At 39.5% G+C, this 121,658-nt stretch overlaps 5 protein-coding genes and 2 non-coding genes across 12 annotated transcripts; 4 read left to right on the top strand and 3 right to left on the bottom strand.

The window, feature by feature from the left end:
- The first annotated feature begins 10,887 nt into the window (after positions 1-10,887).
- On the top strand, positions 10,888-13,284 carry LOC133464916 (uncharacterized). The gene is made up of 3 exons (XM_061747121.1): positions 10,888-10,994; positions 11,246-11,356; positions 11,697-13,284. The coding sequence occupies exons 1-3, from the start codon at positions 10,981-10,983 to the stop codon at positions 12,838-12,840; spliced, it is 1,269 nt and encodes a 422-aa protein (XP_061603105.1). The 5' UTR covers positions 10,888-10,980; the 3' UTR covers positions 12,841-13,284.
- gata4 (GATA binding protein 4) lies at positions 12,747-23,127 on the bottom strand. Its single transcript, XM_061747122.1, has 6 exons — positions 22,410-23,127; positions 16,943-17,109; positions 16,685-16,810; positions 15,241-15,322; positions 14,953-15,101; positions 12,747-14,789 (listed from the first exon to the last, which is right to left on the bottom strand). Exons 1-6 carry the CDS (start codon positions 22,933-22,935, stop codon positions 14,664-14,666), a joined length of 1,176 nt encoding a protein of 391 aa, XP_061603106.1. The 5' UTR covers positions 22,936-23,127; the 3' UTR covers positions 12,747-14,663.
- Positions 23,128-32,804: 9,677 nt separating this feature from the next.
- On the bottom strand, positions 32,805-32,876 carry trnae-uuc (transfer RNA glutamic acid (anticodon UUC)). The gene has a single exon. It is a non-coding gene; the product is annotated as a tRNA-Glu (tRNA).
- A 16,452-nt stretch (positions 32,877-49,328) lies between these two features.
- Positions 49,329-49,400, bottom strand: trnae-cuc (transfer RNA glutamic acid (anticodon CUC)). Its single transcript has one exon. It is a non-coding gene; the product is annotated as a tRNA-Glu (tRNA).
- Positions 49,401-49,575: 175 nt separating this feature from the next.
- LOC133464601 (nuclear receptor coactivator 7) lies at positions 49,576-69,242 on the top strand. Of its 3 annotated transcripts, none has more exons than XM_061746675.1 (17): positions 49,576-49,663; positions 50,568-50,748; positions 57,747-57,889; positions 59,620-59,690; positions 59,775-59,882; positions 59,972-60,073; positions 61,479-61,604; positions 61,971-62,155; positions 62,594-62,748; positions 64,343-64,891; positions 65,088-65,259; positions 65,334-65,481; positions 65,558-65,683; positions 65,790-65,942; positions 67,158-67,253; positions 67,339-67,412; positions 67,510-69,242. In XM_061746675.1, the coding sequence occupies exons 2-17, from the start codon at positions 50,711-50,713 to the stop codon at positions 67,643-67,645; spliced, it is 2,382 nt and encodes a 793-aa protein (XP_061602659.1). In that variant the 5' UTR covers positions 49,576-49,663; positions 50,568-50,710; the 3' UTR covers positions 67,646-69,242. The 3 variants fall into 3 exon arrangements, with proteins under 3 accessions (XP_061602659.1, XP_061602661.1, XP_061602660.1); XM_061746677.1 differs by having other exon boundaries at positions 62,627-62,748; XM_061746676.1 differs by having other exon boundaries at positions 57,747-57,883.
- A 3,327-nt stretch (positions 69,243-72,569) lies between these two features.
- On the top strand, positions 72,570-75,584 carry LOC133464602 (adenosine 5'-monophosphoramidase HINT3-like). Its single transcript, XM_061746678.1, has 5 exons — positions 72,570-72,687; positions 74,157-74,274; positions 74,626-74,695; positions 74,936-75,062; positions 75,142-75,584. Exons 1-5 carry the CDS (start codon positions 72,586-72,588, stop codon positions 75,238-75,240), a joined length of 516 nt encoding a protein of 171 aa, XP_061602662.1. The 5' UTR covers positions 72,570-72,585; the 3' UTR covers positions 75,241-75,584.
- Positions 75,585-80,788: 5,204 nt separating this feature from the next.
- Positions 80,789-116,834, top strand: ppp1r13bb (protein phosphatase 1, regulatory subunit 13Bb). 4 transcript variants are annotated; one of them, XM_061746291.1, is made up of 19 exons: positions 80,789-81,069; positions 81,302-81,437; positions 90,969-91,116; positions 92,078-92,197; positions 92,785-92,855; positions 98,869-98,970; positions 101,470-101,644; positions 102,936-103,135; positions 103,965-104,129; positions 104,329-104,521; positions 105,952-106,080; positions 108,465-108,592; positions 109,126-109,573; positions 110,491-111,284; positions 111,370-111,507; positions 111,603-111,736; positions 111,834-112,000; positions 112,887-113,086; positions 115,376-116,834. In XM_061746291.1, exons 2-19 carry the CDS (start codon positions 81,429-81,431, stop codon positions 115,415-115,417), a joined length of 3,363 nt encoding a protein of 1,120 aa, XP_061602275.1. In that variant the 5' UTR covers positions 80,789-81,069; positions 81,302-81,428; the 3' UTR covers positions 115,418-116,834. The 4 variants fall into 4 exon arrangements, with proteins under 4 accessions (XP_061602275.1, XP_061602276.1, XP_061602277.1 ...); XM_061746292.1 differs by having other exon boundaries at positions 110,491-111,275; XM_061746293.1 differs by having other exon boundaries at positions 103,965-104,105.
- Positions 116,835-121,658: the final 4,824 nt, after the last annotated feature.

The raw sequence follows: 121,658 nt of genomic DNA on the forward strand, positions 1-121,658 counted from the left end.
TACGTATCATCAATAAGGCTGATTACTACGCTCACACAGATCCACTTTTTCTAAATTCTCATGTTATAAAATTTTATGATTTGTTTTATTTTAAAATCCTGCAAATTATGTTTAAAGCAAAATCAAAAATGCTCCCTGACCCAATACAGAGGTTCTTTTCCATTCAGGAGACTCGTTACAATCTTAGAGGTGTCTGTAATTTCACAGTACAAATAGCTAAAAAAGGTATGAAAAGGAGATGTGTCTCCATCACTGGAGTTAAATTCTGGAATGATGCTAACATAAATTTAAAAACATGTCATTCTTTTGTTGTATTTTAAGAAAATGGTTTGTAAAGCTATTTTTGAAGCTTATAAGTGCAATTGACCATCTGTAAATGTTTCTTTGCTTTTCTATTGTTTCTTTGCCTTTTGTTGTTTCTTTGCTTTTCTATTCTCTTTTTGGTTTTCTGGAGGTCGGTAGCCAAAAATAGAAAGTTGGTACTATAGGATAGGCTTTTATAAGCAGTTTGCTTCAGCCTATGCCTTTTCAGTTATTGTTCAACACAGTTTTTTTGGTTTTGTATGAAAAGTTAATGCTGTGTACAATGTTTTTTTGGTGTTGTTTTGTGTTGCAATGACTGAATAAACTTCATTCATTCATTCATTCAAATAGAGAAATATCCGTCAAGGCCGGGAATACATGTCTTTTGCTTTTGATCACGTGTCAACACGTTAATACAAAAGTATTCACATTCATTACTCAGGTAGAAGTATAGATACTAAGGTTTAAAAATACTCCTGTAGAAGTTGAAGTATCCACTCAAGTTTTTTACTCAAGTAAAAGTATAAAAGTACTGGTTTCAAAACTACTTAAAGTATAAAAGTAAAAGTAATGTAAGGGGGAAAAAAGCCATTAAGGACAAAAGCCATTGAAAATGAATGCATCTTAGTATAATGCAAATATATTAAAGAACCATCTATGTGTACTATTGAGCATTAACATGTGTTTCAGAGAGCAGAAGATATGATGACTAGTTGCCTATAAGTATTGTAATGGTGCAAAAACATACTTCAGAGGCATGTTATCATTTATCCTAACCTTTATTGGAATGTACATCCAAGTTTAGTTGCAGGAATCTGAGGGCAACGGATGTAAGAACAAAACTGGACAAGAACATCTGAAACAACCACAACTAAATTAACTCTATCCGGATGGAGCAATTTAACTGGATAGTTTTTTTTTAAAGGCCGAAATGAAATAGAGTAACGAGGCTGTTTTTAAAATGTAAGGAGTAAAAAGTACAGATAATTGCGTTAAAATGTAAGGAGTAAAATTAAAAAGTCGTCTGAAAAATAATTACTCCAGTGAAGTATAAATAACCAAAATTTCTACTTAAGTAAGGTAACGAAGTATTTGTACTTCGTTACTTGACACCTCTGGATATCAATCTAATTTATGATCACATTAAAAAAAAAAAGAACTAATGAAAAAAACCCAGATAATTATAGGCAAGGCAAGGCGAGTTTGTAGAGCACAATTCAACACAAGGTAATTCAAAGTGCTTTACATCAACATTAAAAACGGCAAGACACAATTAAAACATAAATAACAAATAAAATGAAATAAAATGATAAGAAAGGAGGTAAAATAATAGAAAGCACAAGTTGTTAAAAAGTAAGGGCAGTAGAGTACAGCATGTACACATCACATTCTTAAAATGGCAAGAATTACGTTTCTATACGGTTAAAACATACAAAGACCGGGTCAAATACATTATTACAAAGTAATTTGTAACAATTCATACGGTGAATTAAACCAATTTGACAATTCTATGCCACAATGCCTGTTTCCAGGTCTTATTTCACACAACTGACGAGAATTATTATTATATATTATCAATTTGTGCTGCGTAGTGGCAATTTTCACATTTTTAACAGTTCCACATCCAAACTTCTCACTCGTGCCACTACATGCAGGAGAAAACTTGTGCTCCTCCCCTTCCTGTACCTCCCTCTTCCTCTCCTCCATCCCCATTATACCCTGTGCATCCAGTTAGTGCCCCCATGTGTACAAAACAGGGTCGGCCCAAGCCTCCATAGGGCCCTGAGCAATATTTGATTTTGGGGCCCTCTATTTCAGCCAATATTGATTGTTGATCATTCACACTTATGAACTCAAGCGACTCTGGCAGTGTTGTTTAAACTTTACATCCTCTTGACAGCCTGATATGTCTTTACACATGTATGTTGGAATTATGCTGTTGCTGTATCTCCAAAGGTAAAATAATCAGAAACATAAGTAATACCAATGCAATAATAATAATATGAATAATATCAATGAATTAATGATGAATCCTGTCCAGGGTGCCACATATGGTTTTTAATCTCAAAGGTGACGATGACTTTCTGTACAAGGCAACCAAAACCTTGTGCTACTTTAATCTGGTCGAGGAGGATTCTCGTAATACGTGGTGGCTTATGTCCCCTCAACAATACTCCCAGATGACAGGGCAGCAGGTTCAAAACTATAGTGGTATTTCTTCAAATTGGTTTTCTTTGAAACAACTAATGGCAATGCAGCGACAAAGAAGTATCCCGGCTTGTCGTGAAGACACAAAAGCATTCATCGGTCTCCTGAAGCAGATGTTAGCGATGAATCCACGAAAACGGATCACCCCAAGTGAAGCTCTTGACCTTAAGTTCTTCACAATGAAACACCTTCCTCTTGCTGAAAATGCACCTTATGTGATCTTGGCAAAGACTAAAATGACAGTGTGTTGCTTTATTGAAAGAAACTGGACTTCTGTTAAATGTGAAAAGGACAAGGCCAGAACCTCTGGAAGCGATGGTGGCAGCTGCCACAAACAAGCAGCAGCAGCAGCCAGCTTGGACAACAAAACCACCAATGAGGTGACTGGCAGAGTCGCAGCTCTGCAGAGAGAAGAAAACACCACAGCTTCTGGTAAAGCTAAAAAACTGGCAGATAGAAACACAGCAGATGAACCCAGATTAAGTAATGAAGAAGGGCCATCAGTACAAAAGACATTCACAAAGGACCAGCAGGAAACCAAATCTTTTGCTGATAGAAATGGATTGTATGAAGCCAGCTCCAGCAAACGAAAAGCAACATATGTAGAAAGAACTTGCAAGAAAGTCAAGCAGGATGACTCTAAAACATTACCTGCTGACTTTGGATCAAATGATGTGAGCTCCATCACACAAGATACAACATCTGTACAGAAAAATGTAAAAAAAAAATCCGAAGAGAACCCCCTCAATGGTTTGTTATCAATGATGGATTAAAAGACGGCAGCTCCAATAAAAGAAAAGCAACTAATGTAGAAGAAACTTCGAAGAAAGTTGAGCATGACTGTGACAGGGTGGAGGAGCTGCAGCCACTCAGGCTGATGGGACACAGGTGTGGCCCGTCAGCCTCTCCACCCTGCCAGCCTTATAAGGGAGGAGCTACTGCTGAGAAGCTGGTGAGACTGAAGCTGGATCTGCTGATCGTGAGGTGCTGCTGGTGCGAGGTGCTTGTGCACTGTGTCCTGGGCGTGTGGCGGTGTTAATAAAAAGGGTTCTGCACTAAGCTCCGTGTACTCTCAATCCTGTCGGTCGGGCCCCCGTAGCACTAGCCTTGCTACAATGACGACTCTAAAACATTACCTGCTGACTTTGGATCAAATGATGTGAGCTCCATCACACAAGATACGACATCTGTACAGAAAAATGTAAAAAAAAAATCCGGAGAGACCCGTCTCAATGGTTTGTCAACAACAATGGATGAAATGACACCAGCTTCAAAAAACAAAAAGCAACTTGTGACCCAAGATGTGTAAAAGAAGACGCCCTTAAAAAATGCTCTGCCACTGACAAATCATATAAAGGCATTTCCTGTGAAGAGAAAATATCTTCAGCAATAAGAACTGTGAGCAAAGACCAGCAATATGAAGAAGCAATGCAGCTGACTGAGAAATGAAGTGATAAAGAGAAACCATCATCATCATTTTATTTATTTCAAACCAACAAAACCACAACTCTCGTACTACAAAAGAAGAACAGAAAGTTACAGGACACCATTGAACAGAACAAACAACAATACCAACAACAGACACTATAACAAAACAAAAACAAACACTGTTTGAAAGGGGGATGGCAGAAGCAAAGCTTATTAATTTCCATCCCTCGCCAACACACATATAACAAAGACAACCATAACACAAAGTTACTCCCTTATACCCCTCTTCCCCTCAATCATTTCATTTCTTTACATCAGTTTATCTCCTCTTCCCTTTTATACATTTCAAAGACTGCTTTTCTGTACTTGCTTTTAAATTGACTGACACTTTGACTAAGTTTAATTTCATCTTCAAGGCTCTTGTTTTGGATCAAAATGAGACATTTTAAAGTGATAAAAAAAAATAAGTAAAAGGTTTTTCTGTTCCCGTGGGGGATCTCATTCTCTCATAAATTATGAATCAAACGAGGAAATTGCTGTTCACATTTATATCAAAAAATTGTGAAATACATTGATTTTCATCCCCCAACTGACATCATCGTTTGTAGAGACTTGTGACAAACTGATTCACAAAAGTGACTTACACAAACCCCCAACCTGGATTTATTCTCTCTAAAACTTGTGACTGACATAATATTTTCTATCACTATTTTATTATTGGATGAAAATACCAACTTGCTGATAGTAGTTTACTGCTTCATCAAATGTGAGTCAGGTAACCACAATCTAACCCATATTTTCAGACTATATTTGTGATTTACAGCACAAGTACAGCAATTATCATTCCACAGGGAACACAAACATTTGCAGCATATCATAGGAAAATATCAGATATAGTTTTATACTAAGATGTGCAGAGCAGTGTTGTAGAAAAACTTATTAATACCTCTTTTTAATGTTTTTCCCACTTGGTGAGTCTGAGTGCATCTACGTTATCAAGAATAAGGCTTGAGAGATGAGCCAGATTTCAGTAGATTTAATTAAGTAGTCAATCAATCAGTTCTTCCTGGTTGCTTATATTAAAAAAAAAAAAAAAAAAATTAAATAAAATTCATTTTCACAAGATTGTAGCCCACTTCACAACATCACAGACAGGTTTATTACTCGGAACGGGCATTTATTACACAAGCACGCCCCCTGCTGGTTATAACTTGGAATACACAGAGTACAAAACATGTTTAAACATACAGTACGGCAAAACAATTAAACAAATTAAACTTTAGCTGGCAAAATGATACAAGTGAGCAAATACCTCACTAAACGTCACTTTGTTGCAACCGCAGGACTGTTTGCATTTCTTCAGGCGCATTCATGAGATGTGATCTCGTGAGAGCTTGTAAAGCCTTACAACTTAAAGGCAGAAATAAATCAACATACAATCGAAAGGAAGTAAAACAAATATAGTTTAACTTCTGTTTACATGAAATATGAATCCAAATTAATCTTGCAAAAGATATTAAACAAATTAAAATATGCAAAAGCTTTGCATTGGGTCAAACTGTGTAGCGGCCCACTTGGAATAACCGCAGGATGCAGAGAACTTCGACTGGTATACCTTCCATCCATCCATCCATTTTCCACCGCTTATCCAGAACCGGGTCGCGGGGGCAGCAGTCTCAACAGGGATGCCCAGATTTCCCTCACCCCAGACACTTCCTCCAGCTCTTCCGAGGGGAGTCCGAGACGTTCCCAGGCCAGGCGAGAGACTTAAGGCTGAGTTATGGTTCTGTGTTAAAACGACGCCATGCCTACGGTTTGTGGTTTGCGTCGATGCAGACCACACGCTGTCACCTGCGCCGTCACTGTTGTGCACCTCCCGAAAATTGTAACTACGCGCCGAGGCGACGCAGACCACACGCAGACGGAGAGGGCTGTGATTGGTTCGCTTGGAAGCAACGCATTTCCGGTTTCCGGTTTGAAGCAGTCTCGAACTTTCAGCGCTCTTTTCTTTGTGTATGTGTGATTTTTTTTGTTTTGGTTTTTTGCACAATAGTTGTCCTTATCTCTTTGATTAACTGTGACCGGAAAAAGTCGGATAAACCATTCAGGAAAAGATCGCTAACTAGCGGTCACGGGGGGTACTGCACCGCAACGAAATGGAGTGACTGAGAAGTCCGAAGGGTTCACGACGGCGTCACGGTGACGGCGTGTGCTCTGCGTTGGTTTGACGCAGAACCATAATTCAGGCTATAGTCTCTCCAGCGTGTCCTGGATCTTCCCCGGGGTCTCCTTCTGGAGGGACATGCCTGGAACATCTCCCTAGGGAGGCGTCCAGGAGGATCCGGTACAGATGCTCAAGCCACCTCAGCTGACTCCTCTCAAAGTGAAGGAGCAGCGGCTCAACTCCGAGCTGCTCCCGGGTGACCAAACTCCTCACCCTATCTCTAAGGGAGCGTCCAGCCACCCTGCGGAAGAAACTCATCTCGGCCGCCTGTATCCGCAATCTTATCCTTTTGGTCACTACCCAAAGTTCATGACCATAGGTGAGGGTAGGTGCGTAGATCGACCAGTAAATTGAGAGCTTCGCCTTTCGACTCAGCTCCCTCTTCACCATGACGGTCCGGTACACCGACCGCATAACTGCGGACGCTGCACCGATCCGTCTGACCAGACCCCGAGATACTTGAACTCCTCCACCTGAGGCAGGACTTCTCCAACCACCCGGAGAAGCCACGCCACCCTTTCCCGGTGGAGAACCAGGGCCTCGGTTTTGGAGGTGCTGATTCTCATCCCTGCCGCGTCGCACTCTGCCTCAAACTGCCCCAGCACATGCTGAAGGTCCCGGTCCGATGAAGCCAACAGGACAACATCATCCGCAAAATCCCTGGCTACGCCTAGAAATCCTGTCCATAAAAATGATGAACAGGACCGGTGACAAAGAGCAGCCCTGCCGGAGTCCAACATGCACCGGGAACAAGTCTGATCTACTGCCGGCAATGTGAACCAGACTCCTGCTCCGATCATATAGAGACCGGACAGCCCTTAATAGAGGGCCCCGGACTCCATACTCACCGAGCACCCCCCACAGAATGGCACGAGGGACACGGTCAAATGCCTTCTCCAGATCCACAAAACACAGGTAGACTGGTTGGGCAAATTCCCATGAACCCTCGAGCACCCTGCGGAGGGTATAGAGCTGGTCCAGTGTTCCACGACCGGGACGAAAACCGCATTGTTCCTTCTGAATCCGAGGTTCAACTATCGGCCGTATTCTCCTCTCCAGTACCCTGGCGTAGACTTTCCCGGGGAGGCTGAGAAGTGTGATCCCCCTATAGTTGGAACACACTCTCCGGTCCCCCTTTTTAAAGAGAGGGACCACCACCCCGGTTTGCCACTCCAGTGGTACTGTCCCCTTCCTCCATGCGATGTCGCAGAGGCGTGTCAACCAAGACAGCCCTACGACATCCAGAGACTTGAGGTACTCAGGGCGAATCTCATCCACCCCCGGTGCCCTGCCACTGAGGAGCTTACGAACCACCTCAGTGACCTCAGCTTGGGTGATGGATGAGCACGTCTCCGAGTCCCCACTCTCTGCTTCCTCAGTGGAAGGCATGTCAGTCGGATTGAGGAGTATTCCTTCCACCGTCCGACGATGTCCCCAGTCGAGGTCAACAGCTCCCCACCCGCACCGTAAATGGTGCCGGCAGAGTACTGCTTCCCCCTTCTGAGGCGCCGAACGGTCCTCCAGAATTTCCTCGAGGCCGACCGAAAGTCTTCTTCCATGGCCTCACCGAACTCCTCCCAGACCCGAGATTTTGCCTCCAGGACTGCCCGAGCTGCGGCTCGCTTGGCCTGCCGGTACCTATCTACTGCGTCAGGAGTCCCACAGGCTAACATAGCCCGGTAGGACTCCTACTTCAGTCTGACGGCATCCTTTACTTCCGGTGTCCACCACCGGGTTCTAGGATTGCCGCCACGACAGGCACCGGAGACCTTGCGTCCACAGCTTCGAGCCGCCGCGTCGACAATGGAGGCAGAGAACATGGTCCACTCGGACTCAATGTCCCCCGCCTCCCCCGGGATCCGAGAGAAGCTCCCTCGGAGGTGGGAGTTGAAGATGTCCCTGACAGAGGGCTCGGCCAGACGTTCCCAACAGACCCTCACAATCCGTTTGGGTCTGCCCGGTCTGTCCAGCCTCCTCCTCCGCCAGCGCATCCAACTAACCACCAGGTGATGATCAGTTGACAGCTCAGCCCCTCTCTTCACCCGAGTGTCCAAGACATACGACTGAAGGTCAGATGAAATGACAACAAAGTCAATCATTGACCTCCGGCCTAGGGTGTCCTGGTGCCACGTGCACTGATGGACACCCTTATGCTTGAACATGGTGTTCGTTATGGACAAACTGTGACTAGCACAGAAGTCCAACAACAAAACACCACTCGGGTTCAGATCGGGGAGGCCGTTCCTCCCAATCACGCCTCTCCAGGTATCACTGTCATTGCCCACATGAGCGTTGAAGTCCCCCAGTAGAACAATGGAGTCCCCAGTTGGAGCACCATCAAGTACTCCTCCCAGGGACTCCAAGAAGGCCGGGTACTCCGCACTGCTGTTCGGCCCGTAGGCGCAAACAACAGTGAGAGACCTTTTCCTGACCCGAAGGTGCAGGGAAGCGACCCTCTTGTTCACCGGGGTAAACTCCAACACATTGCGACTGAGCTGAAGGGCTATAAACAAGCCCACACCAACCCGCCGCCTCTCACCCTGGGCAACTCCAGAGTAGTGGAGGGTCCAGCCCCTTTCAAGGAGCTGGGTTCCAGAGCCCAGCTATGTGTGGAGGTGAGCCTGACTATCTCTAGCCGGTATCTCTCAACCTCACGCACAAGCTCTGGCTCCTTCCCCCCCAGCGAGGTGACATTCCATGTCCCTACTGCAAGGGTTTTGGTCCAGGGATTGGGTCGTCGAGGCACCCCGCCACGACTGCTACCCAGATCACATGTCACCAGCCTATCATGGACCTTCCTGCGTGTGGTGAGCCTACTTGAAGGCGGGCCCCCGTCGCCATTTCGGGCTGAGCCCGGCCGGGTCCCACGGGCAAAGACCCGGCCACCAGGCGCTCGCCTTTGAGCCCCAACCCCAGGCCTGGCTCCAGGGAGGGGCCCCTGTGACGCCGATCTGGGCGACGTGACGGTCCTCGATTTCTTCCTCTTCATGATTGGCTTTGTGAACCGCTCTTAATCGGGCCCGTCACCTATGACCTGTTTGCCATGGGAGACCCTACCAGGGGCGTAATGCCCCCGACAACATAGCTCCTAGGATCACTCGGGCAACACAAACCCCTCCACCACAGTAAGGTGGCGGTTCAAGGAGGGGACTGGTATACCTTGCAGGGCTGAATTAGAATGGCTATTTTAACTATCAGTTTACAGTAAGAAGGATTATTCACAAGTTAACTTCCAATCTCAATGTCCCAATTTATCTCAAGTTCAGGCCATGCAGTCATGAAAGAAATACCAACTCTATAAAGCACTTTATAACTTAAAGCTTAAACAAAGTGCTGCACATAACAAAATACTAAGAACTATAAGAGACTATAAAAAACATAAAGCAGATAAAAACATCAGACATAGGCTATATAAAACCATGCCGTTAGACCTTAAATTCAACTCAATAAGACCAATCAAAACACCTAAGAACAAATAAAGGAACTAAGACTTGCTGAGGTTGAAAGTCCACACTGAGCGTCCTCCGAGACCTCGGTACCTGCCGGAGCAGCAAGTCAGCCGAGGGACTGAGGAGGTGAGTGGGGTGAAGAAGCTCAGAGAGTTAAAGTGGGGCAAGATCATCTAAACATTTAAAAACATGCGTAAACATTTAAAAATGAACTCCATACTACACAGGCTGTCAGTGGAGTGAAGCCAGGACAAGTGTGATGTGCTCCCTTTTACTAGTACCAGTTAAAAGTCGTGCAGGAGCATTCTGAACCAGCTGCAGACGCAAGAGCAAGGGCCGACTCACTCCAACAGGAAGTCCATTACAGTGCTCAATATATAATAGTAAACAGGACAAAATAAACGCTTGGATCAGTGGTTCAAAGTATTATTTTCAGCTTTAAGAACTATGACCATGAATACATCTGTCAGGTAAACTCCCGTCCAAATCCTGTCTAACCTGTTACCCAACACGTCTCTGGTTACAGCAGAAGTCCGTGCTTGACTAACTCTGTGCATGTCGGTGCATATTTTACAAAACATATGATGCAGTCACAAAAAATGAGACCGATAACAGGTTGCAAATACTTGGCGAGTAAATGGTTTTAGCGTATTATCTCTGGAATCTTTTTGTTTTGCTCATCGTCAGGCAGTTTTGGACGGGAAGAGAGACATTTCAGTGTTTCACCTCCAGCTCTAACAGATTTACTGATATGAGAAACTGAGATCAGACAGAACTGCAAGAACAGCTCACTATGTGGTCGCTGAAGAAATTAAGATGAAAAGGAAGGAAAACTGCACAAGCTGCTCACTGGGGTGCAGTTGGAGGCTTTATTTGCCACCTAACCTTCTCCTTCTCCTTGAACTGGGGCCAACCTCCAGGAATGAGTTTCCATCAATCACTGCGGCATGTTATGTGAACCAAAACCATCTTTTTATGTTTTTCTTTACTCTTTTGATTTATCTTTCTAATACCTTCACATCTTTAAATCAAAAGGTGGCTCTGATTCATGTCTCCTGCTTGCTTTTGAATACTCCTTGGCTGGGGAGGGGAAAAAAGGGGGGGGGGGGGGGGCAGTGTAGTAACACCCACTAAATTTCTAGAGGCAAAACAGCAGCACAGTGGAGGTGAGGTATCCGCAGGCCCCTGAGCGTTTTGTGGAGGTGGAGCTCAGTCCTGGGACAAACACACAGCAGAGCGGTTTGTGCGGTGAGAATGCTCCAGTTCAAATGAGTCTGTCAGAAGTGACTCAGTTATGGCTGCATGCACCTGGAGAAAGCAGGGCTAACGTTCACACACCTCTTGAGTCAAAACTGGCGGTGAAGCTGGATGAATGGTGCAATGTAAGTAAACTCAGTGGCCTAGAAGTGAAGGTTGTGTACCACGTCAGCCTGACTGTCTCTGTCTTTGTTGTTTTACAATAAAATTGTGCTTATAGAGGCTCTTGTAGACTTTCTACTATGCAGCATTTCCCATGTTAGTCTTACAGGCCTGTCTCTGTGCTGAGGGCTTGTTTTATCTGTTCAAATGTACCTTTTCAGTTTATAACTGCTTTACATATGCAAATAAAGTCTGTTGTTTTGTTTTTATCCAGGTTTAAGCGTAAGCAGCCTCTGTTTGATGGATACGGAGATCAGTCTCTCCACCTTAGGAAGAGACGTCTGAGAGACAGGTCCCACAGAGGAATACAGCATGAGAGGTTGACGTAAGTACACATTCAAGTCACAGCCCGGTGTAAGACTTTTCCTTCATGTTTGGGGCAACAAGATTACTTTCAAGTGACATTTTTTGTTATTGTTGTAATATACAAAAACACATTAAAGTAACAGTTGTTTTCATGAAGCTGGGGAATGTAAACTTTCATCTGAGAGCACATCCAGATCAGAAGACAGGCTGAAGAAGTCCAGCTCTTCATGTAGAGCCCTCATTTTCCAAGGACTTACAGCCCTAAATATGTACTGTTCAAAAAATGAAATTTACACAGAATGATGGACTTTAGACTTCCTGGTAAACTGACGGAATAACTTCTCTTTTTTTTATGCCAGGGAAAACTGTGGTGACCAACGTGCATGTGAAGGTCAAGCGAAGAGGAGGACGCATGACCTGACCGATACCACGGGGATGTCGTCCTGGGCTGACACACAAAACTCTGTGAAGACGGTTTTGGAGCATCTCAACTCCAAACAAGCCATCAGTGATCTCTTCATAGACGACTCGGTGAACAGAAAGTTTTTATCATTTCGCCGTGACATCACTGGCGAATGTGGCATAGAGGATAAGCAGCACTCGTGGGCGGTCATCGAGAAACAGGACGAGCTCATCATGTACGGGCCGTATTACCCCAACTACGACAACGGGGAACACAGCGAGGACGCCGTCGTAAAACAAACACAGGAACTCCTAGACACAGGGGGTGCTTGTGAAGACTGGGAGGTGTATGTTTTCTCAATGAACAGCCCGTGTTTGGCCAGAAACACTAAGCCGTGCATGTTAAACCTGGTGCATAAGGCCCAGGAGTGGTGGAGCGTGTATGGAGTCAAGACTCATATTGGCTACATGAGATGCTGGGGCTTTAAAGGAATCAAGGAAAACCTATTCAAGGATATCAGCTACGGACAGGTGGAATGTATTAATCAAAGTGTGGACTATGAAAGCTACATTAAAGCAGCTGAGAGGAGCCCTGATCTTAACCCTTTGTGTGAAGCTGTGTTTTCTGTTGCTCAGCACCTGCTGAGATCTGGACGAGAAAGCGTCATTTTGGCAACAGCTATGGAGAAGCAGGAAATGAAGAGTTACTTCAAAAGTATGAGCACCCACTTTGAATGCAAAGGAGAGAATGAGAGGAAGCTCTTGACAGAGGAAGTGGGCACGCTGGTTGAAGCCGCGGGCGTTCTGCTTTCAGGGAAAAGTGAAAGTTATGAAGAATATTTAGAAAGAGAAAGAGCCTTCACGCGCGGTTATACTTTTAGTTCCCAGGTATGTGACGCCGCAAAGGACGAAATGAGACTCATATTTCAAAAGCGCTGGAGGGAACTGGTACAGGACAAGTATGCAGAGGTTGTGAGAGAGAGACTGACTGACGACTTTAATCAATGCACTGTCCAGCTTTTTATCAAGGATATTCTGAAATTCATAGGAGTCTATTTAAAAATTGGAAAACTGCAGTTTGAAGATGCAGAAGCCGTCTGAGGAAGTTTTGCAAATATTGAAAATCACCATATATTGGCAAGAATACAAAAGACACCAGATTTACATCCCATAACTTACTTACATGACATCAAAATGCTTTATCTTTTTTGCTTTCAGGCCAGTATATCACAAATGATGTAGTACATAATAATGCTGGAGTGGAGTTGTTGTTTTTTTCATATAAACGCATAAATTTTTTCTTTTTTTTTTTACATTTTTGTAATTACATGTGGTTTTATCCAACATTGTTACCTCCATGCTTGTCACAAGCAAATTAAAAGTATTTCTAATATACTGTACAGTTTGTATCCTTTATACAGCTTATCAAACAACTCTGGTGATAGATAATAATTGTATGATAACAAGGTTTAACAGTAGAGTCTGTGATAATAAAAACTAGTGGGGTCGATTTGGAAAAATCCCATTAGTATAAAAAAAAAAAAAGTCTAGTAGATGCACAACTGATCCGGAATCAGTAGAGGGAGCTATGTACTTCCACATCACATTCATGGTGCTCGGCATTTAAACGCTGCCTAGGTAGTTCATCATGTGTTTGACTTTGTAAGTTATGTAAAAAGTGACATACAGTTTCTTTTTTTTCTTTTTTTTCTTTAGCTTTTAACAAAAAGGACAGAGGCACAGAGAGATTAGAAGGGAGCTGTGGCTGATGGGTTCACTGGGGTCTTACTGGATGTGAGGAGTGATGCAAGATCTGTCCACGTGTGCTGTTAAATGTCACCTAAGTGATTATAAACGAGTACAACAGACTCTATTTAGCAGCAAAGAATGGTTTTCACATATCAATGTGTTTGTTTGCCATAAAACAGGTGTAATTAATACCTCTGAGAAAGGCCTAAATTCCTTTAATGTAGGTAAAATGGACGGAGTAATAGTCTTGGTGAAGTCGTATGATATACTATGGTAGGTGCATTGAATTAAGACTAATTTTGCATTCAACTGATCAGTTCAATCAAAAATAAACTATTTGTGATGTTTTTTTTTTTTTTTTTGCCTGGATATAAAAGCTGCTCCACCTTCTGCTGCCACCTCATTACAACTGAGGTTCTCAAATACCTACTGTAATACGACATACGCTGAACTTAACAGCAGATACACCACAGGAAAAAAAATAAAAAACCTTTCTAAGACAAGCTTTTGAAGCACCACAAACTAAAAAAAAATGTGTCTTTCTTTATGGCATTTAGATATAGTGTGTAGCAGACATCTCTAAATGTAAGTGCCGGTGTTTATGTGTTATTTTTCCAATCTTGTCGTGAACTAACACTTTAAATAAACTTGCTGTGTAAGACCTCTGTCATGAAACCGTCTAAATAAAGTTGTCCAGTTGTGATATGTTTTTTTTGTGTTTCGTGTGTCCATCAATGTCCACGAGCATATACATTATAACGAAGAAAACACTTACATAACAGATAACTAAAGTCTGACCATTAATGTTGTTTGTCACTGTTGTTGTGTTACAGTGTTCGTCGAGCACTTTATGCCTTTGCATTGACATTTGTAGAAAAAGGTCAGAATTACTGAAATTTCTCTTTTTCAGTCACCGGCTCGTCTAACTGCACACACGCGATCTGTGCAGCGCTGCTGAAGATCTCACAACATCGACTGTGGTTCACATATCTCCGTCCACAATCATCATACTGACGGCAAAGTACAGTTTGTAGGAAACACTGCTGGGATCATCTGGACCAAGAGCAGCAGTCTTAGGAGAGTTTCATTAAAATGCTGTACATAGGTAGCTTTTTCTTTCCTTTTTCATTCTTTTTTTTTTGTTGTTGTTGTTGAGATGCTGGTCTGTAGGTCTCCTAAGCCAGGATTAGGTTGTTCCAGGACTCTGCTTTGGAGCTGGAGGAGCCGTTGTGTCCCCCAGGGGACATCTTCAGAGGAATGGCACCTCCTTGAGCTGCCATGTAGGCTGGTAGGGCAGAAATCTGGATAGATACAAGAGAAGTCGATGAGTATGGATAGATCTACCCATGGAAAGAGTCGTAATGGGTTTGGCTTTGGTGTGTTGTGCGTACATGTGATTGCCTCTGTATTTTCACCCTCGTTGAGACATCTTCCGTAATCACAACCACAAATGGGGTGTCTTACCTGTGTGTGTGCACTGTGGTGCGTGTACAAGCTGTGGTTTTCTGGCTCTGTCTTTATCTGACGAGGCTCCTCTGTGGTGGAGGTGGTAGTGGTGGAAGAGCGGGGAGTGTTGGTTGGTGTAACTGGAGTCCCCTCACCGCCTGGAGTCCCTGCAAGGTACAGTAGAACCACACAGGTGAGTGGACCTTGACGTTTGAACAAACACTCAGAGACCTCATTTCTTGAAGTTGCTTCCTGTTCTTGCAAGATAAAGTAATGCTGGTTGAAAGTTTGTGTTCTGAAGCGTACCGGTTTGAGACTTGTTGAGGTTCTTGGGTTTGCGCTTGCGGGTCTGGATCCCCTCTTTCTTCATAGCCAGAGGTCGAGGGACCTGTTGGGATACAAAAAACTGTTAGCTGCATAGCTGGGTTCATTTAGACAGATGTAGGTCTGTAATGGCTGAGCAACGACTGCGCTGGAGGTCCAGAAAGACTTTGCCTGGTTGATGCCAGTAGTAAGGATGAATAACTAAACACACCTTCAAATGAAACTGGAATTAATACCTTAAAGTTGAAATAAAATTAACTCCTTTGTTCTACTTTAAGGTCCACATTTCAATGAATGATTTTGAATGATTGTTGAATGCCAACAATGGTTATTACTTAAGACTGTTTTATTTCAATTAAAATGTGAAAAATCAAACAGTTTCATATCATTTTAATTACATGTGACTGACTCAGCCACTAGATAATGATGAACTATGACTGCAGTGTTTGTTTTGTTTTATAGGTATAGATGATTTTTTTTATTTGTAACCTATCTTATGAATATGTTTAAAGAGGTCATATAGATTATGAGATTTCATGTTTGCATAAACGGTCTATAAAGTTGCACAACTCAAAGTAAATATAAAGGGAAGTTACGCTCTCCCAAAGAAGACACTTCTGAACTCCTTTGTACCTTGTTTAACTGCAGTTTAACTGTTTCTTTCATAACGTAACAATGTCATTGTGTGAAACATTTCAGCTGACTGTAAAAAATGTGATGCCAATTTACTGTCAACAGCATATTACTTTATATCATATTAATGTGCAGCGCCAAATTGATAAAAAGCTGTTGTGCTAGTGTAGAAAAAGTTATAATCCCTGGAATGTTTCAAGATTTAAATATTTCTAGTTTTTTCTGCACCACAGAGGAAGAAACGTGTAAATCCTAATTCATCTGATCAAAAATTTTAAAAGCCCTTCATTATGCTATATAAATAATTTATTAATATTGTTTTTTTTTATTTTATCATGATTACGCTCAACAATTTAAATCACTATTATGGGGGGGATTTGTTGCATTGGAGAGTAAAATGTTGCATTAGATTTCACTCAGATACAGTAATAAAAATGCTTGTAAAATAAAAGGTACAGGCATCTTCACTGACACCTTCTGTTGTAATTTTGATCATCTACATTGTCATTAGGCATGTGTCAAAGAGTTTTCTCATCAATCAGCTGACCAACCAGACACTCTGGATGGTTATTTTTAAAGAAAACGCAGGTTAAAAACAGCACTGTGCTGCAGCACAGTACAGTGCATTTAACTAAAAAGTTTTCTTACATCAAAATATGTAAACATTTTAAACTTGACCCCCAAAATGGAATCATAAATCTTCAATGCAGCATTGATATAAATTATTTACAGCTTGTGCATCGGCCAAAATTCTTCAAAATAAAAAAAAAAAGCTTTTTGTGGTTGGTTTTACCCCGTGGAGTTTCATGTAGAGCCCACACGCATTGCAGACCGGCTCTCCTTCTGCATTCCGTCGCCACAGAGTGGTGGTGGTGGTGTGACAGTTAGTGCAGGACAGGCCCACCCGCCTCGAGGCAGACTGCAGCAGATAAAACATGATAGTCATCAGCAAATAAAAACATTTCTTTATATACTTTAAGGAAGTAACATGTCTCTCTAAATGAACGGATGATGAAGAAGATGTAATCTTGTGGGACCTACTGTCACCCACCAGGCGTCTTTGAGGTTTGATGAGAGGCCTGTTGATGCCGTTCATCTTGTGGTACAATCCGCAGGCGTTACACAGGTAGTGGCCAGTGCCATCTCGCCTCCAGAGGGGGGTTGACATCGCCCCACAGTTCACACACTCTCGACCCTCAGCAAAGTCATCGAATAAATCTGACAAGAGATGACAAATACACTCATTTCAATGGCACCATTAGGTCACAGATAAAACCAGTACTCGAGTTGAGGGGGGATGAGATAAAAACGGTCAAAATCATCCCCCCTGTAAAACTTTCCATCCCTTATGTCATTTCATCAATGAATGTGGTTTTACTGCTATTTCAACATTTAGAGTCATCGCCAGAAAAATAACACCAGAAAAATTTGACAATTTTCACCTGTTTCAGGTCAATTTTCACTTGAAATAAGTAGGAAAATCTGCCAGTGGAAGAAGATTTATCTTCTCATTACAAAAAAATCTTGTTCCACTGGCAGATTTTTCTACTTATTTTAAGTGAAAATCTACTTGAAACAGGTGAAAATTGTTGTTTTTTCCAGTGATGAGTCTTGTTTTGAGTGTAATGAGATTTTTTTACTAAAATGAGACATTTTAACTAGAAATAAGACAAATATTCTTGTTAAGATTTTGAGTTTTTGCAGTGATCCATTTTACTTATCCTGTGAGTCATATTGATAAGTCCAGAAAACTGTTTTTTATTGTTGTGTTTTGATGTATTTGATGTAAGCCCAGTGGATATTTAAAGCTTACAGAAGGCTGCATTTAACTGCTGCTATGTCATTCCTGCAGTATTTCTGCAGGTGCTTTGGTCACTGCTATTATTTGTAATATATTATATTATTTGTAATCAGCACAAATTATCTGTCCCCATATGATAAAATCCACCATCCCCCCTGATTTTTTTTTTACAACTCGAGTACTGGATAAAACATAACCTCCAGCTGGTCTAAAGCCACAAATAATCAAACATGTCAAGGGGGGAAAAAAGCAACAAAAAAACCTTTCCACCCCAGATTACTGAACAATCAAACCCTGGCAGTGATTTGGTAGTGCAGTGGCACTCAAATACCAGCAGGAGACGCGGTGCAGCTACCAGAGCCATCAACAGCTGCCTGGAATCCCTCTTTATCTCACAGCCCCCCTTGAGATAAGAGCGGGCTGGAAATAGAGATGGTATAGAGCCCCATCAAATTCAAATGTCTATCACATCTCGTTCTCCTTCTCTCTCGGATAGCACGCCATCAGATAAATATAAACCTCACCCTCTCATCTACTGCATAACAAAATATCTCCACTCAAAGTGTAAGGAGACATCAATCTGCAGGATGGAGGTGACAGGTGGGCTTCAAGCGGCCAAGCAGCAGCACGGGCTGCAGCAGTTATCTGGAAAGTGTGTCCAGATTAAGAACACCCGTGAAATGCAGAAAACAGCCACAGCAGTACCCCGTTAAAACCACATTTAGATCACATCGTAATGAGCTATTAATCACACGCTTTGCTGTGTGCATAAATACTCCTCTTCAGATAGCATGAATCCGGGCTGCAGCTTCACCTCCGAGCGTGCGGGCCTCCTCGAGGTTGAGAGGCAACCTTGAGCTCGGCAACTATAGTAGCCAACACAACGCAGCGAGCAAGACAATACACAAAAGAAATCCTGCAGTTTCCACTTCGATCCGACTGGAAGTTTTGTTTTTTTTTTTCTTTTCAACAGTGAAGGTGTGTGTCTTTATGGGGGATGCACCGCACGGTAAAAACATCCACGCAGACACTTTCGAAGGCCGAACGTGAACGCAGCACTCGCGGGCCGAGGCTCGTGGCCTCGCTGGCTGCAGAGACCGATCAAGTTTGTCACGTTGCTGCTCAGGCAATAAGAAAAGTGTGTTCACCGTCTTTAGTCTTTCTGATTACACTTTTATTTTTGTAGCATTTTAAGTGGAGGGGTTTTGGCTCACTGGAGGATTTGTGAATACACTCATCAGTCACTGTTACTAACTTTATTCGCTATAGCAGGTGTAACAGTCTGTTAGTTACACCTGCTATAGCGAATAAAGTGTGAGTGAAAACAAATATGATGCATATAATTAGGCAACAGTTGCAAGATATAACAACTAAATGAAATATGTCAAAATTTCTCAATATGCCACGTTGATATTGACTAAACTGCAAACTAAAATAAAATTAAAGTTTTGCTGTAAATTTGTACATTTCTACATCAATACCATATTTTACTTTCTGTTAAAATGTGATGCCTTCATCCAGATTATTTTATTTCTCATCAGATATTATTAAATTTCTATTGAATTGAATTAAATTGACTCAAGCATGAATTTAGTTATATGTTAAAAAGTAAATTGGTGCTTTAACATGACTGATATTCTACCATCAAAACATGTAATAATATAAACCACAATAAAATATAATATAGTCTTGGTTTTTTACACTTATATTTTATTAGCCTAGCAGTTTACTCTTTAAAGTAAACATGTATTTGAATTACTTTCATAACAGGTGCATATGCATGTATGAATACATGCATATATTAGTTATCATTTTTTTACTTTATAATTGATTTAATTTAATAATTATTTATTTAATTTCAGTTCTGTAATTTTCAAATTGTTTTACTAGAATTGAGATCAACACCAACGTTGTTGCAAACATCAAGAAAAGTGCTAACTTAATAGTTAATGACTATCAGAATCAAATGCAATTATTACTTTTATTATTGACAAATCCGAGCGATAATATGAATCTTATGTTTATAGAAAGTAAAATATATTTCTATTTATTTATTAGACATTTATGGACATTGATTCAAGAGTTTTAGCAGTTTTCCTGCAAAATTGAAAGAATGAATGAATTTGAGTCACATTATTTAATTCTAATTACATTAAACCTGATTGAAAGGTTTAAACTGTTGCACAGACATTATATCACTAATTACCTTTCTAGTCAAAGCACCAACCTTTTATTAAACATCTTTGTTCAAGATGACAGGATTTTTTTTCAATAAGTATTTTGACGCTACATATATTTTCATGTTTAATGAGAAAGGGATTATATTAATGTTGATTTTAATTTACCGTCCATCTTCACCCAATAGATAAGAAAGGTTTTGTTTCTCTACCTCACTCAAAGAAAAACAGTCCTCAGCTACTGAATGCCGATTAATCAAACACACGGTTGATTTAATTTGCCGTGATTGCCAAACAATCACAGAGGACAGAAAATACTTGTAAACAAAAGCAATGAGAGGGGACAAGATGCATTTTATAGATGAGTGTGACTGTAATTGGATGAAGAGGTCAGACTGGATCAATGCTGTTATCTCTCACACTGTTGCAGCGTTGATCGTTTCTCTTTCAGCTCAGGAGGATGGCCTTGAGATGGACCTTTGAATAATCACGGGTCACTTGCTGAACTGACAGACTGAAGTGAAAGATATTTTAAAATGAGGGCTATATCAGCTCCTCAGTGTGAATAATAACTGATAAATATTTAGGAGAGAGTCAGAAATAAAAACAATGAGGGTTTAGCTTGTATAATACTGAAATTTAAACAAATAGAGAAAAAATGCAAAAAAAGACTTGGTGCAGAGCAAAAACTGTAATAACAAAAACACCAGCCAAATAACCACAGTCTTATGTTTTAATAAGCTATACAAGGTCCAGGTTGCAGCCAATGAAAAAGTGACAGCCAAAGCAAAACAGAGGTATTGTGAAATCTGTCATATGGTTCATAGTACACCGCAGCTAAAGGCCTAAATCACTCCCAGCACTGGGATGTGAAGGATGAGACTTCAACTTAAATATAAATAGATTCATATATTTTCCAAAGATTTTATGACTCTAGTACCCTTCATTGACGGTTCTTAAACAGGGAGGGGGCAGAGTGAGCAAGATGAAGACACATTGCAAAGGGCCAGAGCCTGGGACTCAAACCTGGGCTGCTGCAGAGGGGCCATATCCTCATGTGTCACCCACTTGACCAGGCTATATCAAGCACCCAATAAATGCATCATTGACCAAATATATATATATATATATATATATATATATATATATATATATATATATATATATTGTATCCAGGTGTTAGGTATTTGGTGTTGGGTATTTGTTGTAATTGTATTGGTGTTTCGTGTGTTGATTGTGTCGTGATTTATTGTATATGTATGCTTTCGGCAACAATGGTTACCATTCATACCAATAAAGCCAATTTGAATTTGAAAAATTGAGTATATTTAATGACATGAAGTCAAAGCAGAATCAAATCTGATGCAATCAACCATAACCCTACAGTCCCTACTCTATCAGCTCAGCTTCAAGTGCATTTTAATTACGACTGGACCAGTGATGTTTCTAAGATTCACAACAATATGCCACATAGAAAGACAGCTGTGATTCTGATTGGGGATGATTAGATAAAACATCTCAAACATCTCATGTCAGTTCTTCGAGCCACCCGTTGCATACACACTCTGTTGCTGTGACTGAATGATTGGTAATTTGTCATTTTAAATACGTTGACCAGAGGAACCAAAATTTGACTGTCTTTCTATTCACAAATGTTATACATTTAGGGGGTCATTTTTTCTGAATTTATTTGTAATTTAATTCAATGTAATTACAGATTTTCAAAATAGACACAACGTCGCTGGACAAAATTGCAAATTAAGTTTCGGATGTTTTATGTTGAAACCTCCCACGTTTTTCACAAGTTTAACCTTGACGTTATTTGACGCTCAAAAGTGTCTGTACAGATGTAATGCGCAATACACAAATCCTAAAATCAACTTTGCTTTTCGTTCTTAATGAAATGATTAGATGTTTTTTTCTCGTTAATATTTTAAAATCCTTCAAGTTAACATCGGCCCTTAAACTATTGCAGTTGTTAAAGGTTCAATTTTATTCCTATTCTTGTTTTATTTGATTTAGCCTATTGGTGTATTATTGATATTATAAATTACTTTATTTATTTTTTTGTCTACTTCTTCACAGACTAATATTAAACGTCTCCATTAGTTTCAGTGTTCCACAAGAATGTAACCTTGAAGTTGAATATTTTCATGTATTTTATGTTCATGCTTTATACATCGTAACGGTGATTTTTTTCCAATTTATTATTATTTATTTATTTGAAGCACAAATAATTTTTAACCCAACTCTCACGCCCTACACGCTACCCGCTCAAAACGAGGGTTAACTCAAGCTTTTATCTGCTTTCGTGCGTGTTTTTAAATGATTTCTTCATGTAGCCTATTGATATCAATCCCTGATTATCAGGCTATAGGGGCTGAATACATTACCCAATATTTTTTTTGAATGGTTTATAATGTAATTATTGCTTAACTCTGTGCTTTATGTCTACATTTTACAAATAAAAACATATTTTATTGTGCAATGAGAGTATGTTAATTGCATGTAATATTTGTGTGGCAGTAACCAGTGCTCACCTATGTTGGGGTGCCGGGTCGGTGCGCCCGCAGCGCCGCTCTGCAGACCGTGCAGGACCGGGCTGTCGAAGGGGGACGCCGGCCACGACCCGCCCACGCTGGGGCTCATGTAGGCCGGGTAGGGGCTGTGGTAGGAGCCGCCGAGGCCCCGGGCGCTGTAGTGCTCCCTCCCGTTGGCGGAGATGTTGAGCGGGCTGCTGTAAGAGCCCGCCGGGTCCCGGGCCGCGGCCACGCCGGAGGACAGCGGCGGGCTGGTGGAGAAGCCGAAGCGGGGCGACACCGGGGAGTGGTTGTAGCCGGACACCGGCTCTGCGCCGGGCTGCGCCCAGGCGGGGTGGCCGGCCGCGGCCGGGGTGCTCTGCTGCGGAGCCCCGGGGCTCTGCAGGTAGGGCAGCGCCGGGATCATGGGGGTGACCACCCGGGTGGTGGGCACGTACACCGGGGACGTGGCCGCCGCGGCGCTGTGCAGAAATCCGGCTTCATAGGAAGGGGGTCCGTGGTTGGTGGTCATTATGCCTTGGTACATATCCTCACCTTGACGCAGGGCATTCGCGGTGATTGAGATCAATGGATCACTGCATGTCACAGCCAAGACGGGTTGTTTAAAAAAAACTCGTTCGTGCACGGGAAATTAGATCTGCCGTTAAGTCCACCGAAGCTACCGCAACATTTAGGAAATCAAAAAAATGGGTTAATCGCAGGAGGGATGATGCGTGAGAGAGGAGGAGTGAGAGACTAGTTTCTGTAATCAAGATCCAGCTGTTATCTATAGCTCTCTCTCTCTCTCTCTCTCTCGCTCTCTCTCTCTCGCTCTCTCTCTCTCTCTCTCTCTCTCTCTCTCTCTCTCTCTCTCTCTCTCTCTCTCACACACACACACACACACACACACACACACACACACACACACACACACACACACATATGAGAACATCTAAATTAAGTCTGGGTTTACAGTTTCTTAAAAGTTAGAGTGATATTTTATTAAAAATATCCTAATTTTATAGTCTCAATATAAGTTAGTTCTCAGAGGAACAGAGGGAAAGGAATTATCATTTAGGTTTTATCCTGTTATTATTTATCATAACAGGTTTTCAGGGATGAAACACAAAGAAATCATGGATGTTTAAAAAAAAAAGAAAAGAAATTAAAGCGGCCCTATTTAGCTTTGTATTACAACTCATTTGAAATGGGTTTTTTTAACTTAAAGTACAGATATTATCAAATAACGATATATATATATATATATATATATATATATATATATATATATATATATATATATACATAATCGGACTGCGATTTTGTATTCTAGTGGTATATGACAGACACATATAGTTATTTAGCTAATCCCTTTATCCAAACATGTTAACAAATATTTCATGGTGTTGTGAGATCATTTAAATCAAAAAAGAAAAAAAGAAAACGAATCGGTTTCAGAAAAAATTAAAAAGGCAAATAACTCCCTTAAGATTAGAAAGTTTCACTAAAAGATCAAGATTCAAATGTTATTATTAACTCCTTGTTATCGCCTAATTGTGCAGTAACAGTAGTCAGAGCAAATACACTGCAGTGCTGCGTGGCATTGTACAAAAATGTAGGTTTTGAATACTGTATAGCGACCAAGAGGCTCTATGAGGCCAAATATACATTATTCTTACATGCCAAAATGAAAAACGGCCTAGCTGTTGTCGGAAGTGTCCGGCGGCTGTTGTCCTCACGAGGCCAGATTTATACCTGTCATCGACACCAGTAAACGTAAATACACGAGGCCATTTCATTGTTCCTTCACTTCCCACCGACAACCGCTCACTGAATTATGTAGCTCTTACAGGTCAATAAAGCCCGCATGTTTTTGTTAGTGTCCGCCAGCGCTCACGTCAGGGATGAAGAGAAGGGACGCCAGTGATTGCGAACAGGGACGGAAAATAATGCTGCACTTTAAAGAAGACGCACTGCAACGTGCACGTATGATATGCAAGCAAAGGTTCCCCAAATGTGGCCTTTAAAATACTGAGGGTTATTGAACTGCATAAGATTGTCATATTTTTGTAGATGTATCAACAATTTATTGGGTCCTTATACCATGAAATCACGTTTCTCAGAAGGTGAGAATAAAGCAAAGTTTGAAATTTGTGGTTTTCACCGGACAGAAAAAATATGAGAAGGTTTTTTTTATAAATGATTGATAAATAAATCTGTCAACAAAGGAATTACAGCCTTAAAGTGAAATATTTGACTGATATATATAACCACATCTCTATGTATCTATGTATCTAGTATCTATCTATCTATCTATCTATCTATCTATCTATCTATCTATCTATCTATCTATCTATCTATCTATCTATCTATCTATCTATCTATCTATCTATCTATCTATCTATCTATCTATCTATCTATCTATCTATCTATCTATCTATCTATCTATCTATCTATCAAACCTGAACATATATCATGCCTATTCAGTACTGATCCTTTGCCCACCCTTGCCTATAGGACTAAAAGCAAACAGGGCAATATTGCCTGTGTGTAAATGGGGAACTGCCATCAATGTGTAACTGCAGGCTGATAACATATGCACCAATTGCCGGTTAATAATATCAAGGTGTGTCACTGTTAGCCCAAGCAGGCATAAAGTGTCATCAAAGTCACATGATTCATGTTTCAATGGCTCCAGTTACGTATGTGTGGAGGGTCCCTCGCCGGCACAGGTTCTCCGTTTTTCAGGAAAAAAATGACATGGTGGAAAGTTTCTGAGGTTTTGCCTGTAGGCTGGTTCAACACACTGTCAGAGCTGTCAAAATATGTAAAGTATTTCCCCAAACCCCCCAAAATGAAGGAAATGTCCCTCTTCTTTTGTTGTACAGTACAGTGTTTGTTTTCATTCGTGTGTTTGCAAATGCCAGGCTGTAGCGCTGACAGTGACAGAGGCCAGAGCCCATGTAAACTGTGTGTGTGTGTGTGTTGATGTATGTGTTTGTGTTTATGGCAATGATTTGGTGGACCAGTGTGTGCTCAGTGTGTGTTTGCTGTCAGTGTGTATGAAGGAGGAGGTGTCGGGTGAGGGACAAGATAGAGATGCTGGTATGTGCTGGACACCAGTAGATTGTTGCAGAGGAAGGTGTGTGTGTGTGTGTGTGTGTGTGTGTGTGTGTGTGTGTGTGTGTGTGTGTGTGTGTGTGTGTGTGTGTGTGTGTGTGTGTGTGTGTGTGTGTGTCTGAGCCAAGCTACAGGAAAACTGTCCCCGTCTTGGCTGAGGCAGAGACTCAATCATTTTGGGGCCGGAGACTTGCTTTGGCCCTTTTTCCTCACACACACACACACACACACACACACACACACACACACACACACACACACACACACACACACACACACACACACACACACACACACACACACACACACACACACACACACACACACAGGCTTGTAGACTCCTGGCTCCAGGAAGAGCACTTCAAATGGAGAAGCAGGAAAACCCAAAAGGAGGGACGATATGAGGACAGTGATACACACACACACACACACACACACAACAAACACCCACACACACACACAGTCGTCACTCACTTGTACTCTGGGGTATTCCTCATTGGCATTTTGCTTTGCAAAGTAAGCAAAATAAAAGCTCAGTTCTTTCTGTCAAAGGCCTTTCTTCTTCTCAGCGTCTGTTCCTGCTGATGTCACCTGTTTGTCTTGTTTTATCTGATCAGACCGATGTTCACTCATGTGATTGTGATAACTGCGGAAGAGTGAAAATCAATGTGAACTCAACCGGGTTCATAAAGACCTCAGGTTGCATCTGATGACTTTCAAATAATCCACTTACTCATTAATGTGTGCAGCTTTACAACAATGAGCCGACCTGATAATTCCACAAATTGCCAGTGAAAAAATCTGTATGGCCACGCAAAAAAAACGTTTTTATCAGACTTAGCTAAGAAAAAAACACATGTTGTGTGATGCTTTCGATGATAGATGACTTGGCCGTGCGTCTTCTTTGTTTTTCCTGCCATTTTAATTCATTTCTATTTATTTAAGCAATTATAATCCTGTTCATTTCACTGCTCTCTTTCAGCAAAATAGATGTTAAAGCTTCACTTTCTGGTGTTTTGGCTATTTCTCCATTATTGTGTATCATGCTCTTTTACTTTTGTTGTTTATTTCAGAGCATATCTGACAAGGTCGAATTTTGGGGACACAATTTCATTACAATCCCAAAAAATGTGTAAATCATAAATTAAAACACAGTGGAAGAAAATTGAATAATAATTTAAATTCTATGCACATTTGAACATTTTAATTGTACAGTTTTGCTGTTCTATGAAACATGTGCATACTTATAATTTGATGCTTTCAGCATGTTTAAAAAACATTTTAGCTGAATCAAACAAAATACTCAACAAGATGTGTAGCGTGATTGGGTTTTAAAGAAAAAAAGGGGAGTTTTTTGTGAGTAAAAATAGACAAGGGTAAAGGCTCACATGATCGTGCAATAGAAATCATTACAAGACCTCAAGAACACTTCAATAAGCACAGTTTATCGCTGTATCCACAAATCCAAGGACAGCTTTTTAAAAGTAGTTTTATGCATGGCTTAGGAGTGTTTAGCTGCGGCCATTTTAGGGATTGCATTGAGCAAAATTGGATTAAAATTTTAGTTTTTTTTACAGTTGAAAACAGTTTTAAATCTATGCGTTCCTCCCAACTGGACAAGTGGATGTGGGACGCATCAGTGACTAGTTTAAAAATACAGACTTAAAAAACGCCGTTCTCAGGAATAATAGCATTTAAGAAAAAAAATTAGATTGTTTTAATGACAAAAGGACTAGAGAAGAACATTTCCACAAATACTGATGCGCTTGTTGGACACAAATGTATTTAAAATGCACTACAGTGCAGTAGAAAATTGTCTCATGGTTTCACAAATCTGACCTCGGAACAGTGGATGGCAGCTGCAGACAGGTCAGCGTTATTAATGTTATGGGCATTTAGTAAGCGCATGAGAAATGTGCCACTTGGATATCTCTAAAAGCACCATTATTGCTAGATGTTAAAACAAGGCCATGGTTATTTCTGCAAGACAATGCCAAATTACACTAGGCACATATTATAACAGCATGGTCAAAATGTTTCACTTTCATTTGACTTGATTTTACACAAATACTTTGTCGAAAGTTTAAGTGGATTGAACTGAACTTTTCTTTTTTGCATAAAATGTTTTATGAGGAACGAGAGAGCGTCTGTATTTGTGTGTTATTCTAAAGTATCATGTGGATTAAGCATGTTTGTGCAGGTAAGGTCAGAGAGTCACACAGACTTAGGTTTTCTCAGCAAGACACCTGGACTTCAGCAACACACACGCACACACACACACACACACACACACACACACACACACACACACACACACACACACACACACACACACACACACACACACACACACACACACACACACACTCCATTAACCAGGAGTGTGTTTTTGAATAAATTATTAACTCCTCAGCTGCAGGTTCTCGTGTGTGACAGGCTCAAGAGCTGATGTGGACTCCTAATTCACACAGCTTGAAGAGCAGCACAAACACGTCACACAACGCTCAATTACGGATGATAAGAATTCAATTATCAAAACCCCTTTTGTCCTGCAGGTCTTCCTTGTTTAGAAAGCTTTGTAAGTGACTGGCAGAAGCTTAAATATTTCTTTGAAGCTTGCATGCTCATATTTGAAATTCCACTCCTGGGTGATTCTTAGTCAAATGTCAGGTATCAAAATTCAGACAAATTTCAAGGAAGTTCTGTGATTGACTTGCGATTATTGGTCAGACATCATGCATCGTACAATATATATCTTACAAACCAATCATATTGGCCTGTCATGTGACTGACAGTCTGCTAATACCAGTCAAAAGCCTCATACTTCATTCTGGGGTGCCCCCTAATACTGAAAATGTGAGTGAGTGTGAGATCTAATGAGCGTATTTTTAGCAGTGTAGACCAAGGGATCCCAGGACCTCTCCCTGTGATAAGCAGTGGCCAAAGTCCGCTGACTAGTGAGGGCCTAAAGAGCAAACAGGGAAGACACACACACACACACAAACACACACACACACATGCTGACCGAGTGTTTAATATGCACATACATGAGGCTTAGCTGCAGTGTGATGTAGCAGGCAGAGGGAACGCTGTCTGTTTGTACATGAGGGGCAAATTAGGGCCAAGATTCAGGTTAGGTAAAGGTGAGGTGACATCATCAAAACAATGGAAGCTGGAGGTGAAGACAGGTTCAGGCAGAGTTCATGCAAAGGTGGTTAATGAGGTGTCAGAGCAGTGAAATTGGTGTAAAAAGAGAGAATGAGAGGAAAAAAAGAATATTAACCAGTGTGTGAACTTTTCGTTGGTGTCACAACAGGTCATCTGTCAGTCAAAGGCAACTCATCCTCTGAAAACACTGTATGAGAAACCAGAAAATACGACGAGGAAGCAAGAGGAGAAAAGGTGCCTCAATTCAGGGGATGTCATAGCTCACATGCCTGATAACAGCAGAAATATTGGTGTTTGGACAGAGAGAGGAGGGGTGGGAAGGGATGGGAACTTAATAAATTGGGTAAATTTGACGAGAAAAACAGAAGTTAAAGGTTGATTTAAAGAGAGGATGAGAAGTAAGATGCCACCAGACAGGAGGAGCAGTGGAAAACAAAAGAGGCTCCACACTCTGCTCCGTCTTATCTGTCTGAGGGTCTTATCCAGTGCTGGCTCTGTTAGTGTAACCCCATTCCCTCTCTCCCTCCTCCCCAAGCCGGCCGTTCTCCTTCCACCTCATCCCACCATCTCCGCCCCCCCATCCTCATCCCCCTGCTAGCCGTGGGCCCTGTTATCAGGCCAAAGCTGACGTCAGGGGGCCCACTGGTGCTGGGGGGCCGGAGACAGAGGCTGATAGCATGGCAGGGGCTGCCTCCACACAGGCTGTGGGAACCGTGGGCCCAGCCCAACTCGACCCAGTGGCCCCGCACGTCCACCACAACAGCAGTAAGAAGCAAGGATGTGCGCTTCATTCATGAAGGCACACTCTTACGCATTTAATTGTGTGTGTGTGTGTGTGTGTGTGTGTGTGTGTGTGTGTGTGTGTGTGTGGTTTGGGTGGTTGTGTTGAACTCATAGGTCTTAAACTTATCAAAATCATTGATTACAAACGACAGAAGAAACAAACAGAAACAAAATGGAGTAAGAGTAAATCATGTAAAACATGAAAATATAGATATATAGATCAAATAAAACAAAAAACAAAAATCAACATGACCACCCCCCCACCCACCAGAATATGAAAAAAATCCCCAAATTCAGCTGTGGATACATTGCATGGCATTCTTTGATGAGGTTGTTGGTGTTCTGTGGTGCTTATGTTCATATTTTAAGTATGTATATATATATATATATATATATATATATATATATATATATATATATATATATATATATAAAAAGGTTGAATAAAAAAAAGTAAAAAGAAAATATCATTCTAGATATAAAGATGTCTAATCAGCAAGCTATAAATATCTCTACCTTTCTAGATATAGATGTATAACCAGCAATCTATATCTAGACACAAAGGCAGCTATCTTTTGATATAGATATATATAGCTAGAAAAAAAGAGGTTTTCTTTGACTTAAAATTAATGTAGTATGTTATCTCATCTTTTGTGTCAATATACATCATATGCAGTGTTCTGCTAGTTACTGAAAAAAGTAACTAGTTACAATTACTAGTTGCTTCATTTAAAAAGTAACTCAATGACCTTGTTGTTACTTACGCCAATAATGTGTTACTGTTAACAGTAACTTTTAAGTTACATTTTTAAAAGAACGCCCGTTAAACGTTCCCATTAAATGCCCTTGTTGGTCAGTTCGTTCGGGGAGAACGCTCCTTTTAAACAAACAATTCAGAGTGGGTTTGCACATAAACTTGGAAAATATTCCAACTTTATAAACAAGGTTGATGTGTGGCATTAATTAAGTTCAATAGATAACTGCTCGTTCTTGCAGACTACAGCCTGAAACAAATGTGCGCAAAATTATAACTTTATTATTACGTTTTTAATATTTTTATTGCCAACTTTGCTCTGAAAGATCTATGCATCCTTTGTTTTCCACCAGCAAGTTCCCTTTAAGCAACAAACTCCTCCTCCCCCACTCGTCATCACTTCTTACTTTTTAACTTTATTTAAAGAGTAATGCTATAGAGGCTAAGTTATTGACAAAAGTAACAGTATTACAGTAACGCGTTACAACCCAACACTAATCACATGTGAGAAAGATTCACTTAAAACTTCATGGCCTTCATTAACCTTGTTAATTTTCATTCCTCAACATCACCTTGATAGAAATGAACCATCATTTACATTAAATGATGAAGATGAGGTGATTGGGCTGACATTTATTTGGTCTTGCATCTTCATTAAAGAAACTGTGCAGGAAAAAATATCTGTGAAATAATTTACTCGTGTCAGGTCAAGTAGACACTTAGACCTGAGTAGTGGAGTAACAATCCCGATGTCAGATTATTATTTTATTTTTTTCAGACAGAAGACAGGCACTAAAAAAATGTATTAGTTGGTATAGGTCGACAGGTGCAAGTAGAGATGTGGGGGGGTTCAGTGCAGCATGGTTGACTGCAGCAGATTAAGTTTCACATCATTACTTGCAGGTGCAGCACTCCCAAAACATACTCATGCTCACACACCCACACCTACACACACACAGACACAGACACAGAGCCTTTTAAGTACACACTCTACACATATACAGTATCTCATGTCATCTAAACCTTGTTAATTTTCATCCTTCAACAGTAATTTTCACACTGAAACCGCATTCCGCTTCAATATTTCTCTATTTAATTCTGGTTTGGCTCGTTTACAGCCGCCAGGAGGGAGGTGGGCCATCAATCTGCCATTTACACTCGCATATATTTTCACATTTCCCGATGTGTGTCACAGATGTTTTCAGAGATGGATTTGTCGGATGGGGAGTGGAGACTTACTTATCAGTGTGTTGTCCTCGATAAGACAGGGAATATTTGTAACCATTACAGTCGGTCAGTCCTGGAATTGTGCTCGTGTGTACGTGTTTGTGTCTGTCTCTAACTATGACCTCTTCTCCGCCGAGCAGTAGGAGGAAGAAAAGAACGGCCTTGACAGAGGGAGAGGAGGGGTGAGACGTTAAATAAGGATCTGTGAAAGAAGGAAACCGTTGTTTCGGAGCTGCTTGTTTCTTCTTCTTCACCTTTTGCTGTCATTTTCTCTCAGTCAGACAGAGACTCCCTAAACTTCACCAGTGGCTCTTATATCCCTGGGAATGGCTGTAAGAAAAAAGAAAGAAAGAAAGAAAGAAAGAAAGAAAGAAAGAAAGAAAGAAAGAAAGAAAGAAAGAAAGAAAGAAAGAAAGAAAGAAAGAAAGAAAGAAAGAAAGAAAGAAAGAAAGAAAAAAAGATGAACGACAAATGGTGAACTTAAAGTGCACTCTGACTGTAAAATGTTTGATGATTGGGGAGAAAAATGATGACAGAAGTGACAGTTTGGCACTAGTTTGTGGATTGGACAGTGACAAGGGTACGAATTCATCAAAATATACATTTTTATATACTGGAGTCACCAACAAATGCACAGAAAAATATATCTTGTAATATGTATATGAACCAACTTCAAATGGTACTTTGAATGAGCTGCCTAGCAACCTGTCCAGGGTGTTGCCCAAAGACAGCTGAGATGGGCACCAGCTGGCCTCTACAGAAAGAGGAATATAGATAAAAGATGGATGGATCTGCAGGGTAAACTGGAACGAGTGTGGTCCCTGGAGGCCGGGCCTCGTTACACACAGGAACCAGAGGATCTACTCCCTACTTCCTGGCCAGAGATGCTCCAGGACAACACTGACGCATGCCTTCCTACCGTCTCAATCCTGACTCAGGACACAGGAATTCATGCGTTGTGTTTCAGTAAGACTCAGTGAGGTCAAACTACAGTTTTAGTTCATTAAAGTGAAAACTCACTTCACTGAAAAAAGCTTGCATGGCTTTAACTGCAGAGTGTCTCCGTCTGTTTTCCTGGCAGCTCTGCAAGTCGCACTTGCATCATCTCCTGAACCCATCAGTATATGAAAACCGGCTTATTCATCACATTAAGCAGATGCTTTTATCCAAAGCTACTTACAACAGAGTACAACCACAGTAGCACACTAAATCATCCACAGGTCCACATTAGGAAGTTGAAGAGGATTGCAGTTGAGGAGTTCATGGAGGAAAGTTTTCAAGAAACAGAGAAGGATGACTCTCATCCTGCAAGGATTGAGGAATGGGCCAGGTAGTGAGCACAGCATTTGATGGAGAAAACTCAATTCCCACACCGGGAGTTGAACCCGGGCCGCCTGGGTGAAAACCAGGAATCCTGACCGCTAGACCATGTGGGAGCTTGCAGAAGCCTCTGCCTCACCAGACTGTTACACTTGGATGTCCGTGTCCGTCTATCAGGTGAAGTGCATTAACAACTCGTCTTGTGTTTGACTCAGTGATTTTTGATCTCTTGCTTTTAGATCCGTCATGCATCCAACAACAGAGGCGCTCCTGAGCTCAGAGCCACTTGCCATTATTTTATTTTTTTTTTAGACTTCTGAAAAATACTTTGTGTAGATTCATTAAAAAAAACAGCTATATTTGGCCCCCAAGTTTTCTGCAACAGCAATATGATTTCAATAATTGACCTTTTGTAGTATTATGTCTCTTTTTTCTGTCTTGCCTCAATGCATAAGATTTGCAACAGCTACTTTCAGATATTTAGCGTATTCATTTTTTTCTACATGTTTTTGTAAGTCATGAGATTCACAACCTGTAGCGGTTGCAAAGGTTGGGTTGGGTGGTAGACCTACGCATACACATGACTGTCGAGCAGAAGAAGCCTGCTTGACTCCAGTACTAATCAATGAAGTTTTCAAGTAACCTCAGTGTTTTGTTGCCTTTAGTTTTTTTCCTTTTTAAGATTTTGTGACTCAAGTGGCCTTTATCGACAGTATTCATACTGCAGTGCACGCATGAAAGGGCCACTGGCTGGGACTCTTGTTTTTTAAAATACTGTAGACTGTGTTTATTTAGCTTTAGCTTGAGCCATATTACATGCTCTGCACTAATACTCACATATCCATTCATGAGCACCTTCAACACTGATCTCACTGATTGCTACATCTCATAGTTAGGGCCCGAGCACTAACAGTGTGAAGGCCCTATTGTATCTGTAGGAATTTTTCTCGTTCTCGTTTTTTTTTTCCTTCTTCTGATGAAATGAGGGCCTTTTTGCCCCCTTAAACGTGCCCCAAAAGTCACCAAATTTTGCACGCAAGCCAGGCCTGGCAAAAAATTTGATATTTAATGGTTTGCATTAATGGGCATGGCAAAATGGCTCAACAGCGCCCCCTAGAAAACTTTGTGCCTCAAGCCCCACAGTACGGTTTGACGTACATGCACGAAAATCGGTACACACCTGTAGTTTTGACTCCTTGACCATAATTGGTGCAAATTAGCCCCGCCCCTTCTTCTGATTGGTCGATATGTGATAGTCCCTATTTTCTGCTATAACTTTTGAACGGGTTGTGATACAGACATGTGGGGGGTGTCATTTGATTTGGTTTAGAGTCCTTAACCTTCATTGGTGTAAATTATCTCCACCCCTTTTTCTGATTGGTGGATATTTCATAGTTCCTATTTTCTGCTATAACTTTTGAATGGTTTGCCATAGAGAGTCGTGGATGGTGTCATTTCTGATATGCTTATGATGATGAGTTGAGTTTTATGTGAACAGCAAAGGCACTTTTTATAGTATTATTGACCTAGGAATGTGGGGGGAACCGGGGGGGGGGGATGGCCATGAGTGCGTGTGCCATGAGGGCCCGTTCATCGCTGCTTGCAGCTTTAATTTTTCTTGTTATTTGTGTCATGTGTTAATCTTTTGTTACAATAAACTGATTTGTTGTTACTCTAGATAATGTGTATCTCTCTTTTGTGTCATGGCAAGCCGGGTCATGACAACACACACACGTGCACAAAAGCACAAAAACACACCGAGGCCACCTAATCCTCTCTCGCCCATCACATTGTCTCCAGGGCGCCGCCGCAAGAGGCAACTGGAGAGACTGAACCGGAACAATGCTGCAGTTTCAGATGGCGTCAGCCCCTGAGTCCTGGAGGTCTGAGCAGACCTGTTATGTGGGACGCAACATCACCTCTATGACCTTAGTCTGTCTCAGGAAAGGGTTACAGTACTGTGGAAGACATCCTGCCGTGTTCTGGTAAACAAAACTCCCATTCATCTAACCTCAACAACTACACACCAGTTTCCCTGACATCCCACATTATTAAAGTCTTGGAGAAACTATTGTTGGCTCACTTAAGTAAGAAAAAAAAAATCACCTGTTTGGACCAACTGCAATTTATTTATTGTCCTGAGGGCCTGCCTGCATCAGCGAGCCCATTCTCATCTGGACGACGCACACCCTAATGTAAGAATCATGTTTTTTAATGTCTCAATTGTGTTTAACATGGTTAATTTAAAATAATTGTGTGAGAAAGTCCCAAAAAATATCAGTTTATACCTTCAAGATTACCTCAGGCTTGCAATGTAAGTCAGAGTCCTGTCATCTTCATAAAGATTGAAATGACTACCATGGGTTGTGTCAGTGGTGGACAGGAGGCTGAGTATAGAGAACTAGGGGACCACTTTGTTGCGAGGTGTGAGAACAATCACGACATCTTGGATGTGAAGAAGACAAATTAGATGATTGTGTATTTTAGGTGGTCCAGGAATAACCAGAAGTCTTAGAGAGGAAGTGAGAGATGGTGGAGGACCTCAGTTACCTGGGTGTTCACCTGGACAACAGCCTTTACTGCAGATACATCATTGAGGCTGTATACAAGCAGGCACAGACCAGAATGTACTTCTCAAATAAGTTTGGGTCCTTCAGCATTTGTAGCGAGATGTTAACTGAAAGTCTGTGGTTAAGAATGCAGTTTTATCTGCGGTCATCTTTTGGGGCATCAGAGTCAGAGTCTCAAAGAAGCTGAGCAAACTGATAAAGCAGGCTGGGTCTGCGCTAGGGATAGATCTGGAGCTGATTCTGGGAAAAAAGGAATGTTTTACAAACTTCTTAACATAAGTGACCACACCACACATGCATTACACAACAGAATAGCTGTATTTCCATCACCGTTGATATTGCACAAATTGGTCTTGTGAAGATATAAATATGTCTAATTGAAAAGCGTTTATACGTAAAACTACCATAGGCCTATATCACAAATAAGTTTCACATTCACATTTTTGGGCAATTCAAAAAAGGAATATCTCATGAAACTGCAATAACAATAGCAACACCATTTTCTATATTCACATCCACAGATTTACCATAGTACTGTCTTTCTCTGGCTTGATGTAGCATGTACAACAAGTGAATCGTTTTCAATCCAGTGTTCCACCATGAAATTATGGACAATAAACTCTCAGAAACTTCCAGTCACATGCACTTACATATCACAACAAAGATTATTTGCCAGCCCCTGGCGTAAGACACAATAAAATATACCTCTATCAGGGACCATTGACGGTATAAAACAGTGGGCGAAGCATTAGTTAGACCCATTGGTTTCTGAGGATAATTTCTGAAGCCCACTTTCCTCCGTACGGGGCGCAGTCCTGTTGCTCTGGAAGCCAACAGGAACACACCCACCGTATGCAGTACTCGAGTTGTAAAAAGAAAGCAAGGGGGATGGTGGATTTTATCATATGGGGACAGATAATTTGTGCTGATTACAAATAATATAATATATTACAAATAATAGCAGTGACCAAAACACCTGCAGAAATACTGCAAGAATGACATAGCAGCAGTTAAATGCAGCCTTCTGTAAGCTTTAAATATCCACTGGGCTTACATCAAATACATCAAAACACAACAATAAAAAACAGTTTTCTGAACTTATCAATATGATAAAGTAAAATGGATCACTGCAAAAACTCAAAATAAGAACATTTGTCCTATTTCTAGTTAAAATGTCTCATTTTAGTAAAAAAAAAAATCTTATTACACTTAAAACAAGACTCATCACTGCAAAAATTTTCACCTGTTTCAAGTAGATTTTCACTTGAAATAAGTAGAAAAATCTGCCAGTGGAACAAGATTTTTTTGCTTGTAATGAGAAGATAAATCTTGTCCCACTTGCAGATGTTTCTACTATTTCAAGTGAAAATGTACTTGAAACAGGTGAAAATTGTCAAATACATTATTTTTCTGGTGATGACTCTAAAATGTTGAAATAGCAGTAAAACCACATTCATTGATGAAATGACATAAGGGATGGAAAGGGGGGATGGCAGTTTTACAGGGGGGATGATTTTGACCGTTTTTATTTCAGGGGGGGATGCCATCCCCCCTCATCCCCCCTCAACTCCAGTACTGACCGTATGTCAATCAAAGTTAGCGTTGGCTATCAGCTTCTTCAGCGGATGCCCGCCGAAATATCTCCAGAGCTGCTGACAGAGGTTCACAGGAGAATATAGCATTTAACATGTTCTTGGCGGTGAAATAAAAAATCATAGTCGCGTTTAATTGTACAAATGGCTGGTTGCTTCGCTTTTTCTTTTATCTTTTATCCTATTTTATTGCTTTGATTGTATGAAGGATAGTTTCACCAATATTTTATGTCTTTTAACTTACCAAAAAATGTTTTTGAACCAGACTATAAATATGTTTATTTCTGCTCTAAAGTTGGACATTTTAACATGTGAGTCGATGGAGTTTAACTCGCTTTTTTCAGCCAGCCTCTAGTGGTCAGTCGAGGAACTGCAGCGAATCTTAGTTACGCATGAGCCTCGACCAGGAAGTTAGATAGTTTGTGCTTGGTTGGGACAAAGGGGTTTTACAAAATGTATGTCTGCCCCCACTTATTAACACACCAGATCTATATGTCCCCCTGTGGTCAGCGGCGTAGCTTTAGCACATTTGTAATAATTGTTATTCATGAGGGCATTGATAAACACATGTCTAATTGTCTGTTTGTTGACAGTCTCTAAATGTCTTATTATTTATTATTTCATGACAGCTTGAGTGGTTTCAGGTATACAAATTAACTATAGAAGCTTGAGACGTCCATTTCCACTGTTTTCGGAAGGACTAATTGCAAGAGGAGAAAAGGTGAGTTTGTCGTAGTTTAATGAGTTAATATAGAGTCAGTTGAGAGTCAGAATGCAGAGTTCTTACAAATACAAGGAAACTGGACCATATTACACCGGTCATGACATTGCTACACTGGCTTCCACTTAGTCAAAGGATAGAGTTTAAAATCTTACTGCTGGTCTACAAAGACCTGAATGGTCTTGGACCAAAATACATGCTTGATCTGTTAGTTCCTATGAAGCTCCCAGACCCCTGAGGTTCATCTGGATCTGGTTTGTTGTGTGTCCCAAGAACAAGAACCAAGCAAGGTGAGGCAGCGTTCAGTTATTCTGCTCCTCACCGGTGGAACAAACTTCCTGTAGACCTGAGGTCTGCTCCAACTGTCAGCTCCTTTAAATCAGGCCTAAAAACATTACTGTTTACTGAAGCGTACTCCTAAATTAAATACTTACCTGCTGTACTCTACTGCCCTTATTTTTTAATAACTTGTGCTTTTTATTATTTTACCTCTTTTCTCATCATTTTATTTCATTTTATTTGTTATTTAAGCGTACTCTTAAATTAAATACTTTTTGAAAACCATGCAAAGTTATGGATAAGCCCTGAATGCAGGCATTGTGACATAGAATTGTCAAATTGGTTTGATTCACCACACGAATCGGCACAGATTACTTTGTAATACTGTATTTGACCCGGTCTTTGTACGTTTTGACCGAATAGAAACATAATTCTCGTCAGTTGTGTGAAAACCGTGCGAAGTTATGGAAATAAGACCTGGAAACAGGCATTGTGGCATAGAATTGTCAAATTGGTTTAATTCACCGTACGAATTGTTACAGATTACTTTTGTAATAATGTATTTGACTCGGTCTTTGTATGTTTTCACCGTATAGAAACGTAATTCTGGCCTTTTTAAGAATGTGATGTGTACCTGCTGTACTCTACTGCCCTTACTTTTTAACAACTTGTGCTTTCTATTATGTTACCTCTTTTCTTATCATTTTATTACATTTTATTTGTAATTTAGGTTTTAATTGTGTCTTGCCGCTTTTAATGTTGATGTAAAGCACTTTGAATTACCTTGTGTTGAATTGTGCTCTACAAATAAACTTGCCTTGCCTTAAATTTGATTGACAATTTGATATATTGGTTCAAAACTGTAAAGGACGTAGCAATCAAACAACATTGTCAGTACAAGACATTTTTAGTACTATAATATAGTGTTGAAGTTATTAACGCCCACTTCAAAAGCTTTGCATGATTATTCCAAAATGATTACTTGTTCTTATGTTGTATATATTTTTGTTCTTTTTTAAACAATAAGATAACAATTGATTTTCCTTTTGAGATTAAGGAATTTTGTTTCATTAAACTGTTTCACTAAATTCAGTTCAGCATCGACTCACTCAATCACCCCATCTCTGCCCTGTGAGTGACACGATAAGCTCAGGCCTCATTAGCCTTTCTAACTGGTCCAGCACAGTTGCAGTGGGCCGGTCTGCGCTCGGGCCACACGCCAAGCTTAAATAAACTGACCCAGTGGAAACATTGTGCAGGCTGACCAACACGTCACACAGTGCGATGACAATATTTGACTCAGACTGAACTAGATGGGAAAATCATTTTATGAAAACTTTTCTGGTTTGGCTAAACTATACTCGCATTTAAATCTGCAAGGTTGAAACTGACGAATCTTTCAAAAGGAAACTTCACCTGATAGTAGTTAAATATACTATCTACATACAGTTTTCAAGACTCTAAAAATCCCACAAGGAATTTGTTTCTAAATACCCTTGATCCCTCCACATTAAAGGCACGCCGGTCTATTCCCAACAGACACGTCTGCTTAATGCCAATTCATTTAAAACTCATTTGTCAGCTGTTCAAAAGATAATTTCCTCATATCTGAAAAAGAGACAGCTTCTTTGTTTAACACTTATCCTTTTTTTTAAAACACACACACATGCATGGCTTCAATGTCACGCTGAAAGTTTACTTTGAATTTGCTGTTTTAGCTTCTTTTTTTTTAATTGCACTGATGACTTAAGAGTACCTTGTCAAACATAGCTTTAACTTGTTTTTTGTAAGTATGTTCACAGTGAGCATGTGTAAACCACACCGTGAGCTCTGTGTGTGTGTATGCGCACACAGTGTGGCGTCTATAGCTTGTGGAGAATCCATCAAAGCTTATCATTTTAAGTAAACATGACAGAGTGGACAAAATGTCTTCTGCACCGCCAGACCTGCTATCTGACCACAAGCCATATCTGTGATGATGGACTGATGTGGCGCTGGCCTGGACTACCCAGAGTCTGAATGTGAGAGTGGGAGTGAACATATGAGCACACTTACACAGGCACACACATACAACGCACATGAAAGTGCACTTCAAAAGGCACACACACACACACACACACACACACACACACACACACACACACACACACACACACACACACACACACACACACACACACACACACACACACACACACAGTAAGCACACACTTATGCTACCCTTATATCTTTTACATCTCAAAGGAATACTGCTCTCAAAGTGCATGAAAAGTTACCTTATGAACTTTATGTTCCTTATGGCTGGCAAAAATGGGAATTTACAGCTCTTATTTATGAAATAGTTTTATTTTTCTTTCCAAAAAGATATTTTTATTGTACAGGACAAGCCTCGTTTTATGGCAGGTGAGATCAGAGAAGAGTTAAGGAGTGCCGGGGGGGAGATTTATTAGTAATATTAAGTCATAGTTCATACTATGTAATCATGGTACAGATCATGAGCACCGGTATGAGCTGCAGGATGTCAAAACATATTATCAAAATTCCAAAATGGCTTGGAAATGAAGATAAATGCATATTCAGGGATTTTTAGTCTTTTTTTTTTCAAATTTGTCCAAAGTGAGTTTACTTGCATGTGTGTGCAAGTGCTGAGGTCACCCTGTGTTCCTCTACTTGTTACAACACCACTGATAAGGAGGGTAAACAGCCATGCACTGTTTGCTCCCTTACCATAGTCACATGATCAAAAAAACTGATTATAGGGTTTGTGTGTATTTATGTGTTTTTCAGAAGGAAATTGTATCGTTTATGCCCATGTCTGCTGCAGGTTTCAGACACTGGCTTGCTCCTTCTTCAGGGCGTGGTCCAGGCAACTGTCTCGATGGTTAAGAACTAAAAGTCCAGCATTGATAACCTTTCCCTCGCTATTTAATTCCTGGGTCAAAAGTCATGGCTGCAGTGCCTCAGCTGACTTGGCAGATTGACAGTAGGCGTAGTGGCACTGGATGGTATACAGTATAGAGCTGTTTTGGAGCCTTGTCTCCATCACTTTCGTTCTTCTGTGTGTGCGTATGCGGCGGGTTATGTCCGTGCATAGAGGTCATTAACCTCATAGTAACCCAGAAGGCGGTTTTTTGAGTCAGTCTGGACCTCCCCAGACCACCAAGACAGTGGTGAATGTTTCTATCACATCTAAACTAATACAGCTCAATGAATCACGCACAAATATTTCAAGAATTTTGATATATCAGTCCCTTCAGTTAACCGCAGATCCTTTTGAACAGGACTGAACCATCAATGGTAAATCCCTTATATTGATTTGTTTGTGACCAACATTGAATTAGACAAATAATTTTGTGTTAAATAAATGTCTTTCTACAAACAGGTACACAATGATAGGCAGTAGTATACACACAGCTGTTCACGAGGAGTGACATAATCTGTAAATGAAGCCGGCTGGGCCCTCAGCGTGATGCGACATCTATCTTGTAGGACTGTCACTTCCGTCTGCAACTTCCTTCCACCCACCTATTTCATGGATTTCAGCTAAAGCTATGCAAGAATGTTGTTTCTTTGAAGTTTGGACTTTGACGACATTAAAGTTAACGTCACAGCATTGTTCCCGACCTCTGTGATGTTTTCTGTTCTTTTCTAACATGACACAGCAAAAAAAGAGAGGCAAACTCATCAATCAACCATTGGAAAGGAAATTTCTGTGCATTTAATGGCATAAGCTTTTTTCAATTTTTTTAACAAGACAATATTGAAAGAAATGTTAAAATAACACCATTAAATTTGTTCTCAGTAGTCCCAATAAATTACCATATCCCCATGGTCTTGAAGATTTTCCAACCACCTGTTTTTTGGGGTTGGTGCAGTTTACTGCTCCATGTCATCCAAGCTTAGAAATTTGTCTCTTTGAGATTTGACAAGCCCTATTTTTGCCCATATAAAGTTGGAAGCGTATGCCGACCGAGTTGCCAGGATAATATGATGCTCTTCTATATTTCTGCAAAAAATAATGACAAACAATACCCAGTTAGCATTTACATGCCAGTCCCACTTGGTTTAAAAGTAGGTGGCAAATATGGGTCCCATGTGGGTTTGTTTGAGGTTCAGCAGTGGCCATGCTTGTGTTTTATATAGATTGAGAGGAATCTGTCTGGGTTTTAGGTCTTAACCGGCGGTGGGTTTCCGCTAGAACGTAGCTAGCTAGCTCAGCAAATAACAAGCAGGTTTTTGAAAAATATAACTTCTTTCAGCTGTTTGACTATCTAGTGAAGTTGCATAGGCTGCAAGTGTAGGCTGTTAGAACCTCGATGATAAGTTTCCTTTTCCAATGCAGCAACAAGGTGGTGCAAGTAATATATAATAGTCCGCATTAGCATTGATTAACAATACATTGATTGTAACCTGCTGAAACTCCACGAGGAAACTTGTCTCCTTTCAATTTGACTTTGGTATAAGTTTCTCTAAGTTGTACTGGAGGTCTTGTTGAACTGAAGTGAAGTGAATTCCTCATGTTTTTTTCTACTCTTCATTTAAAGGAGCATGAGGCAGGATTGAGACAGGATTTATGAAAAAAATTTGTATATGTTTCAAGTTTTCTAGTAATAATGTCAGATGAAGCGTTCCAAACCCAAAAGAATGTTTCCTCTAGTGTATCTCTCCGTTCCCTTGAACAGGCTGTGTGCTGCAAAATGTGCTGCAATTCGGAGTCCGAATTTCCCGCGCTGTCCTGCGGATGTGACGTCACATGACGGTGCATGCGCGTTCTCCCCGTTCTCCCGTGCCGGCTTCGCTGTTGGCTGCAGTACCCCCGACGGCCGTCGTGGCGAAGGGCGGCGCTAGAGAGTCTAATTTCTTAAAAGGAGCCTCAAGCTCCTTTAACTTTTCGTTTGTTTCTAAAGCCACCAGAAAATGATTTAGGGTTGATAAATGAAACATGGGGCAGTACGGTAGCTTGGTGGTTAGCACTGTTGCCTCACAGCGAGAAGGTTCCCGGTTCGACTCCCTGGCCCAGCGGGAGCCTTTCTGTGTGGAGTTTGCATGTTATTTGCGTGGGTTCATTGCGGGTACTCCAGCTTCCTCCCACAGTCTAAAAACATGCATAGTAGGTTAACTGATGATTATAAATTGCCCGTAGGTGTGAGTGTGAGTATGTCTGGTTGTCTGTTTATGTATGTGGCCCTGCGATGGACTGGTGATCTGTCCAGGGTGGATCCCTGCCTCTCACCTGTAATGAGCTGGGATAGGCTCCAGCAGACCCCCGCGACCCTGCAAAGGATAAAGCGGGTATGGAAAATGGATGGAAATGAAATATGTGATTAGGTTTGAGGATAGAAATTATCCTTACAAACTATCACTCTTTATTCTGGTGTTACTGATACAAGGCTCCTGAGGAATATGTGTTGTAGATGTGGTACGGTACATCTGCCAACTAGACTCGGGCCTCATCCGACCGACCTCATCACCCCAGATGAAGTACGTTGCACTGTAAAGGATGAGAACAACAGAAAAGCACCTGGAGACACTCGAGATCAGGGCAGCCCCTCAAGATCATCTCCCTCTTCTAGAGACTTTACAGCAACATAATGACGTGCGTCTATGTCAACTGGATGACTCCGTATCAACAGTGGAGCTTGAGGGGGGTGCATGACTCTCCCCAACCTCTCCAACAGCTTCATCAACTACCTCATTGACAAAGGTGTATGAGAGGGGTGTGTGTCAAACTGGAATACACAGATGGTAACATCCTGTTCTCCACCACCATCCACCAGCGGAGGGATGGATGCGGCCTCGCTGCCGGGATCATGCAAGAGCTGTGGAGGCCACTGTGGCACCATCGATTCATCTCCTGTGAGACAAAGCTAATGATTGACAGTGCATCGGTTCTCTCAGTCCTCCTCCAGGGTTCAGGGACTTGGCTTGACTTGGCTTCGCTGACAGACCCTTGAGAATCGCTGGATTTGAACGCTGAGGAAGCTTGAAACCATCAAGTATAATCACCATGTGTTCAATAATGTTGGTCTCAATGCTAATTCCATGTTCGCAAAATGTAAAAGTTGTATTTGAACTCTTCTTGAGGGTATGCTATTCTCACTGGTGGTTACTTTAACTGCCTGGTTAAACGGGGTCTCCCCATATTTACTGTTTCTCACCTCCCAAGCATATCATCTCAAGTGAAAGTCAACTTTAAAAAGATGAGTTTAGTTGATTTTAGGGTTTTTACCTAGCATGTTTAAGATAGAAACATCAATTGAACACTTTTGTTGTATTTGACAGTAATTTTATATGACAAAGGGGCATCATGGTGGCCTGGTGGTGACCACTGAAGCCTCACAGCCAGAAGTGTTTGCATGTTCTCCCTGTTAGTGTGTTTTTTTACTCAGACAGTTAAAAAAACTACTGTAAATAATGGATAGTTGGCACACTTGATGTTTCTCAGCAACTTAAACTTGGATTTTAAGTTTTCATCCATGTCAAAAATGCATTTACTGAACAATAAATTGGAAGCATTTGTTGTTTGAAATTTATAGCATGGAAAACTTAAAATTCTAACTTTATGCAGCTATTAGAGAAAAAATGAATTGAGCAACTGATAGATATGAAAAATGCTGTTTATTTCAAAAGTTACAAATACAAGTTAGCTGGATACCTTGAATGATTTGATTGCCCTCAAAATTCAACAATCCAGTTACCTTGAAGTTTGGTTTCTTCAACTTTTTCATTCCTGTAGTGTAGTTTATGTGGTTCAGCCATTTTTAATCAGGGGTGAAATCTCCTTTGTAAATAGTTAACATGAATTTATTTACACTTTTTTGTTGGTGTAAATTATAATTCCAACATGCAATTTAATTGTCTGCTAATAGAGCTAAACAAAACATGTCAAACACACAAATCAACACTGGTTAGTTTCACAACATTCATAAAATAAGCTGTAGCGCTTCAACTAAACTATTAAAATGAAAACAACAAGCTTGACATGAAACAAACTTATTACAAAAAAAAAATCTAAAAATCTAAAATGAACCCTTCCATCTTATTCTGAGCTGTTTGTACGTCGATCTCTTCAGTACAAAGCTCAGATCTGTCAGAGCTCTTAATTGTTTGTTAACGGGACCCTTAGCTCTGACAGGATTTTATTTAAACTCTTGTTTATCTTCATGTCAAACTGTTTAAAGGATTTCTAGTCAGAATTGCTTTATTGCCCAAGACACTGTCAACAATCTTAAATCTTCATGTAAATTTTACAGATAAAACACACCATTCTCAAAAATATGACTCTGCTTTCCTCTACACGTCTGGGCTCATTATAATGAGTTATGACCCAATATTCTCTATCAATTATCATTTGTGTGACATACCCTTTTTCAGTGTTTAGGTTTTGCTCCTTCTTGCTGCCAGAGTGTACTTGAAGTTATCAGTGATTGTAGTCTAAGCTATAAGTGTGACGTCTGAGCAAACAAGATTTTAAATCAATCCAAGGCCCTAGCTGGGTCAGACCTTTGCTGCAAAGACAGTTTATAGAGATATAGGCAACATATCATCCGTATTTGCACTGAATTACCAAAACAAGGATGGTGTGAACAAAACAAGAGAGGATTTTAGTCTCTGCCGTTTTTCAATATTTCAGTTGAGGCACCAGGCACAACCTAAAAAGGATAATAAAAAAAAAAAACTTTATCTGTATATTTGTATGCATTGCTGGTGTAATATTACCTCAAATTTCAAAGTAAACACAATAATGATGTTTAATGGGCCCCAAAAGGAATAAACTTTAAAAATTCTAATATCAGGGGTTGCAAATAAACTGCAAGCAGATATTTAATATGAATAGAAGACCATCTTATGTTACAGCTCTGTCTGAGGAGCACATCTTGAAAACATTACTGAGCAGAGAGTCGAGTTTATTGAAGCTCATCTTTGTCTTTTCTTTTAATGCTCAAAATTCTGTGACAATGTGCATCTTTGCCCCAGCATGGTCTCTTTTCTTTCTCCATATCTCTGTTCAAAGTCCACCTTGTGTCTCCAGTAAGGGGGATACCAGAAAAAAAAAACAAGAAAACATTTAAGAAAAAAGATATACACATCTTACATTTTAATAAGAGGGTAGAGGGAGCATTTTTCGCTGACCTATTTCTGAGTCACATGGAAGTTTTGATGGTCTTGAAAGGGGACGATGATACCCAGACCCACGGGGTTCCTGCCAACACAAACCCTGCTCCCAACCAAACCACCACCCCCCACAATCCATTGCTCCTAGTAGGGCAAGAAGAGGAGGGGGTAGAGGGGGGGCTGCCGAGAGTCTGAACAGGCCAGAGGAGGGACACACCGGCGCCATGGCGATCCCAAAGACAACTTATCTCCTCTCTCACAATGATAGCGCCTGTCAAAATAACTGCCAAGATACACAGCCAGACAGGAACTGGTTAACTTGTAGGTTGTCCAATCACAAGGCCTGCTAATGGGTTCTCGGTCTTTCTATAACTGAGGCTAGATTACTTCACCGAGGCTCAAATAAGTTACATTTGTTGATTTTGATGAGATAGGGTTACATTAAATGCAGAAATCAGCTATGAGTTTCAGCCCAAATGTGAAGGTGTCCATGCAAAATTAGGACATAATGAAAAACAAAGGTTACTGTGACATCTGTACTCATCCAGCAGAGATTGTTTTGGCTGCCAACTACTATTTTCATTGATTTGAAAAGGAGGAACATTTAGAAGTCTAATGTACGTTTTCCAAGGATACTGTTTTATCTGTAGTTTGTTTTGTGGATGGATTGTTCTGCATGCTTTCTCTCTTCCTCAGGTTGGTGATCATCAGAACATTTGTTGTGGTCTGTGGCCACCTGGTGGTTGTAGTTGGCAACCTGAAACCAAGGCGTAAGGTGGAATGGAATTATCTCTATGTATGAATGGCTTATGAGACAAAAAGGCCCCCGAACATAAATATTCAAGACCCCTCCATGTCCAATAATGAGTGTTTCAATGTATCTAAGATTATTATGTAATTGTGGGTCGCGCTTTGTTTCAAGTAAGCCATATAAACCTTTGTCTTTTATGTGAAATTTTGTATTACTTTTTGTCTTTGAAACATCTTTATTTGAGACTTACAGTATCTCACACTATTTTAGAGCCTACAACGAGTCTAAAAGGCCAGCCATACCCCCCAAAGCAGCCTAATGAATAAAGATATTTCTCCTGAAATGTTCATATCGCAGAGAAAATTCCAATCCAATCCATTTTCTATACCCGCTTTATCCTGTGCAGGGTCACAGGGGTCTGCTGGAGTCTATCCCAGCTAATTTCAGGAGAGAGGCAGGGGTTCACCCTGGACAGTTCACCAGTCCATCGCAGGGCCACATACATAAACAGACAACCATGGATACTCACACTCACACCTACGGGCAATTTAGAACCATCAGTTAACCTACTATGCATGTTTTTGGACTGTGGGAGGAAGCTGGAGTACCCAGAGGGAACCCACGCAAATAACATGCAAACTCCACACAGGAAGACTCCCGCAGGGCCAGGGAGTCCAATTGGGAACCTTCTTGCTGTGAGGCAACAATTTTAACCCGCAAGCTAGCAACCCTAAATCATTTTCTGGAAACCAAGTGGCTTTAGTTCTTTTAGGAAATGAAAGAAAAGTTAAATGAAGAGTAGAAAAAAACATGAGGAATTCACTTCACTTCAGTTCAACAAGACCTCCAGTACAACTTAGAGAAACTTATACCAAAGTCAAATTGAAAGGAGACAAGTTTCCTCGTGGAGTTTCAGCAGTTTACCGGGAACCTTCTTGCTGTGGGGCAACAGTGCTAACCACCAAGCCACCGTGCTGCGCGCAGAGAAAATTATCATACAAAATTGACTTTGAAAGCATGGGTGCAGATCCCGGGTGCATGTCCCCCCCAATTTCTGAAAAACATGAATGGTCCCCCCCAATAAAAATACCCTTAATTATTCCAAATTGAACAAATGTATTTTCAGACTTAAAGCAGCACTATGTAACTTTTCCACCTTAATCTAATATTTCCAGAGTCATTGTGATGGTACATCAACTTACAACAGGTTTAATGACACCTCTGTCATGGTCTGAGGGGTCTGTATCACCTTCACTGGCACTATGTAACTTTGAGGTGCATGGTAGGAACCCTGCCACACTACTGGTAAAGCACTACCGCTTTTGTCCAAAGGAGCCGCCAAACTCAACAAAAGCTGAAAGTTACGTTGTGCTGCTTTAAAGGTTGAATATGTAGAATATTTATTAAAAATATATTTTTAAAAAAAAAATACATCCACGGTGCGTTTTGAGGTGTACAGAATGAAAGCAATGGGTCCTTTTTTTTTTTAGAACTTTTTACCACCATAACTGTGTTAAAACATGATCAGTTAGTTTAAACAACTTGTTTAGGGCTCCATATTTCATCCATATATCAATTGATCGTGCATAAAGTAGTCCCTTAGGATAAAAGGAAGATGGTGAGAAGAATTTGAGATGAGTTGACACTACGTGCCCAAAACCCTTAAAATTATGATTTACGAATATAACAGTTAAGTAAGCAGTGACACACACTGTTGGCTGTTTAGGACAAATGAACAAGAAAGGTAAGCACAATAAATGATTCCCTGTGCAGTATTTTATGGCGAGCCTTTACCAATTTATGGCATGGTATGAGTTGCATATTGGCAAAAAATTTCAAATTAAAATCACGTTGGTGTCCCCCCCAATCCTGACATCGGATCTGCACCCCTGGTTGAAAGAGTAGGCGGTCATTACTGTATTATAGATGCCACTGTTGAAGCGGCTGAGGTGCGGGTGGACTCTCTGCCCAGCTTCCCTCATTGTCAGGCCATGATCTATAACATGATCCACCAAAGTTGCCCTTATATCGTCAGATATGGAGGTCCGTGCATTGCCTCTTCGACCTTGTCCTTGCCCTCCTTTTCGTCCTCTTCCTCGTCCTCTTGCTCTCCCTCCATCCATGCTTGCAAAGTTCTTGAAATGGCTAAACTGAGGCCTTTTTGTAGCTGGCTGATTGGTGTTACGTTTGGCAAGCAGGTGTCTTCAGGTGTGTATTTGAATGGTTGCAATTAACCGATGTGTTTTGTATTTTGGAAACATGTGTTTTCCAAATGGTACCCTGAGATTTCATTTGTGAACGAAGTGTCTTATGCATGAAATAGAGTCTAGTATGCAGGACCAAGTGTGTTGCATAAATGTTGCAGAATTGCAACTAGAGTGCAAAGCAGCGCTTTGGTTTAAGGTATGGGTACATGTGTTTGAGGTATAGTAACAAAAGTTTCAAGTCGTGTTACTTTAGTTTAAGCATGGGTCTATAGTGTTCAAGCAACGGGCAAAAACTGTAACAGAACTTCGGTCGGTAGGCGCAAAAAAACGTAGTTCCCTGACCGGGAATCGAACCCGGGCCGCGGCGGTGAGAGCGCCGAATCCTAACCACTAGACCACCAGGGAAGCCATACATGTCATGCAGCCAGTCGTTGTTTTTATATATACCCCTGTACTGTGTGAAGGGGTTGATTGTTGGCTGTAGTAGGTGATGCTGATTATCACATCTAATTAGCCAAATAAATCCAATATAATCTCACGTTCCCAAGACATTAGCAGACGGTGAAAGACTAAAAAGTGGTGTCCCGTGTGTTTACCCCTTATACGACAGCAGAGGGCGTTGCAAAGGGAGAGGCTTCACTCTGGCTGCAGCTGGAGATGCAAACAAGGTAGGACAAATACAGCTACCTATTTAAAAAAATGTCAGCTTTGCTTTTATAAATGTCGTTGCACAAATGGGTCTGGGGCACATTCAGGCCAGGTTTCACTAACAGCAATTTTGTCCTGAATTAAAACGTGAGCGTAATAAGAGCTGTTTTAAACCATCAACACCGGGTTGTCTGTAAACAAAGTAGCCATAGTTAGCGCGGTTAGCATCAGCTGTCATCCGTGACAAAGAATACATAAAACAAGCAGGATGGACTCTGCTCGCTGTGCGTGTGTTTGTTTAACCCTGACTGTGTGGACAGCAACACTAGTCTGGGTTTGCTGCTGCTGCAGCACAAAGCTGAGAGGATTCACCCACATGGATCAGGAAACCTCTAATGTTTCGTTTCTGCTTTTGTTACCAAATCTACCTTCGTAGCTTCGCGTGGATTTGTTGGATAAGGTGTATGTATAACCTCTTGTTTCATTTCCGTTTAATCCTATTTTCCCTGAAACCTTGGTGTACAGTTAAGCCTGAATTATGGTTAAATCGACGCAGAGCCTACGCCGTAGGGTACGCCGTAGGTGCGCGTCGCCGCGTACCTTACGCCGTAGGCTCTGCGTCGGTGTAACGCGGAACCATAAATCCGCCTTTATTGTTGCTGCTAATTACAGACTCGGACTGCTGCCCTGCTGAAATACTGTCGTGGCTTTTATACATATTACAAGTGGGGAAATGTCCACCCTTTTTGGTTTGCCATTTTGTGAGCAGACTAAAAGCTGACGTGCTTATTATGGGATGTTTTCGTCGCCCCTCTACTTAAGCTGATGGGGGATGTGATTTAAGCGAGCAGTTGCTGGGTTTCTGCAGGAGGCTCTCGGAGAGCTTTTCTAATCCGCTTCCTTCCTTCCTTCCTTCATTTGCAGGACGAGAAAGAAGTGCGAGAGCACAGTCTGACATCTTCCCGAAGTTGTGTCTGGCTGGCTGGCCTGGACACCCTGAGAGGGTGGATGTTTGCATGGATGCACCAACTATAACTGCATGCAGATTTAAGTAGGATCCCGGCCTGATGGAGAAGAGGGACAGGAAGCTGGGCTATTTTGGCAGGTAAGTGAGTGACAGTGAGTGTCTATTACTAATAGATTATGAAAAGATTTTTATTTTGTTATTGAACAAAATATAAACACCAAATGCAGAACACAAGCCAGAGATGTTTTGACAAGCTGATTCATCAGCTGCACAAAAACATTGTGTATACAAATATCATGAGACAGATAAGAGGGTTAGGTTTCTTTCAGTTATTCCTGCAATATATTTGAAGTAGGGCTGTTCGATTTTGCCCAAAAATAAAATCTCGATTTTTTTCTCTCAAAATCCGATTTTCGATTACGATTATTTTGTGAATTGACAAAAGGCAAAGAAATGATTTCAAATATGCTGTTTTTTTATTGAACATTTGCCCCATTGGGCTTTAAGTGCAAACTTTGCTCTTATTAAACCAAAAATGAATGAATAAAGTGCAAAACTCTATAAAATAAGTTGAAAAAAAGTTTTAAAAAATATAATAAAATATAAAGTTTTATCTCTGAAAAAAAAAATCAGCAAATCAGCACTTGCAAACATACAGTAAGTTATATTTCCAATTAAATAAAACAAGACATTTTCTAATTAAACTAAACTGGGTCTTTGCATGCTAAATAATAATGCAACCCATGAAGGAGGTAGAGGTGTGTAATGTCAGTCATTACATTTGCTATTCACATTTGCAAGTTTTTTGCAAGGAACACGAGCCGGTCTACGGCATCTGACTTGAGGGATGCCCGGTGGCATGTTACAACGCCCCCTCCTACACTAAAGAGCCTCTCCCATGGGGCACTTGTCGCAGGTATTGAGAGGTATTTCCATCAATCATTAATATGGTATCAATCATTAATATGTGTGCAGACAAGGTAAAAAAAATAAATAAATAAAAAGTGAAAAATCGATTTTACGATTTTCACATTTTAACATCGTTCTAATTACATAATCGCGATTACGATTTAAAATCGATTAATCGAACAGCCCTAATTTGAAGTCACCTATAATTGAGATTATCTCACTATTAAGCTCAGCAAATTATCTATTAGTTTATTTTAAAGTAAGTTTAGTGAGTTATTTCTTACCCAACCTAATACACACTTCTTAGTCAAAAAACAACAATGAAACCCCCAGAAGGCTCTAATATTTTTGGAGGGTATCTTTTGGTTTTTATTAAAACATGCGTTCACCATGGCATTGTTTGGATAAGCTTATACAATCTTGCAGCATTTATTTCTGCACAGGGTCGCAATAATTTTTTTCTCCAGCACATCCCAGATATTTTATTGGGGTTGAACGTGTCATGGTCCCTGAGCCAGTGTTTGACTAGTTGAGCCCGATTAATCCTGGTATTGTCATCCTGGATGTTACCTGTAGCATCATAAAGGTGGAGCGCTTAACTTAGACCTGTTCAACTGAAGCACCTTCAGATTATAAAACTACTGCCACAAAATGTGTCGCTTGAGCCATCGCTCTTTATGCCCTGATGTGGATATCACTGTGGAAAAGGATGACTCTGATTGCTTCAAACCACATCACATTTTTTCATTGCGTTCTCCCCCAGACCCATCTGCTTTAGTTGAACAATGGCTGATTTTGGCCAGGTACTTCCCTGTCTGGATCCATTTAGTACCTGTTCATTCCTAACTCTGAGTCACTTGTGTCCGCGCTGCACCCACCTCTCGAGGTCTCATTTAATCAGAGTAATGCGTCAGTCTATCTGGGGTGGAGTGCTGGGATGGTGTTGACTGTAAAATTGGATGTTAGCCACACTGTGAAACATGATATTGGGAAATGCGTGGAAGGAAGCTTAACACAGTTACGGTGTATAGAGCAGAAATGCATTTGTCAGGCCATCAGCAAATTGCAGCCCTAAAGTAGATGCGTGATGTTTGTCGTCAAGTAGCATTATGTTTGACCAATCCAAGTGGATACACAGAATTCAAGGATGTAGACTCTGTAATCTGTCTTGAATGGGTATAAAAACCTAAATACTCACCCGAGAAAACTGATTTGCTTGATTTCCTGCATCCCTTTTCTATAGAGCTAACATATTTCTAAAATGGTGAATTGTTATGCTCATCCTAATGTGAAATCTTTTAAGTAAAATATAAAAATGTACGATGAGTTAAATGAAAGAGTAAATCTCTGAAGAGGGTGAGTAGACTGTATAAAGATTATGAAGTGTGGTTCTCTGAGATGAGGTTATGCAATTGCTCTGTTTATTTCTTTCACTGTCTCCCATTAGTGGTTCTGGCCAAGATGAGAACCCAGTTCCAGTCAAACATTTGTCTTGTGTGTTTTCTTGTTGTTTTGATCAGTTCATAGAAGTAATATATCAGTTTCACATGGGAACTACTGTCTGTTTCCAAACTAAAACCACCAGTGTTGAGGTTCTCCTTTTATAACGTTGGCTATAAACTTGTCTCCACAAGCAAGCAACATTGAACTAGGAGGAAGATGAGACTTGTCAATGCTCTGTCTGAATCAGCGTGCACTGAGGAAGAATTGCAGTAGACTGTTTGCAGGCATAGATGAAACTGAAGTGGTGATTATGTCTGCTGTTGATCCAGGGCTGCTGGTAGTGGCTGCTGCATCCGCACCCATACTCAGGGAAGATGGAAATTAGAGGTTTACTTTTCCTCCAAAAGCCATGTGATGCTAGCAATTGGTGGACTAGTCATGTTGTAGTTTTTCTCAGTTTCATGTAAGTGCAGTACCACTGTTTTATTAGGCTTGTTTGGAAGTCCAAGTGTTTGTGTGGGATTCATGTGTTTCATTATTGATTATGCACCTACGTTATCTGGACATATGACCATAAAGTTACATCACAGAGGGTTTGTTTGTGCTCGTTAGCACCAACTCGCCAATTGATTACAAATAGACTTCTAAGTTATGACCTGCTGTGTGGACACAAACAACGAAGATCCTCTAATAAGTACGGTATGGACATGAAAACGGTTCTGCCATCAGAAACCATCTTTACATGTATCAAATATATAGTGAGGTTTTTCCAAATGTTTTTTCCTTTCTTGGCACCATCGTATCGTGCCAATCTGTCATTCAAGAGATGACAGACATCAGACAGTCCCTGCAACATTTTTCATTGTCCCAACAATCTATGCAGATAAACAGTGCTGAGTTTATGAAATAGGACAGTGCTTTTCAAATGGGGGTACGCGTACCCCTGGGGGTACGTGAAGGCACTACAGGGGGTACGTGAGATTTTAAAATATACATATATACTTAAAAAGTAGCATCCATGCAAAAATCCTTTAAAATTAAATATTTCATAAATAATTGAGGAAAATATAAGTCTAAATTCATAAAATGAATTTTATCTTCAGGAGTAGGCTATTCAACTTATTATCCTAAAAGCCCAGAGTATCCCCCACATCAGGATGGTTCCACCTAACTTGTCAAATGCCACCTGGCTTCACCTGTCAATCTGCTCTGTTTTAGGTCTTTTTTTTACAACACAAAGTGCTTTGCACTGGTTAGGGGGTACTTGGCTGAAAAGATATTTCACAGGGGGTACATCACTGAAAAAAGGTTGAGGACCCCTGAAATAGGATATGTTTCATTTGGGAGAGGGCTGCATCATCAAGCTCATGCATATGGCATCAATTCACTTTCAAAATTATATATAATCTGAGAGCTGAAACCCAGAATCTGCAACCAAGAAATCAAAACTCTGAGTGCTATCATCTTTCTCGGTTACACTTTTTTCCCTCTCATCATCAGTCCTCAAACCATCTTATTTCCCAGCTGCGCCTTTTCTTTTCACAGTTGCAATTGTGAAGCGAACTAAGGACTGCTTCAATCTACAGCTAGGAGGCAGGGTACAGCTGAGATCTAGAAGCCCATTGGCTACTGAATGACTCAGCGGCTAATGTTGATGGAGGTTAGTTGTCAATGTCACATGTCATTAATGACATTAACAACTTCATCATATACGATAAAGAAGGGACGGATACCAACATCTTACTTTCGATTGCTAGTTCTTAATGACCATAAGGAGCAAGCTCTTGGCGCTCTGACGTCGACATGAGGCGCTGAGTCATTCTGTAGCCCTTGAGCAACTAGAGCTGGACTATGTCCCGCCTCCGTGCTGTAGACTGACCCAGCACTGATTCGACACTGATTTCAGAATTGCAACAACAATTACAATTGCTGGATACAGTAAGATACAGTTCGAATATTGAGATGGTTTTAGAAATAATGAGAAGACAAAAAAAGTGTAACTGAGAAAGGTGATTGCACTTGGTTACAGATTTTGATTCTTTGCTACAGATTCTGGGCTTTGGTTCCCAGATTTTGGGCTTTGATACGCAATACATTTGGCGTTTAATTGAGACTACGCATACAGACCTCTGAGAGGTTGCTGTAAAGACCAGTTGCCGCACTGTTTGTTTGGACAGATACGCCAGTAACAAAATAAGTTGTAATTATCACCCATCACACCCACCGTGGTAACAACCCTTCTGCTACATGCTGTTTGTGCTGCCCTGCTTCCTGGCAAATTGAGCAAAGGTCATCACTAAGCATACGCACTTAGTCGTAGTGAAAGTAATAACAACAGATCATAAACTTTTTAATGTTTTGTTATTTTACACCATTTAAACTCAGTAGATGTAATTTCATGTTTGTCTATAAAACTTAATCATCATGTGTGCTTATGACACCTACAGTATCTGAATCTGAGCATTTTCACAAATGACATATTGTTGCCCTCCCTGTGTGGGTGGCATCGTTAATGATATGCAGAGACCACCATTCACCATGGCAACTGGTAAATAAAGAACAGATCTCCATTTTCATCCAGTGGTGGGAATGCAAATGCTTGTCATTGTGAGCCAGATGTTTATCCACACAGCATAAGTGCCCAATCACAGTTGTTTGTTTTTTGTTTTTCTCACCGTGACCTCGCCGCTCTTCCTTTACACCACAGGTTCCCAACAGCCTGGCCACAGACACTGGACCATGAGCTATTTTTGGGGGAAAAAAGTAAATGAATAAATTGGAAAAATTCAAAGAAGGCTTTGACAACAAATGTTAATTGTTCTTTAATGACACTAAATGCAGACAAGAGCAGCAGCAGCACTTCTCTTCAATGAAACCGTGGAGACGCTGAGAGAAAAGAGACAAAAAAAGCTCAAGTTCCCTATTGATTTGATTTTACTGCAGTCACTCTTCTTTGTACACACCCAAGGAAAATATTGGGTGTATCTGTCTCGTAAAATGTTAATGCCTATCTAAACAGTTTTTACAGCAATTATATAAATATTTTCATGCAGGGGAACTGGTAGACAACCTGAAAGCTGCCACCGCGTTTCAAAAAGGTTAAATACTTGGATCTTATTTTAAGCTGAAGCCGAATCCACCTTTAATTATATTATATATATATATATAACATAATTTGTTATGTTAAAGTCATTTAATTTACTAACGTCAAGTTTCTTCTGTAGCGTATGATGTCTTTGTTTGTCTAACAACAAATTTGACATGACCTTTTTTAAAAAAGAAAAAAAGCTTTGCATTTTGTGCTTTTAATATCACATGTATGAGTAAGTCAATCAAATGGTGTGCCAGACATGTAGGGTAGCTATAAGAGAACAATATTGCTAGTGTGGAGTCACACTTTGGTTTTTTGAAGCACCATTTGGAAGTCTTGAATTTACTGTTTCGCTGTATCCATCCGTTTTCCTCAGATGTTTCTTATTAAGTCAATGGACATAACTGTGTGGTTTTTTTTTGTTTGTTTTTTTACTTAATATCTGCAGATTTTAAAACTATTTCAAAAGGATCACTAACAAACTGATCAGGAGGAGTAACCATGGTAAATGACAATATAGCGTAAGAAAATGTATTTAGTTTGTATTATTAGATAAGTTGAGACGTTTTAATGGAAGTTTATAATGTTTTCGGAGTGACCACCTAGTGGTCATTGGTGGTATTGCACTTAAAGGCACTGTACAAGTACTGGTGTATATATTCGGGCACCAATGGAATGGCTGGTTTGGGTTTGTCAGGAGGAATAATGAACTAGAGAGGGAAAAAAAATATTTTTTGTTGTTTTTTTTTACGTGGGCTTGCTATCTGAGAGCTTTCTTCCTTTAACAGAAAAAAACAGAACTTCCCTTATCTCAGGGTTACGCACTCACAGAAAGTGAGTGGAAAAGTGAAGAGGACAAAAAAGTTTCCATTTACCAAAGAAGAACAGGGAACAAAAAAAAGTTTTCTGGAAAAGTCCCGTGGGAATGGATGCACTGTTTACAAATTGCAAGTTATGCAAAGAGAAGAAGGGCTGAGTACTAGATCAAGAGGGAGACTTTGATCGGAAGATACAAGAAATGCCTCCGAGTGAAACAGATGGGTGCTCTCAAGTGTGTGTCTGCAGATGTTCACTACCAGATGCGTGCTGCATCATTTAAAGTGGGAGAGAGACCTAAGATCACGGGGGGAGAGGCTCGAGTTTCACTCTGTCTGTAGATTTATTGACCAAATTTCTCCTTCCCTTTTAAAGCTTTTGAGATGCTCCTTTTGCGTTATTCTTTTATTCTGTCTTGGCCCGGGGCTGTGCAGAGCAATATTACATGAATCCCTCAAAGTATTTCATAAATCATTTGAGTCCAGCATTTCTCTGCATGTTCATATCCTCTCTTAAAGTGCACATTAACCTCATGCTCCTTTGTTCTGCACAGCAAGGTACGGTATTCCTTTAATGGACCCCATCGTTCTAGCACCTATAAGTGCTTAAAGAGGGAGAAAGGAAAGTATAGCTGATGTAGCAAAGTAAAGAGAAACAAAAGTAAAGACTCATTTTGATTACTTGGATAGTTGCAAGAGAAATTAAGATCTGAAGTCTGTTGAATTTTTGATATTAAACAACACATTTTGTGCCGTCTCCTGTGAACAGTTTATCGTGGACTAAAATAAACATAAATAGAAAGTTTGGATGCATGCTATAGACCAGTGATTCCAAAGAAAAATCGGAGTGATTTTAATTTCTCCTTGCATCTCATCAGGCTGAAACGGCGGAGGCTGCACAGGCAAAACCAATCGGAAAAAAGTCCAAACGAACAGAGCCCGGCAATCATCTCCTGTGACCGTGATCCAAACAGGAAGACGGACCCACAGAAAGTGACAGCGAAGCCACCTGCAGGTTTGAGTAAGGCACTCAAAAGAAATCTTTCTGATATATCCAGACATAAGATTCATCCAGATAAATGTCAAATAGACTGAATTCTGTGTTGTGCGTGTCATTTAGTTGTTTCTACACGGCATGCAGTGTCTTTGCAGATGCATAGATGGATGCATATACGGTAGCTACTACCGAGGTCGCAAAACAGGATGCACAGACGTCTCTCTTTGAGATACTTTTGCTGCAAGTGTTATTAAATTACTGGGATGGACCAATATGTTACAGAAAAGCTGCTAATCTCACCAAGCTGATCACTGTAACTGTTCTGTTTCACATAGCAAATTAAAGATGACATAAAGCAGTTTTGCTGACACGTACAACAAATTGTGAATCATGAACTGAATCCACAATTCTTTAGGCAGATTTTATGAAACCGCAGTGACGTAACAGTATAAAGAAGAAAATAAATTAACAGTAAATGCAATAAACTTAAATTTTGGTGGGTTGATTTCTTTTGAACATCCATGCGTACTATTACTGACTTAAACGAAGAATTTCTGTGGAAATTAAATTGCTTACATGAGTGTCACAAAGCTCCTCTGAGCTAGGAATCATTTGTTGAGAAACCACCTCAGCAGTTTTAAAAAGGAAGTTGCGTAACCTTTATCCTTCATCCTGCTCAGCTTTACAGTGAATGGCGACATCTAAGGAGCTCTGTTCACAAACTGAGTCACTACCAGGATTTTCTGCTAGTTTAAACTCAAAAGTAGTTATGTTCCTGATGGAGACGTTTATGTCCAACCCTTTAAAGATAAAAACAAAAATGATATTATAATTTTCTACAATAAATCATCTATAATGGGCCATTAAGAGTAATTTGATTTCAGCTAATTGTAAGCACAGTCTATGATTGTAGCATGATGTCATAACTAATGCTATCGTCTGTAATGAGCCAAAATCAATGCACTGTAACTGTAGCTCAACAATAAACATGATTTAATTCGTAAAATAGATCAGTATGTTATGCACAGTTCGGAGTGCAAGATAACTAATTCAGTGATGAGCACTTTTCCGTCCTCTGATTCAACGTTCTTGCTACACTGTTAGCTTTACTTACTGCGATAGTGATGTTGTTTAGTAGATTTACAGTGACGGACCTCTGCCGTATGTGTATGAGTGGGTCACCCAGCTGTGCAAACTGATGCAATGAGCTGTGAGCTATAATAATGAGGCCTGATGACAAATGCATTGTACAAAGATGATGTTCAATGGTGCAATAAAACACACATACTGCACAGTATAGTGCTAGCCTGAGCCTGGCACAGACTCGGTGGCTGAAGTGAAGCGTTCAGAGGAGTGACAGCAGTCTTATCTTTGACACCGACTACATTTGCAAGCATACGCAGTTGGAGTGTTCAAATTCAACGCTTAGTCATGCCGCTGGTTTCCAAAGGGAGCCGGCGGCATTAATGAGGCACGAATCACTGCAATGTTCCAGCAAGAATAAAATGCTGACTGGAACTTTTCTGCAACAAAAGTCAGTCTGTTATCAATAACCGCTGCAGCGTGTGCAGTGTTGTAAAGCAAGGTAATGACGGGGCACCAAGATGGACCTTTCTTTGTTACTGCCCTCACTGGTTGTTAATTTATAACATAAGACAGCATAACAAATCTCTCTTGATGCCTCTTTCTTTTCTCTTTAAGATATTATTGTATTACAGTTTTCCTCAGTCTTTTTTTTCCTCCTGCACCTTTAGGTGATGGCTTTAAAAGCAAAAATCAAGCAAAGATGGAGAAGAAGAAGCCTCCAGGAACAGTGGAATTCATTGTAAGTAACATCATAACATAATTTTTTGCATTTAAATCAATGTCAGAGGCAGGTTTCTACAGAGGAAGCGGTTTGTTGTCACAGGTCGGACCTGACGATTCCCTCAACAGCATCGCACTCAAGTTCAACATCACCCCGAACAAGCTGGTGCAGCTGAACAAGCTCTTTACTCGCAGCGTCTACCCGGGTCAGGTCAGAGCGCTGACATTATCACATTATGTTGTTGTTCTGCCCTCCTTGTTATGGATGAGATGATTACCGGCTGTCCGTCGATATTACAGAAGCTGTTTGTCCCTGATGTGAGCCAATCAGAAGCTGACCTGAAGTCGCTGAGTTCCTCTGACCCGCCTGTCAATAACGGCTTGTCTGACAAGTCATCACATGTAAGAACAAGACTCATCGTGTTTTGGACGATGAAACGCCTACATCTTTGTCTCTGTGATTTATTGTGCTCAAATCACCAATAAGAACATATCAGCCATATTTCAAACTGTCTTCTGTATTACATTTTATTTTGAATTTGACCTCACCACTTTCTTACATTCAACAGTTAATGAAGGAACACTTCCTCAAGGTTTTAGTTATATTTAGTAAAGTGGAACCACTATTTAAGACAGATCTGGATTCTCCATTCTGCTTGAACATGATTATTTTTTGTCTACTTTTACATTGTGCAACTTTCCTGTTGCTGTCTCTCATGTGTAACTAAATGAAAAGTGACATGCTGCCATTAACAGTGAGTGGAGTGGACTATGTGGAGAAGTATGGATGTGCTCATGCGCATGTAGCTGCTGGGAATCAATAGGGAAATGAGGTCTTATTTCTCGACTTGGACCTTGGAAACACAAAACTTGATTGCACCTGCTGGCAGAGAGAGAGAGAAGGAGGGAGGGGCTTAGTTTGAGTGCTGTGTTTGCAGGCAGTCAGGTCGAATTGTGGATTTGCCTGCCTTTAAGCCTGGGCAATGTGTTAAATTATGTATTGTTAAAATATGCTTAATCACGTGATTTGCAAGGGTTGAGCCGACAGATGGGGTGAGGGGACAAAACAGATATTGATGGATGGATCCTGCGTGTCCTATAACAGACTTTAGACGGGGGAGGGGGGGGGGCCTTAAAGACGAGAGATGGACTAGCTTACATAATTCTTACATAACAGCTGTAACTGATTAATGAAGACCTGATATGCAAATCAGGGATGAGGCCTGTCCATAGTTCTTGTAGTTTCTGACCTCTGTCTTCTCTATGACTTCATGACAACTCAGACATCTCAGCTTTGTGTGTCAGACAGATCTTATGAATCTAGAGATGACCTACATCTGAATTTAAGGTTTAATGTAGGATTTCGAGAACACACAGGTATAGCTTTTTTTTTTTGTAGTTGTTAATTTTTAGCTTTGCTTATACTGATCCGTCTACATTTGCTTTAACTCTGTGGCAGTTTGATTAATGAAGAGTTTAATTCTGTTGGTCATATTTCAAATTCTGATACCTTTTAATAATCAAAGACAGATTTGAGCAGTGGAGTAAGTGAACAGTTAGTTAGCGTTGGTGCATGTAGACAAAAGCCCGAATAATCAGCCATATCAATTCCCAATAATGGAGAAAAGAATAAAGATGGCTTTCCAAGCAAGAAGCGTGGAATAAACGCATTTATTAATTTAAATAAATTATGTTTTCCTGTGGGATGGATTTAGCCCATCCATGTTTAACGAATTGCAGTTTAAGAAAAAACAACAAGTTAAAAATGGTATAAATGTCTCTGATTCGTTGCTTCAACGTGTTTCAGGATGGCCCTCAAAGCTGCCTGTCAGGAAATCCCCTGCGCCGTGAGCTCTCCCCAAACTCGGAGGACGAAAGCCCGGCAACAGTTAAATTCATCAAGATGAGCTGCAAATATTTCACTGATGGCATGGTAAGAAACATTGGACAACATGCTTTTTTTTGCTTTTTTTTTCTGGGTTAACAACAGTCATTATTGACCATGTAGGTCATCGGTTCAGTCAGATTCTTCCATTTATAACTTTCGTTTCAGCTGCTATAAGAGAAGCTTTTTCTTTATCATTCTTTCTTGCTTCTTGATCAGTCAAGATGATAACTAGAGATAAAAATGTTCTATTTTGGTCATTTTATAAGCTAAGAATTTATCAGATATTGTGTGTAATAAATTACTTAATTATCTCAAGTTTTATTGAGCATGTAACTCTTTAATTTCAATCGTAACTCTCCCGGGTAAAGTCAGATTATCGTTGACATGACTTTTCCTTATTTGTGTTTTCAGGGAGTGGTTGGAGGCGTGTTAATTGTGACGCCCAACAACATCATGTTTGACCCGCACAAGTCGGACCCCCTGGTGATCGAGAACGGCTGCGAGGAGTACGGCCTCATTTGCCCCATGGGGGAGGTGGTTTCTGTGGCGCTCTACGACGACGTGTCACGTATGAAGCTCAAAGACGCTCTGCCATCGTAAGAGCTCCTAACCATCCCGCAGCATTCTATAAAAGTTCTTCAGGATATCGACCCTGATTCACCGCTTCTTCTTCATCATTCAATTTTCTGCTTTGCTTTTCTTAAGCGGTTTGTGTGGAGTTGTGGCATTCTCTCCTTCAAACTACATTTTTTGGTTTCTGTTTTCTTTTCTGCACAGTTAAAAATCTACTGCAATGTGCCAGTTTTTCACTTCCACATCTTAATTTTGAGATTTTTGGTTAATTGAAATGTCCTTCTTTTTTTTCCTATTTGAGTTTAAGTTTGTCGTTCTACATCACATTTGTTATTTTTAAGTTTTGTGTCATTTTAATTTTTGTTGGACGTCTTCTTTTTCTTTGTTTGTTTGTTTTTTTTTCTGTTGTGTTTCCCCTCCATCCTCGTCTGCGGTATGTGTGGCGCCCTGTGGCCTCACAGAGACCTACCCCAGGATCTGTGTCCTGTCTACAGGCCCGGCGAGTGGGAGCAGCTGCCGTCTGAGCAGGAACTGAACCCCTTCAGCCGATATGAAGCCCTGGATCCAAAGCGACCAATAGTTTTGGATGACATTGAATCCACACTCTCTGAAACTGGTATGATGATGTCAAATGTTAATACTTCTACCCAAATAGTAAAATGTCTGTGTCGTGTCTTTCCAATTCTATTACGCTTAATGTTCATAGCCAGGTTAGAATGAAAGCTAAGTATTGTGGATGTTTTTCTCCATGTTTTCTGTCTTTTCAATAAGCGATGTGTCTTGTTTATTCACTTTGATATTTGGGTTAGTTTTCCCCCATTATTTTTGCAGAAGGCCTAGTTGTTGGAAATTATTGGGTTGGGTTGCATGCACAGGGTTTACCCATTGATTGTTGCTGATGGTTAGGTGGTTACATTTATAGGTAACATTGAAATGTTTCCTCGAGACCTGCTCCAACACAAAACCAAACTACCTCCGCCCACCCTAATTACGGGTGTTGAGCTTCTTAGAGAAATTCTGCAACCTTCTTTGCTCAAGGTTCTATTCTAGCTCTCTCAGCCCTGCAGGACTGGTCTAAACCCATCAGTGCTGTTTAGATGTTCATTTGCAAGATTCTGAGAAGTTTTCTACCAAGGAGGCCACAATTTTTCACAACATCACACCACCACCTCTGAGTCTGAAAAATATTCCTGAAGGTCGTCAACAATCGAACATTGGCTTTGATTACCTTGGCGAGTAAAACTGATCAACTTTTAATCATGTTGATTTTTCTGACTGTCAACAGACCATAGCTCTAAAAAGCTCATTAAGACTTGAGATTGTGAATCATTTTGATTTCCCAAGCTTTTAACCAGCTTTTCTGTCTTTTTTTTTTCTCCATTCTTGTACTTTATTATCATAAATGTTTGCAAATTGAGGAACATTTATTGATAACCTTAAGATATTTAAAACACAATGTGATGTTTAATTAGATGCCTTTTGGAAATTAGTTAATCTTAAACTTACTAAAGACATGTACAGTATAACCACGGATGCCCAAATTTTTGCATGGTACTTTACGTCTCTAAGGTATATTCAGTATGGTCTTTGGCAGTTTTCAGTAGTTTGCACCATGCGAGTCGGCTGATCTCTGGGCTGTTCAGATTAAATGACTCGTCCTGTAATCAGCAGTCATTTCCTAGTCATCGATGGAGGGTCACACACCATGTGACACCAACTCAGTCACCTGACTTGTTTCATAGACCAAACACTGGTTGATTAGTTGAAAATGGTTTGAGGGAAGAATAACGTGTTGCAAGCTGTTTTGTTCAGAACACAATAGGGTGGCTCCAGATATTTGGATTGTTTAATATCCGTCAGACATCGGCGATGGCTTGGCAACATGCTAGCAGGTTTCTTTGGGGAGTCTTTGAATTGTAAATAAAGACTCCTGATTTACAATCACCTACCAATTTGCTAAAACAAGCCTAAAATCGTTTATACTGAAAGAGCCCTCACATTATCTTCATGTTAACATGTAGCCTGCCTATGAACATAATCATAATGACAATTCAGTCTATAGGTGGGAAATTGTAATTTAAGCATTTGTATTCTTGTTACTTCGGATTCTTGAACCTTTTATTCATCAGTTGACTAATTTATTGTATATATTAATCCAGAACCCATCTTGAAATACATTAATTGTAATGAAAACCTACTTTTAATCCCAGGGAGCACAGAGGGCGAGCGGACAGAGAAGTCTCCGTCAGATGAAGGCTTCACTGAGCTGGAGCCCACTGTCATCGGCAGCACAGATGAGGCAGATGGGACTACCTGCGCTGCACCGAGCACCGTCAGCATAGACCACCATGAACACGTAGGACCAAACTGTCCGAGCCAGGGAGACTGCCGGGACAAGTTAATCCTTGGACAAACTAAAGGGAAGTTAGATGACGAGGAAGATGAAGGTGTAGCTCAGAACAGCTTGATCGAGGACGGAGAGTCGATACAGTGCTCCTTAAATACTGAGAAACATGTAACTGAGACCAAAGATGTCAAATCTGAAGGACCTGAAGAGCTGCTAAATAGTGTAGATGATAAAATAAGTAAGTTGAGTCTGAAGGAGGCTGCAGGGATTCATGAGGATGGAAGTCTGCAGAGACAAAGGCCAGAGACACCAGCAGAGGGCGAGGAACTCAGCGAGGAGGAGAAAAGGAAGAAAAACTATGAGGCGGAGATGAAGTCCTGGCTGCTGCAGAGGATCCAGGCTCCAATACAAGGTACAGATAATGAAGATTAGATCCACACATAAATGGATGATTGATGTCACTGAGATATTTATTGGTTTCAAATGTCACGCAGCCTCAGAGAGTGTGGGGCATTTTAGACTTGGATGGAGTTGCCCTAGTCTAAAATGGGGGGAGAGGGCTGGCGAGACTAAAATCAAGTTTTTTCTTCTTATATATTTCTGTGTAGACCTGCTGCTATCGTCAGAGGAGAAGAGCAAGAAGCCACCCATGTTCCTCTGCTTCAAAGTTGGAAAGCCAATGAGAAAGTCTTTTGTCACTGGGATGACCTCGAGTCCCGCTCAGGCGTTCGGGGGCTGGGGCAAGCAGCCTGAGTACTGGTTTGCTGTGCCGCAGGAACGGTGAGATGATGATAAAACGCACCTGTTAGGATTGACAGAAGTTGTCTGGTACTTACAGGCCGCGTGTGTTGCAGGGCGCACGATCTGTATTCATTTTTTGTTCAGTGGTCCCCTGATGTGTATGGGAAAGAGGCCCGTGAGCAGGGGTTCGTTGTGGTGGAGAAAGATGAGCTGGACATGATTGACGACTTCTTCAGTGACCCCGCGTCTTGCAGCTGGGAGGTGAGGAAATCATCATTTTGGTACTTGGTCTTTGTATCTTTGTTTCCTCACCTACTGTACTCTCGTTGTGCTCCAGATCATCACCATTGACGAAGCTAAACGTAGGCAGAGTTTCGGCAGCTATGACAGGGACTCGTCTATAGATGCACTGCCCGTTCTCATTGATAGCAGCGATCTGCTGCAAGACATGCACATTGAGAAGGTAACGATGAAAGACATGCTGCATAGAGATTTAAACTGAATGCAGAAAATGTGGACTTCTTCTTCAGTGCAGAGTTTTATGGAGTGATTATCAACTCTCCCACCAGCTTGCCTGTCGCCTGCCAGCTCGTGTGCAGGGATACCCGTGGAGGGTGGCCTACAGCACCGAGAAACACGGTAGCAGCCTGAAGACTCTGTACAGGAACCTGGCAGAGGTGGATAGTCCTGTACTGCTCGTCATCAAAGACATGGATCATCAGGTGAATACAGACTCCAAGACTAACGATACAAGCATTGAGTTGGAATCATCAGGGAGTGATCTGGTGGCTTGTTTTGGTGGTGCTTTTCTGGATACTTTTTCTGATTACTAGCTTTGAACACTGCCAGAGTTATAATTATTATAACATCAAATCATATGCAACTTTTTTTTAATTCACACCCACAACAGTGATCAACTGTTATTCTTTAAAGGGATTGTGACATGAAAAACACATTTTTCTTGATTTTTTTGTGTTTTGTTGGGTGTCTTGACATCAATTACACCCAAAAAACAACGAACTTTTAACATTCAGTGTATTGTATGCTTTCTGGGATTTTCCGCATAACTGTGCAAAAACGGCGCACCTGGTTTGGTGGCGGGCCGTGACGTCAAGGCCCGCTAAATCACCGCCCCCTCCACCCAGCTCCCTGCCTCCTCTCCTCTCCAGCGCACCATAAAGGCTGATTTATGGTTCCGCGTTACATCGACGCAGAGCCTACGGCGTAGGGTTACGTGGCGACGCGCACCGTACGCTGAACCCTACGGCGTAGGCTCTGCGTCGATTTAACGCGGAACCATAAATGAGGCTTAACACGGAGCTGTTTAGAGCGTCTTTTGTTCTAATCACCGGAGGAAAACTGCTAAGAAGACCCGCGGCCACTGACTGGACTTAAGATAAGGGGACAGTGCTGCTTGCATGCCTTATTTTTATGATTGTTTGCTGTGGTTCTCCCTGCTGCTTTTCCGTGCATGCTTCGCCTGTCGCTCCCGGCTCTCTCCGACGCCGCTGTGAGCGTATGGCTGGAGGAGGAGGAGGTTTGGAGGAGGAGCGGCGCAATGATTGACAGGAAAGGGGGGAAAGGAAGCATTTTTCACGGCGCAAAAAAACACTGTAATAAAAAGCCAGGAAAAGAGTACTAAGAGTGAAGTTTTTCTTGTTACACTCTTTTAGACACATTTGAGGGATGTTGGCCAAGACTTTTAATAGTGTTAAAAGCATGTTAAAAATGATGTCACAATACCTTTAAGGAAAAATGTACTGTAAATAAAACACGTGCAACATTGACACCCCCTCGTGGCAGAAACCCACATACGGAGAGTAGTGGTCCTGGCAGCCAATTTTGAGAACCATTATAATGAAAATAAATGTGCAGTGATGGTAATTATTATTTATTTAAAGATTGGAGAGATTATGTGAGGATGTTTCTTATTACAGATATTTGGGGGATTTTCGACCCATCCCTTCAAAGTGAGTGAACACTGCTACGGCACTGGAGAGACTTTCCTCTTTAGCTTCTGCCCTGAAATTAAGGTTTGTTATTTCCAAAATCCATCTTTGGTATCAAACTGTAGCTCTTGAAATGTGACATCTGACATAATTTGGTATATATTTTCAGATGTACCACTGGACAGGGGAGAATTCTTACTTTGTGAAAGGCAATACTGACTCTCTGCAGATGGGAGGCGGAGGGTGTGTACAGCACAGATATTTGATACGTTGCATCTCAAAAAAAGCAGCAAACTGTTTCATAATCACTGCCCATCTGTCTCTGCTCCCTTCTCTGCAGTGGTCAGCTGGGTCTCTGGCTGGACGCCGAGCTGTACCGAGGCACCACCACCAAATGTGCCACGTTTAACAATCCACCACTGTCCTCCCAGCAGGACTTCAACATCCACAGTCTGGAGGTCTGGACCTTCGAGTAGTGTGTCTGTTCGCGCTCCTGCTGCATCCACTCTCTGATCCACAAACCCCAAAACTTTAAAGCACCCTCAAGTCTTATTATGCACCACTCAGAGCCAAACCTAGCTACCCACAAACGACACTGAGCTTTCTGTGAAACGTCATCAGAAAAGCAGCTCGCAGAGTTGAGATGTCAGTTTTGAGGTTGAGAAAGCTTATGTCCTGTTCACTGCTAAGGTGGAAGATGTGCTCTCAGTTCATAGGCTACCTTCCACATGAGACCACAACTCCATCTTACCTAGCATGCAGACTGCCTTGCCACCATAAGCTTGCGGGGAGAGGACGGGACTGTTATCCACTCTGTGGTTGTGAGAGCCAGAACCAAGCCGCTGGAGTCGCCGTTGACGTTATCCCAAGAAGAGCTTGTTTCATGTCTAAATGTGAGAACGAGTCAATTTGTGATGCAGACTTGTCTTTGCAGAGATATTGATAATGTAGATATCGTTTGTATGATTGAGAATGTACAAAATTATAAATTGAAGAAATTTGGATTCCTGATTTATTTTTTTTCTCCTTCTTTTCTTCAATGTTGCGATGAACTTGAAACTTGAAGGAGAGTGGAAATGGCCAGAGATGATTATAGATCCTACACCATAGAATTAACTCTGAAAATTGTTTACATGGGAATATTTTACTTCCCTTGAAAGCTGTCTTGTATCCAAATGACATGAATGAGTGTTATTTCATTCCTTCATAATTAAATGTAATGTTTCATTTCCCATTTGATTCAAGACCACTGTTGGAGCCAGGAAAAATGTTCAATGACCAAAATGTTGTTTCATTTCTTATTTGCTATGAGCTCTTCATATTTTATAAAGAATATATATTTTTTGAATTTTATTTTTACATTCTGTTTTTACAAATAATCTTTTGGGGGGTTTTTTGTTGTTTTTTTTTTTTATATGAATTTTATAGAAATGTTGCTATAAGTACATATTTCTGTTCACATCTGTTGAGTATTTAATATCTCAACTCATTTTATGTTGAATTTTGCTTTTGTTAGTTTTTCGGTCATTGTTGTTTTGCCAGTAAAGGTTGAACTTTGCACTACAGGAAGCAGCATCTGCTGCGTTGTGGCCCATTATAACAAAGCATTTCCTCAATGTAAAATTGTTACTGAATGTTTGTTTTTGAATCATAAACTACAAAAGGGAAGCTGTCTGTCCAACCACACCTTAGTATCGTTTTCATTTAGAATGGATGGAGAAGGGATCATCTGCTCTTGCACTCTGATATGTCACCAACTAAGCATTTGACTCTACTCACATGGGAAATATAATGTTCATTTGTGTCCTTTGGATGTGATTTGAGCTTGTAGTGCATGAATATGCAGTACAGCAAAATGTCTGACACCACCATCTGCCATGCGCTTCACTTTTGCCAGTAATCGCTTCATGTGAAAATGAGCTTTGTTGTTTTAAATTGTTTAGTGTTGTAACTGTGAATGCTCATTAAGTATTATTTCTTGTGAATCCAAAACTGCTGTGTTCTGTGATATCACTAAGCATCTATTTATTGTGTTGTTATTGCAACCACATTTAAACCTAAATAAATGTCAAATATATACTCATTAAATAATGGGTGAATCCTTTCTTCAGTGGAACCTGTGCGTGTGTGTGGGGGTATAATATACATACTATATATATGTGTGTGTATATATATATATATATATATATATATTTAGAATCTTATCTACGTTTTTGCACTTTGTAAAGCACTTTTTTTTATTAACATACAGTACAAACAGCGACAAAAGACGACATCAGTTACAATGATATGTGTGTGTGTGTGTGTGTAAATAATATGATAAAAGTAGATAAATAAATTAAGAATATTAATTTGAGAATTAATAAATAAACAATTATCATATAGAGTGATGTAGCACGATATAATATAAATATATGTAATACTATAATAGCATAATAATATAGTAATATCCTAATATAACATAATTTTCATAATATAACATAACAAAATTATATCACCATACTATAATATATAACAATATAATAATACTATAGTTTAACATCTCATGAGATTTCATAACTTAATATAATAATACACGAAAATGAAAAAATATATCATGATAATGCCAAGAATAATTATTAGAATAAGAATTGGTAATTTATATATTGCAATGAGGGGTGAGGTCAGACCGGGGCGTCAGGGATGCAAAACAATCTTTTTAACGCATTTCAGTCTGGATTTCTGCCACACCACAGCACTGAGACTGTACTCATCAAAGTCTTAAACAATATTCATCTGAATAATGATGCAGGCAAATCTTCTGTAACTGGTATTACTGGATCTCAGTGCTGCATTTTACACGGTTGATCATAACATGCTACTCAGCAGACTGGAAAAGTGGGTGGGATTTACCGGCACTGTGCTTCAATGGTTCAAATCTTACTTGCAAGACAGGGCCTTTTTTGTGTCAATTGGAAACCATGAGTCTGAGAGAACCAAGATCACATGTGGGGTTCCTCAAGGGTCCATTCTCGGACCGCTTCTATTCAACATCTATATGCTACGCCTAGCTCAGATTATGGAACATCACAACATTTCCTACCATACTTATGCTGATGACACACAGCTCTATATTTCAGTGTCACCACATGACTACAGTCCCCTACTCTCATTGAGTGACTTTTTTCATCAAATCAATGAGTGGATGTGCCAGAATTTTCTCCAGCTAAATGCAGAAAATACAGAGGTGATCATTTTTGGCCCTAAAAATGAAAGGGAAAAGATCAGCGCTCACCTTCGCTCCATGTCATTGACAGCTACGAGTCAAGCCAGAAATCTTGGTGTAATTATTGACTCAGACCTGAACTTCAACAGCCATCTAAAGTTTATCACTAAATCTGCCCATTACCACCTAAAAAACATTGCTAGAATTAAAGGGATTCTGTCTAAACAAGACATGGAAAAACTTATTTATGCATTCATTTTCAGTAGGTTGGATTATTGCAATGGCATCTTTACAGGTCTGAACAAGAAATCTATCAGGCAGCTGCAGCTGATCCAGAACGCTGCCGCCAGAGTCCTTACAAACACCAGGAAACTGGACCATATTACACCGGTCATGAAATCACTACACTGGCTTCCAGTGAGTCAAAGGATAGAGTTTAAAATCTTACTTCTGGCTTCAAAGCATTGAATGGTCTTGGACCAAAATACATGCTGGATCTGTTAGTTCCTTTGAAGCTCCCAGACCCCTGAGGTTCATCTGGATCTGGTTTGTTGTGGTTCCCAAGAACCAGAACCAAGCAAGGTGAGGCAGCGTTCAGTTATTCTGCTCCTCACCGGTGGAACAACTGTCAGCTCCTTTAAATCAGGCCTAAAAACATTACTGTTTACTGAAGCATACTCCTAAATTAAATACTTACCTGCTGTACTCTACTGCCCTTATTTTTAACAACTTGTGCTTTTTTGTGCTTTTTATTATTTTACCTTCTTTTCTCATAATTTTATTTCATTTTATTTGTTATTTAATGCCTAATTATGTCTTGCCGCTTTTAATGTCGATGTAAAGCACTTTGAATTACCTTGTGTTGAATTGTGCTATATAAATAAACTTGCCTTGCCTTGCAAGTCTGTGGCAGCGTGGAAGGAGAAGATGAAAGGACAAAAGAAATAAGGAGGTTTTGTATATAAAAGGTATATAGTTTTTTTTATAATTTGTATATAGCTACGGTAGTTTGTTTTTATTTTGTATATACATGTATATATTTGTTTATCATGTGTGTACTGTATTGTTTTCCTTTTTGTATGAATAAATGTGGCTTGTTTCTCTTTCAACTTTGCAGCTTTGTCTCGTTCCTTGTTATGCATATATAGTTTGATTGTCCACTTGAAATTATTTTTAATTATGACTGGAACAGATAAGACCCCATTGAAAAAAATCTCAGGGAATACCTTTAATTATAAATAACAAGAAGAACTGAAGTGAAGTGAAGCAGGATCTGGTTTATTTATATATATTATTTATTTTTGCAGCTTTACTATTCAGAGAGGACAGATTCTTGGCAGGTACGTCGTCTAATTCTCCGGGTCCACGTATCTGAGAGAGAAACACATTTAAAAACTGTATATATTATCATGAGGTTCCAGTAAAGTCATCCCACTGCAGTTGACGGGAAGTCGTCACCTCCACAAAGATCTATAATAAAAGATGCATTACTCGGTAGATTAAAATTAGTTTTCAACCCAACATTGTCGTTCTGGAGGCATTCAAGCATGGGAGAACGCACTCAACATTTAAGGAGAATGCTTTTGTATTGAAAATGTGTTTTTGTATGTTAACTGTCATTTTATACATTAAAAAAATGCATAATTTCAGGAAAATGTCATTGCTAAAGGAAAACGAAAGGACTTTGCTGAACTCTGGGAACCATATATGAACATTATGACCGATGAAAGTGCAAGATTTGCCTGAAAATAACTTGTAAATGTTGTGAAATTTCCTTTTTTTTAATTTCTGTTTAATTTATTTATTTAATTTATTTTATTTTTCCTCCCTGATTGGTTAATTCAATATATTATTTATATTTCAATTGAAAATGGTGCAAGCTAAGTGTATGTGTGTCTATGTAATGTATGTGTAATGTATGTCTGAAAAACTAAAAAAATGACAATAAACATATTGTGGAAAAAAAAAATTTCAGGAAAATGTAATCGCCACACATTCTCCGTCATTTTGGGAGATTGTAAAAACTCACCTAATAAATGACCTAAACTGAAGCATTTTACCCTCAAAATGCTTCAGGATTTTTATAAAAGAACCTGCATGATAACCCTAATTTGAATTCCCGGCGTGTTTAGCGAAAGTGCAGAGTAAAGTCTCTTCGGGGAATAGAGGATCTTCGACAGCTGTCAGGACTCCGGGCTCAGATCAAACATCATGGCAGGAAACAAGTCCAAGTTAGGCGATGATTTCGTTGACACTTGTATGTTCTGCTTGATAGCAAACGACAAAGACGAAGAAACTACAGTCATCAAGCAGGTAAGTGAAATAGTTCAGTCGTAGTTAAAACTCGCTTTGATAAAAAGGAAACTACCAGGAATCTTCTGGTCCGAGAAGTCGAGTTAAAAAATGTAAACAATGTGTTTGGTTACTTATTTGTTTTAGTTTTGGTGGTCAGCCACAATTTCATCAGCCACAATTTGTGTATTTCATCAGTTTAGGGAGGTCGATGCGTCTTTTAAATGTATAATAAACTGAATTTTTCATAAAAATAGTTAAGTATCAGACCCAAAACTTCCAGCTGTCTCTAAAATGACTTTAAAGCTCAAACATTTTCATGAGGACCCCTGGAAAGTGATTTCAATTCAGTTCAGGTTAAAACTACTTGTGTGAACATAATCCAAACCAAATATACAGGTATACTTGTACTTATTATATGTAGTGTGTGCTGGTGTGTGTATAGCCTATACATTGATATAAACTAAATAATAGCCTATTGTAATCCTATAAAATAACTAGATAATACTTTATTAACACCAATGGAAAATTGTATTCTTAGAATATAAACTGAGAATAAATGGTTAGAAAAATGAATGAATGAATGAATGAATGAATGAATGAATGAAGTTTATTCAGTCATGACAACACAAAACAACACCAAAAAAAAACATTGTGCACAGCATTAACATTTCATACAAAACCAAAAATCTGTGTTGAACAATAACTGAAAAGGCATAGGCTGAAGCAAAATGCTTATAAAAGCCTATCCTATAGTATCAACTTTCTTTTTTTGGCTACCGACCTCCAGAAAACCAAAAAGAGAATAGAAAAGCAAAGAAACAACAAAAGGCAAAGAAACAATATAAAAGCAAAGAAACATTTACAGATGATCAATTGCACTTATAAGCTTCAAAAAAAGCTTTACAAACCATTTTCTTAAATACAAAAAAAGAATGAAATGTTTTTAAATTTATGTTGGCATCATTCCAGAACTTAACTCCAGTAATGGAGACACATCTCCTTTTCATACCTTTTTTAGCTATTTGTACTGTGAAATTGCAGACACCTCTAAGATTGTAACAAGTCTCCTGAATTCTGTATTGGGTCAGGGAGCATTTTTGATTTTGCTTTGAACATAATTTGCATGATTTTAAAATCATACAATTAGTTTCCAAACTATTAGACAGTTTGAATTGTAGCAGGGAAGGCACAAATGGCCAAAGCTGAGTGTGATGTGTGTGTATCCTGGAAACACCTGATCTGATGATGTCACAGTCTCAGACATTAACAGCAGGTAACCTGTAGGATCTGGTTCTGATACGTTGATGGTAGATTGTCTTGGGGCCCTGTGGGTTAAACTTGTTCTGCTATAATCCACAAATGTTCCATTAGATTGAAGTGTGGGGATTTTTTGCCTTCAGTTCTTTATCATGTTCAATGAGTTGGTCACAAGCAGGTTTTATGTCAAGTTCAAAATACAGTTGTGTGTCTGACTTTTTCCCTCACAGAATGAAGAACTGGTGTGTTTCAGAGATGTTTGTCCTGCTGCTCCTCACCACTACTTGGTCATCCCCAGACAGCATATTATCAGCTGCCGCTCACTGAACAGGAGACACATTAGCCTCGGTGGGTTACAAAATGGCTCAACACCAATACCTTTTCTTTCTACTACTGCTATTATTATGCTGTAGCTGTGGCTAAAACCACAAACCCTGCACATTATACTCTGCAACCATTTTCATCCTTCCTCACAATATGACACTAATAGTACACTTTTATACCACTTGAGAAAGTGTAAACATCTGCTACTGTTAACTTTGCTAGTGATGTTTCTGAATATAAGCAGTAGTTTATTGTTTACTGTCACGTTGGTTTCCTCAACGGGTCTCCAACTTGAGTTTTCAAAATTCTGCCGATAAGAACGCATCATATTTTTATCAGAACTTTGCCAGCAATAACAAACCATGTGTTCAATAGTTGAAAGGATGGCTGAACTGGGAGAAGCTGTACTCCGTGACCAAGGGATCGCTGATATGAAAGATATAAGGTAAGTGGAGACGCTTGGAGTGTGTGCTCCTTTATAGAAACAGAAATGGCAGAACACAGCCAGCCTGTGTGTGTTCACCTGTAGATTCTTTTTTTATTCTAGACAACATCATTTATTAGTTGTTGTATTGTTCAAATATCTACAGATGTGATATCACCCACAAGTCACTTATCCTACTTTTTATTTTTTATTTTTTTCTCAGCCAAACTGATCCCAGCATTGATGTTCTTTCTTCTGCAGGCTGGGGTTCCATCAGCCTCCGTTCATCTCAGTAGACCACCTGCACCTACATGTGCTGGCCCCAAGCAGACAGATCTCAACAAACTTTGAGTACAAATTCCTTCCCGGGACTGACTCTTTTGTTACAGTGAGCTTCCCTTCTCTTCATCACATGTTTAACAGATTTTGTTTTTGAGTTTTTTTCCTCATACTGTTTCTCCAAACAGGTTCAGTCCCTAAAGAATCGTCTAGAGAAAATCGCCCCCCCAGGAGTACAGAGTTATTTTGGAAGTTGTTTTGGTCAGAAGCTCCCAAAATCTATTTGAATTGACTCCTGATAAGTTTGCAAAACAACAACAGCTTCAGTGTTGTGAATCCTGGGAACTGTGGAGATGTCATTACCCAGAGTGCACTGAACAAAATTCAATCTGGTTGTGTTTTGTTTGTGCACTGAATGTATTCTATGCATTTTTTTTTTTATTTTTATGTACAATTACAGTGCCTAAAAGGTATTGACACACTTGGTGTTTTTCTTGACTTGAAATTCAAATGCTTTTGAATTGGTATTTTATGTAAAAAAAAAAAAAATTTTGAATAAAGTAATCTAAATCAGTAAGATGGAATTTAAAAAAAAAAAGGAAAAAGAAAGCATGGTAAATGGATAGTTTGTGCATATATAAATATGTATTTCTTCCTTTTGCTTTGAAGCTCTTAATCATGATGTGCTGCCAAATACCTCGTCATGAAATTAGTTTATTTAACATAAGGCCACCTATGTTTAATATTTATATGTATTGCACCTTTACAATGAGTAATATCACACTACATCAAACCAACTGCTAGGAATTTGGGTGTTTTATTTGACTCCGGTCTTTGTTTTAATGAACAAATTAAGAAAGTTGTCCAGTCGTGTTTTTACCAGCTGAAACTGATTTCCAAAATCAAATCTTTTTATCTCCTGATAATCTCCACAAAGTTGTCCATGCTTTTATTCTGTCTCGCCTGGATTATAGTAACGCCCTTTACACCAGTATTTCTCAATCATCAAATCCACCGCCTTCAATTGGTACAAAACGCCGCTGCTCGTCTGATCACTACCTCAAGAAAATTTGAACATATCACTCCAATTCTGTCATCCCTTCACTGGCTTCCTGTTCAATATTGCATTGATTTTAAAATTCTATTGCTGACTTTCAAGGCCCTAAACAACCAAGCCCCTAGTTATTTTAAAGAACTTTTAACTCCCCACCTGCCAGGGCGCTCCCTCAGATCAGCAAGTAGTGGCCCTCTGATCATTCCCTTGTGACCAAAGCTTTTGCAGTCCGGGCCCCCAAACTTTGGAACTCTTTACCTGCTGAGATCAGGTCAGCCAAATCCCCCACTGCTTTTAAATCTTTACTGAAAACATTCCTTTTTAGAAAAGCTTTTATTGTGGTGTGAATATTGTTATTAATTTTAGACTTGGTTATTGCTGTCTTATGTTCTTATCCACTATGCACTGTATTTTTATCTTGATGTATTTTATTGTTCTTGGGAAGCACTTTGTAACTTTGTTAGGAAAGGTGCTATATAAATAAAGTTTATTATAATATAAAGTAAGAAGACAATGCAATGATTGTGAAATACTGGGTATAATTATGTGATTTAAAGATTATGTGGTTATTTAAAGCAATTTTTTGGTAGTTTGTAGTTCCTTCTTTTCTGCCTCTTTTGTCTTTTAGTTAAGGATACTGTTGACACAACCACTGCTTCAGCCTTGATTTTGATTCCAGAAGTCTAGATTTCTAGTGGTCATATGTTTAATCAAAACATCAAAACACTTACAAAGATGCTTTATGGTCATACTCTTTCAAAAAATGTCAGTTCTCCATATGAGCCACATGATGTCAGCAGTGTATTTTCAGCAATGATGCTCAAGTTCTCACTTCCATCAACAGACCTACTGATTTCAATCTCAGTCTACTTTTCAGGTTTCTTTCCAAAAGGGTGAATTTCAAAACTTTTCCTGTGAAGTCCCGTTTTTACCCCTTAATACTTCTCTGTCACCATAGTGTCATTGTATGATGGTGTTCAAACGTGAAGGGGCAGATCTATTCTGTGGAGAGCAGATAAATCTGAAATATACAGAGTTCTGCAATTATTAAATAATATTAAAAAGCTTCAAAACAAGACCATAAATAATTGATTGGTGCGTGACTACTGTATTTTATAAAGTGTAAGGAGGAGAAATATCTTGGTGAATATTTTGTTCTAAATTCCTGATATATTTAATTTCCTTATGTCACCTCTCCCAGCTTTTCCATGTTAGTGATTTTCCCAAAACAGTTCACAGCACAAATTGCCTAAACAGTCTCCTCCTTGTTTTCCATATTGCCCTTGTTCAACTTCCTCACACACCTTCACTGCAACTCGTTTGGATTTGGAAAGCTCTATCAGTTGTGTCCATTTGTAAAAAGCTTTCAAATTGTTAAGGTTAGCATAAATAGTGTACAACTAGCGCATAATAGTGTTTAAACATTAGTTTTTATAGACAAAAGTTCAACAAATCACAAGATGTTGCAAAGAATAACAGAAATTGACCACAGGTACTGTGTAAGAGGCTGTTGTTCAAGAATTTTCTCTCCAAAATGTTTTTTTTTTATTGACACTTTTACTGAGACCCCCCACAAAAAAGGTTTTTCACTGAGTGTTGGTTTAATTTGAAGTCTTTTCCCCAACCACAGCACATAAATCTATCAATTTTCCATAGCTGCTTCCTGTTTAGGTTGGCAGGGAGGCTGGAGCCGACCCTGAGAGGCAGACTGCAAGAGCTCACCACCCCGTTATAGAAAAGCATATTAAACAAAATACCAGTTCCACATGCTTACTGACACATTGCTTTTAAATCACTTAGTCAGTCACACATTTCCCTATTGTGTCAGTTTTAATTCCAGTTTAAGATATTTTAAATAAAGTTGCTTTATTTTGTTATCATTCTTTGTAATTTATTTGACAAATTCAGGAGGCTAAAAGATATGTCACTGCGTAATTTCTAAAAATTTGAAAAGAGTGTCCAAAACTGTAACATCTATCACGTGTGCTAGGCCAGATGTTAAAGTCGGGAAGATGATGTCATAAGATAAGATAATCCTTTAATAGTCCCACAGAGGGGAAATTTGCATAGATCATTCAAAGCAAACAACATTAACAAGGTTTTTTTTCTGTTTTTGTTATTCTAATTTTAATTTAAACCTTTACGACACAAAATGTTGACACGATTATCATCTGCTCACATCATCTGTTACACAGTTCATTATCCTACACGTGCTATATGGCAAGCCGTTATAATATTTAACACCTAGACTGGATATGTGTTGCAGATATCTGCAATTCAATTCTGCCAAGTCAAAACTGAATTACAGATATTGACAATTGTCATTTAGGATGTGTGACGAGTCGAATGTCGTTTTCAGTGACGTCATTGCTGATATCTGTTATTCAGTTTTCACCAGGCGAAACTGAATTACAGATATCTCTAACTGTAGTTTTGACTAGTCAAAATGACGTTATAGATATCTTCAATGAAAGTTTTGACTAGTCACAATGTAATTACGATTAGTCAAAATGCAGTTGTAGATATCTGCAATGTTAATTTCCGGATAGTCAAACTTAGCCATTAAATGTTAAAACGTCTTGCCATACAGTCTCTGCTTATTCAGTACAAACTGCTTAACAGAACCCAGTAAAATGGCCAAACTAAAATTTAAGGACAGTGACTCCTGCTGGAGATGTGAAAAAGAAGCTGTTACGTCTTGAACATACAGTATGTTATATTCTTGTGAAAAAAATTAACACCTGTGGGAAGGGGTTGTTACCCTCTTAAATGAAGTGTTCAAATTACACCTCATTGAGTCCCCAGCTCTGTGTATTTTGGGTTTGTTGCCAGACAATATCACTCTGACTGGAAGACAGAGATTATGAGTATGTTTGGCAACTACAACAGGATGAATAATATTCTTGAGACACTGGAAGTCATCTACGATGTTTAGTTTTAAGGAATGGATTGAATTAATGTCTCTAATGGCTACGTTTGAAGGGGTCACTTACAGAGTAATGGGAGAGAGTAAGTTTGGGGCTCGTTTTTGACATTAATAGAGGGGATGTCAGACTAATTATGTGGCACTTGATGTAATAGAAGTGATTGGTCAATTTAAGGGTCAAATGTACATTAGATGTAAGCCACATGTTTGTTTGTCTTTTTTTTGTTTTGTTTTTGTTTCTTCTTATTCTTATGTGCGATACGTTCTCTTGTTGTATATGTTGTCATTTAAAAAAGGACAGTGAATATCATGTACAGTATGTTTATAATTTTGTGATTATATATTTGTTCTGTCGCAAAAATAGTAATAAAAAAAAAACGGCTTGCCATGTAGGACTGGTAGTGTCTTTTTTTTCTTTATTATTGACAGATATATACAGGAAAGGTACATCAGGATAAAATGCAGTTACAAATTAAGAACAGTAAATTATATATCAAAATAAAATAGAAGGCTTGAGGTTTAAGGAGGAAAAATACATTTAAAAAAAATCAGGAAATATTATATTTTTTACGTAAGCTTCTCGTTTTAATCGCTTTGGGGTTTATGCTCTGTTTAAGAATGTCTGAATATAATATCAATATAGCTTTGAGAACAATTATATTTGGACGTTGGCTAGAAAATTTAGTACAGTGAATATGATATTTAGCAATAATTAAGAGAAGGTTGATCTAATAAACTTTGTCTGGGCTTGTCATATCATTTTTTGATACACCAAATAGTACATGTTGAATGCTCAATTTAAAGGAAGAATCAACTTTAGCATTTATAAAATGATTAAGGTCAATCCAGAGAATATGTGTATATGTGCAATTCCATAATAAGTGAGATATTGTTTCATCCACATTACCACAAAAAGAACAGAATGTTTCAATGTTTATCTTATATTTAACAAGTATTTTGAAAGTAACTTCTCTTACTTTGTTTGTAATAATAATTTTTTTTGAGGACTGGTAGTGTCATTTTTTTGTATGAAACTTTATTTCAATTCCAGAAAATACAATAACATTAAAATAAATGGCAGACATCATTCAATAATATAAAACACAAACATACATAGGCATCATCATAGTCCAAAAAATATAAAATTGTTCTCTTCACAAAAAAAACTACAATAAATTGCAAGTAGTTTGTGACATTAACAATTACACTAAATAATAATAGGAAGGCAATACATTCAGATATCAGTAAACATTTATTTTATGAGGTTGACAGTGATATTACATTTCTTGTTATTAATCAATTGTATTGTCTCAAAATACATTTTGAAATGAACATTAAAGGGAACTAAGGCTTAAGAGCGTGCACTGTGATAGGTCTCCTCCTTTGACAAAAACAGCTTGTGTCCAATAGGATTTTAGGGAAGAAGAAAAAAGAGCAGACCTGAAAGTAACGAGTACTTTTCAGCCTTCCTAGAAATTTACTCGAGTAAAAGTAAAAATATTTGTCTTGGAAATGTATTCAAGTAAGAGTAATAAGTATCAAAGAAATCTAATACTCAAGTAAAGTATCCTCTAGATATGTACAGTACTCAAGTAAATTTACTCCGTTACTGTCCACCACTGGACAGGATTTGGAGAATTTTGTCTTATGAATGTGAAACTTAGCAACAAGAATCATTAGGTTGACCAGGTGTTGAATTTTGTAATTTTGTTTTTCGTAATATAGTAAGATATCTTTAGCTTCTAATTGAATTACATTATAACTGGTAGTGTGTCATCGACGTTGACGTGACACCCGATGACGACACAACCTCCCCGGTTAAGCCCCGCCCCTCCAGGTTAAGCCCCGCCCCTCCCATCGTCAACAACTGGATTGGAAATATTTGTATTTTCCTGAGCTAGCATCGAAAATAGACGAAGTAAAGCTTGGGGTTGGGGGCTTTTATTCGTTTGTATTAGTTTGATAAACAACCCAGCCGTAGCTCGTGCCCTCTATGCAAGCTAAAGGACCGACAGCCGCGGGGAAAGCGTCCTTTAGCCGTCTCCGGGAGCAGCTAACACCCAGTGAAAGCGCTAGCTGGCTGGCTGACAGCAACCTCGCTTCAGTCCATCAAACGATGGGACGTCTCTGACAGCGGTGAGCTGCTTAATTATATACGTTTATAAGATCTAATCTGTTTTTGACGAGCCTCTGCGTCTCTTCCAGAGCTAGTGAAGGCTAAGCCTCGGCGTGTTTGCAGCTGCAGCAGCCACGCCTGAGACATTTAAATCACTGTTTGAGCCGCATGTCACTCCAACTTATGGTGGCGAGGGCGCACCAATGAGAAAGTGTCAGTATTGGAAGTAATTCTCCCCGTTTTGATCCACAGAGTGCTTTGGCCCTGTTGGTAGTCCCGTTGGAGACAGCAGAGCTACAAGGTGGGTCGTGGTTGACTGCAGTCAAACAGAGCTGGGTACTCCACAGTCAGCTCGTTCTGATCCACCACAGCTGCCAATATGATGCCGGTGAGTGTGCACCACCCCTGCTCTGTTGGCATAAAAATATACTATCCTAAATGTACTGAATAAGGCTGAAGTATTATTCATTTGAGTTCCAATTTTTGCAAAAATCAGACTTGTGTACAAGGCTGAAATGCACCATTCTGTCTATAAAGGTACTGATAGTAAAATACAAGTAAAAGATGAGTCATAACATTATGACCACCCACCTAATATCAGATAAGTCATCTTTATAATAATAATAACCACAATCATATGCTGTTACCTCATACTGCTGCACCTTTCACTTAAAAAAAAAAAAAGTATATATGTTAAGAGCTGGCATTTGTCTATTTACTGTACAGTGAGCGAAAATAACCCAGTCAAATTCCCTGTCTTGTTTGACCTGACTTGGCCAATAAACCTGATTCTGATTCTGAAGACGTGCACACACCTGGACAGGGTTTCCGCGGGGTTTTAAAAAGTATTCAAAAGTGATAAATGAAAATTGCCAAATTTAAGGCCATTAAAAGTGTTAAATTCACTCTCAGAGGTTTTTTTTTTTTTAAATTGGTATTATTTTTTACCTTTTACATTTTAAGCAGTCTATTTTATTGTCATTCACAAAGTGAAATAAATGTGAAACATCTGGTCAACATCAATGAGTCTATAAATCTGTTCTGTATAGTGTTCTATAGTTCAAAATCTGTATTAATGTTAAAAGGTCCGTGATTAACACTTAATGTTGTGACAGTTTTTTAAAAAAATCGGAAGGTAGTGAAAAAGGTATTAAATTGGTATTAAATTTAACATAAGGATTGCTGTATAAACCCTGCTGGAAAACTAGAGCAAACAAATATTCTCCCACAAAAACAAGGTCCTTTATTTTTATCAACTGGCAAAATTCTAAGGCATCTTTTTTCAGTTTATCTCCTGCACCTTTCACTTAAAAAAAAAAAAAAAAGTATGTTAATAAGAGCTGCCATTTGTCTATTTACTGTACAGCGAGCGAAAATAACCGAGTCAAATTCCCTGTCTTGTTTGACCTGACTTGGCCAAATAAACCTGATTCTGAAGACATGCACACACCTGGAAAACTAAAGCAAACAAATATTCTCTCACAAAAACAAGGTCCTTTATTTTTATCAACTAGCAAAATTCTAAGGCATCTTTTTTCAGTTTATGTCCTGTACAGGTTTTAGAAAAGCATCCATCATGTCTCATTTGGGTGCTGGAGCAGATGCTCTGATGAACTCTCAAAAACTCATAGAGGCTCAGAGTAATCAATTACTGTGCAATAATAATAATAATAACCACAATCATATGTTGTAACAATGCACCTTTCAATAACCATGTCTACCTCAGACTGCTGCACCTTTCAATTTTTTTTAAACTGTATATATGTTAATAAGAGCTGTCATTTGTCTATTTACTGTACAGTGAGTGAAACAACCGGAGTCAAATTCCCTGTCTTGTTTTACCTGACTTGGCCAAATAAACCTGATTCTGATTTTATACCGTCAAAACAGCTCTGACCTACCGAAGCATGTACAAGGAACATCTGAGTGTCTGGTGCTAGAACTCAACAGATCCTTAAATCCTGGTTGGCAGGCAGGTGGAGTCTCTGTGGTGTGGGCTTCCTTCTCCTAGATATCCCCAGTTCCCATCAGATCCGTATCTGGGGAGTTTGGAAGCTGGGAAATGCCTCAGACTCTTTGTTGTGTATTCTTCCGACCATTTCTAAGCCAAGTCCACTGCTGGAGATGACCGGAGATTGATGGTGGCATATTAGAGGGAGGGTGGTGTTTGCACTAGTCTGCAAACACATTTCGGTTGGTTGCCAGTGTCACAATAATCCACGTGAATGCCAGAGCACAGGTTTTCCCAACAGATGCTGGATTATAAATGTGTCTGAAACTATGAGGATGATTGTAACATTCTGAATCTTTGACAGGTAAAATACACTTAAGCTGCAAGTCCAGTTACTCTAGAAGTGATACAAACTTTTTATTACAGTACAATTTGACCTTTTTTTTTACAGTAGCATTGTGTTCCAAAATCCATAGCATACTGTTATTTTTATGGAGATAGTTACAATTACTAAATCTTTACATACAAGAAGTACACTCAAGTGAAGATGCTTTTGGATATATTTGATTGTTGTTTATAGCTATATTTCTGATGCCCTTTTAACATGATGAATACAATATAATTTTACTTGCTTTACCAACTTTGTAATCCTTTCCCCTCTAAAATTACACAGGTAGAGTTAGAGTATTGTGTCTCAGGGTTAATAGGTGACGTACATACAGTACCTTCTACTTTTCATTTAAAAGTAAATTCTCATTTGAAAAAAGTAATGACAAATATTTTATTGCTATAAAGTAGTAGGTACAGCTAAGGCTAACATTTTCAGTCTATGGTTTTCTGTGGAGTTATTGTTCTAGACATGTCCTGTATAGAACTGAATACCTGAGTGGCAACTCTATAGTAGTAGTTCTTTGTTTGGGGCCTCTTTTGTCATCTTTAGTTGACAATGCAGTAATGAATTGTGGGGGAAAGGTTTGCATTCCTTTTGGTTGTCAGGGAGATGAATATGTACTCAAATGAAAGATACATTTACACTACAGCTCATTAAGGTCACATCATAAAGGGTCATTGACTCTTGGCCAGTTGTCTTAGCTAATGCATATTTATGAGTTAAAATTACAGTATCACAAAAGTGCTTTGTCTGTTTCAACCCAGAATATGACCCCAGAGGGGCTCATGGCTTTTCTAGTAGTACAAAGTAACTATATTTGCTGCAGTTGTCAAGTCCTCAGGATTGACTGCTACTATAGTCTCAGTGGACAGTTGTATCCTGTGGCAGCGACAGGCTACCACAATGAAGTGAAGGAGCCAGTCGAGCAGAGACAGAGAGGCACTTGGTTCTCGCGTGACTCCAGCAGCCAATGAGATATTGGTAGATCTAGGTCTGTGTGACTGCGTCGACTAATGCTCTGTTGTTAAGGGGAACTTTTGAGCTGAGTGAATTGTCAAGTGGCATTAATCTCATGCAGTGGAACTGGGCAGAGCGTGACTTACAGAAAAAGTAAACATTGTATCTTATTTTCACTCTGCCACTTTTGTAGATTGAAATGTTTAAAAAAAAAAAAAAAAAAAGAAACATCAGCCAAGCATTGTTATATTATAAATTGCTGATCATTTAGGGGAAAAAAAGAAGGATGGAAAGAGAAAAAAAATGTCCTAGGTCAAATTGGGTGGACTATTCAATATGAGCAGATGAAAAGAGTCAGGTATTGATTTATTTAACAAGTCGCACTTGTTTAAGGCTGGTAGAACGTTTTTCATGGGCTAAGGAAATATACATAATTAAAAAGCTTTTCTAAATGCTGTCCTCCAATGCACTTTTTGTAAGCTTTCACTCAAAATTACTTGCATAAATTGCAGATTAAATTTTTAAACCCTTTGGAACCTTCCTGTTACTTTTTCCACTGTTGGGTTTTCTTTTAGCCTTTTCAAGACAAAAACAAATACAGTACCTTTCCCTGTGAAAGTGTAATAATCAAAGGTGTAATTGTCCTACAGCCAACAGATCTTTTTCAAGTTTAATATGGAACCAGCTAAAAAAGGTGCCACTGTGGTTATCCAGAGTAAAATGATCATATTTGCTTTAGTTTTCGGGACCAGCAAGACAAGTTTATTGCATATTTTTTTGTAACTATTTCAGTATCCAGTATGGTCATAAGAATTAGTGACACAGTTTTTGAAAAAAAAAAGTTGTTTTTTTTTCCTCCTGCAAAGCGATCTGCAACAAAGCAGTTAAGATGATTGAATTGTAGACATTTTAATCATTAAATAATTTCAGCTTCATATAAGGAAAACATTGCACTTATAGTTACGGAGTCAGACATTTCTTGTGCATGCCCTTTTTAAATCATTTGTATGAATTTAACAAAATTCATTCAGTGACATGAGAGGCAAAATCAGATTTGAGGTACAACATGAGTTTTTTTTATGAAACCAGCCTGTTCTTTATAAATAATGATATTGCTTAACCAAAGGATACAATTCTAAGTGATCTAAAGATTGAAAGAACACCAAATTAAATCAGACCAACATGTAGCCTGTGCTGGATGTAAAGCAACATGGTACATAAAGCGAAAAGGTTTTTGTATCTCTTGACTATGCATTATGAAGATGTGACCCCAGTTCAGTTATCACATTTTCAGCCACTAATCAGTGGCCACTGGGAATGTTGTAAAAAATTTGTTCCCACTTGAGGCTATGTTTTAGTAACCTGTGACCAAGCATCAATGCCTCATTTCCATGCCTTCGTACACCACAAAAGAAAACAAAAATTACGTATACAAGAAGCAGGAGCAAGTTTTTGATTACAAAATGTTTCCATTCATCTATTAAAAATTGCTGATTTTTAGCATTTGTTAATTTCTCCAATTGCGTTCTGACCTGTGAAAATGATGGGACTGCTGTGAAAGTGGGGGCAGTTCTTAATCCTCTTGATACTGCTTATCTGTTGATCTGAATTTGTTAGTTTGATTTTAAATCTATTTTATCGGTGTACAGAAAAAAACAAACAGCATTATTAACTATTCAAACTGGCTAGTGAATTTACCTTTAACCATAATTTATTCCAACATCTCAAATGTAAAATCTAATAAGAAGTTGTGTTTTTTTTTTTTTTTTTTTTTTTTTTTTTTTTTAATTTAAATTGGTACGTTTTTGCTTCTGACTCATGTCAGAGATCAGGTTAGCAAACGTTCCCATTCCCAACACATGCATGTCATCTGTGATACATGGATCATGTTCTTTTAACCTCCTAAAGATCAGTCATTTAATCTCTAAAATTATTTTATTGCATCTTTATAGTTTTCAGGATGCTGATTTGAAACACCGCTCATGTCACAACAACATACAGCTGAACCTTTTCATGTCTTTATATGATTCTAACCTGACCTGCTTGCCATCCACAAATGTGCCTGAACTATTTTCATCAGCAGCAACTCCCAGGCGTACTTTTCCCAAAGAAGCACTTGTCATGCCCCTCCTCTCGCAACCCCACCACCCTGCGACTCCCTCTCTTTCTTTTTCGCCATTTGTTTTACACCGTCTCACTCTCTCTTCCCCCTCCCCTTGGAACGGCACATACAGCTAGTTTTCTCCCCCCCCCCCTACTTCCCAAGTCTCCTCTGCAGCACTTTTCTAATGCACGCATCACTGTCGGTTTTAGAGCTCTGCTCGGGATGGCTTAACAACTTACAGTAGTCTCATGATTGGAAAAGTGTCAGCGTTATGATGAAGAGGTTTGTGACTATAGTGTTACATGGCCTTGTTAGCCTCTCCAAGGAAAACCCCATCTGGGCGAAGGAGCATCATCGGCCACCAAAGAAAGAGATCAAGAGGAAACGGAGGGCAGTCAAGAGAAACAAGAGTATGGGCAAACGCAACTTAGTGAGGGCGGTTGGTATTTCTTCAGTGGTCTCACCAGGATCACTGGAGTTTTTCTGTGCTGATAATATTCTAATGTATATTCACATGATTTAATAATTTTTAAATATTTGAGGGTGCAGTCTCCTGTGTACTGTAGTAGTGTGGGTTTTTGTGATGTTTTTAAATTACGGTCAAAGTTACTCCTTATTGGTCGTGTGACATAATTTACTGTTTGTTTTGACATCCACTGAAGGATATTGAGCATGCTGGCATGTTTCGTTATAATAAATTATCCCACCGGAGAGCAGGCTATGAGGGAGTCTATATTTTATTATGCCTCCAATGTGTAAAAGATAGTAAAACATGCATGGAAATAAGAATGAACACTACTTCCAGTAGTGAAATCACAGACATTAGTCATATATGCATCCAGATTTCCAGTGTTTATGGACTATTTGAATTGTTTGGGATTCCCTTAATCTTATTTTTTGATGATGTCGCAGTTTATTATGATGCACTTGGCGTTCCAGTAGTTCCTCATTTGCACAATTATAATCTATTAAAAATACGAGTCAGCAACACACTGACAATCCTTTCTTTAGACTTTTCCATTTTGAGTCTTTCTTCCATTATTGCTCTTGCAAACCAGGTCCTGAAAACATCTGCTATTACTGTTTTTGTGTTTTAAGTTGATATTAATATTGGTGGAGAACTACTGTAAAATCTTTGATGAATGTTTGTTTTGCCACTATTTTTATATATATATATATATATATATATATATATATATATATATATATATATATATTTTTTTTTTTTAGTTGTCATCCTTCAATAGTGCAGTTATCTTCTGAGTCTCACAGTCATGAGTGAAGCGGCAAATGTTCTCAAGTGCAATTGATCATATTATTTTGCCCAAGCTGCTGGTGAAAATGTTAGTGAATCACCCGGTTACATCATTACAAAGCATGAGTCACTTTATCTCAGTCTATAGGTAGCTGGCCAAAGCTAAATTATGAATGACAGTGATGGTAATTATTACTGCCTTCAAGCTGTATGCTCAGTTATCCACCCCACTAGTTTGAATTGAAGTTCCAAAAATATCACAAATGTATAAAATAGTCTTTTTTTTTTTTTATTTATTTATTCTTTATAAGAAATGGTCAGTTGAAGCGACAGGAATATGTTCTAACTCTGGTATTAAACAGATGTCAATTAAATATGACACGTGACACAACGGTATTATTAAACCATTGCATATTTTATTAGTTCTGCCACACAAGCATTAAAGTGGTTTGTGACAGCTTATATTTATTTCTAATCAAATTTATGACATGATTAAAAGGCCCCCCCTTTACGGTCACAAATGTCAAACACTTAATTTTCTTTCTGTGTTTTTTTTTTTAAGGTTTTCTGGCACTAGTGACCTTTTTACTGAGATAGAAAAGCAGGGCAGATAGAAGATGGGCAACAAAGGGACTCAGTCAGCTGTATATAAACCTCCCACATGGAGCGTCACCCAACCAGGAGGCAGACCTCAAAATATTTTGCTAAGATTGATTTCCGTGTTACTCGAGTACAATAAAGAGCAAAATAGATAAGGTAGCACATTGTGTAGAAGTGAAGGGTTGGCTTTTCTGTTAACAGTTTAATGAATCAGAAACTGCTGAGTTTTGTTTTTTCAGTTTCCCTGATGAGCTTTCTTTTTTATTGACACGTTGATTTCTTGTATATTTCCTTCTGTGAACTGCTCGCATCCTGCTGTTCACTTAAAGTGAGACCTGTTGGATGAAACAGGAAGGCTGTTCAACCCCTCGAGTGCTCCCTGCCAGAGGAAATTATAAAATCCTGCCTGCCTCTTCAGAGGGAAAATATTGTGTAGATGTGCCTCGACATTTATCATATTTCATGTTTTCACCTCCCACAAACCCAATTACACAATTATTTTGTGCGCATATATTATATTCAATATATTGAAGATTTGAAGAAGTTCTTTGGGTCCAAAGATTAATAAATCTGATCAGTTACAGTTTTTTTTCTTTTAAGTTACAAAGAGGAGTAATCTTAAGAAACGAAAAAGTTTCTCTTTCTCCTTGTTTCTCCTGTCTTCTCAACCTAGTTTTTCATAACCACAGTAGGTTGCACTTTTTAACCTTTATTTATACAAGTAAAATCTCATTGAGACCCAGGGTTTCATTTAGAAGAGAGACTTGCTTTTAATTTCATTGGTTCCTTAAAGCACATGAAAATAAATTAGGATTGGTTCTCCCAATGTTTTGTGGGCAACAGTGCTGTCTGAGACTGTAGGTGGTCAGAAATAAAAAAAATCACAGCATCAAAGGCTGATTATACTCATAGTATTTTGTGTAATTCTAAAAAAAAAAAAATTACTGTATCCTTGCTTTCATCCAATCAAAATATTGCAATATCGTAGTTAGTTTTTTTTTACAAAGAAAAGTTTGGGTTTTTTTTCAGAGCAGATTTGGGAGAAGTGTTTGTTGTTTTTTTAAATATTTTTTGGGGGGGTCAAATTCATAGAAATTTGCAGACGGACAGAGCTAATGGCTAATAAACGTGCACAACTGAATGTTTTCAGCATGTCAACAGTAGTCAACAGCTCTGGTAAATGGCCTCAATACCTCAAATTCCTCTATTTATGTTCAACCCAGAATCACATCCAGAAATTAAAGGTGTGACAACAAATCTTATAACAGGATTGCTGTTTGGTGTTGAAGATGCTCATTATCTGTTCATTTGTTGCAATCATCTTTCAGTCACCAACCGCCTGTGTTTTCCTGTGTTAATGGTGCAGTAAACAAGCAGCTCTCTCTGCTACACTTCCAATTTTCCAAAAGTTTTTTTTCTATGTATTTATTTTCAATTTACTGCAACAACATAATTCCCCTTCTGGGATTAATAAAATATTGAGTTGATCCTAGTAGCTGCCAACGAGCAGCTATGATCACTTTGCCCATGTTAGCACTAAAATACACACACTTGAATTGCAAATTGCTAATACAATTCAAACTGTGTACTTGCCACATGCAGGTTACATTCATATTATAGTTATAATTATATTTATGTTTATGTTCATGTTCTGGATCTCTGGAAAGCGTCTAGAGACAACATCTGTTGTATTAGACGCTATATAAATAAAATTGAATTGAATTTAATTCACAGGGTTGTAGCATCAGAACAGCACAGAAGTTCAGCTTTAGTCTTCCTTCAAATCCAGCAGCACACTAAACCTTGTTGTTTTGACATCATAGAGCTTTCACATTGAAAATTGAATGTATTTTTGTATTCTTTTTCTCCTTTCTTTCGTTTTCTTTTACTAAAAGCCTAACTAGGGACAGGAGATGGAAACTAGCAATAGCTATAATCTCTGTATGCAGAACATCAGTCACATTGGCTTGTTTGTAATGAGTGAATGTGATCACATGTAAACCTGCATTGTCCCTATTAAATAAAATAAATTAAAAATTAGAAGAAAACTTCTTGAAGGATGTGTTCTCAGTACTATAAAACTGAGCACTTTGTTTAAATCTCCTGGGTGTCTGTAGGAGCTGCAGGTATTGGTTTGAATAGTTTGAATTCATGTTGAAGAGGAGCATTTAAACCCCTCTGAACCTTTTCGCACAAGCATTGGTTTCGAGTTGGAAGAACCACATCTGTTTATTGTGTATTATATTTGGGATTTGAACAATATTAGATATCGAGTTATTAGGGATGGCACCGGAGTTTCACGAGTGTTGTTATATAAGCGCAGACAGAAGCATGTGAGGGCATGCATTGCAGTGTTTAACCTTTCAGTCCAAACTGTTTACCACACTGTCAGGCCCAAATCATAGTAAACGGAAACGCAGGAGGCACAGGCTTGTATGGATCAGCAGCTCAAACTAAACACTCCCAGATGGTCGACAACAAAACCTAGCATCAGCAGAGTGAGCTTTGTACGTCACCGGGTGGGTTTAGCTTCATCCGTAACCATCAAATGATGATAAGGATGTGCTTTGGGATTCTTTTAATAATGTTTCATTAGTAGTATTGTGTTTTTCTCATTTGGTTATTTGTGCTCCCCCTGACTACTTTATTCGTCCTTTTTAGATGATATTGACAGTGTACCTCAGTGACGGGGAACAAGCTGCGACTGAGGTACCCATCACACCTGAGACAACATGTCGGGATGTCGTTGAGTTCTGCAAGGAGCCCGGTGAGAGCGGCTGCCATCTGGCTGAGGTCTGGAGAGGCAACGGTAAGGGAGCTTTGCTGTGCTTGTCATAAAGCCTGTTTACAGTTGATCAAAGCTGCGCGCAGGGAGTGTTTCACTTCATTTGGGGAGCAGCGTCCAGGTCTCTGTTGTGTTGTAGAGGAAAAACAGAGCATCTTACCTTGAAGGGCATAAAAGTGACGTTATCTAAAGCCCCATTATCAGTGTGTCGGACAGAAATGTCATTATTTGCATCTTTTATATGTCTGTATGACACATTATGACAAAGAGTAAAAAGAGATGTGTTCCAAAGTCAGATGATTCCCTTCAAGTGCTATTACGTAGGTCAGGGAAGGGTTACATGCCTGTGCAGTCCACAGCACTGTCACAACAGATTCCACTCAGTCCGAACGGTTTGCACTCATCACATTGTTGTGCTGACACACCCGATGTTATCAGCATTTTTTTTCTTTTTTTTTTTTTGACTCGGGGCCCATTCCTCTGTTCAGCAATACAGTGCTGATGATGCAACTGTCTGTCCCCCCAAAATCTCTGTCTTTGTCTCTGTTTCTACTGTCTTTTCTTATGACACGCAGGGCTTAGATCCTTGACATAGTTATCTACTGATTTTGCAGACTCTTCTTGTGGATGTCATAACTTGATTTAATCCTGCATTAGGAAATTATCCACACGCATCATTACATAAATGGATAATTTATGGAGCTTTTTGAGAAAGCAGATGATGGGAAACCCTGACATTTTATTCCTGGAATATTATTACACTTACTTGGCTTGAATAAGATTTCCTACTGTTTGATAAACTTTTTCTCATAAGTTAGGAAAAGGGAAGACTGGCTTTACGCCAGGACACACCCAACCATTTGTCTGAATTGTGGTGCCAAATTATCTGCCTCAGACTTGTAGGTAATTTTCTGCACCTATGACATTAACTGACATTCATAACTTTTCTGTTTTCCCTTCTTGTTCTTGATGTTTCTTCTTTAAGAACGAGCCATACCGTTTGAGCACATGATGTATGAGCATCTACAGAAGTGGGGGCCTCGGAAACAAGAAGTCAAGTTCTTCCTTCGCCATGAAGATTCACCAACTGAGGGCAGCGATCAAGGTGTGTATAGTGCAGAGATTTTCTTCTCTTTGTTGTCTGTCTCCATGAAAACAATTGAAGAGTAAACAGTGGATTTTATAGATTTGAAGACATTCCTTACTCCTTTTCTGGCTGGGTTGTTGATGACGAATAGTGGTGTCACTTGGAGATTAACTGTTCTCTGTTTATTGTGCCATATTAACTCTTAGGTCTGTATACATGCTTGCATTTTCTTGTTGCAGTGAAAACATTCATGTAGATGCATATCATAATGTCCCACACAGTTTAAACCGGATTAAGCAGCTTAAAATTGAAAATGGTGTGTAGTCCTTTTTTTTTTTTTTTCTCTCTCTTTGAGACAGTTTCAGTTGAATGGTTTTGATATGTAATCATTTGCCATTAAGAATTAAAAGTCCTTTGTCGAACTGAAAAAAGTGCATTTGACGCTCAACAGTAGGACATGTCTGATCTGCAAGTATTTTCCAGTTTTCCCTGGAACACTATTCCACGTCGTTTGGGCATAGCCGTATGAAAACAATTGTGTGTGAATAATGTATGCCGTGTGTTAGACATGTGTTTGTGATGGTTACTGCCGTGTCTTTGTACAGGGAGTCAGCAGTCTCAGGATCAAACAAGTCGCAGAAGTGGAAGTACCGCAGAGAAGCACAATGAGAATGGGGTAAGAATTACCTGTTCAAATGTTATTACATATATTAATTTTCTCATTAGCAAGCCATTATTGTGGTAGCCTGGCCAGCCACCCTACTTATTTTCCTCTTCAGTTCAAAGAATCGGTCTGGTTGTTCTGGATTCAAATGTGATTTTCAGGTGGTAGTACCAACAGATGCAGGAGATATTGCTTCTGGACGCTATCGGACAGACATACCATCAGTCAGAGAAACGAAGCATGTGACGTAGGCAGAACTACAATCAAAACTAGTATCAACAAAGTTATCAGAAATGGTGTGCTGTGGAGTAGTAATGCCAGCTAATTATTGTTGATGATTTTTCAGTACAACTTGAGTGTTTTAACAATTCTGCAGTTACCTTGGTTGCAGTGGCCCTTGGAAGCTCCTGTATGAGTTCTTGCATAAAGCCCGCCCCCGCCCTGTTGTGATTGGTTCAGTATGTTGCGTACCAAGCAGCTGTGAATGGGAGAGGTGTCAGATCCATTTCATGAGTGAATGGGTACGGCTGGGCCAACCTGTGCTAATTTAATCCTTAATTCAATGCACACAGCTATGACTTTAAAAAATTTTTTTATCTTTGTTACCACTTATTGTTTACCACTGCAAAGCTCCTGTATGACACAGTTTTAAGTAAAACGTGACTAGTTTAAAGCGAGACCCCAGTGTCCCAGTACTGCTTTAATTCCAGTCACTGAGCTTTCCTGTCAGGCGTACTCGACTCTTTTTCTTTAGGATGTGTCTACTAGGAGACTTGAATGACTCTCACAAGAGTAGCCTCTGGCACGACATCCTTTCTCTGTCTGAGCATCTGTCCCAGATTTTGTATCAGAGTGTTGTGGGTGGTTGTTGTCAAGGAATTGTGACTAATTTAACCTTCAGGGTTCAGGGAAGCAGAGTAGTGTGGGACAAAGGCACCAAGTAGCTGTGTCTTTTTAGTAACCTGAAGATCCAAAATGTTTAATCACAAAAAAAAGATTTAACTAAATTAAAGGCTTTGCTTTCATTTTTGTATGTTTATGTCATTATTTTAAATTTCTGTGTATATGATTTAACTTGACCATGGTTCCCAAAATGCAAGGATTCAAAGAAATTTGGCTATTTCGCTGGAAAATGTTTTTCAGAAGCTGGATCCACTTTTATTAGTTAGAATGCAGAAGGTTCGTCAAAAAGGTGAAAGAACTTCCTCAATATTTCTTCTTTTTTTTTTTATTTATTTTTAACCAATTTTTAAGAAAAAGTTGGGACACATAAGAGCAGATGGAGCACTGCATGTGGATCAGCTTTGAGGTAGCAAGTGCATCACTCACATGACCCAGAGTTGCTGACATGAGAAAATAATCACATCTAACCCAACGGCTGAATGGGATTGCTAAAGACCTATCTCCATTTGTCTTTCATGCATAGAGAAGGTCACTGGCTTTGTTTTTGTCCTCTTTCTTTTGGCTTTGTTTCAGGTTATCAACTCCAGTGCAGTTTATTTCAGCCTCCTGCTGATGACCATATGGAGCTTAATTTACTTTCTTCAATCCAGTTATTCCACAAAGTCCATGTATGGAGTGACTTTCTAAACGTTATATTCAAATTTAAACTGGAAACACAACTGCTGCTACTGTAGTTACAGCTAGCTACAGACAGTTATTGATTCAATCAATAAGTATGCTGTCTTTGAAAATAAGATGTAAAATATGTGAGCATGTGAGGAAAGTAACAAATATCTGAGGACATGTCCCACACACAAGTCGGTACCACTGATCCTGAGGAAAGCCCAAAAACCAAAATGTTGGTCATTACACAGTGAGTTTCAAAAACAAAACGACAAGATACGAACAGAAAAAAAAAATGAGCTAGAAACAAAGTTTAATAAAAATTATCAAACAGAATCTGTCAAAAAGGTGAAAGTGAAGGAGAAGGGAACTGCTCATGACCTAAAAGTACTACCTGAGATGAGGCTTGATTTGTATTAATGCTAGTGAAAGTAGCACATTAAGATGTATTGACTCATTTACTAATATATCAAAAGTATTCACGGCATTTTTGTTTAGATGACCAAAGTTGGTGAAAGAACGGGTGAACCTCATTCTGCTCACTGAAGTTGAAGTTAAATATAGGTTAAAGCAGCATTAGTGGCCTGGTTTTGTTTACATTATCATTAAAAGTCTCTGCCTTTGTCACTATGTATTTAACAGCAGTATCTTTTGTAACATTTCTCTTTATTGGATATACGTAGTCTTAAAGCTGAAACGTCTCTCTCTGTAATAATACAGCAAAATGAATGTGCTTAAGCAAAAAAAATACTATGTAGTCTTTCAAATACTTATGATTTAGACTGGAGAGCCACAGAAGTGCTCTTCAGACTCCTCCGTTTCAGTATCATCCTGCCACTAAACCAAAAAGGCAAAACCATGATTTCATGGGTACTATTAACTTTGTCGATGAACAAGAACTGCTTTGCTCCCCAAACGGCCCATTTGCCCGCACTCATTTATGTCCAAGTTTCCTCTTGATATCTGATTTAGAGGATTATATGAGTTGGCCGCCTGGATGATATAATAGCCCCAAAGAGGATAATATTCTTGGCTTTTCCACGGGCAACTGCCCAAGACCCTGAAGCTGCCTCATCGTCTCCTCACATCGTCTGAGGAACGCAGTTTCTTAGAGAACTGATCATGGCGGTGAAGAGATGGCATTTATACATCTGTAAAAGGAAAAAAAAAGAATCTGGGTAATTTGCATTTTGCTAGAATAATAGTCTGAAAGAGTTCAGAAAGTTTTCACACAAAATAAAAATAATTTCATATCATATAAGATGTTTGCAGCTAAGGATGTTATTGAATGAGTAATAGTTATAAATAGGCTACATATTTTGATCAAAATTAAATTCCTGATGATTATTCTTTTAAAAAATAATTTTAGATATGTATGCCTCGATGCAATTCGTGTCCTAGTTGGTGAACTCGTGGCCAGCCTATCTTCCTCCCTGACCGGCTCAGTTGGCTGTTTCTCCACAGTGATCTTAGGAATTGTGTTTACGTTACTCCCTCGGGTGAATTGTCATTGATGCGGTGTTGCTTGAAAGCATTTGAGTGTAGTTCTCTTGAGTGTCCCAGTGGCTTCCCCCCCACGCTTTGCATTTCTACAGCAATTGAGTCACATACAGTAGTCCCTTGCTCCCTTGTGAACCTGAACTTCTCTTTATATGAAGGGCCTTACACATGTGAGGTAAAGACACACTGCCTGAGTAATCTGGGCAACCCTGCACAGAGAGTAGTTTAAGTTATGCACAATGCACAACAGAAGTAGAAATTGTTCCTGTACAGAGGCATGTTTTGTTCAGATAAGCCAAATCAGAGAAATATTTAATTATACTAATCGTAATAGAGCAGTACAAGACAGTTATGTCCTTGCTTGTTAATTTTACTTTCTATTCCGGCACTTTACATATGTTTAGGATTATCTCAGCAAACTGTAATCATACACTTACGCATAGAAAGCCTCTTATCCGCTGTGACATTTCCGGGATCATCTCCTCCCTCTGAATGTTCCTCCAAAAGTCTGAGGGCATTTCAGAATTTCAGTAAAGCGTGTGGTTTTAGGAGCACATTCACTACATGTGCTCTTTGTTAAAAGCTAGTCTGCCAGAAGTCTTGAAGATTTCAAGAAAAACAGGGCTGAAGACCTCAGAAAATCCTCCTTTGCAAACTCTTAAACATCATCACAGTGTCACTCTGGATGAAGAAGGGAACTTCATAGCAACAGTTTGGGAAGGTGAACCTTTTTTTATCTTTATACTTTGCAGGTTTTCTGCATATTTTCTCTCGAAGCCTGTTTCAAAAAATAGATTATATTTTGTTGGATGGAGATAACTAATGGATTTCTGTGTGCGCTGTGCCAAGCCTGCATGTTATGGTTGTACTATTTATTGTTACGGCTGCATCATTTACTTGGAGACAGGAAACTATATTTGTAACAAGTTAATAAGCTTTCAATTGATTTATTTATTGATTTATTTCAATAACAAATAATCTTGAACTTAGGTCCCATTTGCTTCCCATAAACTCATCCATTTGCTTCTGTCTCACTGTCTCACATATAATTTCAATACAACCGAAATCCTAAGGAAGTCATTTTAATTTATATATTTTGTGTGTTTCTATTATCAGACATTACAATTAGTCAAGTGGTGACTGAAGTTAAGCCCTTTGAGGACCACAGACAATGGCAGTCAGTTCTTTAAGTATATCAGATAAAACCACATTCCATTTAAATTTAGACTGCTTTTAAATGTGAAGTAGGCGGAAAACTTAGTTACTCATCCTTGTGTGGCTGGACAGAATTTAACCATGGTTTGTGCGTCAATTTGCTAGATTTACCACTACTTGCATTTAAAAAAAAAAAAGAAATGAATAAGACAACAGAACAGATTATTTTGCTTCTTTGCCAACAATAAAGAACGGTTCTTTGCAAGTCTACACCTCATCTTGTTGCTGACAAACCCAGAGGGGAGGTGTGACTGCACTTTGAGGGGTGCTCATGACTTTACAGAGGAAATACAAAGTGCCCAATTAAATCTGTGTCTAAATGAGATTTTCAGATATGGTATGGGTTTAAAAGAATGCAAATACAAATGCAAAAACAGAGTATACTACCTAGTCCTAGTGTTGCTTGATAGCAAAATGTTCCTAATAGCTTGCTGGTCAAATGCAGCCTTTGTTTGTTATTTATAATTGTTCCCATGAGTGAATCTACTTTCTCCACACGCTAAAGACATGCATGTTGTATCACTTGTTGATTGTAGATGCCTGTTTAGTGATTGTTTAGCGTGTACAACTCTGCTTTTTCTGAGCTATTATCTGCTAAATGAGTATATATGAGAGACTGTTTTGTATAATCTTACTGTACATCTGATTGTCATAAACATGTTGGCCAGTATTACTAGTGATCAACAGTAGATGATTGTTCAGATCATTTTATGTAAGAAAAGCAACAGCTTCCCACCAATATAAAGTATAAAATAAATGTAATCTGTGCCTTTGGTGATTTCCATTTTCTGTGGAAAAAGGAAATCTTGTACATTGAGTGCATTCATGTTTTGTTTTGAATGATCAAATTGCCCTCTGATGATTGTGTGTCAGAATAAAACTGCCAACTTTTCTGCTGGTAGTTTTGCTGTTACAGTTCTGTATTTTCTGGCTCATGTGATATGATATGAAGCTTATGTCACCAAATGGCACATTGCCCTTTTAGGCTTAAATATCCTGCCTGCCGAGTCTCACATTTAACGTCCCATAACAAATGGAGATGTTTTGGAGGAGGAAGACTCAGACTCGGTACGGCAAAGTCTCCTGTTGTTTGACCCTGAGGCTGCTCAGATCAGACTAAAACAATTCCTGCAAATGGGTTTTTGTGTTTCTTTGTACTTTTTTCTTTTTTCTTTTTTACATTTTCATTTTTATTCTTATATAATCTTTGTAGCTTATGTAACTTTGGTGCTGGATATATTATTCTGCACTTAATGACTGCCAGATTTGTCTTTTACATCGGTGCAGATGGACAAACATACATGCTGCCGGGAAACAGTTTAGAGGCAGCTTTTGCTCAGAGCTGATAAATGTTCGTGTTGTGGCTGGAGGAAAAGCCTAGTTTAGTGTAAAGTGTGTCATCCAACTAAAAGCAGCTTCAGGGGAAAACCAAATGTCAGCTCTTGTCCTGGTCTAAATATTAAAAAATACAAAAAGAACAGCTTTTTGAACAAGGAAGATGAATCCTTATATTTTGACCTTTTGCACGTAATACGTTTTTTCTTCTTTCTTTGAAATAACAGGAGTGTTCGTAAGAGGACAGCATTATCTATTACCAACAAACATCCCTACGGTTTAGTCGTGATGCCTCTTCTCTGCCACTGTACATCTGTTGTTCTTGTAACATCTAAGTGGGAGTCTACATCAAGATCACATGGCTCAGATTTTAGTGTCTTGACCACTTTTTGTCTGTGTTTTTGTGTAGGTGGGGAATCAGCGTGTGGAGCTCACGCTCTCAGAGTTGCAGGAGATGGCCACCAGACAACAGCAGCAAATTGAAGCTCAGCAGCAAATGCTTGTTGCAAAGGTAACACCTTAACTCTTTTATCTTACCACAACTCCTTTCTTACAATATTTACATTTTTCTAACATAATGGCACACTGCATCAAGTCATTATTTGTTGATGACTGGATTCCTTTTGGTTAGATTTACTGAAAGCATGTTAAATTGTGTAATAATGATTATCAGTAAATTGGCCCCTTTCTTTTATGTTAATGCAGCTTTTATGTGAATGTTTTGTATGATTTTTTTTTTTTTTGATTTTTTTTTTTTTTTATTCTGAGAAATTTCAATCCAAAATTAATTTCTGAGAGACAGCAGACTAAAATTTAAGCCCAGTTTCTCTTACCCGATCAGAATGATTGGAGTTGGTCTGGCATGTTTCCATGTGATGCACAGACACAACAGTCTCTTGCAATGAACACTCACAAAATATCAAAATTAGACTTCATAATTGGCCTGTAAAGCTTAAACATCTGTTGGGAATGATTTATACGGCTCCTTTTCATTGTTGCTTATGCAGTTATGTAGTTTGACACATGCATACACCCTTTTTTTTCTGTAACGTTTTCCAATCCAACCAGCAAAGTGAAGCATCTAAAACGCATCACCATACATTGGAAAAAATATTAAAGCGTTATAGATTTTTATTAAGATGAAAACCTACCTTAAGATGAGTCACACTTATCAGGAATCATTCCTTTGATATATATATATATATATATATATATATATATATATATATATATATATATATATATATATATAAGTTTGAACTCTCTTGTGAACCCTTTTGCCATCATATCAGTTGTAAAAGCTTCAGCACCTTTCATCGTGGGACATATTAGTCAAAGTAAAGTTGGCAGATCTGTGGTTATTGCATCCTGAAGATTTAGATTTTTTGTTTAATTTCACATTTATATTCTTCACTTTACATTTTGGCAAAACGGTAAATGAATAAATGTGTCAGTTTCAAGAGACTACAGTTCACATCATGGCAGTGTAACATAAGTTAGTCATTATTTTAAATTTGTAAAAATAATATTGACTGAGTTTTTATTTCATCCGCCAATCCCTTTGCAAATGAGCGGAAAAAGTAAATTTTGGACGTAACAGACTGGGCACGAGTTCAGTTAATTTCAGGACAGTCTTTAACAACCCTGTTATATATCAGATGGAGTATTGACGCACAAGTCTCTTTAGAAGAGTCCATCGTGACCTTAAACAGGGACAACCTGTTATATAAGAAATGAGATGGAATGCAGTGTGAGTCACGGTGCAGGGATTTCCTACACAGTCAAAAAATATACTTAAGTTATTATATGAACACATCCACGGATACAATGAGTCGTACGCACTAAAGCATGTCAGAGCTTAAAACTATATAATACATTTCTCATGTTGTTTTTTGCCCCACATGAAGTGCACTTCCATGTTATTGTAATTATCACATACAATCCTTTCTCTCTTTTTAAAAACATTTATTTTTATTTTTTTACCTACATTATCTTCCCATACTCACCTGAAGCACTCACTAAGTGGTAATATTCCTTTAAATCAAAGCACTTCTCTTCTTAGTGGAAGCAGTGGCAGCCGGTCTTAACACGAATGGTCTACCTTGTCACTCTGTGGCATTTCAGGACACTAGCCAAGTCAGTTGTAATTTGCTGATCAGTCATGCAAGAAGGAGCCTACTGTAGAGAGCCACAGATAAAGACTATTTATTGCCTCTGTTGTGGTGTCTCAAAAGTCGGCCCACTTAAACCCCTGCAGTCATTTAGGAGACTTTGGCCTGTCATTTCCTATTTTAGGACCCTAACTGGAGCAATTCTCAGCTGGGTAGAGATATGAAGTCATCTGACCCTTTCCACAGCCTTCAGACCGTCTTGACAGAGCCCAGAATCCCATTTAATGTTCACGGTAGACCACATTAGCCTAGTTTAAGGCATGTCTGCCTGTGAGAATTCTCTCGAGCTTTCAGATGGGGTCTTGCCAGTTTCATAGTAATATACTATTATTTATTTATTTTATTTTATTTTTTATTTACAACTCAACAACTTACAACTTACAGACTCAAATGGATTTTTGATCATAAAATATTTGCACTTGCTGACTATTTGGAGAAAGCGTGGGATAAACGAAGAAAAGTAACATATATTTAAAAATATCCATTCTGGTTTTTGATTTATTTATTTATTTTTGTTTTTCCGGTGTACATTGTGCAGCTCCCAATTAAGTGTGTGTGATATTGTGTATTTGATGATTTTCTGTTTCTGGTGTCTTATAATCCCGTAAAGGGATGGGTCTTCGGACATGACACAAAAATAAAAATTAATTAATTCATTCATTCATTCATTCATTCATTCATTCATACAACGATACTTTAAATTGTATTATGTGTCATAAAGAGATTGTCCAGAGCTTGAAGCAGCAGATACTATTAAGAACTGCCTTATAAGTTTGGACACAAATGTGCATTCTCAGTTTTTCCTTATCAAAAATCAATGTCTTTTTCTCTCTCTGAAGGAGCAACGTTTGCGTTACCTGAAGCAGCAGGAGCGCCGGCAGCAGAATACTCTGTCAGAAAGCGAAAAGCTGCAGAGGCTCAAGGATCATGTGGAGAGCCAGGAGGCGAAGCTCAAGAAGATCCGGGCAATGAGAGGCCAGGTGGACTACAGCAAGGTCATCAATGGCAACCTGTGTATGTACACTTTTAATATGTAAACAATTTCACTAGAATGTATCTAAATGATGATATGAGACAGTCTGTCAGAGTAAAGTTTGGAATATAAGCAGATGTGTACATATTTAAATATGTCACAGAAGAAAATCACAAGGCTATCCAACTTGAGTGTTTAGTAGGGATGTAACAATATATCGTGCCACGAAATTTCGCGATACAAAAACGTCACAATACGTGTCGTGGAGGTGACAAACTGTATCGCGATATTGGGTTATTAATATTAATCTATTGTGTTGACTAGAAACGTGCATCTGACCATGACCGCGACCGCACCTCGACCCGGGAACCAAAATCTTACTCCGCTCAGAAGAAACTAGTCCCGTCTTATGGTCCCGTTTTGAGCTCTGAACTTTAACTGATGTAAGTCTGGTGTAGAGTTAAGGCTTACCTTATTAAATTAAACCTTTTTGGGGTCGTGAGTAGGATAAACACACTTCTGCTGAGCTCCAGTGTACTTTAATGTCCGCTCAACAGTGTAGGATTTTAGAACATCAACACAGAACCTAGTGCTGTATCACTCCGCCCAATCTAAAACATACTAAACTCTACAGATAAACTGACTAGTGTAATTATAGTCCCTGATTTACATCAGAATATAAAGAATATATTTATAAAATAATGAACCTTGAATTTCCAAAATAAACTTCTTAACAAAAATAAATCTCCTCTTACACTAATAAGGTGAGCATGAATCAATATTTTTTATGATGCAAAATTGTATGTATTTATTTACTTTTATTTATTTATTTAATTTTAGTTGTTAAATTAGAAAGAAAAAAGTCAAATCATACATGAGAGAAACTATTCAGTTTGTGGCAAAATATGTTTACTGAAGATGCATAATGCAAACCTGACATTTACTTTTAGTTCAGTTTGTGGAAAATGATTGGCCTGGCTTTCTCTTTAAAACTTAAACAGTTATAAAGCATTACAAACTGTAACAATAGAGCAAACGTACAGCATTGTTTTGTATTTTGTGTCTTTCAAATAAAAGCCAATTTTTTTCCAGTCATATGTTCCTCATTCAAGGTTGTTAAAAAAATACTGCTATAATATCGTATCGTATCGTATCGTTATCGTGACCTCAATATCGTGTATCGTACCGTATCGTGAGATTAGTGTATCGTTACACCCCTAGTGTTTAGTTATCTTCATGAATGGCATTTTCTTTTTTTCACCACCACTTCATCATAGCTGTTTGTGGGTGCACATGACAGTGTCTTCTCCTTTTTGTTTTTATGATGGTCAGCGGCAGAGATCGAGCAAGTCAGCAGCCTTTTCCAAGAGAAGCAGGCCGAGTTGCAGTCTGCGGTGTTGAGGGTGGAGCAGCTTAGCCTGCAGCTGGAGGATCTCCGGAGAGGAAAGCTCAACGGCATACAGACCAGCCTGGGTGGCCAAGTAACCAATGCAGCAGCTCTAGAGCTCCGTAAACTGTACCAAGAGCTTCAGGTGATGCACTGCCTCTTCTTTCAGTATCCACCAGAGGTGTCAAAAGTATTCACATTCATTACTCAGGTAGAAGTATAGATACTAGAGTTTAAAAATACTCCTGTAGAAGTTGAAGTATCAACTTGAGTTTTTTACTCAAGTAAAAGTATAAAAGTACTGATTTCAAAACTAATTAAAGTATAAAAGTAAAAGTAATATAAGGGGGAAAAAGCTATTAAGGACAAAAGCCATTGAAAATGAATGCATCTTAGTATAATGCAAATATATTAAAGAACCATATATGTGTACTATTGAGCATTAACATGTGTTTCAGAGAGCAGGAGATATGATGACTAGTTGCCTATAAGTATTGTAATGGTGTGAAAAGTCAAACTTCAGAGGCGTGTTATCATTTATCCTAACCTTTACTGGAATGTACATCCAAGTTTAGTTGCAGGAATCTGAGGGAACGGATGTAAGAACAAAACTGGACAAGAACATCTGAAACAACCACAACCAGATTCACTCTATCCGGATGGAGCAATTTAACTGGATAGTTTTGTTTTAAAGGCCGAAATGAAATAGAGTAACGAGGCTGTTTTTAAAATGTAAGGAGTAAAAAGTACAGATAATTGCGTGAAAATGTAAGGAGTAAAAGTAAAAAGTCGTCTGAAAAATAATTACTCCAGTGAAGTATAGATAACCAAAATTTCTACTTAAGTAAGGTAACGAAGTATTTGTACTTTATTACTTGACACCTCTGGTATCCACTTTGTTTAAATTACCTTTGACCGCTGTGGTGGCAGTATGTATGTTTCATTTATTTAAAATTGCATCCACCTCCCCTCAGATCCGGAACAAACTGAACCAGGAACAAAACAGCAAACTGCAGCAGCATAAGGATCTTCTGAATAAGCGTAACATGGAAGTGACGCTCATGGACAAGCGCATCAGCGAGCTGCGGGAACGCCTCTACAAGAAAAAAGCTGAGGCACGTCAAAAAGAGAACCTTCCTGTAAGACTAGGAGCACTTAACACAATTCTTTAAATCCCTCTCACAGACATGGTCACTCTAATATTGTTCAATGTAGAATCTATGATTTTTAGCATTTCAATTTAGTGGTTATCTCCTTGATATTGAAATCAGTAGCAGTTCTTTTCCGTAAGATCATTTTACTTTTAACATTTGTAACATGTGCTCTCTTCTCTTACAGCTCAACAGAGCCAACGGGCCACCTTCTCCCCAGCCAGCTCCTGGTACCCTGGGTCGCGTTGCTGCTGTCGGGCCGTATATTCAAGTTCCCGTACCAAGTCGACAGGATGGGAGCTACACCTTACCACCTGAGCCTCTGAAGCCTCAGTCAGTAGTTGTAAATAACCAAGCCAACCAGGGCCGGCCCAAATCAGGTTGGTGTGACACCAAAAAAATGATGTTGAGGCATGTGGGCATACTGTAAAACATTTGATAAGTTTAAATACACGCAGTGGTGGACAGTAACGGAGTAAATTTACTTGAGTACTGTACTTAAGTACATATCCAGAGGATTTGTACTTGAGTATTAGATTTCTTTGGTACTTATTACTCTTACTTGAATACATTTCCAAGACAAATATTTTTACTTTTACTCGAGTGAATTTGTAGGAAGGCTGAAAAGTACTCTAAAAGTACTTTCAGGTCTGCTCTTTTTTCTTCTTCCCTAAAATCCTATTGGACACAAGCTGTTTTTGTCAAAGGAGGAGACCTATCACAGTGCACGCTCTCCACTGGGATGTACGTAAAGCGGAAATACGTCGTTATTGTGTCTGCCGAAGCAGAACTACCTCTCTGCTTTCAACAACTCAACATCGAATTCTCAGAAACAAGAGTTAAAAGATCCTTAAATTAATTTAGAAAAAATATAGTAATTTACTGATGTGGAAAATAAGAAATTTACTCTTACTCTCACTCTTACTTAAAGTAAATTTAAAAGCATTTACTTTTGGATGCTTAAGTACCTTTAAAAGCAAGTATTTTTCTACTCTTACTCGAGTAATATTTTGACTGAGCTACTTTTACTTGTAACGGAGTAAATTTTGACCAGTAGTATTTGTACTCTTACTCAAGTACTGGGGTCGAGTACTCTGTCCACCTCTGAATACACGTAATATCAGCGGCAGAAGACTTAGGTCGAAGTTATGGTCTTGCAGAAAAGGAGACTGAAAAGAAGACTTCACAGGGTTGGGTTTTTTGTTTTTGTTTTTTTAATAAGTAGAAAGTGGATTGAACAGAAGGAGAGCCAGATTGACACCAGCACGATATTCATTGAAGTAATAATTTCTTTCCTTTTGTCCGATTGGACAACCATGCAACCCTTTCGACTTGTCCAAACAGTGTGTACAGTAGTTGCCCTAGGCTAGTGGGCAAACATGTGTTGACCTGTGTGAAGTGATGTGGGAGTGAATGTCAGACCACCAGTCTCAGGAAGATAATGGATGACACCTCCCAGTTCAATGTTTGGTAGATTGAAGGAGCTTCTACCTCTCTCCAGCATGCAGTGTGGAAGGATCATAAATCCAGCTTTTTTTCTCTTTACGTTGAACAAATACTGCATGAATAGATGTAAATGATATTTCCTTCATGTTTCTTCCCTTCCTGAACTGTGTTAGATCTCTATCTGGACTTTATTTCTGTGATTTCCTTTTTCCTTCCTCTCTAACCTCACTTTCTTTGTATGTCTTGTGTAACCTGTCTCTTCCCGCCCTTGTTTTCTCTGGTCTCGTATGTCTGCACTGTCCTGTCTCTGTAACGTCTCTGCTTCGATGGGGGTGGGCTTGGGGGCAACTCTTCCCCTGGGTAGACGGTGTGCGAAAGCCTCCCGGTCCTTGGAAAGTGTCTGATTTAGACATCGTTGTGGACCCGGTACCCCAGCCCCTTCCAGAATCCCACCCAGGCCCTGGAGCCTCCACTGGCTCTGACGGCACGTCCCGTGAGTGCACAATGCTGCATAAGCAGAGGGATGGCAGGCACCTACTGAACCTTTTCTCTTGACTGTGGCACAGGATCGTCAGCATGCTTCAGAGTTTTTACTCTTTGAGTTAATACTATGTGGTTATTGGTCAGTCATTTACTTAATTGCCAAGACTGGGTTATCCCCAGTCACACCAAAGCCTACTACACTCTAATCACCTCGTGCTCTTTTTATACTCCAAGAAACTGATGTGATGATTTGCTCCAACAGCCTCAAACAATATGAAGCTTACCATGGCAGCTGCAGAATCTGACTGAATCCAACAACTGCTGACTAATGCCATCATTAAGCCGTGCTGCCCATGCAGTATTGTTTCTGTTTTCCTGAATGGAAGAGAGTACACATCATCAGCTCATTTAGAGGGTTTCCTGTGTGTATTGGCTAATAACTATGAAGTAGTGAGCTGTCATGTTGAAACACTTTGCTGCCATCTGCAGAAATGTTACGTCCTTGATTGCAGTTGACATAATGAACAACTGGCAAAGCGCTGCTGATCCTGTGCGTGTGCGTTTACACGTTTGAGAGGGTTCGCAGAGTTGAGTGCCTCATGAATTTACATTGACAAATAAGTCCATAATGTTGTGGCTTGGTTCTTGTTTCATAACTGTCCCAGCCTGTCCGTTGTAACCTCTAACCTTCATGTCACATCCTCACAAGAGCAGATGTGTGATAATAGTCACAGGCTACGTCCAAATTAATACGTTTTCATTTTGAAGCGCAAAACTTTTATGATAATTGCACCTGGCATCCACGTGACTCAAGCAAATTCAGCCCTCAAATTCTAAACTGTGTGGATGGGCAAAACTGTAACCCTCTGGAAACAAAAAAGTTTCATTGATTTGTTTCATAGATTTGCTCTTTTGGGTCATTCATGACTTTTCCTGATTTTTCCAAAATATTATTCAAACAGACCTTAATCATGGTGTAAAGAGTACTGTGGAGATGGAGCAGCGGAGGCTACTACTATGATTTGCAACCAAAGTCTTAGTTTAAGTTTAATTATACTGCAGCTACTGTACTTGCACATCCAAGGAAAAAAGCCATTATAACATTTCTAGTTTTCAGTCAGTTACCAGTTGTGTGCACATGTCCAGTGAGCATGGATGACTATGTGACATTTATGGTGATGTAATCTGGATGGACATCGGGCACTCTGACATTGGGCTGAAACAGTAGTGTGGATGGTTGGTTTTCGTTTGAAACAGCGTTTTGGACCGAATTTGGACCATTATGGACGTAGCCACATGGACAAGGAATTTAACTTTTGCATGTTTAAAAATCATTTAAACAATCACTTAATAAGTCTCATCTCTTGACAGTTAGGAGCCAGATCAAAGTATTTTCTTTCCAGTGTCAGAAAACTGCCTGGCATTTAATATCAGGAAAGCAAAGGCCCTGATATTGTTTATGCTGACTAACTGTCAAGTTTACAGTGCATACTTCTCTTTTGTTGTCTTTCTTTTCATCATTTCTTTTCACTCATTCCATAGTGCCTACAGGTGCAAATCCTTCTTCTTTTCTTACATCTGAGGCAGCATTTACTGTCTTTACCTGAATCCTCTACTCGTTCTTGACACTCAAGTATTCAAATAACAACTACACAAGTGCCCTGTTTAAATACTAATGTATTTATTTCCATCATCATCATTGCTGTGAACTGAAGGCTCAGGATTTTTGTACTATTGATCTTTTTTTTTTGGCCTGAAACCTAAACTGTGTTTATGGTTGCTTTTTTTTTTTTAATTATTATTCTGTAGCTGCAACTAGTTAAAATACCTCATCAAAAACAAAACTAATCAAAGCATCTATCTACCAAAGAGTATTTCTCATCCATGGATCAATGTGTATATATAATCAAAAGTTGAAAAGAACACACACAAAGCCAGTTCTCTAAATATACATGACCTTTTCCTCCATTTGGTGATAGTGGTTAAGAATTTGTAATTTCCGGAGGCCTGGGTTGATTGTTTTTTGGTTTTTTTTTCTGCAAAAATGAAAAGGTCATTTGAATGCAAAGCCGGCAAGGCAGTGTGAGTGAGTACCATTTAATGATGTCTAGTTAATAGGATAAACTTAACAAAATCCTGAACCCTCTCTTCAGTGTTACATGAACTTGTTCTTCATGTGGTATCGCTGAGATTCCACATGATACCGTTGATCACTCAGGATTGCACGTATCATAATAAAAAATGAGGAAATTATGCCATTTAGTCCCAGTTCTGCATAGTGACATGCTTTGTCACTATGTTGAGTTGTTTAAAAAAACATGTTCATAACACCGCCTTTATCATGAGATATGTTTTAGTTATTTGCAACACACTTAACTCTGTCCTGTTGTGCAGCTAATGACACTGGTTGGCCTATTGCAAGCAAGACCGGCACAACTCTAAAGCCTCCTGAGAGAAGAGACTCAGGGAGCGATACGCAGGGAAAGAGCCCTCCCTCTCCTGTTGCTCCAGGTGCAGAAAAGGTACATGTTTTTCTTGTAAAGTTCTCTCTTTCAATACTCTCAATTGATAAACTTTTACATTTTTCTTTTTATAAAGTCCAAAGTTAAAGCCATTTTATTTTCGCTATATATACAGGACTGTTATTTTCTGTAATGTTAAAAAAACAAAAATGTCATACATTCTGGATTCATTACAAATCAACTGAAATATTGCAGGCCTTTTATTATTTTAATATTGCTGATTATGGTTTACAGTTTAAGATTCCCAGAATATTCTAATTTTTTGGAGATAGGATATTTGAGTTTTCTTAAGCTGTAAGCTATGATCAGCAATATTAAAATAATAAAAGGCTTGCAATATTTCAGATTTGTAATGAATCCAGAATGTATGACATTTTTGTTTTTGTAAGTGCATTACAGAAAATCAAAATATTCAAATTTTCTGAGACAGTCCTGTACAAGTTGTTATTTTATGACGAGGAATCTTTCTTTTCTCTGCATATTGTGTCACCCTTTTATACTAAGAATATTTGGGATTTCCTGCTCTGCCACAGGTGTTAGACTCCAAAGCTGGTTCCTCCCCTGCTATAACAAAGCCCCAACCACCACCGTATGGATCCCATCTTACCTCCGCAAACACAGCCTGCTCCTTGGATCGCCGCAAGGATGTCCCTCCGCCTCGGCCACTCCCGAACCCCCCAGCTCCGGCGTGGCCCCGCGTCCCCCCTTCTCAGGGCTCGTCCTCCCAGCAGATTCAGCAGCGGATCTCAGTGCCACCAAGCCCCACCTTTCAGCCCAGCACACCGCTTTTCCCCCCGGCATTGAGCGAGCGTCTGGATCCTCCGCCGGCTGTAGCAGTGCGTCCCTTCATCCCCGACAGAGGATCGCGGCCTCAGTCTCCTCGTAAGGGCCCACCTACCATGAACTCCAGTTCGATTTATCACATGTACCTCCAGCAGGGCGTGCCAAAGAGCCAGCCACTCAAGCCTACTCTCAAAGCAGGTAAGATCATCGAAATCAGCTGTATGAATAGGGGTGGGTATTGGGAAGGACCTCACGATACGATACGCATCACGATACTTGAGCCACGATACGATACACATTGCGATATCCCGATTATGCGATATCCCGATTATTATATTCTACATAGTTCACCAAAAAATTTAAAAATGCATTACACATCTTAAAATCCAAGTTGTATATATGTACATCAGATGATAGTGATGGATCTTAAAATCCGAGTTGCACGTTCATCAGATTATAGTGACAATTCATGGGACAAACTGAGTCAAAACAATGTTTTATTATAACTATACAAGCTAAAGTTACAACATATTTGTATATGTTTTTCATATTATTTACATCATATGAAATTAACATTAAATTTAGTATGAGGTTGCTTTAATTATGTGGCAAATGATAATAAACACAAGAAAGATGGGTACTAAAACCAAGGACAGGCACAGTGATCAGTCAGTATAGATATAAATCCATAAATAAATAAACCTCTGTCCATTATTTTTCATTTTTTAAGGACAGGCAATTGTGTTATATAAAAAATAAATTATAAAATGAAATAAAACGTGAAATAAAACCGGAGCTCAGTGCAGGGCCCTCCCAGGGTTGGTAGAGAGTGGCAATGCCCAGGACTGTCACTTAAGTAGGAGCACTGGGTGATATAATGGGAAAGAAATCGGGGATAAAAAATATTTAAAAAAAAAAAAATAAAATCGATATTCAAATTTTGAATATCGATATTGAATCAGCTGGAAAAGTATCGCGATATATTGCCATATCGATATTTTTGCCCACCCCTATGTGTGAACATTTATATTAATAATAAACAAAAAAATACTGAAGATTTGAAGTGACCACAATAATGCCCTTGTTCTAATGTTATCAATTGTGTTTGGTTCTAGTATATGGGAAGCCTGTTCTCCCCCCCAGCTCGACACCTCCCTCACCCCTGCCTTTCATACAGGCGGGAGGGGCCTTTCCATTATTCCAAGGCCACGCTGGCATTGAGGATGCTTTAGACGGAGAGTTGGAAGATCACGAAAACTTCCCGCCCCTGGAGCCATTGGCACCTCCTCCTAGTGTGGAGAACATCCCTCGGCCCCTCAGCCCAACAAAGCTGACACCTATGGTACATTCCCCACTGCGCTACCAAAGCGACGCAGACCTCGAGGTGCTACGTAAAAAGCTGGCCAATGCCCCGAGACCACTGAAGAAGCGCAGCTCCATCACAGAGCCAGAGGGCCCCACCGGGCCCAACATCCAGAAACTGCTGTACCAGAGGTTCAACACGTTAGCAGGAGGCATAGAGGGGAATGGTATTAGTGGGTCAGGAGGAGGTAATGGCGCAGGTAATGGGACGCCGTTTTATCAGCCAGCCAATCCTCCTGGATATCTAGAAAGTGACTCTCTAGCCGACACGGACAATGGCAACCTCCTCTCCGAGACTCCGCTGGCGCCACAACAAGGGGAAGAAGAAGCAGGTTCTGAGGCTCCACCTCCCAACACTGATGCAAACGACAACGAGCCAGCGCCCTCGTCAGCTGAAGGACCGGTGGATCCTGCTGCAGCAGAGAGACCGGAGGATAACAACAACAATAACGTGGGAGGCCCTGAAGCCTCTTTACCGAGCCCCGTACTGGAGGTCAGCACTCCAGAGGAGAGCGGCACGGCAGTATCACAACCACTGGTGAAAAATGCATGTCTTGTTTTGTTTCTCCCATTTAAAATGTGTAATTTGATCAATTAAAGTATAACTCATGCCTTTCTCTCTATTGCTAAAGGAAAAGCGCACAAACCTTAAGAAGCCCAGCTCTGAGCGCACTGGTCATGGCTTTAGAGTAAAGTTTAACCCTTTGGCCTTGCTTCTTGATGCCTCTTTAGAGGGAGAGTTTGATCTGGTCCAGAGAATCATCTATGAGGTATTTCACAACTGTGTGCAGGTTTCATTTATTTCTCCATGCAGGGCAGTCACTCATCTTTTCATTTGGGTTCTATCTGATTGTTGTGGTCCCAGGTGGAGAATCCCAGCACTCCCAATGATGAGGGCATCACCCCGCTACACAACGCAGTGTGTGCGGGACACCACCACATAGTGAAGTTCTTGCTGGATTTTGGCGTGAACGTAAACGCTGCAGACAGTGACGGGTGGTGAGTCGAAGCTTCTCGACACTAGCGCCCAATGACGATTCATGTAGCATTCATCTATATTTACTAGTCATGTTTCTTCGTGTGTTTGCTGGAGCAGGACTCCTCTTCACTGTGCCGCCTCCTGCAACAGTGTTTATCTGTGCAAGTTGTTGGTGGAGTCAGGAGCCGCTATCTTTGCCACAACCATCAGTGACGTGGAGACTGCAGCAGATAAATGTGAGGAAAAGGAGGAGGGCTACATCCAATGTTCTCAGTTCCTATATGGTGAGAAAATACATCCTTAAAAATCAGGGGGGAAAAGGATAAAACATTAATCGAAAAAAATGTTGGTTCTACCCAGTACTCGAGTTGTAAACAAAAATCAGGGGGGGATGGTGGATTTAATCATATGGGGACAGATAATTTGTGCTGATTACAAATAATATAATATATTACAAATAATAGCAGTGACCAAAACACCAGCAGAAATACTGCAGGAATGACATAGCAGCAGTTAAATGCAGCCTTCTGTAAGCTTTAAATATCCACTGGGCTTACATCAAATACATCAAAACACAACAATAAAAAACAGTTTTCTGAACTTATCAATATGACTCTGTCCTTCACAGTAAAATGGATCACTGCAAAAACTCACAATCTTAACAAGAATATTTGTCTTATTTCTAGTTAAAATGTCTCATTTTAGTAAAAACATCTCATTACACTTAAAAAGGACTCATCACTGGAAAAAACAACAATTTTCACCTGTTTCAAGTAGATTTTCACTTGAAATAAGTAGAAAAATCTGCCAGTGAAACAAGATTGTTTTTGCTTGTAATAAGAAGTTAAATCTTGTCCCACTGGCAGATTTTTCTACTTATTTCAAGTGAAAATGAACTTGAAACAGGTGAAAATTGTCAAATAAGTTATTTTTCTGGTGTTATTTTTCTGGTGATGACTCTAAATGTTGAAATAGCAGTAAAACCACATTCATTGATGAAAGGACATAAGGGATGGAAAGGGGGGATGATTTTGACTGTTTTTATTTCAGGGGGGATGCCACCCCCCCTCAACTCCAGTACTGGTTCTACCAGCTTTTGACAATTCAGTGAGGGGGGGTTGAGCCTTTTTTAAATTTTGATCTTGATATCTTTGTTTTGAATTTGTGCAGGTGTTCAAGAGAAGTTGGGCGTAATGAGCAACAGGACGGTGTACGCTCTGTGGGACTACGACCCTCAGAATCCCGATGAGATGCTGTTCAAGGAAGGAGATGCCATCACCATTCTGCGACGACAGGATGACAGTGAAACAGACTGGTGGTGGGCGAGGCTTGAGGACAATGAGGGCTACGTGCCCCGCAACCTGCTGGGGGTAACAAAAGTTTTCATCACTTTACCAAGAGTGTATCTTAACTGAACTAGCCAGGTCGGGAGTTTATGCCTTTTCCCATTTTAAAAACTGTTTAGTGGAGATTATTATTGAATGGCTTGATTCATTGGCCAAATGACAGAAAATCAGCTGATAAGTGAGACTGAAAAAACAGTTTTGCACCAACTTGATAGTAGTATGAATCTGCATTTGGACTAGTGTCCCTCTGTAACATGCACAGCTTTTCATTTAGTGTATAGCAGTCAAACATTAACATGTTTTCATCCTACTAGCATGGATCTAGTTAATGTATTACTTATAACATGGCACTAGTCCGAACCGAGGAACAAGTTGCTATTAATAGAGGATATACATTGACGTCACCTCCCCACTGGACCAGCCCCCTTACTCGCACTGAGTGGCAAAATCGACTGCAACTAGTCGGGGAAATGGAAAAGACGGGATAACAGCCGATTATCGGCTTAATTAAAGGCAGTTGGACTTGACCGTGACCCGTACAGTTACCCCAAGAACCAGTGGTCCATGGACATTAATATTTGGCCACGAATTGAGTTTCCTGATATTTATATGTACTTAATTTCTACGCCGGGGAAATACACGAAGCAAAGCTTGAAGGCATAGAAAAGTCTTGATGCTTGGTCCTACTTCAAGGCAGGATTTGTTGGCGAAATTAAAGCGATGAGGACACCGAACTTTGTGATTTGACCGTTTAACGTTAGCTACCCAAAAATCAAACATTACCTGATACAAAATGGGAACTGCAAATCCATGTTTCGGTGCCTGGAATCCAGTTGTTTCTGCGAATTGCAGCGATCCATTTGTCTCTCTTAAGCTTATTTTTCGGCAGTCAGTACTCTTAGATTTAGCAAGAAATCAGAGTTATCGTTTTACAGTCGATCGCACAACAGCTCTTTCCCATTTTAGATGTTTTCGAGTTGCTCAAACAGAAAGTTTACGCTGCCACTCGGTCTTTCTTCCACTCAGTGGGCGTAACCCGCTGTGAAGTCGCATCTGTGACGTCATGCGCATTCCCCCTATTGTTATAGTCTGAGGAAAATGGACAAAAAAGTGTGTTTAAGCTACATTTGAATCAATCACTAATTATTTAAACACAATGCTTAGGTTGCACTGATAAATGTGGCAACGTGGCTTCATGTTACAGAAAATTAAAAAAAAAGCTTTTTCAAAACTTCAAGAAACATTCATAGGCTGCTGTTGCTGAAGAGACTCCAATCAAATAGTGCCAAAAATTGTGTTTCGGACAAATATGATATAAAAATATTAATATCTTAATTCATTTGCATCTATTTCTGAAGATGTTCTGAGTGTTGTACTTAAGTTCAGGCTTGCCCATGACGCTGCTAAGTGTGGTGGTTTTTAACCGTGGGTTGATGTTGTTTTAAATTACCTGAAATGTTGTTGCTATAGATACATTTTCTTGAATGATTCAAAGTAGTTAGTACATGAATCCATTTTTAGAATTGGACAATCAGATTCATGATTTCCAAAAATAATTTCAGCTCTTGATTCATCTAACCACGAGGCAATGAGCATTGGCCCAGGGAAAACAGCAGCTTTTTCAGATTACCGTATGTTGGCACAGCTTCTTCTTTGCATGTGGTTGGCACAGACAACCGTCTTCTGAGACGGTGGTGTCCAGAGGTGTTCCCGAGTCCATGCAGTGAATTTCACTACAAAATCATTCCTGGTTTTAATGCTTTGAAAAGGGATTGATGTTCAGCCTTCGCTCACACAGATTTCTCCAAAAAAATTTTACACTGAGGAACATTATTCTGAAATAGTTCATAGATGCAGATTGTTGATCCTCTGACCATGTTTACTTCTGAACAATCTGCCCTCTCTACATTGTTTTTTTTTTCTCTCCCCATTCATATCAGTGACATTATACCAGTAAGAAGTAAGAAACTTATTTGGAAGATATTCTTCCAGATGTTTATTTTAGTGTTTTTATTTGTGCAGCCATTTGTTGCTCATTGGCCAAATTATTTAAGACTGGTAAAATGTCTCAATTTCAGCCTTTGATATGTTTTCTCCGATCAATTGTAAAATAAGATATGTTTTTTTTTATTCTCTTTTTACATTTTATATAGCCTCTCAACTTTGTCAGAATTGTGGTTACCGGTATTTAAACTGTGATGATGATTAATAAGAAAAAACATTGATCTCTGTGACAAAATGCTTTTTTTTTTTGTTTCTTAACAGATGATGTCAGTGAAACTTATCTCCTCTTTGTGTTTGTGTTTTTTGCAGCTCTATCCTAGAATCAAACCTCGTCAGCGCTCCCTGGCGTAGTGTCTCACTCCGCTGATGCGTGGCTAACAGCTGGACTAGTAACACAACCAAGAGCAGAGAACAACAAAGGGGCCTGGAGCTCCGTCTTCTCCCTGTGGCCATAACCTTTCCCAGCCTTGTGCTTTCAAAAAATGTCTCCACTCTAAAGCAGAGGGCACTAAACTTTTTGACACGTACATCTACACACAGAAAGATAAACATAAGCACTCCAAGGTCTCTTGAAAGACTCCCCCTTTCCTGCCCCAGTCCGACGCCCCCCACTTTTCCACAGATCGCTCTGTCATTGTCCTGACAGACGTCTGAAAGAATCAGACACCCTTGTGTCAGTATTTCTTGCAGTATTCACACTTCTTCAGCCATCTCCAGCTCCTTAATGAGGTCTATGCCGGCACTAGTTTACATGGTTCTGTATGGTAACTGGAAGTTCATCTTTTTGGGTGAGAAGTTGCTGATTTTTGTCAGTGAAACGTAATTTGAGTTATCGGATGTGAAGTTTGTTTTTTTTTTGGAGGCCAACTTGGTCCCCTTGAGAAAATCTATTGCAGGAAAACTGACTGTAGCCTAACCACCAAAGATGAATATAAATTTAACAGTTTTAATTCTAATACTCCCCAAGAGCTTGCAGAAATGTTGGGGAGTGAGATAATCAGATGAATTGCTGCTATCAGAAATGACTAATGAGTCCCTCTGTATGTGCAAAAGCAGCAGTAAAAAAGGAAATTTGAAATGAAAAATGATTAGTTTTACCCATACAGGTTAATCTAAATAATTCCTGTTGATGAAAAAGTGATTATAAATTGACAGCCTTCAATGTTGTTATGAATTGTATTTTTAACAATTTTCATTTAATGTAATCTGTTCAGAATCTAGTTGCAGGAAATTTTGTGGATGTGTGGCAAGAACTTTAATAAATTATCAGTGAGCCTTTTGAACAATTATTTCTCTGTAATATGCAATTTCAGCGCAAAAACAATGTTTTAAAAAAAGAGCAGTCCGCATATACAAACGTTATAATTTTGTTCATGTCATAATCCCAGAACAGGTCATGTGCTGCAGCTTCCAAAAGAAAGTTGTGAATGAGTACCAATGTTTGATTTTGCTTTACCAGAAAATGCTGTGTGTGCAACAGCTGTAGAGTGTGTGTCAACATTTAAAATCTAACTTCACAGGGAAGTAAATGCAGATCTTTGGTAATACTATTATATTATTCGGTCAATTTTGCCATTTTGATTAAGAAAAATTCACAATGTTTGTGTGAAAAAATGTATCCATATGATGCAGAAATACAAAATATTGGAGCCATATGGGAATTCTGATGAGGTGGGAATGGATGTCAGATTTAAAGATTTCCTGTAGGGCAGTGTCCTCGAGATGCACTGTTCTACAGGTTTTAGATGTTTCATTGCTCCAACACACCTGATTGAATCACCAGGGCTTCATACGGGTCTGCTGATGGTCCATTCATTTGAATCAGGCCTGTTGGAGCAGGAAAACGTCTGAAACATGCAGGCCGGCCGCCTTCGAGGACTTGAACTGGGGAACACTGCTGTAGGAGCTTAGAAAGATTATTTTTTTAAGGAGTATATACAGTATTTAAACATCGATGCAGTAGCAAACTGAACAAATTGCGGCATGAACAAATATCAGTATAATGGGGATGTTTCCAGAGTGGATAGCCTGTTTTAGACTTTAGCTTGTTTTTGTTTTGACTGTTTTTGAGCTGCTGTTTGTACAGCCGCTGTTTCCCAAAGTTATTACTCCTTCAGTGTTTAATGCATATCATCTCACACATGGAGGATATGCAACTTCTTTTATTTGGCTACTTGTCACATATGTAAGGACTAAAGGATAGCTGGATATTTGATAATATTTGAGCAATATCCCCATATAAAAAAAAACAAAAATGGTGTTTGACTGGTTTTTGGGTGGATGTGTCTGACGGTTATCCTCGACAAAGAATCCATATCTGTCGTGCATGCATCAGTCCCTAAAAGCAAAATGATGGGGATGAGATTTAAACTTTCTTAAATTCTGTAAAAGATTTGTATTTGATAATTGTGTTGGCTCCAAAATGTTGAATATCTCCATCATATATGCACATTATTTATTTACAGTTAAGAAAAGGACAAATAATACAAGGAATTAATCCCCACGGATGTTCAAATTTTTTACCAAACCCAACCAAACTCAGTAGCAGTACTGTATCTCTATAAATAAAGTTTTTGTCATGCGAACTTAACAGAATCTAGACGTCACACCTCAAAAAACATCTGCCAAATCTTGCTTTGTATTTCCTGTGAGAAAGCGCAAACACTGTTTTGATGATATTCACAAATGAATATTTTATGTTTTGTTGTTTTTTTTCCTCCTAGCTGCTTCATGTCATCTAATGTGACAGTTGTTTTTCTATGGAAATGACCGACTCCACTGAAATATCTCAGGACCAGCTTAGTGCTGCTGACGCACCATTACAACTCAGTTCTGGCATCGTATTTGATGAATTTCAAACTATTGCAAATGTAGAAACTTAGTCTGGGCCATCATCATAACTGCTATATCCTTTGGTTGTGCCATAAATACCTTCAATTTAGGGTGTACTATTGTAGAAATTATCCTTTGTTTGAGCTTTAAGTTGCTGGAACATTAATAAAAACTACTTGCTCTGTTTAAAAGTTTGTCGGGTTTTTTTAATTTATTTATTAGTAATTCACAAAGCACATTCAGCTTTATGAGTTGAGTCCATCCAGTTTTTTTCTCCTTTTTTTTCCCCCCTAATTCTTTCTTCCAAGGCTTTTTCATTAGACTAAGGGTGCGTCCCAATACTCCCCCTCGCCCTCCTTTTCTTCCCTAACCCTAACTTTTGCGCGTTCCCGTGAAGGTAGTGGTGTCCCAATTCCTCTTTTCACCTAGGGGGAGGGGGCATAACGAGGGCTAGGGGCTGAGAATAGCCCCTTCAAATCGAGGGATTTCAGATGCTGACTTGGCGAGCGAGGGGGTATGAAAAAAAGAGGCTCTGCGTCGATTTGACTCGCCGACCGAAGGCAAACAGGCAGACTGGTCTCAGAGAAATAGAGAGAAATAATCCTGTGACTCGTCAGATTTGTTTTGGATGTTTCTGATATAATAGTCTTCAGAAACCACAAAGTAATCCAGCTGTTATCTGGGTAATTTACACACTTTCAGATAAAGTTGCCGAAGATCACGCCAGAATAAAGGGATTTATGGGTCCGCGTTACACCAACGCAGATCCTACGGCGGAGGTTACGCAACCTACGCCGTAGGATCTGCGTCGATTTAACGCGGACCCAAGCTCCGGACCCGGCAGACAGAAATCTCTAAATTTCGGAGCAAATTTCTTAACAGGCGTAGCTACAACTGTTAGATTTCATCTATTAAACCAACATATTCCTAAATGATTTATTTCAGCCGGCGTGATTCTCAACAGAGCTGCGTCCCGGGAGAGAGTGTCTCTCCCGGGGCTGACGGAGCAGCCTGCCCGGCGGACACGTCTCTTCTCGGGCTGTGAGCTGAGGTTGCTCCCCGGGGCCGGCGGCTCTTCTCATCTCCGAAAACATCGGGTCAAATTTCTTAACAGGCGTTATTTGGATAAACTGAGCCCCGGTTGGGGATCTTAAGGTTACCATTATACCTGAAAAAATATTAAAACTTAATAAAGTGCCATATTAACAGCGCTACAGCTGAAATTAAAACAGCTTTTGGCTCTCTGCTTCCTGATCAGGGAAGGGATGAAAACGAGGGGTAGGGGGAGAATTGGGACAGGCACCTGGGCCAAGTGCCCTAGATCTCAAGTGCCCTAAAATCTCCCCCTTCTTTTTTAGGGCTTAGGGAAGAAAAGAAGTGCGAGTGGAGAAAAGAAGGGCGAGTGAAGGAGAATTGGGATTGGGCCTAATACTTATTATACCTCATACAAACACCATTGCTATTTTGCCGTTGTTGAGTGTTTTTGTGTATACAGTGGGGAGAACAAGTATTTGATACACTGCCGATTTTGCAGGTTTTCCCACTTGAAAAGCATGTAGAAGTCTGTAATTTTTATCATAGGTACTCTTCAACTGTGAGTGATGGAATCTAAAAAAGAAAATCCAGAAAATCACATTGTATGATTTTTAAGTAATTAATTTGCATTTTATTGCATGACATAAGTATTTGATCACCTGTCAACCAGTAAGACTTCCGGCTCTCACAGACCTGTTAGTTCTTCTTTAAGAAGCCCTCCTGTTCTCCACTCATTACCTGTATTAACTGCACCTGTTTGAACTTGTTACCTGTATAAAAGACACCTGTCCACACACTCAATCAAACAAACTCCAACCTCTCCACAATGGCCAAGACCAGAGAGCTGTGTAAGGACATCAGGGATAAAATTGTAGACCTGCACAAGGCTGGGATGGGCTACAGGACAATAGGCAAGCAGCTTGGTGAAAAGGCAACAACTGTTGGCACAATTATTAGAAAATGGAAGAAGTTCAAGATGACGGTCAATCTCCCTCGGTCTGGGGCTCCATGCAAAATCTCACCTGGTGGGGCATCAATGCTCATGAGGAAGGTGAGGGATCAGCCCAGAACTACACGGCAGGACCTGGTCAATGACCTGAAGAGAGCTGGGACCACAGTCTCAAAGAAAACCATTAGTAACACACTACGCCGTCATGGATTAAAATCCTGCAGCGCACGCAAGGTCCCCCTGCTCAAGCCAGTGCATGTCAAGGCCCGTCTGAAGTTTGCCAATGACCATCTGGATGATCCAGAGGAGGAATGGGAGAAGGTCATGTGGTCTGATGAGACTAAAATAGAGCTTTTTGGTCTAAACTCCATTCTCGTGTTTGGAGGAAGAAGAAGGATGAGTACAACCCCAAGAACACCATCCCAACCGTGAAGCATGGAGGTGGAAACATCATTCTTTGGGGATGCTTTTCTGCAAAGGGGACAGGACGACTGCACCGTATTGAGGGGAGGATGGATGGGGCCATGTATCGCGAGATCTTGGCCAACAACCTCCTTCCCTCAGTAAGAGCATTGAAGATGGGTCATGGCTGGGACTTCCAGCATGACAATGACCCGAAACACACAGCCAGGGCAACTAAGGAGTGGCTCCGTAAGAAGCATTTCAAGGTCCTGGAGTGGCCTAGCCAGTCTCCACACCTGAACCCAATAGAAAATCTTTGGAGGGAGCTGAAAGTCCGTATTGCCCAGCGACAGCCCCGAAACCTGAAGGATCTGGAGAAGATCTGTATGGAGGAGTGGGCCAAAATCCCTGCTGCAGTGTGTGCAAACCTGGTCAAGAACTACAGGAAACGTCTGATCTCTGTAATTGCAAACAAAGGTTTCTGTACCAAATATTAAGTTCTGTTTTTCTGATGTATCAAATACTTATGTCATGCAATAAAATGCAAATTAATTACTTAAAAATCATACAATGTGATTTTCTGGATTTTTTTTTTTTTTTTTTTTTTTTTTTTTTTTTTTTAAGATTCCATCACTCACAGTTGAAGAGTACCTATGATAAAAATTACAGACTTCTACATGCTTTTCAAGTGGGAAAACCTGCAAAATCGGCAGTGTATCAAATACTTGTTCTCCCCACACTGTACCTCATTAAAAACAGCATTGCTATTTTGAGTGTTTTTGTGTATACGTGTATCGTAACCACCCAAGAATCCAGATGTTTGAGTCATCCCTGCTTAACTCCTTAGCTCTTCATCCTCATTGTTGTGACAAACATTCAAAATTGATATAATTTCCTTCAGCAGAGCCTTGTTGGTTGAGGAGAAAATGACATTTGTTCATGTAAACACAAGGTGGATTACACTTTCCATTAAACACAAGTTCTCAATGTGAAGATACTGCTGACAGCTCAATGCTGGAGCTGCAACTATGCAAACAGGTGGGTTAAGACGGTTTAAGAGTAGCTATGTCCTTGTGAGCATAGATCAAATCCAACTGAGAATAAATAGCTTATATCGGGAAAAAAATTGTTATAAAGTGTATCATCTTATATTTGCATGTTTCTTTTTATCAACGGAGGACAGTAACAACATTCTCCTCCATGATGATATGATCTCAAAGAGGAATAGAGAATGGAACGCACCTTTTCACTCTTATGTTTATATTCAGAGATAATGATGCTGGTTTACCAACATGAAAAACAAGAACTAACAAGTTTATGAACTGATGACTAAGTGGTGTAAAAAGTAGGAACTGGCTACCAAAAATACACCAC

This window comes from Cololabis saira, chromosome 18, assembly GCF_033807715.1.
Source record: "Cololabis saira isolate AMF1-May2022 chromosome 18, fColSai1.1, whole genome shotgun sequence".
In the NCBI taxonomy this organism is placed as follows: domain Eukaryota; kingdom Metazoa; phylum Chordata; class Actinopteri; order Beloniformes; family Belonidae; genus Cololabis; species Cololabis saira.

What these genes read in the sequence shown, in the direction of transcription:
- LOC133464601 (XM_061746675.1), top strand. Translation starts at nt 50,711, where the DNA reads ATGGAGAAGAGGGACAGGAAGCTGGGCTATTTTGGCAG. An exon ending in CAGGAACAGTGGAATTCATT is followed by an intron (nt 59,691 to 59,774) that starts GTAAGTAACATC and finishes TTGTTGTCACAG; the next exon opens with GTCGGACCTGACGATTCCCT. An exon ending in GATCCAGGCTCCAATACAAG is followed by an intron (nt 64,892 to 65,087) that starts GTACAGATAATG and finishes ATTTCTGTGTAG; the next exon opens with ACCTGCTGCTATCGTCAGAG.
- ppp1r13bb (XM_061746291.1), top strand. An exon ending in TGAGGTCTGGAGAGGCAACG is followed by an intron (nt 91,117 to 92,077) that starts GTAAGGGAGCTT and finishes TTCTTCTTTAAG; the next exon opens with AACGAGCCATACCGTTTGAG. An exon ending in CAAGCCTACTCTCAAAGCAG is followed by an intron (nt 109,574 to 110,490) that starts GTAAGATCATCG and finishes GTTTGGTTCTAG; the next exon opens with TATATGGGAAGCCTGTTCTC.
- gata4 (XM_061747122.1), bottom strand. Translation starts at nt 22,935, where the DNA reads ATGTACCAAGGCATAATGACCACCAACCACGGACCCCCTTCCTATGAA. An exon ending in TCAAACCTCAAAGACGCCTG is followed by an intron (nt 16,811 to 16,942) that starts GTGGGTGACAGT and finishes TATCTGCTGCAG; the next exon opens with TCTGCCTCGAGGCGGGTGGG. An exon ending in TCTACATGAAACTCCACGGG is followed by an intron (nt 15,323 to 16,684) that starts GTAAAACCAACC and finishes GTATCCCAACAG; the next exon opens with GTCCCTCGACCTCTGGCTAT.
- LOC133464602 (XM_061746678.1), top strand. Translation starts at nt 72,586, where the DNA reads ATGGCAGGAAACAAGTCCAAGTTAGGCGATGATTTCGTTGACACTTGT. An exon ending in CAGGAGACACATTAGCCTCG is followed by an intron (nt 74,275 to 74,625) that starts GTGGGTTACAAA and finishes TGTGTTCAATAG; the next exon opens with TTGAAAGGATGGCTGAACTG. An exon ending in GGACTGACTCTTTTGTTACA is followed by an intron (nt 75,063 to 75,141) that starts GTGAGCTTCCCT and finishes TTCTCCAAACAG; the next exon opens with GTTCAGTCCCTAAAGAATCG.
- LOC133464916 (XM_061747121.1), top strand. An exon ending in ATACAGCATGAGAGGTTGAC is followed by an intron (nt 11,357 to 11,696) that starts GTAAGTACACAT and finishes TTTTTATGCCAG; the next exon opens with GGAAAACTGTGGTGACCAAC.